Genomic DNA, 115520 nt, shown 5'->3' with positions numbered 1-115520 from the left:
AATTCACAGTTAACATCTATGAATTTTATCATTCATACTTAGCAACTGTAAATTTACAATTAGTAACTGTAAATTCGGAGTTAACATCTATGAATTTTGTAATTCACATCTAATAATTGTGAATGTACAGTTACAAAGTGTGAATGATCAAATTCATAATTGTTAACTGTGAATTTACACTTACTAACTACAAATTTTAGTTATATGCTGTGCATTGGTAAAATCGCAACTGTAGTGTTGATGTGAGAGTGTGAGAAGTGTTAGTTGACAGTGCCGTTATACCTGTCTAATGGATGAAGTAATTAATTTTTATTTTACTTTGGGATTTCGGCAGATGGAGATTCTGTCTTGTCTGTATCTTATTCACAACGAAATTATTAGTAAGCGTACATTACAAAGAAAACTAAAAGCAATGGGGTTGTACAGAAGAAAGAATGTTTCGGATGTCATCACAATTGCTACTTTTATCAAGAGAAACCTTGAAACTTATGGACAACTACATGGATATAGGTGGATGCACCTTAAGTGTCTGCAAAATGGACTTGTTGTGACGCAACAAATGGTAAGGATACTTTTACAAACTCTTGATCCAGAGGGTGTTGAAATACGCACTCGTCGAAGATTACGCCGCAGGCAATATAGAAATAAAGGACCGAACTTCTTATGGCACATGGATTGTTACGACAAGTTGAAACCATTTGGTATCTGCATAAGTGGGTGCATTGATGGTTTTTCGAGAAACATAATATGGTTAAGAGCGGGTAACAACAGCAATGACCCTAGAGTAATTGCGTCATACTACATAGATGTAGTTCTATCAATAGAAGGGTGCCCAAAAACAGTTAGGGCCGACTTAGGAACTGAGAATGGAGTTGTCGAACAATTACAACTGTATCTAAGAGAAAACAAATGGCATTCAGAGCCACTTTGTAGTTTACCTCCTTTCTTATATGGAACAAGTCCCGCAAATCAGCGAATTGAAGCATGGTGGGCTATCCTTAGAAAACAGTACAGTCAATTTTGGATCAATCTTTTTCACGAGCTAAAGGATAATGGACAGTTTTCTGGCTCTTATCTTGATAAGTCTTTAATACAGTTTTGTTTTTTGCGTCTAATCCAGGTTAGTAAAGATGACAATGGAAAACGTAATTTGTTAAATAAATTTTTATTTTTAGAAAGAACTTGATATTGTTGCCACTGAGTGGAATATGCATCGTATCTCCTCATCAAGAAATAGTGTTTCTCCTAGGGGGCGGCCTTTTGTAATGTATCACATGCCCGAAATATACCAATCGAGAGATTATTTATGCAAAGTCAGTATTGAACATATAAATCTCTGTCGAGAATTTTGCGCTGTTATCGATGAAAAGCCATGCGATTCAGACGTTTACGAACTTTCAGCAATTCTTATGGCGGAAAATCAGTTAGCATTGCCGGAGAATCCCTATGATGCGGTAGATTTATACATCATTTTGAGAGATATGCTGTTAAATGTGTTATAATGCTAATGTACTTCACTGTTTTATGCTACTTTTCTATCTTAGATTATGGCTAACTACACAACTCTTATACTGTAATACTTTGTTTCATTATTTGTGGCATGAAAAGTAAAAGTTTATAGTACGTGTAAAGTATTGTTATTTTTCGAACAGCTTTCTCTTTTAAGTCGACAATACTTCGGATTGGTCCGTGGCGTGGCAGTGCTCCATTCTTCCCGATCTTCGACCAACCTTTTCAGTGTCAAGTAGGAGGTACAGCCTATACAGTGACTTTATAAAGATAGTGGCGACAACTTATCATAATTCGCCATATTGGAGCGAAAAAATTGATTGTAAAATCAAAATACCTTGTCATGTCAAATTGTGACCGTAGAATAATAAGTCAGTCTCATTTAAGTAAAGATTCTCGTTCAAAACTAACGGCGCAGAAATGATCGTTCAAAGCTTTGCAAAACGACCTATGGGAAAACCACTGCCTCTCAAATTCAAAAAGATATATGGAAAAAGGTATAATAAGTATAAAATGTGGTGCAATATCCAAAATGTGCATATAAAAGTAACCACTTTGACATTTCAGTGTGTTCTATCACTTCTTGTCCCTTGTCGCGTGTTTCTCCTTCTGGTATAAAAAGTATTACTTTAGTCCTTTAAATGGAAGACAAAACACGTTGTTTTAGTCCATGGAGTACAAGAGATGAATATTCTTTGTGCTTCAGCAATCATCAATGTAAAACATCAAACCAATTCAAGCGTATTTATGATCACAATTGGGTATTATCAAAAGTTCTAAATCAAGCTAATTTTTGTTTTATTACATTAATAAACCATTTGTATTTGCATTTGTATTTGCATAATGACTTTTTAACTTGTCTGATATTTTATTGACAAAACAGATCCTACTGCCTACCTACCGACAATTTGAAGCAGTTCAACTTGAAGGTGATGTAAAGTAGGCATAGAGTTAATTCTGCTCATTGAAAAAACATTTATTTATTTTACAAAAAGAAAAAAATTGACATGTACGTAAGAAAAGCTAAACTTGACAATTCAACACTATTATACCACATCCATAACCCAAACATTGGCTTCCAAAAGATTGGTAAACTCGCTTCTAAAGGTTACGTAATTCTCATACGTTGTTGATAACGTTAAAAGGCATGTGCAGGTTTGAGCTGTGGGAGTCCTTGCCAGTCCATCTAATGCATTAAATGAGACGGTAATTGGATTTACGGGTAAATTTAAACCTGTACAAAATCGCATTAAAGAGGATCGAAGTCTATCGTCTCCTTCCCTCACGAACTTCTTTAAAAACCCTAAAACCTTGTTTTTGTCTTCATTCATTTCGCCATCTTCCACAATGAATTTTTTTATGCAGTTCTTTGCCGTGGGTTTAATATCATTATAAATGCTTTCTAAATTGGCAATGTTCAGACTAGTATTTATAAATTCTTGGATAAAACATTTCATAACGTAAGCAGGCTTCTGGATCATTTCTTTATGTGCGACGTCTCTGATTAACCGCTTTATATTCTCTTTTGTGGGAAGCCATTTTGCATCATAGTTCGAAAAAAAGTCTACGAGATCATCGTAGTCGACTTTATCAAAATCATCGATAGCAGCCTTCACCGTTTCAGCTTCAGATTGGCTGATAAACTGAAGAAAATTTAAGATGATTTCCTCATCGGCACAATTCTGTTGAAGGCAGCTTTTTATAAAAACAGGTGCCAATTTAATAGGAAAATAATTTTCTTTATTATACCCTTTTACCAATATCCTACCCACGGCGCGCCACTGCTCTTCTCTGTAATCATGTCTGAGGTATGGAACCTTTAGAAGTGTACCTACCGTACACTTGTCGTAAAAACTCTCCCAGAATTCAGACAACGAATCTCGGAACACTCCGCCTATGTCTTCAGCACGTTCAGTTTGGCCGTTTGGCAAAATCATTGTAATTTTGACATCATCGATGTTGAAAAAGGTTTGTTGGAAAGCTTCAATTAATTCTTCCAATACCTTTCCCCTATGAATAACCAAAATGGTTGTATCATTACTCTTAGGTTCTTCGTTATTGGAGTGGTTAGTAGTAACATCAAAATCCAATTGTGGAAACAAATCTTCATGCCTTAGGTCATCAATGCTACTTGCGTATGTGTAGTCAGTGGTATAAATCACATCAGAGTCCTGAAAACAAATAGTTATTTAGTATAGGCAGGTTGCCATTGCTTGCTATGAAGAGAATATGACATCTACTTACAATATTACTGCCATCAAAATTCGTGAGAAACTCTACCAGGCCAGATTCAAGTTTTCTATCGTTAGGGGTTGATGTATTCATTAAACGTGCAGACCGGCGTGGTGCTGAAGTTATCGAACAATTAGTATTTTCAATTGTAGATCCTGATTCAGCAATATCCGCCTGGTCCTGATCCTCTTTGCTTGTTATTGTTGATGGAATGACGTCATCTTCATCATTTCCTTTTCCACGTGTTTCTACACCCTCTTTATATATCGTGGCCAAATAGAATCGTAAAATTGATAAGGCTGAGATATCATACATTTCTTTCACCGTAAGGTCCGTGTCAAATTTATTACTTTTATAGTCGAGGAGTTCTACTTCAAAGATAGTCAGAGGACCTTTCGATGACTTTCCCAATGGAAAAAACAAATCTATTGCTCTTGTTAGTACTTCTTGACATTTGCTATTTTGATCAACCGATATTTTACGAGTGCCCCCTCCTGTTTTTGTTCTGACTTGTCGTAACCTACTATCTATCGGGCTCATACATAACCAACCCACTTCTACTAATCGTGTTGCTTTTTTACTACCTTTGCTAACATTGCTGTTAGCACTAGAATGGCTTCTATTGCTAGCATTTTTTGTTCCCATTTTCAACTTCAACCTCTCAATTAAGCTTTGCTTTCTGGAACTCCCTTTTCGCTGACAAAAGTTTTTTATTGCAATTCTATCTCCATATTTTGGTATGATGATTTTTAGATCATCATCGGGCATTACTACCAATGATGTGCAATCAATCTGTAAAGAATCCAAAAATGTTATGTGATCAAGATGAATAGATTAATTAAAATAAATATTTGCAAAATGTGTTACCCTCCTATCATTATTGTTCAATATTTACTATTATACATACAAGCAACAAGGAATAATTTATTAGGTATATGGGGGTATAATTTCAACCCACTGAAGGGCAACACTGCAACTTTTGAGTTCTAAGTATCTGTCGATTTTAAAAATAAAGAAACTAAAACCAAGTTAAAGTTGCACAACTAAGCGCATAATTAGAACATAACATCACCCCATATCCATATATACTGTGTCCAAGAAAACGAGCAGAGGATCTCCGAAACCATAAAAGAAATGGTAATTAAAGAGCTATTATCATACTTTAAAGATAACCAGAACCTTCTAATTACATCCGTACCCGCGCACAACGCCCTAATTGGTCGAAAATACCTATCTGACACTTGTTTCATTTTCCAGGAAATTTATTTGTAAAGTTGATGATTTCTCTGAAACTAAACGTTGTATAGAAAAGCTTTCAACGGTGTCTTGTAGAGCTCAAAAAGTGGCCACGAGAAAGTGTTTCTTATTTTTTGTACCTGTTCAAATATGTAACATCAAAAAATTAAAACCAAATCGGCACAAATTTCTGTTTTCTGGCATATCTTCGAAAGTAATCGGCATTTTCTGGTTTACTTTAAAGCGTGATAATAACTCTTTCATTGCGCAACTTTTCGCTAGTTTGACCAGATTCCGAGATTCCCATGATAGACATCATTATTCATTATCTTGGACACTGTATACTCCAAAGTGTTTGTAAAAAACTATAATAGCGCAAAGATTTTTGTTTACGACGCATTTGAGCGCATGATGAAAGGTACGCAAATTTAGGTGGGATTATAGTGAAAGTGATACCTATAGTCCGTATTAGCTGAGCAATGTAACATAAGGCATTAAATAGTAGTAAATCAAATGTCATTTATAGCGCGACCGATATAGTTTTATTGAATATGCCTATACTTAACTCACCTTTTCATTCTTCATATACTCCAACGTTTCGAAAGGAATGCCTCTGGATTTCATGAAGTCTTCTAACGACATATCCATATCGCTTTTTACCTTAAAAATAATAATTTAATAAATTTGTTAATTTTTAGCATCCGACACATAGGTATATTTGTATCACACAACACAAAGCTGTACACAATCTCATGATCAGAATATATATGCATACGGCATTCGGGATGTAAAGTAATAACTAAATAAGCGTGAACAGCATATTTTAATAAATACATAACATTGAATTTTCACTGTTTGCTACTACGATTTTTATTTAATTTAAATAGATGAAAATATTTCATTCAATACTTACTTCTAAATAATCTGCCATTTTCTACACAATGAAGCACAACTGCAGAACAGTATACATGCAATAAAAACCTTAATTTATAAATCACTTCTCTCACATCAACTACACTTCCAAGTTTACTAATCAACAGCCTATTACTAAAATTTCACAATTACTACATGGGAATTATAAAATTCTTTGATGTTAACTGTGAATTTACAGTTACTAATTGTAAATTTACAGTTGCTAAGTGTGAATTATAAAAGTCATAGATGTTAACTGTGAATTTACAGTTACTAATTGTAAATTTACAGTTGCTAAGTGTGAATTATAACATTCATAGATGTTAACTGTGAATTCACAATTAGTAAATGTGAATAAAGAAAATTTTTTGTCAGTGGCGCTTCTACGCTTTCGTAAGGTATACCTACTTCGTCAATATTTTGTTTGCTGAACTAGATTCCGTTCGTTTTGAATTCTACAGGAAATTAGAAAATGCCTAGTCCCGATAAATATGTGATAACTTTTTCTGTGAATTTTAAAGGAAAGTCTTTTTGAAATGGTTTATTTACCTACTGTTTAGAAATAGTCGCCACCTGTGTAGAAGTGTTAGCTTTGTATGCAAAATGCCACCTTAGTGATAGTGACGTCATACAAAAATGTCGAAAATTATACCGTTTGACTTTACGTCGTGCAATTCGTAATTTCGGATTTGTTGTGAGAATTTGGCAGCTAAGGTACAATTTTTCGAAGTATATAAATAGAAGTATTTTAATGCCTCTTTACTTTTACTGCAGGCGAGTAGGTACTTAACTGTGAGTATTTTTTATTTGGGCAAAAAACCGGTTTGTTTGTTGTTTATTTTCCATTTGTTTTCAAAATCATCCCCCTTTTGGATATCATTCAGATGCCTTTGCTTACAGGATAAATAGAAAAGCATGGAAGGTGACCAGTTTTCACTCTGCTGGAATAATTATAGTAACAACTTAAGGTCCGGATTTCATTCGCTTTTAAAAGATGAGGATTTAGTAGACGTTACCTTAGCTGCCGAAGGCCACTATCTCAAAGCCCACAAAGCTGTTTTATCAATATGCAGTCCCTATTTAAAAGAGCTATTCAGAGCAAATCCCGGCGACCACCCGATTGTCATTTTACCCGACGTTAATTACTCGGCTTTACAAAGTTTGCTAGAGTTTATGTATCAAGGCGAAGTTAGTGTTAGTCAAGATGAAATTCCCGCATTTATGAAAGTTGCTGAAACACTGAAGGTTAAAGGATTAACCGAAAATGAAAACAACAGAGACGATTCACCTACGGTAATTCATTGGTGGTACAATTAGCATTTTATAAATCTACTTTTAGAACACCAACGGAATCAATGACAGAAATAGCCCTTTTTTGTACGGGAATTTAGACACAAAAATAACATCAATTACGAAATCTCCAGTGAAAAAAATTATTAAGCCCATTGAAGCACTAAGATATACGGACAGTCCAAAAATGGGCAAGATATCGCCGTCGTTAAAATCTCCATCATCATCTTCTTCACCTCATCAACAACCTCTTAAGAAAATAAAACCTCAAATTCCCGTAGATATGTTAATCAATCCTAAAGAAGAACCCATGGATGAGATACCGGAAAATGAGGAGTACGATGAGAATTTAGATATGTCGGCTATGCTCGATACTACGATAAGTGAACCAGGACGATCTTCCGAAAGCTGGGTACCGGACTATAAATTTTCAACGGATACCTCAAGTCCAGGTATGTTAGATTTTCATTAAATATTCTATTCATGTGCGAAATGTTAGGGTTTGGAGTAATTCATTTTTAGAAATTGCAAAAATATTTCTTGAGCTATTAAATGAATGATGTTCCGTTTGGTTTAGATTAAAAGTCTTGATGTCTGTGTGTGATACAGTGGGACGTCAATAACCCGAACCATCAATCGAACCAAGCGTCAACCTACTGTTTATGCCCTCATGATGGGGGTAGGAATTTATTGGTGCAAAAAAATATTACACATTCCATTTGAAAAAATGTGCTGTGATTAGCACAGATGTCCATCAAGAATAGGTATGTGTATCAAATTTGGTTCCAATCGGTTTTGCCGGAAATGAGAAAACGTGTATTTCCCTAAAAAAATGGGGGGTAATGTTTTGTCCCAATGCAAATACTTACCTCCCTTACTAACGTGCGGGCGGTAAAAAAACAAACTTAAGTTCTGTATCCTAAAAACTAAGTAGGCCATGGAAAATATAACAAAAAGCCTTACTAAGAGACTATTTTTACATAACGTTTATTATTTATACTTTCTTGATATTCCCACAAATAAGTGAGTTATAACACAAAAAATGTCATAATGGAGTAAAGTTGTCACTTTAGCCTCGGAAGTACGAAACATTTTTTTTTGCATTTTTACACCTTTCCATGTTCGCGCAGGCTCTAGATCAAAATTGACATCGTCAATCTTGGCAGCTTTGAAAAGTAACTGTGGGAAGTGTAAATCGCATCTCTTTCAGTTCTCAAAGTACCCCCAAAAAACATTGAAAACAAACAATTTGGAACACCCTGTACGGCCATCCGAATGTGAATTCTACTATAGTGTCCATAGGTTTGAAAATTGTTTAAAAATGCCAGTGACTCGTGAGGGTATTTTAAACTACTTCTAGGGGAAGAGTCCTGGAATTTTTTTCAGTAGGTAGCCTATGCCTTGAAGGTGTGCCAGACGGCCATCAAATTTCGCTGTCTAAAAGAGGGGCCCCCCCACGAATTATTTCCTGAGATGCTGTTGCGTTTGAAAGTAAAACGTGCATAGCTTTTACATACGACAACCAATTGATCTCAGATTTTGCATACGTATGCCTTTAGTGGTGCTAAGTTAAACTTTAGGAAATGGGGGGGGGGGGGGTTTAACACATGTTCTACCCTTCATGGTATTCTATGAAAGGTCTCATCGAAATAAATTGGTTTGTACAAACTATAACTTTCCCGTGCGACTCTTTTTCGACATCAGTGAGCGATGGGGGGGGGGGGGTTAAAAAATCATTTTATCTCTCATTGTAAAGGTCTCAACGAAAGGAACCGTTTTCTACCAACTACTGCACTTCTTTCTGTCCTATCAAAGTACGCGTAGGAGGGGAAGGGGGAGGAGCAGTATATAGGTATAGTGCGTAAATTTTAACATACAAATCTTGTATGCTCAATTCTTAAAATACAACTCAAATACCTCTTAAGATATGCAACCAATCTTACTTACTTTCATTTGTCTCAAATGTTTTTTAATAAACGTCAATAGCTCAATGGGGTTTTCCGCGTTTTTTCAAAAACCTTGAAAATGAACTCCAAGCACATTAAAAAATTAGTGGTACTCATTTTACTTACAATCGATTCAGAGAAAGAAAACGTCGTTTTGACGGAAAAAAGCGTCGAATAATTATTGCATTTGTACCTGAGCGTGATAGCAGAAGTCATCGCGAACCTAATAAATTGTATATAAACGTCCCAACAGGAAATATACGAAAAAAGTTCGACGTGATACCGCGAATTTGACATCCCATTTGTATTGTTGTGAAGACGATTCTAATTAATTAAAGTGCATAATGTCGATTTACTTTCAGTCAGTTATCGACGAAAATCCATAGATATATATAATATTGTAATTGTAATTCAGAATATGATTTACTTCGAATCTCTGTTCTGGGCATATCTGTGCCCTTACAGCGCACACATTTTTCTCTATTTTCACTTCCACATATCCAACACCCTAATTTTCTCGTTGAAATCCGTAAGGTGCATACTGTATTAGGTACCTACACTATACCTTGCACTATACACACATAACTTGATGTTATACTTCCTATGAACCATAACAGATTTGCTTGTGGGCTTTGACTCCACTCAACCGAGTGGCATGGAAAAACTCACTTTTCGAGAAAAAGGCGGCGACCATTAACACTTCAACCTTTGGCAGACTATCTAACTGCCCCTTTACGAACCAGTCAGAACTCGGTTTATGGCAGATTGCCATAATAAGTCGAATCGAACTCCTATCAGTGTCATGCACTAATATAACTCCCGATCGGCAACCCGCGTAGTGACGTATGCGACGCTCGGCCAATATCGGCATGTCGTCGGTTGCATGACAAAATTTGAAAGTTTTACGATATTATATGTTGTTTATTGACATGCTGCAATTAGAAAAAAAAGTTTTGTATATGAGATGTTTAATTACAGGTTATAAACTTTACAGTAAGACACAAAAAAGTTACAATATTTTTTTTCAGGAAGACCCTATTATTTGTTGAATTAAGATTATTAATTTTATTCATAATAGAATTTATAGAAAAGAAGAAAAAATGTAAATGTTAATAATAATAATAAGCCGTTCCCGACTTAAAATTCTTAAACAGTAGTATTTACCAACCAATTCAAAATAATCGTAATTACAGATGTTGAAAAAAAATGATAACCTGGAAAATTGATCGTCGGTTCTCTTGCAGACTTCAAGACTTTTAGTGCAAAAGCCAAAAGTATTTGTTAAATCGGAGCTGGCTGAACTCTCGAGTATATTTGAAATCATCTAATCTTGTATTAAAATATTACTTCCAGTCCTGTGTATTGAATTGTTGTAAAATTGTTGAATAATGGGAACCTCAATAAAATAATACTTAACGTTTAAATACCCGTGCCCTTTATGTTATATGGCATAGAGAGATGTGCGCATCGCAGATTATTTTATTGAAGTTATCCACCCTGTAAGATGCCATATAATGATTTACTTTTATAGGTATTTAAATGTTAACGAATTATTTTATATGCAGGAACCCTACAGTGTGTACTTGGAAAGCGTGGCAACCCAAGGTTAATAGTGGATAGTCATACGTTCTACAAGAAAAGTACATATAAAGGAAAATCGTTCTGGTACTGTAAACATAATCGAACGCCATTCAAATGTCCGGCCGTTTGTTGGACATTAAACGGACATATTGTAAAGTGGCCAACGAATCACAGTCACGTTCCTATACCTGAACCGTTTAATCCAGATGAAGATATGGAAGTACCGATTGACAGGTTACAAGAAGTATTAATGCATTATGGGTGGTAGATACTTACCATCACACTAACAGTATTTTTTTTAATGTGGAATCTCACTTGTTTGCACGAGTACTGCCAATTTTTTATTTAAATTCTACAACGTAGACTAGATTATTTATTTGAATAATTAAAGAAATACGGTTCCTCTTTTTGTAGATATCGAATAGGAGAGATGTACTCGGTGTCGCATGATTTTGAATGTCATTTGTTTAAATTGACTTGCATCTCTGATCTCAGTATTACGTTTGTGTCAGTATACGGTATCGTAAAAGTCGTTAATTATAGCTTTCTGTAGGTTAGTGCAAAAACATGACAATAGTTTCTACTTTAAAAAACCGATCGTTTTGTTAGCAAAAGTGTGTAACACTCTGTATATATCTCCAAAGTTTCATTATGTTGACTGATTCTCTAAACTTAAGAAGAGATTTAGGAATGATTCCGCTATCCTTAAATTACTCATTGATCTCAAAAAGCATCTATTTACCCTAAAGGTATACTTTTAAATGTATAAGTACTTAACGTATAGGCCGAATTAGTTTTGATAATTAGTAAGTAGTTAAATAATTGCACCGATTCCATTCCAGCTTTTAATTTTATATGTGAATCGACTTTTGTCGTGATGAATTTGTGTTTAAATGCGACTTTTTCCTCATATTTGTAGAGCGTAGTTTACTGTAATCTAGAGACTAGGAATTAACTAAGTTAATCGATCTTAGCTTTGTACAATTCTCTTGTATTATTTTTGGAAATAAACTGATTGTCATTTTATAGGCTTATCGATACGCATTTGTGTAATTAAATACTTAAAAATGGGTTTGTCATAGGTGGATTACTCGTCCTGAAAAGTCATAAGGGACATCCGGTGTTAATTAGCGATGGCCACATGTACACTTTAAATCGAAAAAATGGACAAATTAGTACATGGTATTGTGTAAAACGCCTTAAGCTTAGCTGTGAAGGAGCCTTAACAACAGACGGATTACTAATTTTATCGCAAACAATACACAATCACGCACAGTTGCATGATGTTATAAAACGGTTACAAGCATTCAGTTGTACTTAGTAAAAGTGAGTATGTTTTTATTATTTATTAAATATGTGCAATATTTTACAAGTTTTACTTCCCTTTGTTACCTTTCTCATTTAATTTAGTATACAGGGTAAGTGTAGATTGTGATGTACCCAAATTCACCTCCTGAATTTGTTTGAAACATTGACGAGTTTCATTTAATAAGAAGGTGCAAATTGTTTATTTATGTTCGGTCATCCCATTAGAAGCTTGTTTTCATTTTGCTGCTCTATTTTTACTAATACTTCGTATTTTAATTACAATATTATTTAATTGTATTTCCTTAAAGCATTTCCCAGGTGTGATTAATATTTATAAACTGTATTTCTTTCAGCTTTTCTTATATTTACAGAGTGTCGCCAATCTGGGGGCGAGTTGTTGGTGAAAAATTTTGAAACTTTTTTTCTACACTCATTGAATTTATCCCATCGAATCTTGCAATTTTTATTTGAAACTTTTTTCGATAGCTCTCTTGGTTACTAAAATATTTGATCTTTTTAAAAATGGCGATTATCACTTTTTTCCAATTATTTACAAAACGATTTGTTTTTTTCAATATATCGCATCGGAATATCCATTAGCATCAAAAACTATGCAACTTCAGGAATGGCTTTCAGATACAGGAATAACGCGACAGTACGAATATAATGCTGAAAACTCGAAAATTGGCAAGATCTTGATTGATTTATAAAAAGCTTAAGGGCGCCCGAACAGCCGACAGTTAGTGAAGCTCCTTTTTGAGAAGCAAAATGCGCTAAAAACGGCCCCAAACCCAAGCACAAGTAATTTGAATGTTGAAGATTCATATATGACTACGACCACGTTTCAACAGAAAAGGTGTGATTCCAGGTAATCGTCATTTAATTTATTTTGGATTCATACAGTGGCGCGCAAGTGCACTTTCGAAATGGAGATTCCTGTGCTTTTTATTCTGATAGTTTTAGTTTAGTTTTTGGAAAGAAATAGGTACATCTCTCATATCCATGTGTTTTTCTACCGCCTTTTATTATAGATATTTACATAATATGTAGTCCTAGCACAATAAATACAACATTTACGCATGCAATTCATTCATCTTTGGCATGATTAATAACAGCTTCCGTTATCTCTTGTTTAGGTTGATCCTTGTCACCCCATCCCCATATTTCATGGCTACCGTCACCGGTTCTCATTACACGTTTCTTTATCATTTCTTCTGAGGCAGATTTTAGATCATAGGCCCAACCGATTTTAGCCATTAGGTCGATAAAAACCGATGTTAAGTTGGTGCTGAATTTTCCAAGCTCGGCAGTTCGATAATCCCATGGGAAGGCGTGATGGTAATTATGCCATCCTTCTCCTAACGTTAGTAGAGATATCGATAAATTTTCTGATGGGTTTAAGAATCTATAACAGTTTACGCTAACTTTACAACCAAAGGTGGTGTTGATACTCACTTGTCATAAGGTTTCGATCCCCATCTGTGTGCAACGGAATTGACTGCTAAGGTACTGTTCAATGTTAAAATGTATCTCAGAATATTAATAGTAAATGCGTTGGTGAAGGTTTCATTCCACAAATACATTGGCAAATAGGTTGGAAGAAGAAAGCATACGATCGGCATTATGTAGTAGTAATACTTCTTTTGGTAAAATAAAATCGGATCCGCATACAAATCGGAGAAGTCAATTCCTCTTCCTTTCGCTATTACATCGGGATGCTTTCGAAAAAACATCCATCCGATATGGGAAAAGAAAAAACCGCGTCTGGCATTGTACGGGTCACCGTCTGTTTCATTATATTTGTGATGTACACGATGATCTCTTGCCCAATCGATCACAGAGTTCTGAAAATATTAATCAAATTGTTGTAAACTGGACATCGAATTTTACAATTTTACTTGAAAAGCAATAGTTTGGAATGCCGTCAGTAGTAATCGGAGTTGCCATGTTGCCTTATATGCTCGATGTGACCATAAACGATGGACACCGGCTGTTATACCTAATATCCCCACTTCGTATAAGAACACAACTGTAATAAACAAACAAAATAAAATTACCTGTAAGTACGTAGTTGAGAAGAAAGCTAATTTTTTTATTAAAAACATATTTCCACCAAAAGGTGTCGTGACCTTTGAGCAATATCAGATCTATTTACCAACAAAATTGGTGACATTTTGGTATATATGTGTATGTACAGGCCAATTCAAATTCGAGGGCCACCATGGGGATCTCGGAAACTGTAAGAGATAGGTACCTAGGTACTTTAAATTTGGTCAAGTTGCGTATTTTGATACTTAACAAAATGCCGTTTAGAAACTGAAAAATTCTGGCTACTTTCGGAGATAAATGACATTATTATGAGATTATGACCACTTTTTTCGATCTACAAGATGCTAGTTTTAAATTTTAAGTCTGACGTTTCGTTTCCGGTTAACCATCATCAACTTTGTTTTTTCTTATAAGTTACATATTTTTACTTTTTGTGTCATTTGATAGAGCATTTTTTCTGACCGTGGAGTGGTCATAATGTGTCATTTATCTTGATATATCTTTTTAAATAACTACGGAAAAAAATAAAAAACGATTTTGCCTCGAATTTGAATCAGCCTGTATACTGGAACATAAAATCATTTTGTGATGTGGCGCATTTAGAAAGCGAAAGTCGAAGTCTACACGACGTCTGATAAATTTCCAAATATCGAATTCGATTTTCGCTGCGAAAATTGATATGTCGCACACATGCTTCAATTTACGATTTTGACGTAACTAGACGGTCTAACATTTTAAAACCTCCAATCCAATAGCAAAATGTTAATTAGGTTGGTAGTTCAACGTTGGAATTTTGACTAAAGGAAAAAACAATCTTAAAAAATGCACTCTGGAATAGGTAGGTATCTAATAAAATAACGCGCTTCTTATTGAACCATGAAATGTAAAAGAACTGCAGATTTTACGCACCACATGCTCGACACTATCCGTTTTAATTTAACGAAGTTCAATGCTCTCATTAAGTGATGTAATGGAGGTTTTACTTACCCAAAAGCGACGTCCAAATTTTAGCGGATGTAAATGCCAAATAAAGTCCCTGTACGGCGACAATGTGAAAATATGCGTAAATGATGATCATTGGCCAGGAACGTGTAGATTTCGCCGTTTTTTTGTACCTCTCGACGGGGATGTCTTCCATGGGAACATCTTCATCGGTTTCGAACAGAATACCGGTGGGTTTCAAATTATTTGGGGCCATCTCTATAGGAAAATAGATAAATTATGGCCCAGCTCTGTTTGAAAGCGGTAGGTATACGTACCTTTCAGGCACCGCGCCGCAGGTTAGAAACGTGGAGTGGGTGGACACCTAATAATGCCGGCGTCCGTCTGAGCAATATAATGCCATCAATTGATTTTAATTAAATCAGTATGGTTGCTACATCCGCAACTATATAGTGACAAGGCGGTCACAATAGAACTTTATACTTACCACGAATCATCACCTGATTTTACACGAGCCCCCACCAACCACATTCAAAAGATGCGCTCGCATACCGACTATAATTGCACGTTTAGTAAAAGTTGTTATTTTATTTTGCAAAATCTGCCGTTAATGCAGATATAAAGACAAAAGTCAATAGGTGAAGGCATAAAAGTGATTAAATCTTCAAACGCTGCGGAAAAATAATTAAAGTACTTATTAGAGTGCATGACAAGCCAAGTGTGATAAGACTTTAATCCATTTTGCTAGCCGGAATTTAAAAAAATGTAAAGCTGTACTTTGAAACCTTACAAAGATCTGATAGTCATAACTTCTCATAGAAACTCGAATCTACTTATGCAATTTCTCAAATAGGTACTCTTACTCTTTGTTAAGGCATACTGACTGAAATTTTATAAAATTCTATGCATGTACGTGTATTAGATTAACGGATAACGAAAACAAGATCAAAAGGGTAGCGGATCACTTACAAATGATTTGTAAAATTGGACCAAAAATGAATTTTGCGCAAAAAGAATTGCAAAGACTGTATTAGTGTCTAAACATTACTTAACTTTTTCTTGCTTAAATAGTTTCCCTTGCATATTGAAGATGTTGTTTCCTCTCATCAAAATTATTATATCATTGAAAGAAATGAAGGTACCTACTCATACTGCGTATTGTCATTTTGAACAAAATGGAGAGACAGGATCAAATAAATGTTCCTGCTAAAATGTAATCGTTTCACCGCAAAATTGTTCATTAGCGCAATCTATAGGTATAGAGAAGTTAATTACTTAAGTATTATTGCCTGACCACCAAGATTACGAAGGCAATAATAAACTTCTGTACCCTGGTATATATACTATTTTTTTCAAATCTTTGAATATAAATCTAAATGAACACTATTATATTGTTAAGAATGGGAACGGTTGGACAGAATTGTTTGTTTATTTATTTCATACTATCTAGTAATCGCCGCTTTCCCAGACTGATTTGAGTCTGGTAAATCGTATTTTATTTCATACTGTCCGGTAGATGTTCGATTACACTATCATTTTGAGTCCGGTAGGTGAGTTATTACAGCATCCGAGCCGGTAAGTGTCGCTAAGCAACACTTACCGGACTGTTATTTGTATACATCAAATTTGACATCTTCACACAATTAATTAAAAACCCCAACATAAATTTGGCTGTAATTCTTTATTTCAAACATTAACATTGATTGTAATGAAACAATTTGTATTGCCCTCAACACTACGCCTGGGTTATTACTGAATGTCGAGTTAGTAATGTTTGATTCCTTCTGCTGTAAAACTTCAATGAAATTTTCGCCGCCTTGTATCAGTTGTATCATACGGGCAATCTTAACTTTTCCTTCTACCGAGCCTTCGATGTATTTTTCTGCCGTCGATGAGCTTTTCCATGCTCCATGACGCTTTAACACCGAAACCCAGGCAAAAAAATCTCAATTCAAAAACTTACTGCGTCCAAAAAGTATGCCAACATGACTTTTTCCTCTACTTGTTTCGCCCCATGTTCGTTCCTCAATTGGCAAAACACTTAGTACTCTTTTTCATACCTTGCGCCCGACTTCTTAGGAACCAACTTTTCGGTTGCTTCATGAGATTTCGACAGGATTGTATCGGGAACATTGGAACATCCCACAACGTTTATAACGTCAATTTTTCAGTGAAAAAAATTCAATTGTCAACAAACTACAAACTATAGCAACGGCCGTTGTCACAGAAACAAGGTAATGCGATTTTTACAATATGATGAAATTTTGTAATCTTTGAAATGAAATAATGATACAAAACAGACTTACAGTATGAAATAAAATACGTTACGATATACGTCCGGTAGTACTTGTAACAGTACTCGTTTAAGACATTCTTGACTCGGCTCCTGACGTCGCCTCGTCCATAATGTCTAACTCGTACTGTTACAAGTAACCTACCGGACTTATAACGTAAATAACTATTACCAGACTGAAAATTTTTACCAGACTGGAAATTTTGCCTAGCAACCGCAACTGACATCCATCTAAACGTATGCATTGATATTTGTCAAACTACTGTCAGATCAAATAAATCAAGTAATCGACTTTTGCTTTTATTTTAATGTGTACCTACAACATTCTAATCAAAATGGTATTTTAATAGAAATAGAGCAGTATGAAATAAAATGTTTTACATTATTTGTATGTCAAATCAGTTTACGTTACTCGTTTCGAAATTCCTGCCTCAGCTACGCTTCGGCAGTAAACATCTCACTCGTTAACGTAAACCTTGATTTACCATACTCATATGTAAATAACTATAATTTAACATGTCAATCAAGTATACGTGGAAGTAAGTCAAACAGGCCGTATTATGTTCTTGATAGATATTTTCAAAGAGTAATTTCCTTCGAATTTTTTCAAAATGTGATAATTTTCAGTATGTATAATTTTTCTGGCAATGACGTAGGTATGGTGGCAATTATTCCTTTTAAAGGACACGCTAAAAAGTGTACTCTTTAATAATAATCTACCTAATTAAAACTAGTAGTTCCTATTACAAAAAGATGCCCCCCTTGACCACACAAAATTCAGCCGCTGGCCACAAATTTTAAGTACGTTGTTCATTTGGTAGCAAACTTTTTATAATTATGGATACCACAAAATCTTTGCAAGAACTGTGCACACTTGAAAACATATTCATTCATCAGTATTTCACACACAACAGAGTATTTTACCAGCGTAACTTCGAATTGCTGTGTGCTAGAATCTAAATGCATTAAAAAACTTTGAAATAGCAAGGATGTATTGTGTATAAAAGGGACTGAGCTTTAACTTCAGATTATTATAATAATAATTAATAATGTTTATTCAATAATGAAAGATACAAAGTCTTTTTTATCACGTCCATGCAAAACAATATAGAAACAAAAGGCTTCCTAGAACAGTTTTAGCTCTAAATGTTCAAATTCTGGAACAGAATAAAAAGTAGGTTTCTTTAACATTTCTTTTTAATGTATTACAAGGAAGAGCTCTTATCTTATGTGTTCCGACACCTTATTGTTAAGTTTAACAGCTGAAAACCATAATTTATATGGGAATTTACAAGTCTGGTTCCACACTTATGAATTTGAGTATACTTGTGTAATCCACCTATCAACATTTCTGCGCGCAAAAAGTAAAGTTACGAGAATGTAACAACTAGACATTGTTAGTATATTATTCTATTCTAACAAACAAAGGTTTGCATCAGTGCTCCAGTGGATTTGCTTGATTTAAGATTCTTAAAACTTTTTTTAGAAGAATAAAGATCTTGTTGGCCTGAAGAACAATTGCCACATATTATTATGCAGTAAGACATGAAAAAACCAAAATACAAAGATTTTAAAAATATTATATGTCTAATACTACACACTACGCTACAACAAAAAATAAATTACTACAGGGGATCCAGTAAACCGGCACGATTTTGAGCAGTTGAGTTATTTACAAAAAAACGGATAATTGTTTTAACATGAATCGTAAGTACATGAGTGGAAAATGAATGTTATTGCTGAGACCAAGTTCCTGCCACCAAGATGTTATACTTAAAAGGGTGGGGTGCTAGAAACTGCCTGCAAACTGCAACTGTTGCAGTCCTGTTAACAGTAAAAGCACTTTCGACGTAAAGAATGGAAAGCTATATCAGTACCAGATTTTCAGCAAAGCAATGTTGTCAAGTTACGAATACGACCCAATATATGCGAATTTAGCGAATTGTCATTTCTATATACGGTAAAAAACTACTTTTAAACATATACGACGTATACCCCCCAATACAGCACTGATTTAGTCTACTTTTTAGTTTCTCTATTGTGTATGAGGAATTATAAGCTATGAATGAGTAATAAAAGGCAACGCTTTCCTTGAGACTATAAAATTTCAATTCAAAGTTAGCTTTCAAAATAAATCATAAGGAAACAAAACCACAATAAGACATAAAAAATATATCGCAGGCAAAGTTAAATGACGAAACAGGCTGTTTCTTTTGTATTTCCGCCCTTAGCCTTCTCTAATTTTGCACACTTACTACCAATGATGGTCCCTCGAAAAACTACAAGTTCTTCGGTAATTAAACTTGTGTCAATTGAGAACTTAGCTTGTAAACGGTGAACTACCAATCGTTAAACAGTTTGAGGTGTAGCATGAAAAAATAAAAACAACAGTTTCTCTGTACTGTATTTCAAAAAATAATACTATGTGATCATAAAAATGAGTTACTGTCGAGTCACCTTTGGAATTTTTGTTTACATGGGAAATTGTACTGAACATGAATTCCCGAAGGCGACTCGACAGTAACTCATTTTTGACCACCCGTTATATTAAGACTATATAATTAGTAGATTAAGAAAATACTTAATAAGTTGTGTGGGTCAACTTCCAATAGATGAACTAAGGCCACACTATTCTGACTAGAATAATTACTGAATCCAAGATATAATACATTTCATTAATAATCGAAGATAAAATACATGTGCTCGTTCATTACAATCAGTCTTTGATTCGTTGTTTTCTACAGTCAATTTGATAAATTATGAGTGTGATACCTTTCACTGAAGGGAGGTAAGTTCATTGCAATTCTCATTATCAACCATCAAAGGGCTTGATTCTTCAGCTTCAACCCCCACCATATTATTATCACTGTTACTATCTGTTTGCTTACGAAATTTCATTTTTTTGTTTAACGCGGCGACACCTTAAATAACTCAATTACAGAAAATCCTGTTAATCGCTTACAATACATTTTAAAGTTTGAAACAATATACAGGCTTTCTTTTTAGGTTTACGAAGGGCCATCACTCTATAACGGCTTTATTTACAAAAGTAATTACAGCTATCTACATACTTGTCCTGTCTCTCTTGTATTTCTCGTCGTATTATCTTTAAATTATAAGCGATGTCATCACGTGGCAAAAACAAGGCACACTCGGTAGTCGTGCCTAAGCACTCAGGCACGTTATTGGGATTGCTTCGGTGATACCACTGATGGAGAATAAGGCGATACAATGGCTGTAAGTGTGTTATTGTTGTACCTATTTGTTTATAGTTTTTAAATTTTACTTACGCTCGTGTAGACCTCGCAAGCGAGCCATCCCCATAAGGACACGTTCAAACCGATCATTATAAAAGAAGACGAATTGTTTAAAAATCCTTGAGCTAATGGAAGAAGAAAATTCAATGGAATAATCCATAAGTATAAAACAGAGCTAAAAGGAACCTTTTACATCACCAACTAAGAAATTCATTTACATACAAAATAGACAGAAGCATAAGAAGGATGCTTTGCATGAGCAGTTTAGTAGTACCCTCAGGTTTTATGATGCACAATAGACAACGTGTCAATTCTGTAATGACATAGACGATGCTGAATGTATTGGTGAATAAGACAACCAGTTCAATATATCTGAAAGTAAATATTTAGCGCAAATGTAATGTTAATAATACATTGCAGTACCGAAGGTAGTATGTAAAGGCCGTAAAACCTGTTAAAAAGATATAACTAAATGAGGAAAATGAGCATTGACACATTTCCCAAATGAAACTACTTGCATAAAAGGCAGTCAATAATGCGTAACCAATAATCAAGTGATCCGAAATGGGTTCAGTTAAGTCCAAAATATAAAATGTATATTTATTTGGAAACGCAATGTTGTTTTTCCACGATGTTGCACTACAATATAGAAAACCGCAAGCGTAAAAACCAAAATACCACAATGATCTTCGCAGACGAATTCGTATATACTCTTTAAACCTCATTCTACGTAGTAATGCCTGGAAAAGAAATGTGACTTCGGTTCTTCGTCAACGACAAACATACGTTAACTAAGACATCGAACAGGTAGTGAATTATGTAAAAAATTAGAATTAGCCAGGATATAGCATTATATAATGTGTTATTGAATCTTCCGCTGTACTGCTCCATTTTAATTAAAAGGTGTAAACGATTATTACTGTTTCGAAAAATTACACGGTTAGATTAACTAAACAGTATATTTTTGCAATTCAAGGAATTGAGCATTTTTTTAGTAGATTGGTTTATTTATAAAAAAGTAACCCCATCTCGCACTGGCACAAGTAATGGTCATACGAACTACACAACAAGCTAACCGGATTTATTAGAACTACGAACACATTTTCTGAACTACCGCATTTGAACTATTGCATTATAGGTAAATTCCAATATAAAGAAAATAACTGTTTATTGTTTTACTGTTTTGTGTGCAGGTGAGTACCTACTCCAAATCTATCGGAAATACTTATAAATAGACATTAGTGTTCTTCATATAGGTAGTTTTTAAGCACCTTTCGGAGATAGTTTAGTCCTTAAAAAGTACTAATGTGATTACGGCAACTCACCTTGTATTAAAAGGAATAACAGACCTTATCCTGTACTATCTGAGTAAAGCTCACTGGTTCCTAGTAAAAGCTCTGGAAAATATAAAGAAGTAAAAGGTCCTAGAGAGTTTAAGTTTAGGTATTGAGGAGAGTAAGGTGTGATTCACGCATTGAAAAAATCAAACAATGTTCTCTCGCCGTTTTGAAGGAAAACTTTGACACACCTTGTATGTATGTACTTATGACTTGATAGTCAGGAAGTTCAAATCAATAAAACAACCTTGGTTCAAATCACTGTATAAAATGAAATGTGTTTCATGTCAATGTGTAAAAAGGGCAATGATAGAATTTTTGTAGTTGGGCGCTTTTGTAAAATTCATTTGGTAAGATTGGTTTGCGTCACTTCCGGTTTTTAGTTGTAATTTTGTTATGTGCGGTTGGTAGGGCTTGGTTTTATCTTTTAGATTACATGTCAGATCGTGTATTGTAATATGGCGACTAATAATTACTTTGGCTTTACACACGGTGGAACACAGTACAGGTGAGTTTTTTTTAATTATTCGTCGCACTCTAATTATATTGGATCGGTTTCTTAACAATATTCGAAAATTTCGTTGTATGTTTAGTATTAATAAGTGCGTCGCATAAACGGAAACCGGCGACCTTGGCAAATGGCGCCGGCTTTGTGAGCGATCAATAACTCGCCCGGTCAACTAGGCGTTGTATCTTTTTTCTTTGTGGCATTTTGCGATTTATTTGCGTAACTTCGTATTTGTGAAACGATTATCAAAGAGTTTTTTGTGTTCTTTTTCGTAATTCAACGTTTAGAACTCGTTTTCATTATCAGCGCGGCGGCGGCAACGGGAGCGGCTTATCAAGCGGGTCAAGCCGGATACGCAGTAACTGCTCCAGCTACAGCAGCTGCGGCTACATACGGTACTCAGCGTCCTGCGGGATACGATACTGCCTACCAAGCAGCCGCCACCCCTGGTACTTACGCAGCAGTAGGTACCGGTGCAGCACCAGCGTATGAGTACGGTTACGGACGTGCTGCAGCAACTACCGGATACGACGCAAGTAAGACTTATTATCAACAAGCGGCTACAGGACAAACGGCAACAGCGGCCGCAACGTATACTGCCGGCTACGATCAGACCGGTGCCGCCAAACCTGCTGCGTATGCTGCTACTTACACTCAGCGAGCTGCCACTACAGTTCAACCTCAAACACAAGTGGTAAGTGTAATGATGGATTACTTGTTTTTTAAATACAGTATAAATAGGATTTCTCGGGGATTTTTTCTTTTACATTCCTTGTATACCTTGAGCTCTATTTATTTATACATTTCTATTTTTGGCAGCCTCACCTGTTTAGTGATTTTTTTATAATTAATTTCCGCGGTTGCACAATATGCAAAGGTATGTACCTAATCTGCAGTTTAGAGTAAGTATTCATTGGAGAACATATCAATGGGAAGGAACTCTTAACCTAATTTCCCTAATGTGTTCACTTTGTCTATTTATGTACACACTATTTCGTTTGAATTGTTTTCAATTGTACCACTGGTTTAACTACGATGGTTTTTGGAAACAGTTGTGCCAGTAATCGTATCTATAGCAAAATCTATCATCCTGGTTGAACAGGTCGAATTATCATAAAGCCCTATTGAGGATTCTCTATATAGAGAGATGTAAGATATTATGGATAAGGTGATGGTTAAACAGCGAACTAAAGATTTAATATTTTCTATGGCAATTGTTTTCAGGTTTTGATCCCATCCTCAAATATGTATTATCTATCTATGGTTTTTATGAACCACAGTGTATAATGCGTTCTTAACTCTGAAGGGTTTTTTTCCCCTCAGGGGTTTAGGTACTTTTGCAGCATGTGTTTAATTTGATTGAATAGGTGACATTTATTTAATTTAGCAAAACTGCAGGTTGACAATGGCCTGTGTTTTTCGTAAAAAGAGATTACAGCAAGTATTTGTGCAACATTTTTAAGGCAAAATAAATAATTTAATAATATATAACAATGTTGTCTCGTATAATTTTGTAGACTGCTGCAGCAAAGCCTGCACAATATACCGGCACTTACCAAGCGAATGCAACAGGATACCAAGCAACGTATGCTCAACCTGCTGTTCAGACTACAGTTGCTGCTCAACCTGTAACTCAAGCTAAACGTACGGATGTATGCAAATGAGAATGTGGCATATAATTTTTCTTCTTTTTTTAGAAGCAAATAACACTACCTACTCCGGATACGACGCTGCACTATATTCAGCAGCTACCATGTATGTAGCACAGCAAACGACAAATGCTGCCCAACAGAAGACCAACACTTGGCAAGGGTACAAAAAAGGATTGGGAAATAAAAACATGCGAACCAAAGCTCCTCCAAAACCGCAGCAGCTACATTATTGTGATGTTTGCAAAATTAGGTATGTTATTGTCGAATACAGTAACTTCCCAGCTGGGTCTAGGGATGCACATGCTTAACTATGATGAAGGCGGACCGCAGGGCCTTCTCATATGGAATCAGTATTAAGATATTTACAATTTTAGGGGGAATAAAATTTATTTTGAATATAATTTAAGGTACAATGATTACCTTGAAATGGTAGTTGCACAAAATCGTGGGCATGTAAAAACGACATGATATTTTCTCAGTACATAATTACTTTGATTTAGATAACAAAATATTTTGTTCAGGTGTTCTGTAGGCCAGCATTATGCATGTGAAAAATATGCTTTAACCACTTAAGCGAGTTGACACTTTTATAACTTGCTTTTATGCAACAGTTGAATATATTTCTTTATGTCTTACTAACATATAGCACATTTTATATTTCTGATACGCGTGTTTATGCCCTAGAGCATGACGGGGAAATACCAGCGGCCCATGACATGGTTCGATCCAACCCGTGATTTATACCAGTCATCTATACCCTTAAAAAAATATTCATGAACGGGTTCTTTGAGAAACGTCTGGAGAGCGTTTTGCGAATTTCTTCCACGCGCTATAATTAATGAACAGTCGAATTTTCATTTGTCATACTAACCCAAGACATCGAAACAAAATTTTTTGTCAAGCTGATTTTTTGTTATGTATAAAAAATCCTCTTTGGCTCGCTTAAATGCTGTAATTATTTCATATGGTAGAGCATTAAGTATCACCATAGTAACTTATTTATACTTAATGACAAAACAAACAAATATTTGCAGGTCATTGAAGATTAGAAACGTCAATTATTAAATGTCAATTCCTACTAACTCAACAAGATTGGCCTTTATTTCGAATAGTTTCTGGAACTTCTTCCTCATTCATAATGAATTCAATTATTTAAAATTACGTGCGACGTTTGGATGGTTTCAATCACATTAACAAATTCGGCCTTATATCATGAATGTACCTCTTATATTCCAGTTAAAATATGCAATATTGATACTGTGGAACACATGCTAACTTTTGTTTAGAATAGAATAGCACATTAACAGAAGTCAAAATTAAGAAAGAATTAATTGCTACATATTCTCAAAATTAAAGTTCTCAAATTCTGATAAATTATAAGATGCCGGTTCCAACAAAAAAGTTTAATTTTAGTTAATAACACGAGATGTTGTCATCCCCAATCAATTCCGAATTGATCGGGGACGACAACATCTTAATTTGTACTTCATTCCAAGATGATGGTAGTCATTGTTTTTTATAACTATACAATGGATCAAGTATCTTGGTTCAGGTTTAATTGGGCATTTACTTGCGCCAACAATAATAGAAATGGGAAGCATGCTGCATGCTCATGGATTAAGAGAGTTGAGTTATAGAACAGCTTTCACTGAATCTCCGCTCTCTTCAAATTAAATTTAATAACACAAATAAATTTTTGCAGCTGTGCTGGCCCCCAGACATATCGTGAGCATTTAGAAGGCCAGAAGCATAAAAAACGTGAAGCGGCCACTAAGATGGCGGCATCTGTTAACGTTACAAGTCAAAATAGATCTGGAAACTCTTTACGTTGTCAGCTTTGCGATGTCACATGCACAGGTAACATTTGGTACACTTCTGCAAGGAGAATTACAATATGCCACTTGACGTGATATTGTTCAGACACCTTGCTATAGAATAGAATTGCCAAGTAATTTTATTCGTATATCTCATTCGAATACTTTTCTGGGGATTCTACAGTCAACACTTTTCTTCTTATGTGGTGATCAATAATCGCAATGCTTATAGGTAATGATGCATATGCGGCTCATATTCGTGGTGCTAAACATCAAAAGGTTGTATTATTGCACACTAAACTAGGAAAACCAATTCCGCCTCAAGAACCTGAAGTGATCGGAGGCGCTCGTAAATCTATAAGCTCAGCTCCTAAGATAAATTTTGTACAAGGGGGTGGTTTGGGTATTAGTACCGGTAATGGTGAAAGTAAAGAAGATGATATTATAGATGACAATCCGGAACCAGATATCCAACCTGTTGGACAAGATTATATCGAAGAAATAAAAAGTGACGATGGAAAGGTATGTAGCACAAAACTTATAAATCGTCCCTTGTAAATTACTAAAAAGGTTATCAAGCATTCTGTCTCCGAATTTTTGAGGAATCCAAAATGAGTTCTAAAACGATTTCTGAATGACTACAAAAAAACCTATTAAAACGTTTCTGATAGATTTCTAGTTAAATTTCTTGGAATGTTTGCAAATTAGATTCTACCAACTTTTACAAGTTTAGTAAATATACCTATTCTCATTAAGTAAGAGTTGCACGATTTTAAAAGAATTTTTTCATGAACATTTCGGTGAAGGTTTCCATGTCCCCAAAGAATAATTCTAAAAAAATTGTTATGCAAAGGGAGCAGTGATAAGCATTGGACAGTTGCCAACGCTTGACAATATAGTTTTTTTTATAAATATATTGTTTTCTTGAAAGGCATATATTAATATCGGGGTTTTTCACGGAACAACTGTTTGATCAAGGTTTTTCTGTAGCCCGATTCTCTGAACAGTTTTAAAATACTATTATCAATGGGCATTTACCTACATTTAAACATTTTTTTAGGTGATTAGTTTTAATTGCAAATTGTGCGAATGTCGTTTTAATGATCCAAATGCGAAAGAAATGCACATGAAGGGACGTCGGCATCGTTTACAATACAAAAAGAAGGTGAATCCCGATTTAGTGGTTGATGTTAAACCTTCCCTGCGACAAAGAAAAATTCAAGAGGAAAAAATGCGCCGTGCTGTAAGTATACTATTGAAGGGGGTTCAGATTCGACTCTAGTTCCTCTTGGTAAACAAAGATGTCATTTTCCAAGATTTAATCGAGTCGTATAATATAGAGAGTTACTTCACACCTAATTGCGGCTGCTCCTGAGGGAAATTTAAGATTACCATAGGATGTGCAATTTTATATTTTCACCATGGGCACTTTAGTCATTAGGATTTTGCACACTCGTACAACTTAATTTCCCAATAATAATAATCTTTATTGTTGTTAAGACAACATACATACAATGCCGGTGTAACAAATGAAGTTTTTGTAGGCAATGAGAGAGGAATACTGGCAAAGACGCCACTTGGCAGCAGAGGATGAAGAGGAACGTATGTATTGGGAAGAAAGACGTCGATACGAAGAAGACTACATGGAATGGTGTAGAAGAGGAAATCTAGGACCTTTCCCACGCCCGCGTCCTCCTTTCTCAGGAAGTGTTCCTCCTCCAGTAAGTATTACACCTAAAATTGTCACTATTTCTAACTATTTATATCAAATATAAAACATCATTTATAAAAATTACAATCGTCAAATCAGACATACAATTGAATATAGAAGTACCTCTCTGCATTAAAAAATATGAATCAAAACAAAAATTAGATAATTAACATTCAGTTTAGTAAACTTTCTTTTTTATTTGGAACTTTTTGATTGTACAAATTGTTGTTAAGTTTTAATCTCACTAACCTGATGTTCATTTGTTTTTTATTTCAATCATTGATTGTAACCATAGGAAATTGCTCCATTTAATTTCACTAACTCACCGCTAATAGCCTTAAGAGCTAGTGGTACATTTTCTTAAATAGTTTTATTGTTGAAATTTGGATATAGAAGAGGGTTAAAATTTTGAAAATTCAAACAGTTTTAATATTAATGAACCTTTGTTATGCATTCGTTTTTAAATTACATTTGTTGGTTTGACTAACCGACAATCCTCTTCGTACGTGTTGCCAGTGCAACTTCTTTTTTAGTGCACTTCCACTTTCAAAAAATAAAAGGTACACTTTTGCTCTCTGTCTGAACCACAAAGGCTCCGGAACTACACCACTTACAGACTTGGTATTGGTGTTGTTCAATCAGAAATTAAAAATTATTTCATGTTTGTATTCTCGTTAAGGCATGAAATGTTCATAATGACTATTAAAATCGAAAACACAAATTTGAAAGTGCACTCTTTGCCTCTTGCTCACAAGCATCTTAACGAATTTTTTTCTGTTTGTCCCTTCGTTCATTCTTTTTGAATTTGTATCTGTAAAGATTTCTTTAAATTCAGTATTCTGTGCTTTTTAAATAGCGGAAGCTCTTTGTGCTCTTTATCTAAAAGTTTGCCTGCTTTCTCCAGTATTTTCTATACCTCCATATACATATGTTAGTAGTAAGTAGATATTAATTACATTTCATTACAATTTCATAACCATAAAAAATCAGCCAAGTTTGAAAACTGACCAACTAAAAAAAATATACTTCTTTTTGTCTTCCTTCTCCAACAGTCCAACTGGACATTGCAAATGAGCTGTAATGTAATTCGAATTAACCGAAATTTATATTTATTGTTGCTATATACTACCACTTCTCTTTTTATAACGTACAAACTAAACGTATAAGACCACTATGACTACCAATAACTGATATAAGACCGAAAAGGAATAGTCCTGTTAAGATTTTTTTATTGACCATAAGATTGAGGACCTGAGATTAGGGATGGGCGATAACTGTTTTCACCTATCGATAAGTATCGGGTACTTACCTATCGATATATTTTACTTATCGATATGCCGATAATTATCGAAATATCGATATGTCGATAGTTATCGATATGTCGATAGTTATCGATATGTCGATAGTTATCGATATATCGATAGTTATCGATATATCGATGATTACTATCGATATCGATAGTTATCGATATATCGATATATCGTCGATAGTTATCGATATATCGATAGATTATCGATATATCGATATGTCGATAGTTATCGCTAGGGATGGGCGATAACTGTTTTCACCTATCGATATAAGTATCGGGTACTTACCTATCGATATATTTTACTTATCGATATGTCGATAATTATCGAAATATCGATGGTTATAGATACATCGATAACTATCGAAAGATCGATAACTACCGCTATATCGATAAGTATCGGTATATCGATAGTTCTCGTTATGGCGATAGTTTTTAATATATAGGTATCGATATAATATTACCGATAATTTTTTTGAAAGCGTGTCTAAAAACTGCATGAGTTTACTTTTATATTTTGGCGAAAGAGCCCGACAAGACAAGAGGGCTCTTTTAACAAAACATGAAAATAACCGAATGCAGTTCTTGCAACTTTAATGGAGTTACCATATTAACTGTGCAATTATCGCAGGGCTCTTTAGCATTTCTGTTTTTTTGTGACTGGTCCTCTGTAACCATCAGTCAGATACCGATACATAGGCCATGATTACACCCTTTGATTGTCTTCTTTATTTTATCTAAAGAGTAGCCATTTTGATGCAACATTTTGTTCAAGTTTTTGAAGTGCTTCTTTTTTTTAGCAATCGTCAGTAAGACGAAAAGATCTATTTTCTAAAGATTTTATTACTGCGTTTATTTGGCATGGATGATGATGTGACGTAGCGCTTCTCTTGAGAAAGGGAGCAAAGTTAAGTTTCCGAAACGTCGAGCAACTAAAAATAGTAAATTTACACGAGAGTAAACCCGAAAATGGATTTTATTAATAAAAATAGTAGCGCTCGTTGAAATCTCAACAATAACATAATTTTATCGTACAGTTATCGACATATCGATATATCAATAGTTATCGACATATCGATATATCGATAGTTATCGACATATCGATATATCGATAGTTATTATCGATATATCGATAGTTATCGGCATATCGATATATCAATAGTTATCGACATATCGATATATCAATAGTTATCGACATATCGATATATCGATAGTTATCGACATATCGATATATCGATAGCTATCGATATATCGATAGTTATCGACATATCGATATATCAATAGTTATCGACATATCGATACTTATCGATAAGTATCGATATATCGATAGTTATCGATCTATCGATATATCGATATATCGATTTTTTTAGCTCTACCTATTGTTATTCGATATATCGATAACTATCGATACCTATCGATATATCGAAAAAAATTCCCATGCCTACCTGAGATTGCTTTTCAGTTCCCAAGAAGTTAAAGTTGGGATATATTCAATTTGAGAATGAAACTGACAACGGAAGAGGAACTCTTATAGTAGTAATAAAAACATCTCTGTATGGTCATTTTTATATGTATATTACACCACATAATAGTAGCACACAACACAAGCGATCATTTGGATTGTTCAAAACCACTCCCTCCCCTACTGACATACTAACAAACACAGTAGATCTGTCGTCAGGCTAGCTACTGTATCTAGTACATAAAATAAAGCAAGGTTCATAAAAAATAAAAACTGTTTAAATTTTCAAAATCTTCGACCACCCACCATCGTTGCGCCATCTGCAAAATTGCTGCCAGACGCTCGGATATAACTACATTTATATTCAAATAATAACAAACTACTGTTTCTGTAGTTTTTCCAGGGACCTCCAGCTAGACGTGTTGAATCCAGTGATGATAGGCACGTAATGGCGCGCCATTCGGAGATATATCCGAAGGAAGAAGAATTACAGGCAATTCAGAGGATCGTGTCTCACACCGAAAGGGCACTGAAAATTGTGTCCGATCAGCTAGCAGAATCAAAACCCAAAGAGGCCATTCCTACTACACCAGTAAGCGTATCCACAGCTGCACCTGCAACTCCCACGTCCACTACTCCGCAAATCAAACAGGAGAAACCGGAAGGTGAAATTAAAACTCCAGGAAATGGTGTGGAACAGAAAGAAGATGGCAGAGACAATCAATTGTAAGTTGCCCATTACGGGAATAAAGTAGTATAATAGATTTTTGTTTTCAGGTTTTCATTCCAACAAGATCGTGACGCGAATCGTATTCTAAAGGGCGTTATGCGAGTAGGTCATTTGGCCAAAGGGCTTCTCTTGAGAGGGGATGCGAGCGTTGAATTGGTGGTTCTGTGTGCGGAGAAACCAACCCTTACTCTGCTACGTAAGGTGGTGGAACTACTACCGGCAGCCATTAAACAGGTTACCAATGAAAATACCTACGCAGTCACAATCAATGCGGCAGATGCGGGTCTTACCGTTTCTGGAGATGGGTTATCAGTTTTAGTACAGCTTACCAGTCCAGTCATGCGAGAAGGTTAGATATTAGACTGTGTGCGATTGGTGTAAGATAGTGTGCAGTACTTTAGGGCAGGGTTTAAGCTGGTTCACATTTTGAATGCAGTTGGTTGTTGAGTTTGCGATGATGGATGGGTGGCGGATGCGTGGGTTTTTTTTAGAATTGCGTTTGGCAGCTTAAACCTTGATTTAATAAATATTGGACTTTTTCAGATTTACTGAAGTGTAGTGGTGAAAAATTGATTGACTTTTGCATCAATTTTACTTGTACTTTTTTATTTTAAGGATTTCTGGTCTATTATATAAACTCTTTGAAATATTTTCAAGGATGTTGATTTGGTATGTATAATATTTTTAAACAATTAAAAGTGATGTAAAAGATATATCGTAAGTGAAGCAGACTTGAAGCGCCATCACGGCGTTGGGTCCAATACTTATGGTTTTGTACTGTGCTGATGTGCCTGTTAAGAGCTGATTTTAGGTGGTGTGGGATAAGGATTTTTGACCACCCGGCCACCACAGCTGCATCCACCTACTTGGTGGATGCAGCTGTGGTGAGCGCGATGGTCAAACACCCTTTCTGATGTCTAGAAGCTGCGAGCGGCGGGTCGGACCGGGATGTTCTCGCACGCGGCAAGTGTCTCCAGGCGCTGGCAGCCCTCAGACATACCAAATGGTTCCAGGTTTGTGTCCATTCTCACACCGCGCAGCACTGCTCCTCCCTCTATAAAAAATACAGAATAATATTTTTTTATTCGATCTGACGATGTGAGTTTTAATGTTTGTTAGGGAATCGGAGCTTCACTCTGCTGGTATCTCACCACTCTCTTATTGTTTTATTTTGTTGAGTCTTATCGACTCCAGCTTTTTTGCTTCTATTCCCTCTGTATTTCATTAACTTTATTTATTAATAACTATAATAGAATTGTATTGAGAGCCCAAAAGAAAGTCACATCTTAATCAGATTGCAATTTTTGATTTAGAGGGTTCTACCAGAAAATTTTGTGGCTCCAATTATAATTACGGATTACTTTTAGATAATAACGCACAAAGCTTTATTTTCTTATTCTAAGAGGGAGCAACGCGGTAGTTTTACGTAGAACCCTCACACCTTCTTCAATTTTCACCACTCTAATATCCGTAATTTACAGGCTAGGGCACTGGGCTTACATTCCTGTGTGGTTATAATTCGTATTCTGAGAGATCTTTGCCACAGGGTTCCCACATGGTCTCCCCTCAGCTCATGGGTAATGCGACCTTACTAAATCTTTTTTCAGTATTATTAACCTATATTTAAAGGCAATGGAACTGTTAGCGGAAAAGGTTATTTCTTCAGTCCCTGGAGGAATGCAACTGTCGCCTGGAGACGCTCTTCGCAGAGTTATGGAAGCGGTCGCCGGTGGTATATTGTTACCCGGAGGACCAGGCTTGGGCGACCCATGTGAAAAGGACAACCCTGATGCAGCTGCTGCACTTGCCGCACAACAACGTGAAGATCTGACTTGCTCTGCTCAATATGCCCTTCGTTTGATTGCTTACAGACAAATATACAAAGTAAATTTCATTTATTTAGGGCTGGTATTTCCATCTTCGGATAAAGTACTAGATTCGTACCTGCAAAATAACTTATACCGCCCAATATCTTCCGTTTATCTATCTGCGGGTATTTCCATCAGCGTGCGGTATAAATATATCCCGTAGATAGCTACCTAACCATAGCCAATGTTGCCGATTTTAGAAGTCCGTAATAGAAAAAGATATCGAACGGCAGGACCATATATTAGAGAAAGAACTTACTACCTGACAATTTGAATGAATGCTTTTGTTTTTGAAAGGAATTCAGGGACTTGTAATATACTTGTCAAACGTAAATTACAGAATAAGCTTTACTTATGAGTACTCTGAACATGAACCAAAATCGTGATGTAAATGCACAGCGTAGAAAGAAAACTGCTAATTTCAGCACATCTGAAAATCGTGTGCTTGTGTCAAGAAAATCTTGATTCATTTAGAATCTAAAATAGGTTACCTATATCCTTCAAGAAACAATAGTATGTATTTGCGTACTTCTACTTACATACTTCAATTTCTTTCTTCCTATTTAGTATAGAGGTACGGTTGGTAATTTCGCAAATTTTTAAAACGTCACCATTTTACTAGAAATTTGACGCAATATCTTGGGGTTATATCGATAACTGCAGAAAATCTACCCAATAACTTTATCTAGAACTTATCCTGCCGATAATATTTAAACGAGGTTTGAAATACCCGAAGCGACGCTAACTGTCGGTTTACCTGGAAGATATCTTATACTTGACTTTATCCCGAGATGGAAATACCGGCCCTTAGTAGGTAAAGCTGCACTTAAGTGACGAGTTCAAGCATATGTGCCTGGGAGATAGTCGCGTGACATGTCAGACTTGCATTTCTCAAAAGGCCAATGTACCAGAAATGTTTATTGCACAGGTCTGTTCGTGTTAAATAGACCTAATTGGGGGGCAAGTTTGACACAAGACTTATCCCCCTCCCTTCTAAACAGATACACTTGATCCTTACTGGCATGTTATGCAACTATCTGGCTCATGTGACCCTGTATCTTTGATTGAAATTTAACAACCGCTTTCACAGGTATTAGGAATGGATCCTCTTCCAGTTCAACAAAAGGTGTTCAGACGTGACAGGTCTGCACGGAAACGACGGCGTTCCGGTGGCGAACAAGTAGATTCAGAAAGTAAGTTTGGAGTCAGTCTGTTATTTAATAATTTGCTATTCATAATTTTTATAAGGCGACAGTGGAAAAATGGTGAAAACAGATGGCAGTGACATTTCTGCCAGCGAAATTCCGACTACTACAAAGTAATCTAGAATAGATTCCTAATTAGTTTTACATTACCTTTATGTAATTGATAATTACAACTTTTTTGTGTATTAAATATCGTATAGAATTTTTTTTATTTCCTACTAATTTGTCTAAGTGTATAACATATTTAATCTCATAAAAAAAACAATTAAGAATGTACAAAATTTGATTTTATTTACTTAAGAATCGCAATAACTGGAATCTACAATAGGATCGTAATTTCGTGTCATTATTTAAGTCTTGTATTTTTTAGCGTCAACAAAATAGTTTCGAACCATTAAAAATATTGTATTAACAACTTATTGGACAGTATCTCATCAAAAATATATCATTCGGATCATAATGGCGTTTTTTTACGGTTGTAGTGAAGTGTGATGATTTTTTGGAATGCAAGGTGTAGCAAAAAAGTATTGAAAAGAATTTACGGCCAGTTGCAAAAAAAAATAATCCAGGATTATTGTTTGATCCGGTATTAAGACATTTGATTGGCTTTATATTGCAGTAGGCAGCCAATCAAATGTCAAAATTCTTGTTTAAACTCAAGATTTGGCAAATATTTTAATATTTATATTTTGATTATAATTCGCTTTCCTGCAACTGGCCGTTAGTAGCATAGAGGGGACAAACTTGTAAACCTGCCCACACTAGACTCGATAACGAACAATTGATATAACGGGCCATCAAAAATGAGTTGCTGTTGAGTCACCTTTGGAAGTTCAAGTTAAATACGAATTCCCATGTAAACAAAAATTCTAAAGGTGACTCGACAGCAACTTATATTTGAGTTGTGAAATTAGCGTGAGACACATATTTGATCCGTTTCACAAAGTGCCGATAATATTGGTTCTGAAGTCACGTGACCTGTATATAGCTATTGTTTACGACCTAGAATAATCAAATGCACGATAATCCTTTTACCAATGCAGCGTTGCCAATTCTTACCGCATGAATTATACGAAAGAGGGCTCTGGATGATGGCTGCAATTAAAGTCACTAAATATAGAAAGTACCGCAATCCATTGGGCTCGTGTGCTAGAGAGAGAACGCATGATTTTTGCCCAAAAATGGCGGAAGTTACCAGATTCTAGTAACTTTAATGGTAGGGATTGTTCCACCTGTTTGGAGATATCTCTATATATTTTTATAAAACATGACAGTACTTTGAAGTTAGGTTATAAAAAATGACAGCTATTCAGATTTTATTTTTCAATTTTTGTAAGTTGGCAGCAAATTTGCCCAAAAATGGCGGATGATTGCGGTACTTTCTATATCTAGTGACTTTAGCTGCAATAACCACTTCCGACAGTTTTGTTTTTTGAATTAGAAGTGTCAAATGTGTAAAACAAGCATTTAGAAACGTCAATAAGCCACAGCAAGTGCTTGAACAATGGATGTAGGTTAGTTCTCACTATTAATCTTAATTAACTATCAAAAATATCAAGCAATTAGAAACCTAATGCTAAAAAAATAGTAAATAGTGCTACAGTTAAACTATGGCAGATCTTATACGCACAGGAAGCGGCCAGGGCGCAATTATAAAGGATAAACTCGGTTCTCCCAGTACTGGAAGTGAAGATGGGAATGAGCAAGACACGCAAAGTGTTCCCAAACAAGAGGTAGACGAACCAGATTTAGGAGATTCCGCTCCTCACGCACCTCCCGAAGCTCAATGGTATCACGGTAGATTAAACCGATACCAGGCAGAAGAAAGACTTTGGGAAGCTGCAAGATTGGGCAGTTACTTAGTTAGGGAGAGCGACAGAAAACCTGGTTCATATGTACTGTCATACTTGGGACGTACAGGTATCAATCATTTTAGAATAACAGCCGTATGCGGGGATTTTTATATCGGCGGCAGGCAGTTTGATTCTTTAAACGATTTAGTTGGGTATTATACGGCGTGCAGCGATTTATTAAAAAGAGAGAGATTGGTCCATCCGGTTGCACCACCTGAGCCTGTCAACGATAAGAAGGTGAGTGGTTTTATTTTTATAGTTTTGAAGCATGAGTCAGAAGTTATTTCCTGACCAGTTTTGTTATCAAATACTTGTGGATGTAATACGCAGAATATTTAAAATTCAAAGGAAAATCATCAATTTTTTATTTCATGATGATAACAATCTCGACAACAATATTTTACTGAGTTTCCTAGTAAATTAAAACGAGTCACTTATTTTTCTGTAGATTTTGGACGAAGCGCTACCTGAAGGCGGGAATATTCTAGCAAGATTTCTCGCACAAGCTACTTAGTAGCAACTTGTGCGAGAAACCTAGCTAGAGTATTCCCGCTTTTAGGTAGCGCTCATGAAGCGCTTCGTCTGGTGTTATCTGCAATGATTTTCCATATGCTTCAATCTATTACTTTCTTACTGTTGGAGGGGAAAAATGGGTAAATGAAATGATAGAAACTGAATAGGGTTTAACATTGAAATTTTAATAAAAACCCCTTGACACTAGCACCTCACAAAAAAAAGTACCACCCTAGTCTAGTCTATTTACTTTATTTTACATTATAGAGGGTGGTGGCAATATTACCATACACAAAAATGCCAGATACTGACGAGTTAAGTTTTAAGAAAGGCGATATATTTTTCGTTCACAATGACATGGGCGATGGCTGGCTGTGGGTTACTGCTCACCGTACAGGCGAGCAAGGTATGATTTTCACAGAACTTGTGGAAGATCTTGACGATAGCATCGACCCAAATACAGTCTTCCCTTGGTTTCACCCCAACTGTACGAAGAATGAGGCAGTGGATTTGTTGGTCAAAGGTTAGTAAACATGATCTATACTTTATATATCATCGTAAGTTTTCTTTAGCCGGACCTGGAAGTTTTCTGGTGCGACCGAGCGATAATTCTCCCGGTGATTACTCGTTATTTTTCCACATTAATAACCAAATACAGCGTTTTCGTATTGAAAAGAAAGGTGTAAGGTATCTTATGGGCGGTAGAGTGTTTGAGTGTCTCGACGCTGTTATTAATAGATATAGAAAAGAGCAAATTGTAGAAGGTTATACGCTTCAACATCCAGTGAGTTTTTGTATTGTCATTTTTTAAAGTTATCGTTTCTCGGTTACAGCTGTTAGTTGATGGCACAAAACAGCAGGACTGGGTACCGGAAACACCAAAAACCAAATCGGAAGCCGCCGAAAAAATTTACGCTACTTTAAGAGAATGCCGTGATCAGGCTGGATTGAAAAGAATGAGAGGGATCAAGCACCAAGGCTATTTGCATCGGAAATCTGATAAAGTGGGGAAAAAGTGGAAATTGTTGTATTTCGTTTTGTTGGTTGATGGTACTGACACTCATTTGTATTTATATGAGAATCCAAAACGCACAAAACCGAAGGGTCTTATTGATTTATCGTGTGCATATCTTTATCAGGTTAGTATTTAATTCTCTCAAATCTCATACATGTGAAATGATAGAATTTATAAAATTGTGCAATTCTAATAAAGTGTTCTGGAGGCCCCTATAAAGTTCTAGAGGTCATTATAAATCTTGGGCAATCAACTAATAAAAAAGTAATATCGAAAATATGGGGATCCAACTTTACGCAGCCTTCCATTGCTTCAAAAAGTGCTTTTTGAGAGGTCTGCGAAATAATGCAAATAAAAACTTCAAATATTGACCAAAGTCTACTAAATATAACCACATTTATCTTTTAATGAAGAGTTACATTAACTTGTGTAGGGTGATCTAGAACTGTGACCTGAACTCCAAAATCCATCAAAAAATGATTTCGACTATGTTTCTTAAGGAACTGTTGAAGAAATCGCCTGAAATATCATAACTGGTCGGTTTTGATATTGTAGAGTTAAATGCAAAACTTTATTATAAAAAGTGTCAGTGCCTGTGCCTTTTAAAGGTCACTCGATACAGAACTTTAAAATGCTAACAAAAATATTGCCAAATACATCCCCAATGACAGCGGTTTTGACAAGTTCGATAGGATAGGTTGAAAGTCTTACAGACTCAAAATTTGCAGCCCAAAAATAAGCCTCACAGCAAAATATTCCCATCTGGAATTTGATTTTAATAAAAAAAATTCTTTTTTTAAAAAAGTATTTCTCTCAGATTCTCGCAGTTTATTTTTTTTAAGAACAAACAAAACTATACCATATCACAGCACTTAACTTGCATAAACTGCTCAGTAGGTACAATATGATCACTACGAAATACTATTACAGGTACACGATAGCTTGTGGGAGAGACCACACTGCCTACAACTTGTGGAAAGAGCTTTGCCCTGTCTAGCCACTGTCACTCACCTAGCGGCTCCATCTACGGAAGAGTGCCAAGCTTGGGTCAACGCCCTCAAACCGTTATGTATCCCACAACTCAGCAGAGCGACATCCAAAGTTCCGAAGCTACGTGAACTTCGTTGTTTGACCTTACACATTTTAGACGCTCATCGTTTGCCGTATAAGCTTGTGCCGACGCCTTTTATTACTGTCCAATTAAACGGGCAGGTCAGAATCGCGAAAACTAGGGTCAAGTCAGGACCGGATCCCGTGTGGGATGAGGAATTCATTTTTGAGTAGATACACGATGCGCTTGTTTTGCCAATTTTTTATTGTTCACTCGTAGTGATGTGCCATGTGATATTGTTTCCGTAACGTTAACGGTGCATAACAAGGGAAAACGAGGGAAGGATTCCGAAGTTGCAGAGCTGCATCTGGAGTTGTCTTCTTTAGGTAATGGGGAGGAAAAGGAAGAATGGTACGGGCTATCGGGGCTTACGCCTATCGGCGAATGGGGATCGTTGAGATTACGAACAAGGTAACGTAAACACCTTCGCCTTGTGTCTACTGATAGTGCAGCTTTGTAGATATTTACACGATTTAGTTATGCCGGCCGAAGAATACAGTCCACTACAACAGCTATTATTGGAACCCGGTTTGGTTTCGGTAAAGTGTCTAGCCGAAATTTGTCATGCGGATCGTGCACCTCTTGCTACAGCGTTACTTCGAGTTTTTCGTGCGGAGGGACGTGAGACTGAACTTCTTAAGGAACTTAATTCTGCAGAGGTAACGGAATTACATGCCACTTATTCTTAGTTGACAATATTTATAGGTTGCTCGCGAGACTGAGACACCTACGCTGTTTAGGGCGGCAACTTTAGCTACCACTCTGATGGATTTATACATGAGGGCCGAATGTGGGGGATTTCTGCAAGCTGCAGTACTAGAAACAGTGCTTCGACTGTTAGAAAGTAAACAGAGTGCCGAATTAAACCCTGCCAAAATGGACTCTCCAGATGACGCCTGTAGTAACGCGGAATTTTTGTTACAAGTGCTAGATCAGGTTTATGACAAGTTTTTTTTCATTATCGATTTTATCTTAAAAATTCTAGGTAACATTGAGTATATTTATGTCTCCAGAGGCGTGTCCGAAGTCCGTGCGTTTTATTTGTGGTTGCCTTCAAAGAGCAGTTGTCTCAAAGTGGCCAGGGGAACGTCTGGTTCGTACTAGAGTGGTGTCTGGATTTATATTTCTCAGACTCCTTTGTCCGGCTCTGCTAAACCCTAGGCAATTTGGGCTTGTTGGCGAACAACCGAGCCCCGCAGCCACACGAAGTCTTGTCATGGTTGCAAAATGTTTGCAAAATCTTGCAAATCTTGTGGAATTTGGAGGAAAGGTAAGGTTTTTTTTTAAATAATTGCATCTGCAAAGCAGCTTCAACAAATCAATTATCTCAACTTATTTGTCTCATTCAAAAAAATAGTTTCTTTACTACCTTACATGGAAAGAATGCTTTTTAGGTTAACCTCACCTATGCACTGCATCGTCAGAAATGTTACATACAGTTAAGCTAAGAATGCGAATTGTGCATAACTGTTCGTATTTGCTAAAGGACGATCACGTTTTCTTAAAAGTGTTCTCTTTGATATAGGAACCATACATGGAAGTGGTGAATCCTTTCATATTGAAAAATAAGGAACGAATGGTCGTATTTTTGGATCAGCTCTCTTCCGTAACCGAAGCAGGAGAACCAAGGATAACCAGCAAGCCAGATACGGCAAGAGAGCTAGCTACACTTCATCATATATGTGTTGCCCACTTACTTGAACTACAAGCAGTTGTCAAGATCAACAATAATATCAAAACTCTAGTTACGGTCACCGATATGCTTTCCAAGCACAAGCAAAAGTATTTAGAAATGATCAGATAGCAAAACTAAAGTGCTTACGTTATAATTCATTTTTATGTATTCTCACTAATCATTTTGTGTAGTGAAGTAGCGTAACAACCTATGAATATGCAAGAATGAATTGTGACTATACACTGCCACGTCTCAGGCAATTACTGCATGTGATCGTTTAAGGAATTCTCAATCGAGAAAAACATTCGAATCATTTTTTGATGCGTGCGTATCAAATTTGAACGTGCTTCCTTTAATTTCATTAAATGTATTATGTTGTATTATGAAATGTAACTCTTTTACGAGTCATTGTTTAAAGACTGCCTTTTTTTTTACTAAGTCAGTAGCAGCATTTTGTAAGTAGGCGTAAATTTAGATATTATTTCGAGCAACAGAAACTTAGCTGCCTTTATAGATTTAATGTATTTTGGTGTTTTTTTATATACGTATAGTAAACCGTGACAGTTAAGTGTTACACATATAATTCAATGAACAAGTTAACCTCTACTTATTTATTACAGATCCGAGTAGTCAGTTTAATTTTAGATCACGTTAGAGTAAGACCATAGCTGAGGTTGCTGCTTGTGTTAGTATTTTAATTGCGTTACGCAATTTCTAATGGCCATAATATTTATTATAATACATATTTTCCTGCATGTCTCCCCTTCATTAGTAGGTATATCATAGTTAGTCAAATTGAGAACATTGTATAAAATTTGTTTGTGTTTCATTTTAAGTGACAAGGAGATTTGACTGAAACATTTAGAGTCAATATTGCATAAATATTTGATTGATCTAAGACTTTTGTCCAAAAATTTATAAAAAAGATTATTTCTTTACATTTGTAAACTACTATCTTATTTATACTAGATATCTGTATGTACTTTTTATATTAAAAAAGGTGTATCTGAAGAGGTACTTTATTCTAACTTAGAAATAAAATAGAAAAGGCCATAATTAGACAGGCTCCTGCTACCCATGGTGATTTCCTTTCTCCGATTCTCGCACATTTCCAGAATGTGCCCATTAGACTGAAAATAAACATATTGTTAAAACTCACAATATAAGTTATTTGATCAACCTACGCATGAGCCCAATTTAATGTATAACGAGATTCTAGATTTTCACTCCCACTCATCACAAAGAAGATTCAAATACAGGGGTACATGCAGCAAATTCTATGAAGAAAGGAAAAGTACCATGAATTTATACATGGGCTATGTATACTTTTAAAGATAAATGCAACCAACTGACACAAGTTTGATTTAAATGCTTCCGTTCACCAGATGAAGCGCTACTTAAAGGTGGGAATATTCTATCAAGGTTTCTTGCGCTAGTTGCTGTTTGATAGGACTGTCCAGGTGTTTACCACCGTAAGTCAGAAGTACGGTACAGAAGGCCCATGCACATTGTAATAATGTGTTTCCACTTGCGAGTTATTCTGTTCTCTACTGAAGAGAGTACTAAGCACTGACAGAACTTGACGGATCGGGAAACAACCGCCACGTGTGTAGCCAAGCTTAGGGATAGCTATAATCTTTTTTATTATTAGCATCAAATTGTAATTTCTTAACATTAAATAATTGGGTAATTTATGAAACTAGACATTGTACAGTTTATCGGACCATTCCGTCCCAACTGAAGTACACAGTCGACAGTCCTCAATTAAGTAATGTACTTACCCAACTTTGTTTCGATCCATAATACTTGGAAAAAGTGATCTTAAATAGGCACAAGTACAAATCAGTAGTAATACGACGGTTAATAAACTTTGGAAGTTAAACACAGCAGACTAAAGAAATCAGTTTAAAATCAAAATTTTTTGATAATAAGCTACTTACCATTTTGCTTTCCTTTTAAAAGGCTCTAAGTTTAGAGATGGTTAGTTAGAGGTTATGTCAATAATTATCGCAAGACACAGATTCTCAAAACCAGAGAACTATAGTTTTATCAAGTAAAGGTAGGTTTACATGTCGACAAATATTTACCTTTGTTTAACAAACGATCTTACTCATAGATGCTCTTCACATGGATGTAATCTTCCTTTATGTCTACAAGCATTGTATATGTAATACATATACAATGCTACAAGTCTGTCGCCTTCTTCTCCAAGGTCGCAGTATAGTATATACACAACTCTGTGAAGAGTATAGCAGTATTTATAGCATAGCAGAAAAATCTAAATTTTAAAACTGGATCATTAACACAAACAGACACAAAAAGATTTATTTATTAATTGTAAGAAATCATAATAAAAGTTAGTCCTTTAATGGAGTTTGTCGCTGTAGTGCTTCAAGCAGATTTTGTTCTCTAATGTTAGCTTCTTTTAATCTCCTCTCGCGTCGACTCTCATCCCTAGCCTTATAATATTTATTCCTAAAATCAGCTATTGTATTGGCTCCGTTCGAATTCTCCTCTTGCGGCTCGCAAATTTTCTCAAAGGTCAACAATCTCCTAGACGTATATTTACTTAGTACTTGTTCACTGTTTGAAACTAATTTTACGCATTGATGCGTCGGCAGACCCTCCTCGGAGTAGTCTTCCCTAAAATTAAATGTTTCAGATACAAAATTAGTACCGTACTATAAGCAGTGACTTACCTAAAGATGGGAAACCAGCACACCAATCTTCCTCCTATCCTTAAATGTTTAGCGGAAAACGCTAGAAGGTCCTGGTACAGTTCGGAGAATTCATATTGAACTTTTGCGGGAATGTGAGTAGATAAATGCTTTTCGCTAATGCTATAATTTTCTTTATGAATTCCGACCTTTTCTGTCGCTTCTCGTATACCGTATGGGGCTAGAAACAAGAAGAAATTGAATGCAAGTTGTGATGAGGATGCTTCGGTAGCTTACGATCTGTGATGATCGAGTCAAATCTGATATCGTCCCTCCAGAAGGATGTTGCAAAATCGTTAACCATTACATCGATATACTTGTCCTGCAGACAATATTGCTCCATGTTTGCTTTAATACTCTCATTTTCGTCCCTCTTCTAAATTACAAGGGAATAAGTATGTAGAGGTATGCATAAAGAGCGTATTCATCATTAAAGAGAGCTCAGTAACGGAAAAGAGAGTAGGTACCTATTTTATTTCGTTCAACATTGACACGATATACTATCCCAGAAGCGCTCACATCTTTAGAAAAACATAGATTGTAGATCGGGATCAGGTGTTCTGTGACCTGCAATCTTTCCCGGCGAGAGGTTTATGTATGAGATCGCTGTGCATTTATTTGCTTGGATCTTTGACATTAACAGCTGATACAAAATTCGTAACTCATTTTATTTTTATGTGCAGTACTGACTCATGTTTTAACTAATCACAGCAACACATCAAAGCTTCCCTATGCTTTCTACCTGTACCTTCTTAAAATGAATAGAGTATAATTAATTAATTACTCATTAATTTGATTTATTCAGCTTAGAATTAACCACTTACTATGAGTAGAGAAAATCTGCTAAGAAATGAATCAAAGTTCATAGACACACCTTTCGGTACAGGAACACACTGTTTATTGCATACAGTACATGTAAGGTGCACATTGAGGTACAAACCAACAAAGAAACGCACCCCCCTTGGCGCTCATTTAATGTCACCAATTCACCGAATTTTGTAACTAGACTGCATATATGAAAAACTACCACATCTACATTTTTGAAAGCCATACCTACCTTTTGTTTAATTCTAGAGGGTCGACTTTTTCCATGCAACATTAGATAATCTATATCAGATCCAACCACGTAACCACCAAAATACGCTGCGGCTACCAATAACGATCCTGACCCAACAAAAGGATCCAAAACTAGATCCCCTAATTTAACTTGTGCTTGATTTGCCATTAGCAGCGACAGTTGCGGATCCATACTTGTATTACCTATAAATTTACGCGTTTTTAAGGAAAGTTCTCGAATTAACTGTCGGAAACCAGCAGCAACCTAAACTGTCGTATTCAAGCAAACTAAACCAATTGCTCTAGTGCAACTTACTATCCGCCCGAAGAAAACACAGTATGGTTCACTTGGTGGATCGTTAGAATCGATACCATAATACTCCAAATAAAGGAGATGTGTATCTGGATTGTTCAAATTAACCGTCCCTTTAAAGGGAAGATAGGAGAAAGTCTAAAACGTTGTTCTATGTTTGTAAAATACAGCGCCATAATACAAATGAGTTTACCTGAATTATGTTAATTTTGTCAGTTTGGGCCAAGTGCTTACAAAAACTTTGTACAGCTATTTTAAAAGTTTTGCTCAGTTGCAAATGATTTTCGAAAAAACTGGTGGGTATACACTTAAGCTCTCTGTGTAAATCATCAAGACCTCCGGCATGACCCCACAATTCCAAACAATATCTTATTGATAGCGATCGACTTGCTAATAATTTAGCATCTTCTTCTTTTTGGAACTCTACAATCCAGTACGGTTGCTGAAATATACTACTTGCTTTGTGGTGCTTCAAACTGTAGGACAACTCACCAAATCTTCTGGTTTCTCTAGGATACGCATGGTAATTTTAAATAAGGACAGCAGGGATTGAACTTCCTAAAGATAGCGGTTAGTAGAATTAAAGGAAGCTTAACTACGTACCGCAAATCGAAAGTCGACGTGTTCTTGCGCGAAATACAATAAATACCGTCTCCATGAAGAGTTCATTCTATTCAATTGTCTGGTAAATTTGAGGTTAAGTTTAATTTGATGTATTGCTACGTTGCCGTAATTCCCTCACCAGACGAAGCGCTTCATGAGCGCTACCTAAAGGCGGGAATACTCTAGCAAGGTTCTCGCTATCTAATAGCAAGCAGATGTCATTGATTATACACACTTAATAATCAACTAAAACAATAAAAAGTTCCAACGCTTTCCTGTTGCTCTAGAAGAGTTCTCTTCTAACCGGGCTGTTTGATATATTCAAAGGTTGGATACTAGAATATCCTAGAAAGTATGTATATACTTTATAAATCAGCGTGTATTCGGTGTACTTTACACTACTTACCGTAACATAGAAATAAAATCAACACGGATAAGTGAACTTTTAAGAGGGGGAGAGTGTGGCGTTTTTCATAATATAATTTGTCAATGTATAAAAATAAATGTTCTACGTTATTCACAGAATATTAAAATCTTTAATATTAGTAAATTATTCAACTATTATTACCTCTAAGATTATTACCTTAATATATGAATATACTAAGGTATATGTATATGAATATATTCAGAGCCAGGTGAAATACTTTTCAAAATATATTTAAAATAGAAAATACAAAATAAGGAATGCTAATTTATTTTAAATACAAGATATACTAAATAGATTTGGTATTTATATTTAAAATACCAAATAGACAATAGGTATTTCAAACTTATGTACCTTATGTATCTATCTGTTACATTGAGGGCCATTATTATAATATTCATAAAACAAGAACATATTAAAAAATCGTTTCTCATGATTTAACCATTTGCTTTAAGTAAAAGCAGTTTTTCAAGATGTACGTACGTCTGTTAAACATCTTCTCTTTGGTCGCATAATCATTCATGCATAAGAACAGGCGTTCCACAGGAGCCAACGAAGGAATTGTAGTGTTGTACTTAAAAAGCAGATCTCTTATTATTGGATTATTGATCCAACATAAGCAACTCCATACGCGTCACTATAAAACCATACAACGATACAAAGTTGATGATACAAAATTAGCTTTTTTTACATAGGTTCAGAAATGTTTCAAATATAAAATACCTTGAGAAATCTATTTCAAAAACAATATAGTTTTTATAGGATTATTTAAAATACAAAATATGAAATAGTATTTTGTATTTCAAGTACCTAATTAAAGTAGATTCATTTGAAATAATTACCCAGCTCTGAATATTATCAATCACAAGCCTTGTAGATATTGTAAATATATTTTGGTTATAGTATTTCACATCCCTGTGACTGTCTCTTCACGAAGAAAAGTGTTTGGAACCTCATTTTTAGCATAACACAACATAGTTGAGGTAACATTTATGTGCTCGACTTTCCGTCGTCTGTCTGTTCCATCGAGATCTCGGCCCCTGGACCACCTAGGGCCTTCAAGTTTTCGCTAATTGATATAGCTGCTATGGTTTATATTTGCCCGTTGCTTATTATTTAGTCGTGTTACGCGGCAACACCCACGAGTGGGTATTGAAACATTTTTATAATATAATTGGTATGTCTCTTGATACACAGCTTACACAAAATAATCAGTCTATCATGTTTACTTACACCAAAGAGTACCCATTCTTTGCTTACACTCTTGTGCCCGTTTACCATGTGTGGGTAGAGGGTTGCTTCTTTGACATATCTGGACATTTTTCAATGTTGGAACCAAATTTACATCACATTTATAGTGTACGTTGCGAACCTATAAAAAAAACAAAATCATAATAAAACATTAGTTCCCATTGATAAGGAATAAAAGAGGATGTGACATTCTTTCATATGAAATATGATATGCCAAAGTTTGAATGGTCTATAACTTTACCAAATTCAATTGTTTTTAGTTTGACTATCATGTCGAATTTAATAAATTAATGAAATGACTACTGTAAATTTATTAGGGACAGTTTTATAATCAGTTTCTGTAAATGTTAGTAATTAATTTAATACGAATAAACATTTAAATTTACGTTACAATAAAAAAAAATAAAAAAGAAAAGGTCATGTTCGTCATAAACTCGAAATAGGAAAAAACTGCGATACATACGTTGGTAATTATACAATTGCAGTGACAGTCTTAGAAAAACTATTTAATAATTAAACCTAATTATACAAAGGAATGGGATAACAATTTTTTTAGAAATTCAAATTAGTGGAGTAGTGCACCAATTTCGATATCAGTTAATTGGGATTAGAGACATAATGAAAGGGTTTTAGGATCTACCCAGTATATTTAAAAAAAAACATTTAAACAACTCTACAAACAATACAGTGGAATATAAAACATTAGACAGTCACTATAGTGCTTTTAACAATCACATGCCTTTATTTGTAATCTATATATCCTTCATTCAACCAAATTTAAACTAATATATAAATATTTATTAACACTAAATACAAATAATTAACTAATTTGTAGTACTGATAGACGTTCTTCAATGTTATTATCTGTAAAAGTGTCCTTAACAACTGAATATCTCTTTTTTATTTCTAGTAATGCCCAATCAACCAATTTAAGCATCTCTTTTTTCTTTTGCGCTGTACATTTTGGAGAAGCCGCAATGCTGCTAGAAGTCTACAACATGAGTAAGTTAGATAAAGGTCCCTTTCATAGTGAACTTACTAAGTAAACGCCGTAGAGCGCTCTAAGATTGTTTTGGTTCAACTTCAAGGCTTGACAATAATATCCTCGTGCCAATTCAACGTTATCATATCCGCCTTGGGTGTAACGGATATCAGCATAGCGTTGATGTAGTAGGTGATTGTGGGGGTTGTGAAGTATGAGCTCTTCGACACAAAAAGCGGCTTTGTTATAGTCTTGCTCTGCTATGTATAAGTCGCTTAACTCTTGCCAACCTTCGATGTCTGACATAAAACTGATAGAGAAATATTATGTTTTTTCTACCTCACCTTCCACAAAATTGACGCATGCATTAGATAGACTAGATGTGAAATAACCATATCCAACTCTATCTTATGCAAGCAAATTGAAAAAATTGAAGATGGGTCTATCAACTCACATTTTTAAATACTCCGTAAGTTCCTTAATTGCCTCTACATTTTTGCCTTGCGCTCTCAAAATTGAAATTTTTCTTTTCCTAGGCGCATTATTCGTCTCATCTTTTTTTATCAACGAATCTAATACTGTCAAGGCATCATCGTAACACTCCTGCGCCTCTAATCTCATGGCATAATACTTTTTCACCCGTAAACTACTAGGAAATTCGTTCGATAACTGCTTGATGCAGTAATCAACTGTTGGTATTTGATAACAATCAAGTGCCGCCAAGCAAACTTGCTCCAGTACCGAAAATTCTAAAAATACGTTTTAAAAAGCGGCATTGTGGAAGTATCAGGCATATACTTTCTCCTCCTAACTTGTTGAGATTATATTCCAATACGGATTTCCACAGTTGTAGTACTTCCTCGCTTCTTCTATCATTATCATCCCTCCACGTACGCAATAAATCGCGTGCTTCTGCAGAATTAATATGTAAATAGCTCAATTATATTGTTTTATTCTTACCGCTCCAGCTTAAATTACTTAAATCGTTCATCGTGTAAATGTCAACCTTCAATTCTATTATGGCACAAATACAATATTTACTCCACGTTATCACCCTTTTAATTAATAATTAATATTCTCAAGTATTTACAATAATTTTAGAACGACAGAATTTCCTTTAGTAAATCTAGTTACATTTATATATTTATTCAGTGTTTTATCTTATGCTTCGTTGCCACTCCTGTTTGCCAGTAGCGTATCACCATTTTTACCACCGCATGTTAGTAGGGAGGTATTGCCACAGAGTTGTATATACATCTCTGGGGTACGTTCGAAAATTGCAACGTTGTAGTTGAGTTCAAGTTACTGAGTTTTATCAGCTGATTGTGTGGTTTGCCTTTGGAATCCAAGTTCCTTGGAAGACAATATTCATTGAGGCAAAAAGTTGCTGATGAGCGAGTATATAAAAATGTTGTAATCGCTAATTGGGAAAGAACATTTGGGATACTCTAGAAGGAGGTAATTGTAAGAAGCGAGGTAAGAAGTATGCACGCAGCACAGTTTGCAAAACTGAATTGTGACGTCACTAGTCCAGTTTGATCAAACCAATTTGTCACTGTTTGATCATGTGACATGGGCATTACATGTTGCAAGAATTGTGGCATGGACACTTTTTTTTTATCTTCAAGCACGCCCCTGGCCAGTTGACAGTAGAAAGAGGTCGAGAGTCGAGGTGATAGTGTGTATGTAGCCTGTGTATGGATTTAAGAAAAGAATGTTGTCCGTTTTATGGCATTTTTGTGTTAAAAATGACTTCTGATCCATTATTCGTATAATAATTGTCCATCTCATGAGGCAAGTGCTTTATGTATAGCCACTCTTAAGATGCTTTTACTATAAAAATGCGGAATTTGGAGTTTGTTTTGATTTGCCATTTATTTTTGCATTAACTCTATTTTTGCTAACTCTTCCCAAATACTTTAATCTTCCTCAATTTTGCTTAATTCCACGTAGAAAACTAGCATGGCATATGCTTTAAAAATGGTAGAATGTGCAGAAAACTTGATAACCATTGATTTTACTCTCCAGATCAATAGCAAACTGAGGAGTGTACCTACACATTTCAATCTAATCAACTTAGAAGTTCATTCAATGTGGAGTTAGTAAATATAAATTGTAAAAGATGGATAATACAAATACAGTGTGCCCAGTGTGCACTTTATATCTTCGCCCAGGAATTACGCTCAAGGCCCATTTGACAAGTCACCCCAAGCAGAAGGTGATCGAGGCACTCATCAATCTGACTAACACCAGAAGTGATGCTGATGATAAGGAAGTTGCAATTCCCAGCTCGAGCGCTGATGCCCCACCACCTAATCCTCAGAATTGGAGTCAACCTGTATCAGGATTCAACTCGATGCAAGGTAATCACTCGTTTATATATCAACAATTTATGAGCACCACAAGTCAACCCCCCTCCAATGTCGTCAATGTAAACCCTATGGCACAACAATATATTACGATTCCTGCCGTCTTTAATCCGCAAGTCATGTGCCAACCTTATATGTACCACCAACAGCAGCAGGTGATAATGTCGGCGGGGACCTCCATACCATCGCCCGTATTTAGAAAACCACAAATTATTGACCTTTGCAATGAAACGGACAACACAAACTCTAACTTACAACAAGCTGAAGATGAACAATCGGAAAATTCTGCAGAAGAAGCCCTCCCTGACTGTAGGGAAAAAAATAAAATTGAAAAAGACCTGTCCGATGAAAACATGTCACTAGGAACTGACGACTTGGACTCTCCAAGCCACTCTCCGATGTCCACTTTCAACAAGGAATCCTTAGATAACATGGAGAATCCTAAACAAGAAGAGGTAGATCTGGACCCATCAGAATTCCCCGTAGGATCACCCGCCTCTAGTGAAGGCTCCGATTATCTCAGGGTACGGACGGATCTTAATAAAGCCTGTCAAACGCAACACATAACTCAAATGAGTAACGAGACTGAAATTGTCGACGAGCAGGAAAGTTTGAATGGTTTTGATGAAGAATCCGAAGTACAAAATTCCAGTATCGTGCCTTCTTTTGAGGCGAACAATTTACATTATTCGTCTAATCCGATAAACATTTTGCAATCGAACGATCAAGTAATTGACATGGACGGTATGCAACTGGTGCTGTGCAATGATTTTATGGGTAGCCAATTAATTTCTCAGGTTGATGATTTTGAATGCATTAATAATCGGGCGGAACAGACAGTCTTGATGAATATTGGCGGAATGGATGGCGGTCCCTCTGAGGCATATGAAGATGAAGAGGATCATATGCAAGAGGAAAGTGTTTCGCGCGAAAGTACCAATATAAGTATTCGGGCGGACGAACCGATGCCTCCACGGGGAGAGTTGTCTGGTCAGGTAAGTTTTTGGCGACTGCAAAGATCATACTACACTGGATAGTCAGTATAAAGTAAATTACATTCATATAGTTCTGGAATATAAGGCCATAGGGACCTTTTATCCTAAGCTGTACTAATTGTTTGGAAAATGCAGACATGTCCTCGAAGTCACCAAGAAGAGAAAAAAATGTTTAAATCGTTTATAAAAAAGCTTCTAAGGCTTCTTACTTAAAGCATGGTTGTTTTGCTAAAATCAAATGAATCATTGCACCTGTATCCAAGATAAGGACGTCTATCATGGGGAGATTCGAAGATCTCTATGATAGACATCCTTATCTTGCCACATAACATAGGAAGATCAGTTGGAAATAGAAACTAAATTCCAATGCAGAACGTTGTGAAAACGCATGAGACTTTTTGTCATAGACAAAGGTATTAATTTTTTTTAAATCGGTCTACTTGGTGTAGTATGATCTTTGGCAAGTGCAATATGGGCTCTAAACGCATGTGTTTTATAGGAGAGCAATGGAGGGGCCAGCGATATTGCGTGGAGCCGAATGCATTACGAAGGCAATTCCCCAACTTCCACCTCGTATGATCTTTTAGCACGTGAAACTTGGGAGGGTTCTGATTCGTCGGATGCAGAAGTACCTCCGCTGCAAAGTCGTGCACCGCCCCACATGCTTTATAAGGGTGAAACGGATGATACTCCCACCATTGTCAGCGTCACGGATCCCCCTTTGAACTTTAAGTGCCCAATATGCGGACTAGGATTTAAATGCCCTAAGGAGCGCCGCGTTCACCAAACTGAAGTTCACAGCAAAAAAGCTGATGAAACTAAAACAACTAACAATGCGATCGGTTTAAAACCTAAAAAACCTGTTAAAAAATTAATTATTAAACCAAAACGAACTACAGAGATTAAAAGAGAAAATAATTTCGATAATGTTTTCACTAGTTTGTTAAGCACTGAACCGGTACCTGCTGAAACTAGTGAGCAGGTAGAAGCGGAAAGACTGCCAGAATATGATGTGGACGACAAAAAAGACGTGAAGCTGTCCGCGCTCGGAATTGAGATGGGTTTGGGTGAACCTCGCCAAAAGAAAACAAAAGCCTCTTTCAGGTGTGATACGTGTGGTGAAGTCGCAAAGAATGAGGCGTCATACAATGAACACTTGCGGATTCATCCCTTAGAGTGCAATTTATGCGGAAAATACTTTTATAGGTACGTAAGATATCAGTGTTTATACAGGGTGTCCCACAATCAATGCCAGCTATCTATACCTATCTTGAAAAGGAGACTTTACGAATATTTTATAAATTCAACACTACTATCAATAAGAGGAAATCAATCAAAAATATTTTCAATTTGGTGGCACACTGGCATTTCCAGTTATACCGGAAGTTGGTAATAATAAAAATAATATTTTATTGCCCAACAGATTGTAAATAATCCTCTTACAGGACAATGTAGTAACAAGCAAGTAAATAAGAGTAAGAAATATGCGTAAAGATAAAAAATAATTTTAACGAGCCATTAGTAATTTTTTTTCGGCTTTCTGATGGTGCTAAAATAAAATTGTTATGATTTGTGGGTTTCAAGTAAATCACATCAACTTTGTTATTCAGTAGGGATGCCATTTTGTATTTTTTTGTCACCGATAGAAAAAAAGTAAAATAATAACTTGAAAATATTTTATATATCGACATAAGTAGGTATATTCAAAATATTCCAAGGTCTCATTTTCAAGATATAGATAACCAGCATTTGTAGTGGTACACCATGTATACTGTTTCCGTAAACAATTGTTTCTGGATTTCGGTTAGCAGTTTTGCTAATGGGAAAGCGTGTAAGGAAACATTACATTATTACAATGCTACAAGACAGGCGGTGTTTTGTCAATTTTTTGCAAGTGTATTGAGATACGTTTTAGAATAATGCCATTTTAATTAAATTGTGTTAATAGTTAAGACATCTTAAGATTAGGAAAATATTTCAAAAAAGGGTTCTAAATGGCTGGGGTAGACCTAAACTACAATGTTTTTCACAAAGCTGTTAGCCAAACTATAAGCAGATTACTGTAGGAACATCTCCACATACGGTTAATGCCAAAGAATCCATGTTTTAGTTTATATATAAAAACCTATAAGCTTCATCATGTAAAAAACTACTGCACTACATGCAAAACGGGTTTAAGAATACTCGTTTAAAAAACCTCTACTGTGTCAAAAAGTTTTAAAAATATTTTCAAATTCTAGATACCGAAGGAATGTTTCTAAAAATATTTTTAGTAAGATCTTTAGTTGGAACGGGGTCATGTTCGATTTTTGACTTTTTTGGGCGCAAAGGGCCATTTTTGGATTCTACATCCGATCATAGGTAGTATAGAATTTACAAATTTTCTGTATTTCTATGAAACGTCCACGTCCCATTATATTGGGTTATTGGGAAATATCAAACATTTTCAACAATTTTCTGTTATTATTTATTCCAGTTCGAATTGAGTAGGTATTCATAGCTAAGAAAGAGGACAACGTCCGCCGGGTCAGCTAGTTGTTGTATATTTTGTGATTCCAAAAAAATTGTTGCGCAATGCGTTCATCAGATGCAAATGCAATTAAAACTGATTGGTAGTTCAGTTGTGCCCGAGATTCCGAAACAATTGAAACAGAATGTAATTGCGTAACTTTAATTGAATACGTTTATTTAGGAGACCCAATTTACAACTGCACGTCAAGCGTCATCTGGGCATCAAGCCATACTCGTGCGAATTTTGTCAGAAGTCATTTTTAACCAAGCAAAAATTAGACGAACACAAAAACATCCACACAGGCGATGCTCCGATAAAATGCAATATGTGCGAAGAGACTTTCAGGAGACACTCGAATTTAGTGCAGCATCGCAACCGTCATCATTTGAATATAAAGCGAAAGGTTAAAGATTACATCTGCTACTGTGGCGAAATCTTACATTCGAAGAAGAAATTGGCTTGGCACAAGGAGATTCACGATGCTAAGCCAAAGGCGTGCGCGCACTGTAGTGAAAAGTTTGTGCATATGGCGAGTTTGACTAGACACATGCGTCACGCTCATAATGAACGTTTCGTACCCGAGGAAGATCGAAGTAGTGAGAACGTCGAGTGTCCCATTTGTAAGGGGGTTTATCTAAAATCATCGTTAGAGGTGCATATACGTAACCACAGTGGCCAAAGGCCATTCACCTGTACTGTCTGCAATAAAGATTTTACCACCAAGTGGAATTTGAAGCTGCACAAGTGGACACACGCCGCACGTGCGGCCAAACCGTACAAATGTGATTTGTGCAAAGGCGCTTTTATTAGGGAGACGGATTTCATAGCACACATGAATTCGCATAAAAGCGTACGTCCGTACACTTGCAATCATTGCGGCGCGCAGTTTATAAGAAAGTACAACTGCCAAAGGCACGTCAAAGAGCACGAAAAGGCTAAAACTTTTGCGTGCCAAGTCTGTGGTAAGAGTTTTCATCGGTCATACTACCTCAAAGATCATATGCGGGTTCATAGTGGTGTAAGGCCGTTTTCTTGTCATGTTTGTGGAAAAACGTCTACGACAAAATCGAACCACAACAAACACGTGATGATACATCACGCAAAAGAGCCTGTTAGTACAGAAAATTAATATTTAAACTTTTTATTTTTTAAGCGTGTAGTTTTATCGTTTTTAAGTTTTTGTTATTTAGTCAAGAGCGAAACAAAAGAAAATATGTCAGATTGATTTGCAAAATTAACCAAAGATCATAGACTCCAATTTTAAATACAATGTCATATTTCGTTTTAATTGAATTTTACAATTGAAGAATTTTAGTTTTTAAATAAATATTAATTGAAACTTATACAGCAATGAGTAGTTAGTAACTATTGGTTTTAACGTGTGTATATACGTTTTACTACTTTTAGATTATCATTCATTCTTGTTAAATAATTTGAAAGATTCTTTTAGTTGTATTATAGTTTTATTAATAAAAACAGCGTTCTGTTTTTTATTCTTATGGATCTGTACGTCTAATATACCATTTGTACATAATTATAGATGTATGTAATATAAATTGCTTTTAAAGCAGCTGTAGAAAAGCAACAAAGCAGTGTGACCTCTACGGGATGGTTGGATTTGACCTATTGTCAATACGCTTCTTACATGTGACATAGATAGGTCAACTATGCAAAATTTGAACCAAATTGGTTCCAGTGTTTGCCAGTATTGTGTTTACAGAAGACAGAAACCATCACCACCCCTAAAAAGCTTGCATCTCTTTGCTCTGCTGCTTAATAAGCCAATCATTCAAAATAAATGAGAAGAAAAAAAAGACGATTTAGCCGAAACACATGACTATCATATAATAAGTTAGGAAGAAACAAATTTGGCAAAATTACGTTGCAGCCAGAAAGTTAACAGAACGTACCTGTTTAAGGATTTTTGGCAACTGCAGCTTCAATTCTACATACAGTTATTATCTACACTAATGTAACTTTTGTAACAAAAATTCGATTTTTACGCAAATACTAAATGCTATTTCATTTAATTTTTCCAGTTTTCCTAATTGAAAAATAATAAATGAGGACATGGGTAAACGCAGAATATTTCAAGCTGTTTACAACTTTGTTCTAAATTAATTAGGGGAGAAAATATTTAAATATAAAGAAATTACCATTGAAATCCCTATGACGCGTAAACCGTTTTTGCACCCTGTATATGTACATTTAAGAATAATTCCGGGTACATTATTACGCTTGAATTGTGTGCTAATCGGCAAGTTTTAAGTGCCTATTATTCCAGAGAAACTATACTTTGGTGAAGTCAGGAGTATGGTGGCTGTATCTCCGAAATTCTAAGAGTTCCAAACAAATAAAATTTTTCCTATGCCAAATTTTAATTACATTATACACTGACATATAAAACCAAAGAGTACCCTAAAACTAAAGAAAACCAAAGTTTGGAATTTTAAAAATGTAGTTCCAGCACGAAACATTTTGGGTCCTGACATTTCACACTAGAAAAATTGGCATCCACATTCACCTAATATTGGTCCACATGTAATCACTTTTCAAAACACTCGTCTCTGAATCTGATATCACCATTTCTTTAGCGACAACTGAAATTTCTACCAAATCTTACCACACTGTCTGCACCAATTTAATCGGTAGAACTATTTTTTTAAGTACGCAATTCAAAACCTGCAATTTTTATAGATGATACAATATTGGTAATTTACAGAAGCGAAATCCTGTATATATTTGTAATTATTGCGGATGTAATAATTTACCATAATTAGCATTGTACCTATACATATAATTAATTACATAGTGTTGGATTTTAAGTTTAAATATATCAATATCAAAAATGTATAATAAATAATAGCAATTCTAGAGAATGAATAAACATTTCAATACTCACAGAAGTAGTATATCTACTTCTACCTACATGATATAGTGGCTCCAGTCGGTAGTCAGGATAAGCAGGGAAAATTGTACATATTAATAATCTTTAATTCGGAAAATTGTAAATACCAATTACAGAAACGCCAATCACAACTTTTGATTGAGAAGTCTGATCGAAAAAGTACGAATTGTTTTGGATTCTACGCACCAAAATTAATAAGAAAAAGTGTTTTCCCGAGAAATTTTGGTGTAGTCGATTTTTGGTCAAAAAGGAAGGTTATACACTGCCTTTTTTTGAGTCCCGAAGAAAAAATTGTCTCAGATCGACCCGGAAAAAAAATTTTCTTATAGAACGTGGCCTGTAGAATCCATAATTTCAAACAGTTCCAAGATTGGGCTACTAGTTCAAAAGTTACAGCCCTTTGAATTTGTTTCTAGTCTATAACTTGATTGAGAAGTCTGAATAAATGGCAGTTCAAAATGTACGGAGTCTTGCAAGATCTGTAGAGCAATTGTAGTTTAAAGGCCCGGTTTTTGAATAGATTGATTAAATACAATAAGTACTAGTGCGCCATCTCCATGGCAATCGATACACTTTCTATCAATTATAGTTTTAGAAGTCTAGTTGAGATGTCGCCACGTACGCACCTTCTTTTAAAATTTTATTTGAATTTATGCGATTAATAGCAACGTTGCACTTATTATTCCTTAAATGCAGTGCCGTTTTTAAGTTTTTCGGGGCCCTGGGCCATTCGTTCGTGGAGGCCCTCCTTACCCTCAATAAAAACGGCAGATTGGGGAGATTCAAGCAAATCCCTAATTTGAATATGGGCACTCGATATTTGTGTAGCCTGGTTTGTAGGCAACACATCATGCTCAATGAACAGAAAACATTTATTTATGCAATTCGTAACTTCTTATGCATAGGAGTTTATTTAAAGCCCTTGGAAGAACAATTTCAATAACAGGTACATTAAACTGAACCGTTTTACAACAATTTTCACACGAAGATCGCACAAACAACACATTTTTTCGTGATTGCAAACTGCGTAACACTTTTGCCTTATTTCGCTGCCAATTTTACTACCGTTTCTATAACCGTAGTTCTATCAAATAAACTCTAGGATCAATTCTTTAAAGAATAGCTTCGCACCATCGCCAGCTACTGCAATCATGTAATCGTTCCGATTTTAACCTTGAGAAGTTCGAATTGCGTTAGAATGGGTTTTCTGCGAGTTCTCCACGGTGTCCTCCTGTTTTGGTTACAAAGCATTTCCCTTTTCAATTTGTGTTGTCTGAACTCAATGTTAACGTTTCTCATCCATCGAGAACTATACTGCATGTCTTCGATTGCACGACACAGAGCGAACAGTATCATATTCCGCAAAGGTTGAGTCTGCGGCTTTCCTGTCACTCCCAGTAGCCAGTTCCCTAATTTAAACCTGTAAGCGAGAAAGGAATGATAACAAAGTTTAATTTTTGACTATAAAATAAACATTCATTATGCATTTGAGGTTAAAACTTCATATATCTATGGTTTTTAAAATCAGCGCTCTGACATCTAACGTTAGTTTCATAAAGTACATTTCAAAATTAGTGTGGCGACATCTTTGAGGTGTAAGTTCCAACTAAAATAATGGTGGTAATAAAGTGTCCTGCATTTCGCGATAAAATGGAAGGTTATACACTGCCTTTTCTTTTGCCCAGAAAAAAGAAATGTCTCAGATCGTCCTGGGAAAACATTTTTCTTTTAGAATGCGGCCTGTAGAATCCATAATTTCAAACAGTTCCAAGATTGGGCTACTAGATCAAAAGTTACAGCCCTTTGAATTTTCTTTCGAAATTGGTTTCTAGTCTATAACTTGATTGACATTCCATGAACCCTCTCTTAAAATACGCAAGACCTAGCTACTTCCAGAGACGTGAAACAGTGTTTCTCGCAGTACAAATTATTATTCAGAGACAATCGACAATCACTTGCGATCGATAATTTGGAGATGCCTTTTGTTGTACATTGCAATGCTAAAGAAACTCCTGGTAAGTAATGTTCAGCTACTATTGGTGAATAAAAGACGTCTTCTCTCCATTTTTTTTGCGAAAATTGTCAAAATAATTTTAAGTTTTTAGTGAATATTTTAATGTTTTTAAAGCACATAAAAAATAAATATTTTGGAAGTTTTTAGCACCTAAAAATCCGCGCCCTACTTAAGACCCTTGCACCCGTATGTGCAGAATCACACATACTTGACCAGCGAGCTTGCCACATTTATCAAATAGGGGTTGCGTTGATATTTTACTTTTTCGTTATTAAGGACTACCCTAAAATATGGTTCTTACAGTACAGTTATACTCACCGGTGAGTGTTGGTCCGTTGATGTGGTGCACTAACAATGCAGTTCTATTCTATTCTATTCGCAGGGGACCCCGACCGGGCAGCACTTAGGCACACCAGAGGCCCATTGTGCCTACCCCCTTTCTTCGCAACTGAGTTCAGAGCCCGTTCCTCTCAATGAAGGATAGGACCCTGTTTAGCTTAAGTTGCTTCACCCTCCTCGGTTCCAGGTATCTGTCTCCAAGGAGTTGATATCTGTCCCTGATCAAAGCGTCACAGTGACAGACCACATGCTCGGTAGTTTCATCTGCCTCGCCACAGAACCTGCACGTTGACTCCTCCGCGAGCCCAATGTTATGCAGGTGATAGTTGACCATCCAGTGTCCCGTAAGGACACCAGTGATCTTCCTAAGCTGGCTTCTATTCAGTTTTAGAAGCTTAGAAGACCCTGATTTGCCAACGGGCCCTGTTAGAAAGGCCTTGGACTGTCGGAGTCCGGTTACTTGTTGCCACTGAGCCTGGAATTGACTGGTCAACCAATCTTTAATCCTGGCCCTAACAACGGAGGGAGCAATCCCTAGGGTAGGCTCGGGCCCGACAATGCAGTTACTTGACAGCCTGTTTGTGTCGGTTGTTCTACAATCGGACTGTCTTATTGGAGGCGGTAGGAGAGCAAATTTGTATACTTATGCCAGTAGGAGCGTTCCAGTTTTATCACCCTAGTAGCCGTTCAGTTTATGAGCGATTCGTAGGTATTTGAAATGTCTTGGGTTACGATTTGTGAACGTGGGGCTTATACTGTCCTTTTCGGATTTTATACTGCTGCAGCGAAACATGGCTCTCGGTATAACAACCTCAAAAGTCTGCGAGTTTAAATGTACATTACGAAAATGTTTATTCGTTATAATAACTTGTGATGAAAACAATAACCTAACCTACATTTTTATTAATAACAAATTGCAACTTTGAACCTTGATGTTTCTTTCGCATGCGCAGATTGTACGGAGATAGGCGTTTTATCTCAACGTCAAAACACAGCTTTTTCGTCATTTGTTTCTAAACATAACCCAAAAATGAACGATTTTGGCACCTTTTCAGGTGTAAATTTTAATAAACTTTGCCGTGTTTGCATGAATACACTAGAAAGTAATTTTATATCATTATTTAATTCAAATTCGCCTAGCAACTCAATTTTTTTGGCTTCAAAAATTATGACCTTTACGAACCTTCAGGTACACTTAAAATTGCGATGTCGTAGAGCAAATTACGGAATGATTGTTTGTTAGGTTAGCTACGGTGATGGTCTTCCTCACTCAGTGTGTTTAAACTGCTCGCAACAAATAGAAAACGCCTATCTTTTAAAACTTCAATGTGAAGAATCAGATATGACACTACGACGGTATTTAACTCCACAGACCATTACGAACTCAGATTTTGAGCCTTCATTTCCCGAACCAAGCTCAGATTTGTATACTGCACCTTGCCCCAAAGCAGCCGAAGCAGATGTTAAGTACGAATGTCTTGAGTGTAAGAAAGTTTTTAGTAAAGCTAATGAACTCCGTAATCATAAGAAAACGCATAGGGATTATCAATGTAAATTGTGTTCTGATGTTTTTAATTCGTCTGAGCAACTTGTGGAACATACAAAACTTCATAATTCGTCAAAGAAAACTAAAGATACTGGGCACGTCTGTACAGTATGCGATTGTCAGTATCGGGACAACAACAAACTAGTTGAACACATGCTGAATGAGCATACGGAAAAAGTTGTTCATGAGGACGAAATTGAGAAAATATCCGAAGAGCATTTGGTGTGTAATGTCTGCAACAAATCTTATTTAAAGGCTAGTAACTTAGCGGCTCATATGGGCACTCATACTGGCATTAAACCATATGCATGTAACATTTGTGGAAAGTGCTTCACACAAGGTAGAGCACACGCTTGTCATATGCGAACTCATTCGGATACAATTGAAAAGCCTCATCAGTGTGGAGTGTGCAAAAAGGAATTTGGGCAAGAAAATCAGTTGTCCGTGCATATGAAGAAACATTCTGGTAAATCTTTCGTATGTAACGTCTGTGGAAAGAGCTACTGCAACTCGGGCAATTTGAAATCTCATATGCGTCTACACACTGGTGATAAGCCATATGCTTGTCACATTTGTGGGAAGAAATTTGCGCAAAGCAATGCGCATTCGTATCACATGAAGACTCACACAGGTGACTTTGAAAAAGTACTGTCTGTGAAATTGGCTCAACCCATTTTGAAACAGGTATAGATACTGTAAGACATTGTTTAGCGTTCATCTAACCATTTTTTACGTTTCTTGAAATTATCCTAAAAAACTGGGTATGGTTAGCTTCACAGTAGCGATGTTATGAAAGTGGTTAGGTATATTAGAACCGAATTCGAAAGCGGAGTTTTTAAATTTGGGTTATTGGCGGCAAGTATAAACTTGTTTGTACGTAAACGCACTGATTTTGGTCATGCCGCCGCTGTTCATTAACCTCCTATATAACTTTTAATTAAAATTTATCAGTAGTTCCGAGCTTTCGGAATCAGAGTCGAACCTTCGTAATATCTCTATTTCACAGTAACCTTGCCTAATTTAGCATGGGATTGTTTTGTTTAGTGATAAATTCTGAAAGATTGATGTTGTTTGTGTAGCTATTAACGGTTGCTACTGCACAGACTTATGTACACAGGTAAAATTAGCTAAATTTTCAGGAAATGTGCCATACATTTGCACAAGCATTTGCAGAACATTTCCTCACTATTGCCCAACATTTGCATTATTTACCATTTATTTAAAAACCCTTGCCTTATTTTACCAGTTATATTAAAATCACTAGATTAACTGTATGAGCTGTACAAGTTTATCATTTCAAAGTCAACAATCTTAAGTACCTACCCATAATAATTATTGTATGTCTGATTATTCTTCCCAAGAGTGATTCCCGCTAGATCATAAACTTTTGAACTTGGCTCTCCAAAATGTTTATACTGTCCTTACATAAGAGAAACTGTACCTAACTTTGTATGTTTTCATAAAAGTAATTTTTTTAATTTACTTCAGGCATTGCAAATCCTACCTATGAAGGGGTGGAAGAAAAATTAATTTTTCTACTCCCATACTTTAATTGATATATTAAAAAACATTTGCCACCTATACTTAAATGATATACTTATTGTTTCACGGGTGCCGAAAATGATGTCATACATGTGATTCTCTCTTCATTGCACTTAAAACGATAGAGACAAAAAAATTACATCATCAACATAAGTGGTGACAAATTAACAAATTAATATCGGTCCGTCAATATTGTCAATCAGTCATAAACGATTTTGGTTATTTACAGATCTCCAGTTTGAGATATTGCTGTGTGCACTGATCCATCTGCCAGAAAGACCATACACAAAACACCATAATAAAAACCTAGCTAGCTCTTTCCTTTACTTATTAACACGGCACAAAACTTTTCCCCAGCACAGAGGAGAGATTCGACTATGCTCTCAGTAAATCTGTTAACTTCTAACAGATGGTGGCAGTGGCGGCTGGTTCTAAAGGGCATAGGGGCTCGTGCCCACTCCAATCGCCAACATAAATGGAGGAAGTAAATTAGCATGTCAGTCAATAAATTATTTCTATTTGACATAAATTAATGTAACATTTTATAGCGCTAGGTATCAAACTTTCCTTTCGTTGAGTTTCAGCATGTCTACTACAATCTCGACCATCACTGAACAGAAATTCTCCTTTGCTTTATAGTTTCACGTTACCTTTAGTGCTGGCCCAAATTGAATTCGCTAGGTACTGAGTAGCCCAGATGACTGACTCATTTAGAACAAACGCGCGAGCCTCTTGAAAACAAGTATACAAGTTAATTCGGGCATATGCATAAATAGCATTACTTTAAATGTCTCAATTCAAGCCAACACTAAAAGTAACGTGAAACTATAAATCAACCGGCTTAACTCAGGTTAGCTCTTGACAAAAAGCTCCAAACCCGAGTATACTCGAGCTGTAACAGCGGTTAATAGCAGAATGGCCAGATAAGAAGGATATCCAGGACTACCGGTGGCACTGTGACCTTCGCCTCTGTTATGCCTAAACATTCCGTTCTATGTAGACATATTTTGGCGTGTTTAAAGTCAATAGAACTTAACTACGGAAAGATGATTATGCCGCTCAATTGTGATCATAAATACGCTTGAATTGGTACTGAAGTACAACGAATATTACTTTTTGTACTCCGTGGACTAAACCAATGTATTTTGTCTTCCATTTAAGGGACTAAAGTGACACTTTTTATCCCGAAAGGAGAAAAACGCGACGAGGGACAGAACACACTGAAATGTCAAACACAATTTAATGATTAATCGTTACCTTTATATGTACAATTTGGATATTGCACCAGATTTTATATGTATTATAATGTTTTCCATATATCTTTTTGATGAACAAATGAGACAAGTAGCAAAATGGTCATCTGTTACACTCACGTGAGGTGTGCTTAAGATTATTATCCATGTTGTACACTAACACGTTGTGCAAATTTTGTAGGTAAGGTGATAAAACGATAAGCAATATGTTATCTATTTTCTTTTTATTTATTTTATTTTTGTTTTTATTGTTAAGTGGGTGGAATTTCAGCCAAACCATTATACATTGTACCTATAATTACATTTACAAATTTCCATGCCTTTTTATTCCTTCTATTACTGGGCCAATCGATTTTTGAAAATTATTGTTTTAGATTTGCATGTTGTTATCGTATAGATGTAACCTGAGAAACACCAACCCTAACGGATTTTTTTTTAAATCATTCTGATAGTAATAACAATAACCTTCTTCCCAGTGGATCCGATAATTGAGAAGTTGACCCGACGCCACGTGAAATACACACAAACTTATATACATGATAATTTTTCAGAATTTATCGCCAGACAAACGCCTGCCAAAATGAACGCGATTGCGTGAATTTGGTCAAAGGCCCGTATGAATAAAAGTAAGCAAATGCTTATACTTGCAAAAATCAAAGTAAATACTCGTTAAGTGCCCCTTTATACTGATTTGTTTAGCAGCGCTGCACTGCGTCCTGTCCTTCTGCTTAGCAGCGCTGCTAAGTCGCCTAGTGCGAAGGAGCACTGACGAGTATTTACTTTGAACTTTGCAAGTATAAGCATTTGCTTACTTTTATTCATACGGGCCATTGACTAGTTTTGAAACGAGACAAAAACAAACTTCAAAAATGATTAATCAAACATATAAAAAGATACTAAATAGTGAAATTTTTTAAATATTCGAAATGGATCAAACCAATTTCGCCGCGATGTGCGCATTGATTACTGTAGAATTTCTTGCAGGAGAGAAGCCATATATGTGCGATGTTTGCCCAAAAGCATTTACTACAAATGGTCAGTTAATAAATCATCGAAGGCTGCATACTGGTGAAAGACCCTTCGCTTGTGATGTGTGCAGCAAAAGGTTCACCCAAAAAGTTGCTCATACAATACATATGATGACACATACAGGCAATAAGCCCCACCTTTGCAGTATATGTGGTAAAAAGTACTCGCAAAATAGTCAACTGATAGAACACATGCGTTCTCATACCGGCGAGACTTTACAGTGTAGTACATGCGGTAAGGGATATTCGACGGCTGGAAACTTAGCTGCTCATATGAAAACTCATTCCGGTATTAAATCACATGTTTGCAACGTATGCAATAAAGGATTTTACGTAGCAAATAAACTGGCAAAACATATGAGGACTCATACAGGTGAAAGACCTTACGCTTGTTCAGTGTGTCCTAAAAGGTTTACAAGTGCAGATGTAATGAAGATTCATGTACGGATTCATACTGGAGAAAGGCCGTACCGTTGTGAAATATGTGGAAAGGGATTCACAAACAATTCTCAGCTAACTGTTCATACGCGATCCCATATGGGTCAAAAGCCCTATGTGTGTAGTGTTTGTTGTCAGGGCTACACTACAGTTGCAGGACTGTCCTTGCACTCAAATACATGTACAAATGGTAGTCGTCGGTTGTCTGATACGTCTACGTTTGCAAACTACAAATAACAGTATTATCAATCGGTTGAGTTGCTTAGATATTATTTTTAGTTCTCACTAGCAAAACCAAGGAAGAGTCGAGATGTAACATTCACCTAAGTGATGTATGAAAATTAATTTAATCGACGAAGACAAATCGTGTAAATGAATGTTTTATTAAAACCGCATACCAATACAATTTACTGAACTATTTGTTCTCAATTGCAAGATGAAATAGTATTACATATGTATTCAATATTATATGTTGGTTAAATATTTACCTCCTTCCTAAAAACAATGTTTACTAAATATTTGAAAAATAATATACGATTCCTATATTTGTGATATTTATACAATATATATCACTGTAAAAATTGATTTTGGGAAAAAGTTAGTTATGCTACTTATGGTCATTGACTTTAATAATTGATGAAATGTGTAAATCCCAATTCCCTTTTATAATATGTAAATCTTTGTACCTACAGACAGAAAAAGTGTTCTAAAATCTGTTCTCATTTGCTCACACGTAGTGTGTCCCCATCTCATCCGACGGCCGACGCATCACGTGTTTGTTTACTTCTTGATTTATGTTGTACAGTGTTCTGTGTTTGTTTTTTCGTTGTTGACACATTTGGTTGATAATTTGTTAGTTGTTAGGTACTGCCACAGTCATTTGTGTTGGGTAGGTATTTGAGGCACGCTGAAAACTTGTCCAATGACCTACTTCTCCAATAATACCCAAACACAGAAATGCAGATTTGGCTGGGGAGAAGCGGGGCAGTTTGAAATTTTGATTACCTATAAATTTAATATTTCATGAGCAGAAAAATAAGTATGCCGGACCATTTAGTGGGGCTTACCTTAGTTAGACCATAATAGTACATGGATGGTCAAGGACATCGCCTGGGTATGTGAGTTTCAGGGTAAACGAATCTGTTCGAAGTTGTCCGAGTAGACACGATTTGAGACTGTCAACCTATCCTTATTTGTGGACGTATAGAAGGTAATCAGGAGTATTTAAAACTTCCCGTACTACGCGGTTACTATAAAAGCTACTCTTTAGGCGATCCGAGTGGTGTTTACACGACTTTAGTTTACCCTGAGATTCACATAGGTATACCCACGTACAACTATGGTGCCCTCTGTCCGTGACCACCCATTTTGTATTGAAAGCATAGGGCTAATAGCAGTCCATGTACTATATGGTCTAAGAATAAAACCCGCATCTTTTTCAATAATCTGCGATGCCATGGAATTTTCTAAAACAAAAAGATATCCAGTTATCAATTAGTAGCAGCTCGATAGTTATTTATGCAATGAGTGTATAAATGAGGCGTTTTATTGGTAAGTGAGATGAGAAATTCGAACGAACCAATAACCGCCGATTTATACATGAATTGCATACAACGTTTTTCGTCGACTTCACTGGGGTAGGTAATTTTAAATTCACTACTACAAGAAATTACAAACGAGATTATGAGCTACGATTTTTCACTAAATTACAGCTACTGTCGTTGCTATAGTAATGTGTTGTTTTATGCTGTGCCGTCAGTCCTCGTAATCGCAGTGGAAGATTATGTTGCTTGCTCTGCTGCGGAGGCGATTTTAACATTATATCCACTCAAATCAAAAGAAACTTATTGGAACGGTTTCGATCCGTTCGGTAATTGATGGAATACAATGAATTTGAAAGGAGGTATTTCCGAAAATGTCATGTTGACATTTTACCTTGAAAAGGTATGTGAAATTAGAATGTAATTACTTCTTTTGCAACTGTACTAAAGTAGGTACGTGTATTAACAGTGAAAGATATGGAAATGTTCATCCCTGTGGTCGACGTACTCAATGTTGAAGGTAAAGTAACTGAATACCTTAACAATACCTTATCCGAGAAGCTACACAGGATACCTATGCTTTGCGGAGATCGTTGGCGACCATACTGGCTGCTGATCTCACTACATTAAAACCTACATTAAAATGGTTAGGTGGATGGAAGTTCTCAGCTGTTGCCGAAAGTGAATTGTTATATAAATGTCATTTCCCTTTAATAAAATGGTTGTTATGTATAAGTTGTTGCTAACGATTAATGGTTGCTAACGTATAATGGTTTCTAACCATTAATGAGCTTGATTACTACACCCGTAACTAAGGTGTAATTTATGCTGTTATCGAGAGGTCGACGAAAATAGTACATTATATATCAAGGTAGAGAAGTACAGTATTATTGCCTGAGCACCAAGATTACATCTCGAGGCGCTTGCGCCGAGGGGTGTAAGGTGCGAAGGCAATAATAGACTTCTCTACCGTGGTATATATACTATTTTTTTCACTACTAGCACTTGAAGTCCTCTAAATTAACATATTATATTGATAAGAAAGTGAACGGTTGGACAGAATTTTTTGTTTCTTAATGTAACATGTCAATCAAGTACGTGGAAGTACAAGTCAAACAGGCCGTATTTTGTTCTGTCATTGAGATTTTTCAAAGAGTAATTTCGTTCGAATTTTTTCAAAATGTGATAATTTTAGGTATGTAATTTCTCTGGAAATTGCGAATGGTGGCAATTATTCGTTTTAGAGAACTTGTCTAAACGTTCATTGAGCGAAATTTCGGGTTGTGTTTTCTAAAAGTGACAGCGTGACAGTTCTCATTATTGACTACTAGTTAATAATCAAAAATTATTAACCACTTTGAACAAATGCCGAAAAAGCCTACTTTACAAGTGGAAAAAAGGTTAATAATCATGTCATCAGACGCTAGTAGTGAAAAAAATTGATTTTTTCTCCAACCACCTGAATAAGACGCTATTTTGTGACAGTGTTCGGTACGTAAAATTGACGTTTTGCGGATTAATCGCTTTCACCATGGCAACTGTACAAAAAGTGGATACTTTTGGTCCTAGTACCAAAAAGAAATTGACCTTGAAAGTTGGCCAATTAAAAAATTACAATCACGGAGATATGTCACATTGACATCGTTTTACATTGCAGGTTGTAAGATATTTCTATACATACAAATCAAATATTTTTGCATATTCAATGCAAATAATGATGTTACCTATACGTATGTACATGTATTGAAAATGATTTACGCTCGCTATTTTTATTTAAACCATGTGTAACGTCGTAATTTACATATTCGGTGAACGTAATTTTAATACGTATACAACCCGGCGTCGCGCGTAACGCCATCTACTTCAGACCCATTGCACTATTATCTGTCGTTTTGAATTCAAAATTTGAAAAAGTTAATTGCAATTAATTTTAATTAAAAAACTGTATGGTAAGTTCTTTATTTCAATACAAAATATAACAATATTAATTGTGTATACAATAGAAATGACTGAAACTGATAGCGACATGGATTGCACTCCGCCAGAGACTATAGAAACGGCAGAACATGCTACCTCAAGATTTGCTCCCTACAAAGTCGCGAGAGATGAGAAGTAAGAACGAATAGGTTATAAGTTCACCTAAAAACTAGAATGGCATGACACGTGAGGACAAGAAAGCAGAAATTCTTATACTAGTAGTGAAACTGACTGAATCTAAATTCGAATATAATTTGAAGTAAAGGGGGTTGGAGAAAAAATTTTATGTTTTATTCGTACAAAAAATGCGTTTTCGGGACTCGGAAGGTTGCTGGACTCCGCTGACGCGTCGTCCAGCAACTATCTTCCTCGTCCCGAAAACTGACATTTTTTGTACTAATGAAACAAATAACTATTATGATCGACTTGGTTACTGTCTTGCACTTAATGGTGACTTATTCGAACATTTATTGTAAATTGTTATATTAGGAAACCGTTTTTAGTAATTTGGTCTTTCTTTATTATGTTGAATTCGCTGTTCTAAATATAATACTTTTGCATAGAATTTGATTTGTTTTATAGCAGACATTCCATTCGCATGTTATGAATTTTACATTGAAATCCCTATGATGCGTTACGCAAGTCACCACCCTGTATGTACTACAGGGTAACATCTAGACACAGGGTAGGTAACATACAATTGGTGTACCCGTACCATGATTTACTTTTTTCGGATGACAAACATTTAAACTAAAAATTATAAAGTTAATTTTATTAAAACTCGACTAGACTAGAGAAAATTGTTCAGTGTACAAATACGTAGAAAATAAATACTTCTAATACTCTGGATTTTTGCAAACTGGTAAAAGACACAGTATTCCAAACAGAATTTCGGCCATTTGAAATACAAACTGAATCCCGCATATTATATACTCCAACCGTAACACAACACTCTGCCAGAAAACAAAGTAAACTACACCCACTGCTGATGGTATTGTCAGTGATAAAGCCAATATCACCGGCCAGGCTACAAATTAGGAAGTTAGTTCAAACAAATGTATGTGTTTAGTACTATACCTTTCTCAGTTAGATTTCCTCGTCTTGCCAATATAACTCGAAACAATTCCAATATGCATACGGCCAGTAAAATTCCAAAATCGGTCTCAAAATTTGGCAGCGATAAATTAATTGCTTTTACAACATTCATACCTATTTCACATACTGCAAATAATCCAAAGTAATACGAATTTAAATATAACAAAACTTCAAAAGTTAACGAAGCATTCATTACGAATTATAAAGCCATCATTCAATTACTGTTGCTAATTTTCTTTTTTGGTATTATTTTATCAACGCGTATTTGTAAACAAAGTCCTACTGGTTGATGGCCTGTGCTGTGAACAAAGTTATTGATTTGATTTTTAAACAACTTCTGAAACGACATCTATGATGTCTAACGATATATGGTTACAATTCGTTTATGCAGCGACATCTGTTTTTGGAATATTGAACATAATTTGCAGATGTGTTGCATATTGACTCCCTCGGTACTGCGCAAACGCAAGCGCGCTAAAATTTGAATTTGCGTACAAGGGTAAGGTAAATATAACCAGCAAACGTTATAATTGAAGATAATTTAGCTTACCTGCTTACCTATTGTAAGTAGGTTATGTAGGTATACGTATATTTAATGCCATGTTATCAAGATGATTTTTGTTGTTATCTACATTTCAAGTAAATGGCGAGGAATTCCTAGACTAGAATATGCCACAGGCGATAGAAAGAAAAACTATCTCGGTAAGTACTGTAACAGTTAATTAGAAATAGTTAATGAAATCTACTTACAGCAATAACGTTACAGACCAATATTGACCGACGGTAGAGAGAGAGTTGCGTGCTAAACAAATCACAAAAAACCAGACTACAAGCTACTGAAATGATCAAGTACTTGCGAAGGGTAAGGGGAGTTGGTGGAATTCCTAGTAAGAAGATAAAAAAAAAGTGGGTGCTCAGTGTTTGATAGACAAAAATTAAAACGCTTATTTGGACGCCTTGGTCGAATTGAAAACAGTCGGCTGGTGAATCACATATGGAACACCGGAATTCAAAATAGGAAGAAAAGGGGAAGCATGAAGACAACATGGGATATGTACTTAAGTAGCAAGAATACTTCAAGATCAAGGCATAGAATGAGAGGAGGCTAAAGGCCCATACTTTTCTCTTCTTGAAATCCATTCTCACACTTCTTTTGTTTCACATTATTGCATAAAACTACAGCCGCAGCAACACAAAGATGTGCTATTGGTACCATAACGTTTGATAAGTTCTCGAAAACAACTGCTAGGTATCAACCAGTATTTGTGGAAGCTAAAAGTGCTGCTAGTGTAAACAGCTTTGTGAGAACTTGCGACAGCAATGGTTCACCCAACTTGCCCGACAGTTTATCGCAACACTTATTGCTCACAGTGTAAATACATGGGGAAGTTTCTCCAGTGAGATTGTCGCAAATAACTTGCATAGTCTATCTGCGCCTTAAAAAGTTAACGCGAGGTAGGAAAAATGGAGCACCATAGTTTATAGCTTGGTTTATAATGACTTATCTGGTAGAATATGTTAATTTAGTTTCCGTACACCATGATGGTAGAAGGGTTTTGACTTTTGATTATAATAAATACCTAATAACGTTACAATTCTTGTTGTTTATTCCATATTTAGCTGTAAAGGATCGTGACGGTTGCTTTCAAGTTGGGGCTATAATGTAACTGGAATTCACAGTGATGACCGAAGGCTTATTAATTTCGAGCGCGTTAAAGCAATTTAAGCGCGCTTGCGTTTGCGCAGTACCAAGGGAGTCAATATGAAACACATCTGCAAGTATTACACGTAAGGTGATGGATCAAAGAAAGATAATCTACTTGAAAAATGAAAATAGCATATAATATGGAAAATCAAACAAACGTAACCTCAAAAGAGTGGTAAACATTAACATAAAAATTGGGGAAGACCCTTATCCATTTAAAATGGACCGAAGTAACAATCTTCACCAGTCAACAAATACTCAACACGATTTATATTTACAAGAAATCGAAGGTATCGATGACTACTGGGGGCCCACATTCAGGTAAATTCCACAAATGCAACTAGCTTGCTAGTTTTGGTTATTGTAGAGCAATTTATGACAATGACGAGCATGCTTTCTTCCAAGAAAAGTTAGAACAACGTATTAGGTATCATGACAAAGACATCGAAAGGCTATGCAATGTGTACTATCAAGGTTTTATCGATTCAATAAGAGAGTTACTGGAAGTGCGTTCTCAAGCCAAAAAGCTCAATGTAACCATTTATTCAATCATTCCTCTGCTTAATCTTTGTGTTTTTAGACTGAAGTGTGCACACTTGACAATCAATTACAACATGCCGCTGAAAGTATATCAAAGTCAGGTGCGGAATTGGTACAGGCTCGTAAGGTTCAAAGTAATATAGCTGTAGTGGTCGCCCAGTTAAATCTCTGTCTTCCTGTCTTGACGACTTACTCAAAGTTAAAAAAGCAAATATCTGAGAAAAGGTATTTCAAAGGATGTTATTCTGCGACTTTAAACTTGGTTCCGTAGATATTATCCTGCTCTGAAAACTTTGGAGGAGTTAGAACATTTGCATTTACCGCATGTTGCCAGTTATCGATTTTCACTACAATTGCGTGAGAGCATACCAAAGTAAGCACTGACACATTTGCGCTGGTCAATAACTCAAAATTTTTTCAGGATTCGTGAAAGTATCGAAACTGCGTCTATGTCAGATTTGAAGGACTTTTTAGAGAATATTAGGCGATTTTCCCCCAAGATTGGAGAAGTTGCTATGAGACATGTAGGTTCTGATCTCATAAAGGTTACCCTTAGGGTGGAATTCATAGATATTACCTCGGATATTACTTAAGTTTACTTTACTAAGTGCACACTTAGTTTAGTTTAAGTGCAACTTATATTTAGTGCTAGTATTCGTGCTTAACTGTCCGTATTCCGCACGTTACTATAGCAATAATGTCATGTCACCTTAGCAATTATATCTGTGTATACCACTAATGCACCCAAGGATGCTATATAATAAGGATTGCTCAATCCATATACTTGTAATGTTGCCCGCGTTAAGTCATATGTGACGTCACCAACGGATCTGGCTGTCAGAATTGACAGTTATAATTTGCTAAGTTGTAAACGTTTTTGCATTAGCTGTATTTGTTTCAAGTGATTTAACTGAGTTAAATCAGTTTCAGTGATTTCTTTCGTTTACAATCTTAGACCATATAGCCATGTACTATACGGTCTAGAATTGTAAACGAAAAAAAAATAATAATAATAATAATGTCTTTTATTAGTTACACATCTTGCAACAAAATTTATAACAGAAAAAAAAATTATATTTATTGTATAACTAATTGGGCGAAGTTCAGATGACAGTAGTGAAACCAACTGCCTCTGCTCTTCCACTTAACCCAGTATATTACTTACATTATAAAGGGATGACAGATGGCTTCTAATTATAAATAATAAAAACTAAATAATGAAAATTATTGTTGACCAGTGCGGTACAAAAATTATGAAATGATTATGGACGTAACGAGAATGATATTAAATAGGATTACTTAACAAAGTGCAATCACTTAAACTGATTTAACTTAGTTAAATCACTTGAAACGAATACAGCTATTGTCTCAATAATCGTTGCCATGGAATTTAAGGTGGAATATTTAAATATTTACAATGATTTATTACAGTTTCATTTTTTAGCGCTTTTTTTAAAAAAAAGTAGCGTTTATATATTCACTTTGCCTGTTCAGTAGGTCGGCTGCAAAGGTTTTTTAAGTGTAACTCTCTAAGGAATCATCGTAGAATGCTTGAGTTGGAAGCATTAGCTTTGTGTCACAATTTTTTGCATGCAGATTATATTTCAAACTGTAGCATAAAATGAGTTTGCTAATAAAACCTCGATCCGTCGCACAAAATGCGCTTAGGCAGCTTGACGCATCGAGCACTTTCCAAATTGTTTCCTTTTTTTTTGTAGACAAATGAGCAATTGGCGAACGATCCCACTTTGGTAGGCAGGAAAAAGAAGCGGATTGCTCCAAAGCCTCCCGGTAGGTTACGCAACGTAAAACAGTTCACGACAATTTCTGAAGTTTGTAGGATCTGAACATCAGTTTCCCGAAGATGAGCTCAGCGCTCAAGAAATGATAGACTTTTCGCCAATCTACCGCTGTTTACATATTTCAACAGTTCTAGGATCGAGATCAACATTTGAATCCTACTATAGAGCTGAACGAACGAAGCAGGCGCGTTTGGTGTTACAGCCACCAACTAATATGGTTTGTTAGCGTGATTTTTATTCATGTTTCAATTCACATTTGTAGCATGAATCTTTGGAGAGTTATCGACTGTATATTCACGCTGTGTTAGGGTTTTTTATCTTGGAGGATCATGTGCTTAATACAGCAAGTGGGCTAATTACCAGAGCGTTTTTAGATGAAATGTGGACAATGGCGTTGACAAAGATCACGACTGCCCTTCAAACACATTCTGTTAGTATTAGTCTGTTCCTGTATTGACATTGTATTGCTATATTCAGGCCTACTGCACCGACGCAACCCTAATATTGCGAATTAAGGATTTAATAATGCTCTTTTGTACAACCTTAAGAAACTACGGATACACAGTGAAACCACTGTGGGAGTTGGTTCGCGAATTGCGTGATCATTATACGGAGGTTTTAATGCAACGTTGGGTGCAGATATTTCGAGAAATACTCTCATCTGAACGTTTTCGACCGATTGAAATTGATACACAAGAAGAATACGACATAATACTGTCATCTTTTCCTTTAGACATTGATGTGGCAGATGACATTGCGTTCCCTTACAGCTTTGCATTTTCATCGATGGTTCCTAAAGTGTATCAGCAGGTAAAGGAGTTCATTTATGCGTGTCTCAAATTTTCAGAAGACTTAAATTTAAGGTTTGTGTTATAAACTGTTTCTTTTGCTAACTGTGTGTTTGTAGTCAGGTAGAAGTAGATGAAATGATTCGTAAATCTATGAATTTATTGTTAACGAGGAGTTTTAGTGGTTGTCTTTCATCAACTTTTCGTTGTCCACACGTAAATTTACAGGAAATTATTCAAATTATTGTGGATACAAGTTATCTTGAGGAAGCCACTGTGTATTTAGATCAATTCATTTCTAATATAACAGGGTAGGAATTGTTTTGATGTTCTTAAGAGAATTTGATGTCTGGTATATATTATTACAGTGAGACATCTCATGGTGTAAAGACGGGAGTTGTACAAGGACAGCCTGCACTATTTCGTGTAGCAAGGGAGGACGCCGTACGTCAGATATGCGAAAAGCTGCAGCAGAAGTTGAAGGAGTTTTTAGAATTGGAAGCGTACGATTGGTTATTAGTAGAACCTCAAGGTCACGCATCCAGTTTTGTAACAGATCTAATTGCCTTTTTACAAACAACGTTTAGAAGCTTTACCAATTTACCTGTAAGTATTACGCAAGGATAACAGTATACGTATATGGTAACTTCTTCTCACCAATTCCAGAATCCTAGGATTGGTTAGACGCAGTCCTCCACCCTTTCCTATCCTGCGCTAATTTTTAACTACCTTTGCCTATGTAACATCAAGTAGCAATTATACATAGTCTGTTGTAATACCCAGTCAGAATCCTTTTCACTTTTAAATTTAACTTAAAAGGTCGATTTTAATCATCAAGTTTCAACACATTGAATTATTTGACATGATAAATTATGTATCACAACAGAACATCATTCGTTACATTCTCCCCCTTAGGATGGAGCAATCGTCTTACAGTCCGAGGCGACATCCTACTCATAGACGTTAAAATCTGTTGAATTCATGGCGAACAGGATGCTCGGGAGGGGATCTTTCCATGCAGTGTGTGATTCCGTCATGAGTATTGCAAGTTGATATATTTAATGTCCTGATTATTTCGCTAGACGGAGTTTGCTTCAGGGTGGTAGGATGGAGTGAGCATGAAATGAAAACTTCCGAAAGGTGATGTGAAAGGAGTCTACTCGCGATCTCCTTCACCGGTACATGCCAATAATCGGACGATAAGTCTAGCGTAGTCATATGTTTCGTCTTTTTGGCGGCTTGCAACAGCTCGTCGATGCGCGGTAACGGATAACGATCGGGGATTATAACGGCGTTAATGTTTCGGTAATGAATACTACAGTGACTTTATAGAGACAGTGGCGACAACAGGGTATCTCGTTTTTGATTGGTCGTTGGTTCCGGTCGCCATATTGGAGCTAAATTCCAAACTGGCCAATAGAAAACCTTCAAAACGACGCGGTACACTCCGTGCTATAATTATTAATTATACTGTTTTGACAGTGTCACCTGTAATTGTCACGGCTTCATGTTACTAGTTTACACTTTGCTTCTTGTATTTGCTTTATTTTACGTTTTCCGTCTCCAGTTTTATATAAACTCGATTTTTAAAGACGCATATAGTTTGGATTTATTACGATATTATAAGGTATGTAATCCGCTTAGTGTTTTTAGATGTAAAACTGTGCCTAACCTTACGACTGGTAATTGATGTAAAATTTTTTTCAGAAGCCCTAAATACCTAATGAGTTTAGATAGAAAACTGGTTAGAGAAGCAGCTTATCCGAAATTTAGCAGCAAATTCAATTGTGATCGTAAATACGCTTGAATTGGTTTCATGTTTGCTGGAGCACATGGAATATTGATCTCTTGTACTCCGTGGACTAGATCAACGTGTTTTGTCTTCCATTTAAGAGACTAAAGAAATACTTTTAAGTCTGGAAGGAGCAACACGCGACAGGGGACAAGAAGTGACAGAAGACACTGAAATGTCAAACACAATTTAATGATTATTTATATGTACATTTTGGATATTGCACCATATGTCATACTTATTATACCGTTTTCCATATACCCATACCTTTTTGAATTTGGGAGGCATTTGTTTTCCCATAGGTTGTTCTGCAAAGCTTTAAACGATCATTTCTGCGCCGTTCGTTTTGAACAAGAATCTTTACTTAAATGAAACTGACATTTATTATTCTACGCTCACAATTTGACATGACAAGGTATATTGATCTTACAATCAATTTTTTAGCTCCAATATGGCGGATTATGATAAGTTGTCGCCACTGTCCTTATAAAGTCACTGTAATGAATACACGCGATAGGAACCAAAACCATGGCTACACCAAAAGGAGATTTGCATGGCTTGCTGATCTCTGCTGCGAGCATGCGTTCAAGCTCTCCTTTTAAAATTTTCTTTTTCCCAGGTGACATTGTGTAGGGTGATACAGCAATTGACTTCTCCTCGGTTACTGTAATAGCGTGCTTAGCATATGGGATAGCCTTGGGTCGTTCTAAAAAGACATCCGCAAATTCACTCAGTAATGAATTGATGAGCCACGTCAGTTAGCGTTCAACTTCCTCTATCAAGAACGCGTACCGTTTTCCTGGGTCATTTGAAAAGCACCACTTGTTTTGTGAAAGGTGCACTCCACAACGTGCCACTGTTCTTGAAGGCCAGGATTGCGAGAAGGGACGTAGGGATTTTCAGTAAAGTTCAATCGTTACGTGGATTTTTTTTACGTTGACATTACATTCATTCCCATCATCAAATTTGATTGTTAATTTTCTATCCTCAATGGGTTCCCCAAGGGACGTTAAAAGTTTGTACAATTGGGCGCAGGTGATGTTGGTTTTTGGGCCCGTGGTAAGACAGGCCGATCCACAAAACTGTCGAATATTAAAAGTCGTCATAAATCATGAAGATGACGCTTTGACTTTGGATCGACGTCGCTATCAGCGCACTTCCTTGGTCGACGAATTAAGTTGCGGTTCCGCAAATTATACGACATTAACTAGCGCGTGTGTTGCTCCACTGTCTTCGGCAGTCCTCGTGCAGTGACTGATGCAATCAGAATTAGATTGAAAAATGAAGCGCGTGGGGTGGAATACACGAAAGTGAATAGTAATGATTACCGAAATGATGATTTGGTTAGTACGAATTTTTATATAATCGAACAATAATTGTACTTACATAATGCGCATTTCGGCGTTGTTTTGGTTTGTCAGTGAAAGAAGCTGCTCTTTACAGAATTTTAGTTTACCTTGAGATTCACATACCCAAGACTACAGTGCCCTCTATCCGTGACCACCCATTTTGTATTGAAAGCATAGGGCTAATAGCAGTCCATGTACTGTATGGTCTTACATCTTATTTTATTATAATATTAGTAAACTACTATTACTATTATTTACTATTCGTAAAATTAGTAAAGTACTTATTAATCTACTAGAACTACTGAAATGTAACGTATGAATTCCTGTATTCCTATGAATTTTAAATGTAATGTAATTATTTAAATCAAATATAAATATACACACTTCCATTTTTGTAGCCGGAAGTAGCACAAGTTGCATGTAAATCGGCATGTGACTATATAGCAAATTCAATGCTCGAACTATTGCTAAACGAAGAAGTTAAACAAATTTCAATGGGAGCGCTAAACCAAATCAATTTGGACTTATTACAATGCGAGCGTAAGTATTGCGAGCGTCTCTGTAGACATTCGTCCAATCTGTTGCAGAATTTGCTGCTTCGGAACCAGTAAAAGGCCTGCAGGAAGATGTCCTTCTGGCGTACTTCACCAAATTACGAGAAGTTCTAGATCTTTTCATATCGTGGGAGTGGCCGGCTTATTTTCATGATTATGGCCAAGACACAAACAAATATAAACAAGTTAATCCTGAGATCGCAATTATTATTCTTGAAAAGTAAGCATTAATTTGAATTTTAAACGACTAATATACTAATTGTATTTAGATTGAGGGAAGCAGATAAGAAGACCATGTTTACTGTGCTTAAAAAAAGCGAACGCGATAAAAAGAAATTATTGGAAACGGTTTTAAAACAACTACGTCAATTATCCCAAATGCCACCGGGAAAGAATTAGATTGTAATTAGCGATGTATCTGTTCATTAAATATTTAAAGTACTGCTCATAATAATAAAATATTTATCGTATGTATTCTACTCACATCTGGTTTAAAAATGAAAGACGTAACATGTAAAAGGCTTTGCTTACCAAAAATCAAAGATCTGTACGATGTAATTTCTCCAGTTTTTGTTGTTTCCAAAATTTTAGGCTTAGCTCCATTTCGATTTGATAACTCTACACGTCGTTACATTCCACATTGTGGATCTTTTATTGGTATACGATTTGGCATGGTGATCGGGTTGATGGTGTAAGTAGGAAAATTATGACTGCTAAAAAAGTCATTTGGAAGCTTTTAGGTACGTTGCTGTTTTAGTATACGATCCGAATTCGTCCATTAATATTGGATGGTTGGCTTTACATTTTGAAATATACTTGGGTACAATGATCACGGGTATCATACTGATTTTGGCTGTGGCAAACCAAAAGTTATTAATCCCAGCTATCGAGAGCCTTATCTCGATCGATAAGGCAATGAAGCAAATTGGAATAAATGTCACTTACAAGAATGCTCAGAAATTTGCGTATTCCCAAATTAGTTTCATATGCTGCATATTTTCATCTAAGTTAATTTTACAAGCATTTGCTACCCCAAAGAATAAATTTGTGTACAACGTTTTCAATGTTGTAGATTTTATGAACACAATAATGATGTTTCAGTATGTGGATATATTACTATTACTACGCCAGAGGTACATTTGGTTAAATAGAAAAATTCGTTCTTTGTCACAAGCAAGTTATGGACAGTATCACTGTTTAGTTGTTCCCAAGCAATGTTTCGCACAGGAAAACGTCCAGTATATTCCGACGAAGAAATTGATACGTTGCATCGGAAAACTTCACCGTGATCTATACAGGACGGCAAAAATTATTAATCGTACATACGGCGTACAAATTTTAGTAACGATCAGTGCAAGATTTGTTATGATCACAACACAATTAATCAATCTGTATAAGACTATTCAAGATCCAAATCAAGGCAGTGTTAACACGTATGGATTATTAGGCGTATACTTATTTTTGCACTGTTCAAAAGTATTTATGCTTTGTAGTATTGGAGAAAACACTGCTAGCAAGGTAAAATCAACGTTAGAAACTTAAGACTTTTTGTATACCCTTAGGCAAGAGACACAGGTGTCTACCTGCATACATTGTGGGATCCTGACGACGCCATAAAAGAGGAGGTAAAATCATTTTCTAAATCTTCCCTTACTTATAATAATATTGCAGGTCAACTTTATGTCGTTGCAAATTTTGCACCAGAATTTACATTTCACTGCTGCTGGGTTCTTTACTCTCGATTATACTTTAATTCACTCGGTATATGTTACTTGCATTCTATACGCCAAACTGATGACATACCTATTCTAGATTGTGGGAGCAGTGACTACGTACATGATTATTATTATTCAATTTGATGTTAACACAAAAAACTAATTGACCAGCAAGTTATGACGCGCATTGAAGAGACAGTTTATATAGGTACTTGCAGTAGATATAATAGGTACCAATCATGTTTCTTTTTATCTGTAACTCGCACTGGAATTGAGATTGTGATTAAAATTACAGATTCCTGCATTAAATTTCGACTTCAAAATAGCACCTTGATATCATTTTTAGAAATTGAAATATTTGGGTTTGCAGTTATTGTTTTAGGGTCAATCCATTTGAAATCACCCACCATGTGATCGCCATTTGAAAAAATTTTATAAGCCATGGTTTTTTGAGGTAGCCATTTCTAAAATGAACTGAATTGGTAGGTATATAAGTGGATGTTGGACAGCTATGACTTGTTCATTTAATTTAAAAAGCAATACGTTCACTGAATTAATAAATCATTATTCATTATACAATTATGTTACATCTAAAGCGCAATTTAAATTTTGGTATGTACATTCATGTGCTTTTTAAGGTAGGACTTTTCTAAAAATCCCTTACTACAAATATTGCATATATGACATCGATCACCTTTATGAATTCTCTCGTGCACCTGTAAATTGTATAAGTTATTAAACGCTTTTGCGCACACGCTGCACACAAAAGGTTTTAATCCTGAATGCACAAGCAGATGTTGACGAAGTTGTGGTTTACCCACGAACCTTTTATTGCACTGATTGCATTGGAAAGGCTTCTCTCCATTATGTCGCATCATGTGATTGTAAATGTTAGAAACGTAATTCCCGCAAACCGAGCACAGTACTTTGGCACCTTTTAATTTGTGAATATTTCTATTGTGATTATATAATCCACTTGAATGCTTGAACACTTTACTGCATACCTGAAAAGTACCATTTTAATGTAAGCACACCTTATAGTCGCACTTACCTTGCACGGGTATCGAATATTTGCACTTTGTTCGACAGGGACACACATGTGCTCTTGTAAACTTGCACGATCTCGAAATGACTTAAGACAATGGTTACATTTACAAACCTTATATTTAACGGAATAGGTAACATTCTCCGTGTGCATTATTTTGTGACGATTCAGATGTTCAGGGTTAGAAAAACGTTTTAGACAGAAGCTGCACTCGTGTGGCAATTCCTGATTTGTGTTGTGAGTCAGCATATGGCACTCGTAGTTCTTTTGAATCACAAATCCCTTACCGCACTGTTCACATTTAAACGGGCACTCTTTTAAATGTTTCACCCTGTGAGTGTTTAGGTGATTTAGTTTCTTAAACACACGTTGGCACTGGTCACATTTAAATTCAGTTTGATTTCGATGCAATTGTAGGTGTATACGAAGTTGACTAGCGTTACATTGGAACTGGCATGCAACACATTTATGTACTTTGTCTTTAAGACTGTGGAGCCCTACTGTGACGTTATTCGGGTTAAATTTTCTGTAAAATTGGACTGTGGGCAAAATTCTATACTTTGCAGGAATATTAAGATACTTTCTTAAAGCTTTGTGAGTGTGTGCGTGCTGTCTCAAGTCTAATGCGCTAAATTCTTTGGTGCATATGGGGCACGGATGCAGAGAATGATCACTTGAGCTCTTTTCGTCCTCGCCCTCTCCAAATTCAGTCTTTGGTTTACGTCCACGTTTTTTGCACACTCTTGAGTTTGTGCGTTTATGAATTTGTTGTTTACTCGTTTGTCTTTTACCGTACTGCTCATTTTGGGTTTTTGTAATGGCGTCGATATAGTTTTCGGTTACATTTGTCTCGTAAGTCAGTTCAGCAGTATTTGGTACATAATCAAATACAGAGTCAGTGTGAACTTCTTGTTTTACATGGCAGGCTGTCAGATATTGTTGTAATATGGAATTGGAATGCTGGAATTGTATTTGGAACTTATAGGCGCCAAGAATAAGCAGAACACAATTTGAACAAAGCAGCGTGGGAAAGCCTTCCGATACTGATATCTACAACATAATGGTTAACGCTTCTATGCGAAAAGATTGAAACGCTATATTACAGGTACACTCGTGATTTTTTTTAAAATATCCCAGAAATTACAACCGCTCTCTTCCAGGGCTTCATTTTCTTCAAGAGTACTGAAGATAGATCTCATACTAGCACTCTCCGTTAAACAAATTCTACAAACTCTACTTATGTTTATAAATAAAATGCTATTAAAAGCAGACATCGCTTCTGTTTGAATTATTTACATTTAACAAGAAAACGTTATTTAGCATGTCATAAATATGTTAACCTACAAATTATTTCTGAAATCACTTGAACTACTATTGGAGTACAATAAAACTAATTGCCATATTTTGAGTTCTTTGAACTATTCCCTTCCGACCATCTTTGACAAGAGAAATAATAATAAATAGGTTAGAAATAAAATACACGAGTTACGCATAGACATATGATTTTACGTGAACGAAATTAATAAATACGTTACTGAGGCATATTCCTAATAAATAAAGCACGATGGCGTTGGCAATGCAAAGAAAGGCTAACGTAAGTACCATCATTTAGCATTCAAGTGTAATTGATTCTTCCAGGTTCGTTTGCCACCCGAAATCAACCGTATCTTATACATTCGCAACTTACCTTACAAAATAACGGGAGAAGAGATGTACGATATATTCGGCAAATACGGCGCGATTCGTCAAATACGGGTGGGCAACACTCCCGAAACACGGGGAACGGCATTTGTTGTATATGAAGATATATTTGATGCAAAAAATGCTTGCGATCATCTTTCAGGATTTAATGTGTGTAATCGTTATCTTGTGGTTTTGTACTATCAAGCTAGTAAAGCGTTTAAAAAGACAGATATTGAGAAGAAGGCGGAAGAAATTGAAAAAATGAAATCAAAGTATGGGTTAAATTCGTAGATGATCATCCAAAAGCTTTTAAACATTATGGTGTAGGTACATTATAATTTTGTATTATTAAATTTATGATTCCTTGAATAAGTGTTTACAGTCTTGTAGCACCACTACCCAAAAAATAAACACATTAAAGGGGCAGTATACCCAAATTTCATGTTTTCGTCTAAAAATAGATTAAAAATATCTAAGAGTAACGGTGAAAACCGCAAGTCGCTATGCCGTTTCGTTATTAAATGGCAAGGTGTCGAATGTAAATAACGGTCGCGTGTGACGTCATCCCGACAAATGGGTCGGTGGCGCGCTATAGTAATATATGAGTGCTACTAGATTCGATGACGTTTGATGTGTTAATTTGAGACTGGTAGTCAGTGATCTGCATTATTTTCAAAAATACCTAACTTTGTGTTTTCTGCTGCAACAATAATTTGAAAAATACCAATGTTACATTGCAAATTTTCCCCGAGAAGAGAAGGAGCCGTGTCGAAATAAAGTCTGGAAAAGTAGAAAAAACCGCTGAATCATAGTATAGTCACGTCGTTTGCAGTGATCACTTTAAAGATGATGATTTTTTTGGAAGGTACAAGAAGGAAAGGACCCTGTGCCTCAACATAAAGTTTTGAGAAGGCTAATACTGCAATCCCTTCTTTATTACATCTCACAAGGTCGTAATAAATCTACAAAACATCAGTCAACTTATCTAAGAAAGTTTCAAATTAGATTGTGTCTGATTGGTTATTGTGGGTAAACGATCAATTTGGCTATTTGTTATGGCTGTGAATTCACAGTCACACTCGCCAATATGAAGGAAATAGATGGACGCTGGGAAAAAGTCTATCCTAAGAATCATTGCAGTCAATCGTACGTCACTATAGGATGATAGACAGGGAAAACTGTTTCAATTTTCATAGCTATACACACGAAACTCATGCTCAGAACAATTATTGGTCTTCCTTCTGGTTGATATTCACTATTCACTTTTGCCCCTCGTACAAAAAATGACATGCAATACACCATGCACAAAAGGAATAATCCTACCTTATGAGAGTGCCTTTCTGCAATCTGTAACAAAGAGAAGATTTACGTTAGAAATGATATTAAAATATGTATAGTTTAAAACAATTGAACATTTTCACTAGGACAGTAGTCAAGCGTTTGTTTGTTTGACCGTTTTCTTAAAGAAATTGAGCAATAAACACTGGCAATAAAAAGGAATGGACACTTACCCTTTAGCCTCAATAATTCAGTCTGTCCTGGGAAGAACCATATCAACCAAAGTATAATGATGAAACACTGCACACTTCCCCGGCACTCCTCGTTCGTCAAGAACTGAAAAGTAAAATATAATCAATCGCAATATGAGAAAATGATCATTTTTGTTTTGTGGTTTTTGAAAACACACTGTAAACGTTAAAATAATTGTAGGTATATGTTAATGCCATGTTATCATTGACAACCGCAAATATAGAGATTGTTGCAGAACATCCTTCACCAAACTTAACATCCTTACACTCCCATGTATATATATATTTACCTGTCTAACACACGCAAAGAAGGCCCTTCCAACCCTTCGTAAAAACAGTGATAAATGTCATTACAATGTGCGGACTAAAAACAACCTTGTCGAAGACTACTATCGGACGGTAAAAGGACGAGACATTAACTATTTCATGAAGAAATGTTACAATACTCTTCCTGACTACATCAGGGATCTGGAAGAACAACAATTCAGAAAAACAACCAGAGTGTTCCTTGGTGCCAAAGCATTCTATAGCATCGATGAGTACTTGAACTACAAGTTTGATGGCTCCGAATAATAAAGTGGCAATTGTGCTTCCCTATACTGTGACGTGTGGAAATATTTTCTGTATAAACCCCACCAATAAATATTATTATTATTATTATTATTATTATGAAGATGAATTTGGTTATCTACATTTCAAGTACATGGCTATGAATTTCTCGAGGAATGCCTAGAATATGCCAAAGGCGATAGGAAACTGTTTCCGTAAGTACTGTAACAGTTAATTAGAAATAGTTAATGAAATCTACTTACAGCAATAACTTTACAGACCAATTATTGACCTATAGTAGAGAGAGAGTTGGGTGCTGAACGAATCACAAAAAACCAGACTACAAGCTACTGAAATGAAGTACTTGCGAAGGGTACGGGGGGTTGGTGGAATTCCTAGTAAGATTATAAAAAAAGAAGTGGATGCTCTGATAGAGACATTTGATAGACAAAAATTAAAACGCTTATTTGGACGCCTTGGAGGAATGGAAAACAGTCAGCTTGCGAAACCGTACATATGGAACACTGGAATTCAAAATAGGAAGAAAAGGGGAAGCATAAAGACAATATGGGATATGCACCTAAGTAGCAAGAATACTTCAACATCAAAGCATAGAATGGGAGGAGGCTAATGGTGCCTCTAGACTAGAAAGAAATGAAGTCAACTATTTATCATTTTTACGGACTTACTTTAAGTGTAAATATGCGAATAAAATTTATATTATCGTTGCGACATTATTCAACAGCTAAAGTGGTTTGAATTTGCAAGTACAGAAATATCGGGCGATCAAAAATGAGGTGCTGTCGAGTCGCCTTTGGAAGTTCAATTTAAGTACGATTTCCGATGTAAACAAAACAAGTGCCTTGACAGCAATGCATTTTTAATTGCAGGGTCAATAGTATACTTGAAAGAATGGGAGAAAACCCGAAAGGAGATTGAGATACAAACTCACAATTCCGAGCAGGTTTTCCATGTTTGTGAATTTCCTCCATTTAAGAAACACCTACTGAAATAAAATAAATGTACGTTGCAGCGTTGAGTTTGAACTAGTATTACAAGATAAATTGATCCGGATCGTTCCAACAGGTTGTGAAGGTAAAGAATTTTTACATCTGCTACCGATTATTGGCATTGGACGGTAATAAAAATCTACCTTATACTCCAAAAGTCTACGATGCGGATGTTGTTATATTTACGAGGAAGGTAGTAAAAAAAGTTTATAGCTTGGTTTATAGTGACTTATCTGGTAGAATATGTTAATTTATTTTCCGTACACCATGATGATAGAAGGGTTTTGATTATAATAAATACCTAATAACGTTACAATTCTTGTTGTTTATTACATATTTAGCTGTAAAGGATCGTGACGGTTGCTTTCAAGTTGGGGCTATAATGTAACTGGAATTCACAGTGATGACCGAAGGCTTTATTAATTTCGAGTGCGTTAAATGAAATTCAAATTTAAGCGCGCTTGCGTATGCGCAGTACCTAGAGAGTCAATGTGCACGGTACTATCCGGGAAGCCGTTCGTATTTTCTTTTAAGAAAAACGTAGATTGTAGACCGGGATCAGGTGTTCAGTGTGACGGGCAATCTTTCATGGCGGGAGGTTTATTTGAAATAGTATATTTGCAACTTTTAATAACAGTGGTGTTCCCCAGATAGCGCAACTTGTCGTTTCAAATCATTATAAAATAAATGAAAAACATAAACAAATTATTTAATTTGAATTTAGGGAATATAATTACGTGTTCATTGAACGTTAACGGATAGAAGTTAACGTTCAAATTTGCTATATAGATTTTTGTTGAAAATGTAAATAGAGAGTGCGCATGTCCTTATATGCGATGCCAAAAGGTGAATGGTGGCCACTACAGCATGTACACAAAACACAACTACTCGTACGCGAATAGAAAAGTGTTCACTTTTCAGTGATGTAGCGAACGCGGCAAAAGAGGTTTGCGGTGTGTTTTTAGTGCTTCGCGTCCAAATGTTGACTTATATATGGCGTTTGGAATATTTCAATTAAGTTTAGTGTTTACAATAGGATTATACATAGCCCTTGCATCAGGTGAGTCAAAATAACAAACTTTACAAAACAAGCTCAGCTTTGTATATGAAACCAATCACCAACATGGCGGAGTTGTTGACTTCTTCAAGATTTCGCACGAATTTCCGCATTTAATTGATAACATTTCATTTCTAATATTTTGATTTGAATTCTCACAATCGACCGTTACCGTGTTTTTCATATTATAGACATTTGCGATTTGTCTGTAATGCTGTCACTTCAAAAACATACGCAAACACGCGGAATTTATTATTAATGATTTATTATACCTTATACCTACTATTTTTTTTACTTTTAGTAAAGATACCTAACACGTTTCCGGTAACGGTAAGATTGTAAATTCACGCAGATCCACGTATGTGAAGTTGCATTCAATTTTGTATTAACACTTGTTTATATTTTGGATCACTTTAATTTGCATAATATTTACCTACATTTTTTTCGTCTCTGTTCAGGTACCTACTTAGGTATTGTGTTTAAGTACCTATTAACCTATCAGCTTAATTTGTTTTTCAATTGTTACCTCGGTCCTCGATTATTACTTTTAGTACTTTCGATTTTGACAAACGTTGAAGTTCTGTCATTTACGTACTGATTTACGTACTGTGTTAATTAAATGTCTCGATTAAAAGGTTGTTGTTTGGAGATTTTGATTATGATGAATTACTTCCGTTCCGTTCAAGAACTTTTAATGTTCAAGTAGTTTTGACAGTTCTAGGTACGATTGCTCCAATTTCTATTGCTAACAGTAAGAGTCTTTGTTACAATTTTCGAATTTCAATTTGCAATTTTCACTCATCTGTTTTGATCGAGGTTTTGATAGACTGATTCCGAGCATTCACACAACATTCCTAAAGCAACCGTTATTTATTGGTCGATCATCAATGTTAACACCGTGGGAGAAGCCTGTGGATAGGTTTTTCTGCTGGTGGACATCCATCAAACTGAGGTTACAGAAAAATGTGCAATTACGGTAAATCTTTCTCAAAAACACGACTCGCATGTGTATTTTGGAGACGAGTTTATACGTTTTATAGTGCACCAGTGAGTGTGGGCCGCACACGTAGTCCATATAAGGAGGGATGAGAGATGAAAGTTCACATAATTGAGATCATCATACAGGGTGACAATTTGAAAACTTACCACCCCCCATATCTTAGTAAATAAACGAGATATTTAAAAAAATCAAAATCCGTTTCGGTAATTCGGAGGGGGAATCACAATGACATAGTTGGCGACGCACCCTCTCCAACCCCCTGCGCCCCAGCCACCACAACTTTTAAATCTTAAATAGTGACCCCCCCATGTGTGATACGTCGTTGGAAAGCTCTGAAAAAATGCTTTCCAACCATACCAAATAGCATTACATTTAGGCTAGTAATTATCGTGCAAATCAAAAAATAAACTAATATGATACATTTGAAATCTGTCGTATTTAAAACGCAACCGGCGAACATAGACGAATTAAGACAGAGAATCATTCAAGAATGACGAAATATTGTAACATTTAAAAAGGTTCGACAAAAGTTTAAGAATAGACTGAATAGATTATAACTGGCGGTCAAAAATGAGTTGCTGTCGAGTCGGCTTTGGAAGTCCAAGTTAAATACGATTTTCCATGTAAACAAAAATTTCAAAGGGCGACTCGACAGCAACTCATTTTTGATCGCATAGTAATACGGTCTTACCAATAACGGAAACCATTTTGAACATTTAATGAAATAAAAGCCAACTTTAGAAAATGTATCATATTAGTTTATTTTTTGATTTGCACGATAATTACTAACCAAAATGTAATGCTATTTGGTATGGTTGGAAAGCATTTTTTCAGAGCTTTCCAACGACGTATCACACATGGGGGGTCACTATTTAAGATTTAAAAGTTGGGGTGGCTGGGGCGCAAGGGGTGTGAGGGAGGGCGTCGCCAACTATGTCATTGTGATTCCCCCTCCGAATTACCGAAACGAATTTTGAGTTTTTTAAATATCTCGTTTATTTACTAAGATATGGGGGGTGGTAAGTTTTCAAATTGTCACCCTGTATGATATTTATGTGACATAGGTATCGCTTTAGCATTCACGGGAGCTTTAATGGATGAAAGTATCCTATATAGGCATTATGAATTGCCACTGTATTTCATATTTCATCTGTTATTAAAACACCTCGTAAACACTAGTAGTGTGGTAAATATGAAACGAAAAGACCTGAATTAGGAATCAAGTACCTAGGTATTACTGGAGTTTTGTGTGAGGGTGAGGGTGTGTGTGTGTGTTATTAATATTAGTATGGTCGGTGTTTCTTGTGAGAACTCAGGTCTAGCCTGGTTAACACATCGCACGGATTAAAATCAAGTAACGATTAGTTTGTAGCTCACTGATCTCGAAAAAGAGTCGCACGGGAAAGTTATAGTTTGTACAAACCAATTTTTTTCGATGAGACCTTTCATTAGAATACCATGAAGGGTAGAACATGTGTGACCCCCCTCATTTTGGCACCACTAAAGGCATGCGCATGCAAAATCTTAAACCAATTGGTTGTCGTATGTAACAGTTATGCAGGTTTTACGAGAGGTTTTGCTTTCAAAAACAGCATCTCAGGAAATAAATCGTGAGAGGGGGGGGGGGCTTTTAGACAGCGAAATTTGATGGTCGTCTGGCACACCTTCAAGGTCGAGTTCAAGGTATAGGCTACCTACTGCAAAAAATTCCAGGACTCTTAAGACCATTCCCCTAGAAGTAATTCAAAACGGTAGAAGTGGGTCCGGAAAGACGGACGGACAAAACGCAAACAATGGCACATTTTTTTTTAATTCTTGAAAAAAATGCGCTAAAAAAAACCTCAGGTTCCCTTTGGGTTCGCACAAATAGAGAAACAAACTAAACACTAACGTGGGGAAATTTGTTTCTTTTAGGGCACGTATGGTACCTTTCATTTCACGATTCTCTTTTCTTACATTTTAACTCGCATTTTAATAATCTCTGAGACCCTCGTGGTTACCTGAAGAATCAAAGCTGGGCATGCGACCCGGCCCACTTCTCCTTTTTTCGTATATGTGGATGATGTTTATTCTCTGAAGTTACTTAGATTTCATTTTAGACATCCTACTTCCTCGCACTTAACGATAGATGCTTCCTGGATATATCTATCTACTATCATTCTGCTTATTTCCGTAAAAAATAAAAGTTAATGACTTGCCAGGTGTGAATTGACGGCTGTTATACGGTTACTCAGCTATTATAAACATGATTCCTATTTAATGAAAAATTGCAGTTTGAGCATTACGGAAACTCTTACTTAATCTATATTACTACCTTGCTTACCCTGGTACTGGGTAAGTATATAAGCCTCGATATAAGCAGACTGTGGGAAAACTATTCAATTAGGAGTTTGGATTTTAAGTTTTATCCGAGCTTTTATCTTTAGTTGTTGTTGTTGCTTTTAATGTGGATATCTCGGTGGATATTTTTGTCATAAATTACCCATTAGTAAATTATTAACACTTGTAGTGGTGTTTTTTTGTTACAGTTTCTCAAATTCACAAAAAGCACTAAGTATAGTTGCGTCAATGTAGGTTTTTCTCCGGAAGTCCTCGGAAACGACTCCTCTTTTCATGATTGCTTTTTTCAATCTTTGTTTTTTTACTTTCCCAACGCGAGCTAGGTGTCTATTGCTATTACCGGTTTTTGGGCAGGATAAAATTTCATCAAATGTCGACGTTTTAGACCATTTTAAGCAACTTTTAAAGAATAAATTTTTTTTCCGTTTGTATGTATGTGCGTACGTTGGCAATTTTCCGAGGTAACGGCTCGACGGATTTTGTTCAAATTGTGAATATGTCTCGGGATATGTATTTTAGGTATACTGAAAGGAAAAATAACGAGCCGGATTTTTGGAAAAAAATTTTGGAGCGCCACAACAGCATCGAACTTTTTTTTCAAATAGCGACCTAAAATTTTTCTTAAGTTATTCGAACGACTTTATTTTTCTGTGTACAACCTACAAAAATTGTGCCAGGTTGTTACAAAATAAATTACAAAAAAAAACAGAAAAAAAATGACCAAAGTTAAAAAACTAAAAAAATTTTCGCCATAACGGTTACTACGAGGGTTACTATGATTTCGTCAAAATTTTGCGAATTTACATTAGGCATTATAAATCATGCAAAACTGTCAAACACTTTTTTAATATCTTAAGTTTTTTTGGCCGTGGTGTCATACAACTTTTTTTTTCAAATAACAAGGCAATATTTTTATTAAATTATTCGAAAGACTTACTTTTTTGTGTAAAACAAAATTATGCTACGTTTTATTATAAAAAAAGTGGAGAAAAACATTAAAAAACTATCTAGCAGCGTTTATTAAGCGGCAGAGCTAAGTGATGCAAGCTTTATAGGGGAGTCGATGGTGTCCGTCTATCCGTCCGTGAACACGATAGCTGTCAAACGCTTTAACCGAGGCTTTAACCGATTCGGTTCAAACTTTGCACAGTTTAACCTATATGCTACATCTCGTGCTACATGTAATAAGCCTATTGAAGATGGGCCAAATCCAATCCGTAGGGTCACACCGAGGTGCTTTGTCCCTTTTTAAGATCCGCTTTAGGGGTTTATTATTTAGGATGAGCGATTGCAGAAGTTCGGTCGTTGCATTCTTTTTTTGAGTTTAATGCAAAAATTCCAAAAAGCCATAGATAAAATAAAATATCAATACCTACATATGTTAAAATATCACAGATTTAAATACAGTAGGTACTAAAATCTGTGTTAATATTAATACGGTAAAGAAAACTGACCCATCTGTAACATCTGCACCAGGGCGCCGACAAAAAAGGCCACTTAATTCGATTTTTGGATAATTTGTCCAATAAGAAGGATTTTAAACAATTTTATCTACGACTAATATATAATGTGAGTATTATACTTATGGTTTGTTCAAAACTCCAATCCGCTACCTACAGGGAAATCGTCTATAATTTTCTCGATAATTTTATCGTTGAGTGACCTTCACTCAACGATTTTATTATTCTGTACCTACCAAAACTTTATTAGACAAATTTTCCGAATCTTGATATACTATCCGAAACTCTAATCGAAACATTTTTGAGGAATGTTTTTGTAGTTCCGGATCACCCTACACAAGTTACGCATTATGCAATTATCCATTATAAGATTTTTCTGTAAAATTATATTGATTTAGCTCGATATTTAATGAACTATATAAATAGTCAATAATAAGAGTATTTTTTTATTGATAAGGTCTTTTGGATTGATGTTTAGTGGAACTACGTTAATTACATATGAGAAATTTTAGAATTAATATTTTTAGAGCTCTACAAATAGTTCACTTTTGATGCAATGAGGGGCTAACTTCGTATTTTCAAAATTGATTTTATCTCTAACTTAATTATTCGAACTCTTACTAAGATTTATCAAGAACTTTAGAATTTTATATAGGGGCTTCCAGAACCCTAATTATTAATTAATGGAACATTTTATGTAGGAAGGGCTGACACGCTGTTATAGCATTATTACTATACTCTTCACAAATTGCAGGATAAACCGATATGAATTTAACTTTCCATCGATCGATAACTGTCAAATCGGTTGACCATTCCATTTGTAGCAACGTTTTTCAAGTATTCTATGGTTAATTGCGGCAATTTAATGAAGCGAATGATTTTTTTTCTGTTTACTCTTACAGAATATTTCCTTTCTCACAGTCACAGTACGACGCGTAAATGCGAAATTCTGCTCGAAATTACCTACTGTGAGCGGTATTGCAGATGTCTATAGGTTCATTATCAAATTCACCTTCTCAAAAGGTCGAATGACTTCCATTGAAAATATTAACGAGGATATTCTTTCGGTAGTTTTTTTTGTTTATTTTTCTGGAAATTACTTCAGTCGGTAGTCGTCGAATCGATATCTCCTTATATTCATCAAGCTTGGTCCGAAGTGATCGTTATAACCGAGGTTATAACGGTTTTCAAACACATTCAGATGAATATCTTTAACTTCATCTTCACAAGGAATGTGGGGGCAACGTTACCAGGTCACTGAGCTGTTTCCAGCGGAAGCTAAGGTCAAGGCGAAATACCACTTAACACGCAATGCAAGTTCTACTGGTTTAGTGCCGTAATCGCGTCCGAAACTCCTTTCATTGTCGAATCAACCTCATGCAAATTTATAATCTGTTTGCCTACTGTCTCCTGATATGCAAAATGTGCAAGCGGTCTGCTCTTTGTAAATGATGCAGTGCAGCAGAGGTTGCAGTTGTTCTTTTGTCGCTTGTATTGAATGCATTAAAGATTCTTTTTTCGTATAAATAATATAATGCAAAACGTCATAAGAAGCAAACGGAAAAATGCTACGATGTATTTAATAATCTACGATTCATTTTGTACTCTACCCATCGCTTCAACGTCTTGAAACCTCGGGTTGTTCTAACACCAACCCCAACATAATCTCAAACGCAACAGCACAAACCATAATTCAATATTCTGAGTCGAGAAAGACGAAAAGTCTGTCTAAACATACCAAAGACTGTGTAGTATATGATCTTTGAACATAATATATAACTTTTTACTACAACTGTCAAAAAAACCTCTAATTTTCTCATGATACGATAAATAAATAAATACTTCGAAGCCCGAAGTACTAGATTTTTAAACGGTTGATGAATAGGTAACGTCAACAGTGAAATAAAGTATTCCGCGCACGGACAAATGTGGTAACGTGGTACCTAAACAGCAAATTTAAGGAATAACCAGTTCAGTTGTAGAAAAAATGTTGTATAAAACAATAGCGAGAACATTTGATTGATATTTTATCTCTGTTTCGCCTCGTCAAAATACCTTCAGTCTCAATGCACGAAATTGGACTTCGCCCTTATGTTATATAAATAACCGAGCCTCAAAAATCGCATACACAACTGGATGAGACTTTTTTGTACAACTCATCAAGGCACATTTTTTCTTATATTTAACATTTTGGCTATGAGGCTTACTTTCTGAGAAAAGTGCAAATTATAAAATGAATAGTTTAACTGTTCAATTTAAAATTAAACTAAAACATTTTTTAAGCCGTTATGGCCCTTTTAAACGGGGCGGGGGGGGGGGGCTAACTTCACGCGGGTGAAGCCTATTGAAAATGGGTCAAATCCAATGACCCCGTAGGGTCACACCGAGGTACTCTGCCGCTTTTTTAGATCGGGTTTAGGGGTTTATTTTATTTTTCACTTGTGGAAAAGAGCCAGTCAAACCTAACAATACTGATGAAAAACATTTACATTCTACACTCAAAAATTAAAAACATGTACACTTCCCAAATTAAAAAACCGATGTCTTTAGATGCATGCTGGAAGCAGAAAATGGAAAAGCGCACTCATAAGTGACACCTACTGCGCATTTGATTGGTAATTCCATATGCGCGTACTATTTATGAGTTCGTAGGTACCTAACTAGGTAGCGAGGAGGCGCGATAAAACAAAAATTTTGTTTTGACATGAGACGTGTAGCCAAACAAAAAGAAACAACGATTTACATTTACTTAGCTGAGTATTTTTTGCGTTCTCGTTTTGAAGAACGGCAACCGTCCTTTCGGAAAACTCGTAATTCCGACCGATCAATTTCATTAGAAAACACAATGCTTAAATTGTCATTTTTTATCAAACGTACCCATTTGTTTACGTATTACCTACTATTAAATTCTAATTTAGCGAATGCTGAATATTTTTTTCGTCTTCCGGTTCCGCAGGAAATTACTGTTGCGGTTATTGTACCTTCACGTTTTTTACTCATCGTTGTAACCTGTTGGAAATTGTCCCTTCCACGATACCTTTTCGCTCATCAAACGCGCACCTGTAAAAAATGAATCCCAACAGAGCCTCCCAACTATTTATTACGCGTTTTTTATCTAATGGACAGTGATCGAGAACCAGTGTGGTCAGATGACTCAGCAATGTTAGTTGTTCTAAGTAATTTAGATCTCCAAATGCTACTTATAGGTATCGAAATTAAATTTTTTCCGTGGCATATTCTTGTGGATGTAACCGCAAACGTCACCGAATTATGCTTATTCTCCTTGAATTTTGAAGGAAATCGGTGTTTTTTTCCTTTTACCTGTCAGAAACTAAATAGCCGTGGTACCTCGTTGGGCCTCCTGTTTAACCTTGACTCGTTAGAGCCAAAATTAGTACTACGCACTTCCTCCTTACGCATGAGCATTTATATTGCCTACAAATAATATTAAATAATCGTCCTTTTGTTATTTATATATGCTAATTTTTACACGTTCCACTTTAGAGTTGTTGAATGAAATTTAATTACTTGATCAATTAAAACACCTTTCATTCATATTGTCACATTATTAACCGTGTGAACTCGAACAGTTTGCTTATTATCAACAAACATAAGAATGTCTTACGAGATGCTTCTGCAATTAAAAATAATATTGTTTGCTCTCAGCATTGAATAAAGATTTATTATTCAAAGCTCTCAGTAAAAACAATGGCACGGTTCATTTTCTGTAGTTTCCTTTGTTGGTACCTACTCAAGATGCAATCACTTATTACCGACCTTTTAGATCCTTAAAAACAACTAAGAGATGACACGAGCGATCGAACATATTTTATTACACATACCGCTGAGCATACCGCCATTACTTACATTAAAGCGTGTAATGTGGGCAAGGGAAGATAGAAATCATACATAATCTTCATCATAAATGAAAAATTTTGTATGCAAAGGAAATAATGTCGATATATAAAGCCTTAACTAGGGCCTCGATGTGGTGAAACGGGTGTTCACCATCATCTCCATATTCAGAATTCCGTTCTTCTGATAAGTCCTGCTCACCCACTTAAGCGAAGCGTCGCGAAGGGAAGCGTTGCGAGGCGAAGCGTCATTTAGCCGATGTCCGCACACTGGGGCGAAGAGTTGCGTGGCGTCTGGTACGGAATCAGGCGCTGTTTAGAATATGCTCTTTTCGAACTACAAACTCATACGAAAATTCATAATGAAACTGGACGGAGTGTGAAACAAAGCAGCTTTGGATATTAGGTTATTTCTCGGGTTATTTTGTAGGTTTAGGAAATTTTTTTAAACTTTTTTAAAGTGCAAACTCATACAAAAATTCTTAATGAAACTGGACAGAGTGTGAGGGGTCTGGTATTTCGAATAGTCAGCGATGTGGGCACGGTCAGCGAAGTGGGCATGGGCGACGTTGTGTCCCCCTACTCGGCGATATGGACCACCAAAAAATCGTGGTGTCGGCGTTGTGGGCATTCGGCGAAGTGTCCTAGAGAAGTTTTTACCTCGTCCAAAACTTATTCTCTCGGTACACCAAACAATAATTTCGCAGCCTTTGTATACAAATAACTATTGTTATATTACTGTAGACACAAATGCACAAATTGGTAGCAATCTCGAATTAATTATAACTTAGGAGTCAGATTTACGTCATATTGACTAAATAATTAGGCAACAGTGTTTTAATTTTTCCCAACCAAAGCAATTAAGTACCTACATCAAATATTTGACGTAGGCTGAAAAGTGGGTGGTAGCTTTAACAGATTAAAGATGTCCCGAAAAACGGTGTTCATCTCGACGTTAATTTTCCTGAGGGAGAGAATCTGTAATGAAAACTGTATCTGACCCGGTGAAATGTGCTGTGCTTGATGAAAAATACAGAGCAAGGTCGGGGTGTGTCCCGAAAGCTTTGCTCTCTATTGATCCTTCACATACTATACCACTTGGCTTAGTAGGACAAGCTGCAATGGGTCATTAAACTTTCGGCCCTTACTATGAGTGATAAGAAGTGTATTGGCGCAATTCTACTGTAACGCACTACTTCGGCCGCGCGGGTGGGGGGGGGGTCCTACCTATAGGGCGATGGGTGACAATCACGCAGGCGGCGGAAGCACGGCTAAAAAGAAGTGTTCCTCAAAGGCTTTATTGTTATACAGTTATACCATTGATTATTATATACATATGATTATTGATTATACCCAAGTTACTTCGTACGTTAGTTTTCTTTATCAAAATCGGTCGTTACAGGAGAACGGTCAATTATTATTATAAAAAACTATTTGCGATTGTCAATGGCACAAGAACGGTTGACAAATTTTGGATTTATAGCGATAGAACAAAATTTAGTGAACAATATTAGTTTAACCCTTCAGTGCACGCGTTCTACGGATTTACGTGAGCACACGCGCTATGGTGGAATCACCGACACATTGATACACGTTGGTAAAGTTGGCACCTTTATTTTTTGGAAATTTTTCACATTAAAAGGGGATCAACAAATTACTTACAATATTATTAAAGGAAGAAGTTTTTGGCAATTTTAATATGAGATGTGCTAAAGAAGAGGCTCACTATCGCGACCAAGCTTGAAAATGATTTCTACAAAAATAAAGCCTAATATTTTCCCGAGTATTTGCCTATACATTTGATTGACAGTATTTATATACAGGATGGTGACTTGCGTAACTCATCATAGGGATTTCAATGTAAAATTCATAATCATAACATGCGATTTTGGCTCCCCAAATTATTTTAGAGCAAAAATGTATTAAGGTTTTTTTGTAGAAAAAATTTTTTTACGTCAATCAACCGTATTAGTTTTCAAGTTTTTGCATACTAAAGACGGAAAATTGGAAAAATAAAACCCGCATCTTTTTCAATAATCTGCGATGCCATGGAATTTTCTAAAACAAAACAATATCCACTTATCAATTAGCAGCAGCTCGAAATGGATTTTATGATCGACTTGGTTTCTGTCTTGCACTTAATGGTGACTTATTTGAACATTTATTGTAAATTGTTATATTAGGAAACCGTTTTTAGTAAATTGGGTCTTTCTTTATGTTGAATTCGCTGTTCTAAATATAATAGGTACTTTTCGATAGAAATTGATTTGTTTTATAGCTGACATTCCATGGCATGGCGGATATTGGCGTAGTTTTTGTATTATAAAATTCCATGGCATCACAGATTATTGAAAAAGATGGGGGCTTTATTTTTTCAATTTCCCCCCTTTATTATGCAAAAAATTGAAAACTAATTCGGTTGATTGACGTAAAAAAATTTTTCCTAGGTACAAAAAACCTTAATACAATTTTGCTCTAAAATAATTTGGGGAGCCAATAATCGCATGTTATGAATTTTACATTGAAATCCCTATGATGCGTTACGCAAGTCACCACCCTGTATATTCATATATGTATTGTTTGATATAATTGGTGTCCAACCACCCCACACAATAGGATTTATTCATTCATATGCATATTTTATTGCATGTCTATTGACGGCTGATTATTACTTACCTCACACGGGTCCCGTCCTTTCTTTGACACTGCATTCTCGAGACCGATCTCGATAGAGGAAGTTGATAGAAAACAATTTCTTTCGCAGGCATCTCTCATTAGAGCATCATAAAGGGTAGAACTATTTCACTCCACCCTTTCCCTCATGCACCACCATAACCCAATGTATTTACGAATGTTTGAACGACTGCCAACTCTTAAGTGGTGTATAATGTGGCTAAATTTCATCGAGATTTGCACTTTCTATGCGCTATTATGAGATAGTAGTTTTAGTGCACTTTCACTTTCAAAAAATAAAAGTGCCCTTGATGTCTGTACGGAGTCACAAAGGCTCTGGAACTACGTCATTTACAGACGCGGTATTGGTGTCATTCGATCAGTTCTTCTATGTGCTGCCAAAACAAAAATTAGAAAATTCGTTAAGCTGCTTTTTTATTTATTTTATTTATTGTAACTCTCTTGTTCTGGGCCCTCAACAGGCTTGCGCCCAATTACAGAGTGATCCGTTTAATGCTTTGGAGAGGTGCCCCTGCAGAAGGTCTTATACTACTCCGGTATTTACCTTACGCATTAGGAAACTGCAGGAAAACCTAAATCGGAGTAGCCCGCAGAATGCTCGAAACTGGTCTAAGGAAATTCCCATCACTGTCACAGATGAAAAATTCATACCTCAACCCGGGTTCGAACACCCGACCTTCCGGCTATGTAGCCCAACGCTCTACCACTGAGACAAATAGCTGCTTGTCAGCAAGAAGCGATGAGATGGCACTTTCAAATTTGTTTTTTCGATTTTAATAGCCCTTAAGGACATTTCATGCCTTAACGAGAATACCAACATGAAATAATTTTTAATTTCTAATCGAATGACACCAGTACCAAATCTGTGCGAGTGTACGTGGTGTAGTTCCGAAGCCTTTGTCACTCACACAGACAGACAAACATCAAGAGCACACAAGTGCACTTTTTATTTTTTTAAAGTGAAAGTGCACTAAAGATAGAAAGAACCTATAATAAGGAAGTACTAAGTCAAGTCACGCCCAGATGAATACAAGATGTGATGCCAGGGTCTCGGCCAGGGTGTTGTTCTCTTGATAGAATGTCGAAAAAGCCACTTGAGTCGTCCGAGGACGGCCAACGCCTGAAAGAAAGTGTACGGTACTCGGGTACTCACGACCAATCATATTTTCAAGTAAAATATTGTCGAAATAATTTTGATGGAGTCGAGACTCGATCAGGACGACCCAAGAGCGCCAGTTAGACAAAAACTAAGGAAGCCATATGACTTGTAGTTTCCATCATCCCTTTGATCTCCCCCCAAAAAACCTTTGCGGAATTTATTGCAACTCTTTCTGTTCACGTTGACATCAATCTGTTCGGCCCGGCGGCGTGCTCATCTAAAAGTTATATGAGCTGAATAATAATATAAAATAAATACGTGGCTGGTAAACACCGCCCATCAAATCATTAAATCTACATAATCATTAACGAAATACGAAACGCAATCCGTATACGAATGGATTTTATTTTCGGAAAAATGCGCTGGGTTTGTTCTAATACGATTTAAATATGTACTTAACTTTTATATAAACAAAATTCTTAAGATCATTGATCACGTAGAAGGCCAAACACGTGTCTTGACCGTTAATTAAGTCCATTGCTCTATTACTTAATGTTACATGTCTCGTTACATGTAAAGATATATCATGAAGATCTTTTCTATAACTGCATAAATTACATTATGCAAATGCCCAACGGAAATTGAAAACTGTAACAAGTACCTCCACAATAATTATATTCCAATTAATTAAGTACGTATCTCTATAATTACATAGTAGACTGTGTCTGATTTGCTCGATTGTTAGTTGACAACATTGGATTATTATTATTTTAGTTGTATTAACATTTTTTAAATCTTTTTTGGGTAAAATCCAGCTCTAGCATATGTTGGCATTCAAACACCAACCTAGAGGTGATTTTGCAGTGGCCTGAGTGTCTGAAAGGCAGCTGTGCTATGACTATGCTGTTATTGTTTTGTTCTCAATATTTTCACTGAGCACTTTACTAGCACTGATCATTCTTTCTACGAATTCCGTTTGATATACGCTTGAGAATTTGCCCAGTGGTTGGGTGATCTGGAAGTTCAGTTCTTTTGATCAGCATATATTAGGTAATTAATTATAGGTCTATGTCAAACACTTTCGCATCACCGCTATGGAGTGACCGCGGTTAGCTTTAAGATAAAATTTAGGTATTTTAAGTGTTGGCAAAATGTATGCAAATATTTATCGTTAAATGTTGATTGGGTACTACTGTAGTATAGGGGTAGTATACCTATTTGAAATCTTCCGCTATCGAAAGTTAGCAAGCCGGGATCTGCTGCTTAGTTGCTTGTTTGTAAAAAAAGAGGAATGTCTGTTACGTAATATTAAAGTTCACATGTAGATTTAGTCGTAGCCTACCGATAGATCTAGCCGTGACATTGATTTAGTGACGTCACAACTGGAGATGGGCCACTGCAACGCGATACTAGATCTCGGCCCCTGGACCACCTAGAGACTACAGGTTTTTGGTCATTTGTAGTTGCAAAGGTCTATATTTTCCCGTTACTCATCATTTACATCCTTTTCATATATGATGGCTGATTTTCAAAAATGGTGGGATACGTGTCTTCGGCAAGTTTAATCTGGTCTCGTGGAACTGTTAATACTGTATCGTCTTATCTAGTCATCTTGTCTACCCGAATAATGAAAATGTCGGAGAAATGCTTTATACAAACCCTGGAGTAACTAGTAATTTCAAAATTGTCCCCGTGAATACATCTTAACCACTTTTTGTGATCGTCTTCATTTTTCGGAAAACGAAAAACCGTAAGGAACCTTGTCTCTTGAACTATAATTGCTTTTGCAACCAGGGACGCAGCAAGTATTTGGCATTTTCTTACTTATTCTGTTCGAATACAGTTAATTTAAGTGTACAACATTAAACTACTTGGAATTAATTACATTAAAAATCGATATGACGGTCGCCGTCAGTTGTGACGTCAACGCAATAGTGGGGATGAGTGTCACGGCTAGTTCTATCGGTAGGCTACGATTTAGTTCACAATATACTTTAAACCAAAATCACTCTGAAACCTTCATTTTCATGCCTACTTTCTGTCAGGAAATTTTAGTTTCCATGACAGAGGCTGAGCAGACTACGTTTCCTGCTGCTTGTCACTTTACTGGCCGCACCGTCACTTTACCGGCCGCATTTTAGACATTTCCAAATACCTATAATGACTCCTGTCTGCACCACTGACAGATTTACATTAATGAAAAGTTCTAGGTATATAAAAATTGAAATTTTGTATTAAAAGATGATTTCGGGTAAAATTTAATACAAAACTCGTCAGTAAAATGTTATTACCTGATTCCGAAATTAAAGTACTCGGGGCCTCGCACTTCAATATATATTAATAAATAAAAAAGTTAACATTGCACAGTCTGCGCATGCGCAGTTCAATCGTCAAAATTTTCCTTGACTCAGGTGCCAGAGCGATACGCTACCGAATGCAAAAAGAATGAACTAAATATCTTGAAAACTGTAGGAGTCTCGGTAGGAGTAGTTAAGGCCTCGGACAGACGGACGGACAGAGAACGTGGCTGCAGTAGCGAACCCAACTTCGTGGGAAAATGCGCTAAAAAGTGAGAATCACATCACATCTGTCTCCTGTGATGATCCTATCGAGTCTATCATATTGCAACCTTTAATTGCCTGATTTGGTACTGTTCTAATATTTTTTTTTAATTACAGATATCGCCGGGGCCATAGGCATAAATGAAATTCCTCTTTCGTTATCTTTAAAAGATCCCGAAGATGCAGTAATATCGCGAGAGCAAAATGTAGTTTTAAAGTGTGAGGCAAAGTCCTCGGTGCCAGGGTTGTCAATATCATGGTTTCACGAAAACACTCCACTGTTAGCTAACGATACCAGAGTACAAATTTCGGGCGACGGCTCTCTCAATATTTCGAAAACGTCTGCGAAGAAAATGGAAGGAAGCTATCGTTGCCTTGCCAGAAATGATGTTGGTGCGGTACTTTCAAATCCTGCCCAATTAAAAATAGCCAGTAAGATTTCCACTTGTAACTACGGACCATTTTAATAAGTTACACTTGCAGCAATTGGTCGTGAATTCATCGAGCAGCCTGATAATGTGAACACCACCGAACAACAACCCGTCATTTTTCCTTGTCATATAGACTCAACTCCCGATGCAATTATTTATTGGGAACGTGATAATAAAACGCTACCTCAAAATGCAAGGTAACTAATTTCAAATGTCCATTAAAATAGCCGCCTACTATGTCCAATTTTTTATAAATCATGCTTTACTAGTTTGGCACAATATTCGTTTGATTTGTGTGACGTGGGCATTATGCCGGACCTCCCTCTCTTCACATTTTAAAAATGTTTTCCTATGAAAGTGGTTAAGAAGAATCAAGACTCAGTATATTAAATGCCTAAACATCTCTACGTTGTCCCTATAAATTTAAGGTATGACAAAGGTACTTTACTGATGTGTTGATTGATACCGATTCAGCAAGAATGCCGCCATGCTTCTCTAATGCCATTTTTTTAAAAACAAAGCGAAAAAAACAAAATATATGGCGTTAAAGTTGCGACATTTTAGTGATTTTTGAAGATCAATCACTTCTTAAAAAAGCAAAAAATGAAAATTTTACTATTAGAGAGGCATACATTAGCTCTTTATTTATTAGTATATAGAAAAATTACCGAACTTTTATATAGACAGAGAAACTTGTGAGACAAATGCATTCATGGTAGGTTCTAAAAATGCAAGGAAATTTTCTTATCTTTTAACTGTGATTATGTGTTGGAAAACCTTTCACTCGCTTCATTTGCATCCAAGGCTATTATTACATGGGACACAAATGTGAGACAATTCCATCCAAAGATAAAATTGTTGTACCTCAAAACAAAGTAGCATTGAAATTATTCGAAATTGATTGTTGGTTAGCACAATTTTGAACCCTCAAATTAACAACAGTTTTTATTAAAAGTAAAAAGTATTTTTGTTATTCAGAATGAATGTGCGTAATTTGCACATAGGTTTAGGTATGTAATTAAGGTTGGTCTTTCCGTCAGAATGTTTGCAATTTTTTTCCTACATTTCGTACAACATTCAAATTTATTTATATTATGTCCCAGAATTAGGAGTAATAAACCACTCGGCCTACGAAAGAGTATAATTATTTTTACATTACAAAGCAATTTATTAATTTATTTCGATGAGACTTTTCATTAGAATACCATGAAGGGTAGAACATGTGTTGGATGCATTTTTTTATTCTTAAAAAATGCGCTAAAAACAACAATAGGCATTTTCAACCCTTTGTGGGTTTTTTAGAGGTTAGATGTTTCAACGGTAGGGTTTGGTGGTATCTTATGGACCTCAAAACATGCGTATACCCTGATCGAGTTTCAAAGGTGATCTTTCGATCCTGCTTTCCAATAAATCAATTCGTGGCGAAAATTTCATTGCAGTTCTACAACAGAACCTCAAAGGGAATCAAACTACTAACTCAATATCTAGTAATAACCCAGGCTTAGTGGTGCGGGAACCACAAATTGTTCTTTTACAATAAATGTTAATGTTCCAAATAAATAATTATTTTGGTGTATAAATAACAGTTCGGTAAGTGTTGCTTAGCGACACTTGCGGACTTAAATTGATAGTAATCGTCTAATCGAACATCTACGGGACGGTATGAAATAAAAGAAATAAATCGAATAAATACCTACATATGCAATATGTGTACATAAATTCCTTATTCAATTGTCTATCAATGTTACATTGAAATGAAATGATTGAACGGAGTAGGTACTATACGTGTGTAGAGTAGGGATAGCACGTTATACTAATCATTTTTAAGCTCTACCTTTATTGGCAGTTTTGAATACTTCGTCTCCTATCGCTGCGTCCCTTAGAAAGTACTGGAGCATCTATGTACTGTAGTATTTAAAAAATAAATTAAATCGTCAGTGGATCACTCCACAAACTTTTAAGAGTATACCAAAAAAGTCTCTGGCAGACCAAATGTCTAAATTTTTGTAAACAGTGCACTTAATTTAGTCTCGCCTAAATGGCTAAAACAAAAAAAAATTGATATTCACACCTAACCAATTTAATAGACAAAGATTTGATGTATATTAAACTTACTACCTATATGTTCGTTTTAGATATGTTCCTCTCCCTTCGGGAGCTTTATTAATTACAAGCACTCATTCCATAGATACTGGTTTTTATAGGTAAGTACATAATATACCTATTGGGCCACAATAATAATACATTCTTGCAGATGCGTAGTAAAACATAAAACACTTAAAAAGACTAAGCAAAGCAGATGGGGGCAGCTGCTCGTGTCACCTCCTTCCGTAACAAGTTCACCTCCTCAATTTCTACCTCTAAATTTGTCACTCAATATAACTTCAATTGTTGGAGAAAATGTCACGTTACCTTGTGCCGTAAATGGTTGGCCTATCCCCGTTCTTAGATGGGTTTACAGTAAGTAGTAACCTTAGACTATATAGTACATGTACTGCTATTAGCCCTATGCTTTCAATACAAAATGGGTGGTCACGGATAGAGGGCACTGTAGTCGTGGGTATGCGAATCTCAGGGTAAACTAAAGTTGTATGAACACCACTCGGATCGCGTAAAGAGTAGCTTTTATGGTAACCGCGTAGTACGGGAAGCTTTAAATACTCTTGATTATCTTCTATACGTCCACAAATAAGAATAGGTTTGCTTTTTTTGCCATATCTACGCGATTAATTAATTGACGTTTGTAAATTTATAGGTTGACAGTCTCAAATCGTGTAATCGGACAACTTCGGACAGATTCGTTTACCCTGAAACTCACATACCCAGGTGATGTCCTTGACCATATTTTAGTTACAATTAGCAGTCCATGTACTATATGGTCTAAGGTAGTAACATTTTAAAACTTCTCACATTTATCAATTTTAGATAAGGATAGCCTCATCAGCAATTCAAGCGTTTTACACTTGACAAATGTTACTACAGATTTATCGGGAAATTATAGCTGCATTGCTAACAATGTTTTCGGCGAAGTTTCAATGGTATGTATTATAAATTGTATGTAATCTTCCACTTGTTGCTTGTCTACTATTAAAGAGATGCAAGTGCATCTTACTGACCCACAAAAGTTATTGTGCATCTAATCCCAATTGACTTTCATTAGACGTCTGCAGTATTTCCTGTTCCTATAATCCCATTATTCAATCACACTTAATTCTGTCTGTTACTTTGACAAATAATAAATTTCAGAATTTCACACTCAACATCTTTGAAATTCCACATTTTAATGTCACTCCCATGTCAATGTCTTACCCTTCTGCAAGAATGGTTCGTTTGGAGTGTAAGGTGAATGGGGTTCCACCGCCGAAAGTCACTTGGCTAAAGAATGGAGCTCCATTAGAATTAATAGGCAGAATTAAACAGCTAAATACCACTCTGGTATTGAGTCACTCGTTTATGACTGACGCAGGTAAGTTAGTTATTATTATAGGATAATTTTATTGTAATTGCAACATTTGATTTATTTTTCAACAATAAACTTTTTTCATTATACTTCTGTGAAAATTCTATGTGTTATGAAATTGGGTGTCATACAAACGGTATAATTTTTCTTGTGTTCGTTTTTAGCACAGATACAATCCTGAGAGAACTAGAGCTAGTTTTTTTAGAAATTAATTTCAGTCTTTTATGTTTCGTCGAACACACTCTATAAGGCTTTTCAGATTAATTGAAAGCTTTCCATAGCCATCTTGACGCTATTCTGAACCTTATAAACATGCTCATAAAAATATTTTCGAGAACATTCTAAACCTTCTCAGAACTTTCTAGCGATTTTATAGACCACTTCTTCCAATTGGAAAGACTCCAAGTTGGGCAAGAAAACCCAGAAATTTTAGAAAATGGTCAGAATAGGCCTTGAAAGCTCAGAAAGGGGTCTATAAAGCTCTCCTAATGGGTCAGATTTGAAGAACTTTTAAAATTCTTTCAGAGCTTAATATTCTCTCCTAGCTATGGAACCCAGTGCACAGAGGATATTCAAATTATCTGGGAAGAGGATAAGGAAGCACTTGATACCATGGAAAACGCTATAAGGCTCTGAAAAGAGTCTCCTAGATACTTTTCAGATTCTTGTGTCTCTCATTATATTCAACGGCTTTCAACCTTTCTTGCGTTTCTATAGAGCAGTTGAGACTTGCAATGTATATATGTGTCGGCGCCTCGGCGGCCTGTGTGCAGATGTTAGATGATTCAGGTTGTACTTTTCTTTTCAGCATTAATATTAACACAGATTTTAGTGTTTAAATCTGTGATATTAATTAATTATAAGAAAAACTACAACAGTATATACATGTACTCTGATATTTTAACATAGGTATTATTTCATCTTAAGTTCTTTGCATTAAAACCAAAAAGAATGCGACGACCGAACTTCTCAAGCAATCGCTCATCCTAAATATTAACTGCGCACTAAGCTGCTAGATAGTTTTATAACTTTCACATTTTTTCTCTTTTTTGTGTAATAAAACCTAGCATGATTTTTAAAGGTTGTACACAGAAAAAGAAAGTCTTTCGAATATAATCTCATAAAAATATTGTATTATTTGAAAAAAAAGTTGTATGACGTCACGGCGTTAGAAACTCGGATAACTATTAAAACAAAATTTTAACAGTTTTACATCCTTTATGCCTAATGAACATTCGCAAAATTTTCATGAAATCATAGTAACCGTTTTGGCGAAAAATTTTTTTTAGTTTTCAATGTTGACCTTTTTTTCGCCGTTTTTATTTGTAATAAAACCGGGCACAATTTTTGTAGGTTGTACACAGAAAAATAAGGTCTAGATTCTGAATTACGATAGGGTGAACAGGGTCCACGCGTACTTAGGCCTCAAATTCGGGCCCTTTGTACTAAAAATAAGGTCTTTAAAATAACTTAATAAAAATATTAGGTTGCTATTTGAAAAAAAAAATTCACTGATCTTGCGGCGTTTCACATTTTTTTTTCCAAAAATCCGGCACGATATTTTTCGTTTCCATATGCCTAATATGTATATCCAAAATTTGAACAAAATTCGTTAAGCCGTTATCTCGGAAAATTGCCAACGTACACAATTTTTATTCTTTAGAAGTTGCTTAAAATGATCTTAAAACATTGACATTTGATCAAATTTTAACATGTGCAAAAAACGGTGAAGCTAAAAATACTACTAAAATAACAATACTAACGGATTAAGCCTCAAATCAGTATAATGTGCAGCTTAACAAACTATAAAAAACTAATTGATCAGAATGAAAATAGCAATACAGAGATTAAGTACATCAACCATGTGAAGTTGGAGGTAGATTGTAAAAATGTGATGGTTTAGCTTTATCTCAATTTAACCATCATATCTCTTAAGGTAACACAGAGATCACTATGATGGGGCGCGAAAAGTGGACACCCTGTATAGTTAAACAGGTAATCGAGAAAAAATTTCGTGCTTGCATATGTATTTTCCGCCAGATTCTAAAAATACTAATATATGTACTTTTTCACCAACACATAAATGCACTATTCAAATCAAAACCCTTTCAAGTGCCCTCGTACATTTTTTATAAATCTTATACATAATTTTGCCCAGTTCTCCTCTCAGTGATCATTAATAGCATCTATTTTTAGGTATATATCAATGTGTGGCATCCAACATTGCTGGCCAAATTTGGATGGCCGCTCGTTTATTACCATTATTTTCCAACAGTCGACCACACCCTCCACAAAACGTAACTTGCCAACCTTTTGACGATAACAGCGTCTGTTTAACTTGGAATTCTCCATCAAATGTCACAATCCAAGCATACAGTATATATTTATTTAATTCTGGTAATCTTTATTTTCAATTACCGACATATTATAAATTTAAATAAATTTTAGTGAAAGGATACGATTTTGTTACCAATTACACATACTATCTTGCCAATGGTCTTGAGAAGAATTCTGAATATACCATGTATGTTCAATCGTACTCCAATGATCCAAGCGATCAGTCAAACAACGTTTCTTGTAAAACGGGTATTTCTTCGTGTAAATGAGTTTAATGTGAAATTGTTTGGTTTTTCCGCAGGTGTGCAAGGACAGCGAAATTTGCAGGTAGAGTTTTTAAGTGAGAGTTCGGTACAGTTAATCTGGTCTCACGTCAGCAACGATTTTCTCTGTGGAACTAAGAAGAATTTATATAAAGTACAGTGGAAAAAATTTGATCAAACATACACGAATGTTCTTTATACATCACACTTTCAGAAAACAATATCTCGTAAGTATAACTATTCATGATTGTTGGCTTTGTAAAATTTTGTGTTGGCAATACTGAGTTAGTTAACGGAATGGGTAGGTTCAGCCCACCCAACTGTTGAGTATGTTGAGACGTTGACTTACCTGAACGACGAATGGTAACTTCTGGTGGAAGTCAGCAGTTGGTAATAATTGGCACCCACAAATTTGGCGGTGTTTTACCGCACCGTAATATCATAACCTAACATTTTGTGTCTCCCTAGGACGTTCATTGGAGCAGCGATATTTTCAACTGCCACTGGAATAAAACTCAGTTTATGTAATCTTCAAATAAGAACCGTTCAGGTATATGTTTGCGTTTGCTAATAAATACAAGGTACCACATTTACGGCGTTAGTCAACAGTTGCGTCGGCTGAACGTACCCAATGTTCCCAGTTGTTCGGTAATAGGAATAGCTTTAGCCAGTTTTATGAGTTTAAATTTGTCAGGGTTATTAGAAGGTTTTATTATGTTGAATTCTCATGGTTTATGTTCTGCAGGATTGTTTTTTGTAGCTAATGTGCTTTATAACCGTGTTCATTCACATTAAACTTTGAAAAATTGTGAAGTATAGATTGAAAAAAGTATTGGGCTTAGGCAAGACCCCCCAAATTTCAAAAACTGGCGACTAAGCATTTAAAACTTGAACGTTATGTTGTATGACGAAATGAAATTTTCCTAATAAGAGAATTTTCGAAAACTGAACCAGTTTAACTTGGTGGGTAGTTTTTGCTATGGTAACATTTATTGGCACAATTGTTTCCACAGTAATTTTTACCAACTTTGTTAACCTGGATGAATCCACTAAGTCAACTTTCATGATGAAATTCAGCTGATATTTTTCAAACGTTTAGGTTTACAACCTTCTACCACTTACGATTTTCGAGTGCAATCCACCACCAATAAAAACGATATGAGTCCTTGGGTGACCTACTCTCCATTAACAAATAGTTCTGAAGTAACTGTAATGCCGACATATTCTCACGAGATATCAAGTACCGAAAATCACACCTTTTCATCCTTTGTGCCAATTCAGGTGGAAGTCCACCCAATATCTCCTTACAGCGTTAACTTAACCTGGTCCGATGGTGATGATAATTTGTCTTACATGGTGTATTGTACAGATGTTAAAGAAAAAAATAATCGCATAATGGAAAGGTAAGAAAATTATAGTCGGTCGTTGTTTATCTTTGTTGTTTTAGTCATTCTAATTTTATGGAGGTGACCAATTTAAAACCAAATACGCTCTACGCATTTAAAGTTCATGCACAAAATGTCAAGGGGATGTCTAGTTTTTCTCAGACTGTTGAAGTACAAACGCCTACGGATGGTAGGTATCCTATATTTTACCAAGTACCTACTTATGCAAAAATGTTTCATTTTCAGTTCCTTCTGCAGTTCAAAATCTTAGATATAAGGTAATAAACGCAACTGCAGCGTGTGTTACATGGAAATCTCCAATGTTTATGAACGGCAAACTTCTGAACTATGTCGTGTCTTATACTTCCAATAAAAATTTACCTTTCGAGAAATGGCATAATATATATATTAAAGAGGAAGATATTTACATCAACGTAAGTATACTTTGACCACATTTAACACATAATACACTGTTGTATGGTTACAAAACAAGACACAAACTTTCGGGTGATACAACTAGATAGAAAATATTGAATCTGGGGGGCAGTCAACTTTTTTAAATTTTTTTAATATTTGTTTCTACTTCTTAAAATTCTATTTTCAATCATATCTATTGCTTTATATGGTACCATAGTAGTCTTGCTCCCTTTTCCCAAAAAAAATTCGGAAAAAACTTATTTCAAAATATTTTATAATTTCTTGTCAGACTTTTTCTTGTTAGCACAATAGAGCCTCAGGTATACAAAAACATACTAATTACTAAATTTTATTTACAGTGTCTCGTAGATGAGATGACTGAGATATTGATTTTGAGCTCATTCCTCCTTACAAACCCCCACTTTTTGGCAAAAGTCCAAAAGATTTAAGAAAAATTTACTAAATCAACTTTCTTATTTGCGGAATGGTTTTTTTTGAAATGTCAGCGGTGGCTCCTGCTATTAAAAGCGAGTCAATTTCGTATGACAAACATGTCAAAAGCAAAAATGATAATGTGTCATATCCGTCGGTGAGGTTAAAGCATTAAGTGTGAATATCTCGAAATCGCCGTGCGGAAGAAAGTATTAAGGTGCTCCAGTTGTCTCGTAGATGAACCCTATTAATTTTGGATTTATTTTCTAATAAGGAATATGGTAACATTGATTGTTTAATGCTTTGTAACTCTGTATACAATTGATTGACTGTGGTTAGGTGTTAAAGATTTTGATTATTTTCATGGATATCTTGATATACCGCGTGTTCCTTTAAAATTTTCAAAAAACGTTTTTTTGCGTACCACTAAAGTGTTCATTGGGGACGAGATGGCACAAATGTTTTAAAGAAAAAAAAAAACTGAGTAAAAGTGCAAAATTTTAAAGTCCTAGGACGACTGTAATTTTTTTGGTGTTTTTAATTTTGAACTGGATTTTTTGAGGAGATCCTAAAAAATGTCGCTTAAAAAACTGTTCAAAATAGAATGTAATGACCGTTCGTTCTGCGTTAAACAGGGAAAAATATTTCGTTGGCGAGTTGTCGCAGTGGCGAGTCGTCCGTTGGCGAGTTGTCGCGTTGACGAGTTGTCGCAGTGGCGAGTTGTCCCGTTGGCGAGTTGACGCGTACCGTAAACTTATTAGTATAATCAATACCAGCCATTCGTTAGTTCTTATTCACAATAAAAAGAAAACAGAAGAAAAACGTTTAATTTCGAAATTTTGTATTGTAGCAATGTTGGTCTCTGAAACAAGACGAGATATCAATTGTCTTAAAAAATCTGAGTGTCGATTTGCAGTATACATTAGTTGTGAGAGCAGTAAGTGAGACTGGTTCAGGGAATCTGGCTGCTCCCATTACCTTTTCAACATATTCGAAAACAATTTTACTACCAAATTCAGAAGAAGAAACTGTCTCAGGTGAAATAGATTATAAACAAAAATTAGGTAACTGTTGATTTGACATTTGATTGTTATAACATTACTGAATGTTATAGGTGTGGCTGTTGGCATAACGATCTCAGCTTTGTGCATCTTGTGTTGTGTATGTTGCATTATATTTCGAAGACGTTGCATGAAAAGAGATGCTATAAGAAGGACTAGGTTGACGACGTCTAATAATTATTACGCATCCGAGGTCGCATATTCTGGTGCTCCATTGCACATGCGTCCTGATTCGTGTGCTACCGAAACACATGAAATGCAGCAGTTGGTGATGAGTGACGGAAATACTCACATACCGCCTATAGAAACTACACATTTAGATACTAAGGTGATGTATTTTTTTTTTTTCAAAGAGATTACGACATAACTTTTTAGGGTGGCATTGGATTTCCGAACGGACAATTAAATGGAAATTTAAAGAATATGCAGATGAACGGTCATGTGGCCAATGGAAACATTCACATTACAGAAAACCCTCGCGTAATTATTTTTTAAAACTTGCACTTCTTTATTGTCTTACACATTTTATTATAGTACGACTACCACTCCTGCAATGGCAACCAAAACTCCAAGAAAATAAAAAGGGACTGCATATTACCTCAATTATCTTGTCTTCAAGAAAACGCCATCGATAATATCCAAGAATTACAGGATGGATGCTTGGACTATAGCCCTAACAAGCCGACATCTAATCACAGTCTTCCTTTGCACACCGAAAATAGCAAACTTCCTCACAAGGTTTTTGACGTATCCGATTACAACTCGAATTGCAATTCGGAATTTGTCCATATATACGGCACTAAAGATTTAGACAAAGAAGTTGATTTAAACCATACACAAATGACTTATTTAGACGAATCGTTTTCCGCATTGCCAAATCGAATCGTCTCACCCGCATTAGCACCAAACGGTTGATAAATAATCTTTTTAAATACAACGAATAGTTAATAGATTAAAACTCTTAATTTGCATAAAGTACCAAGAACTACAGGCCTGAAAATCTGTTTAATCCAATTGCAGCTAATGCTTGACAAATACACCACAAGTACAAGTACAATAGGTTAAATTAAGAAAATATTTATGAAAGTTACTCTGCAGTATTGAACCTCTTTGATGATGTGCACGTACATACCTCCTCACATTCCATTAGAAAAAAATATACAGGGTATTTTATATAATCACTAGAGAAATATTTCATTATACGGATCTACTCACAATTGATGTGCCTTGATAGTTTTGTGTATTATAAACAGAACTAAACTTATACTACTAAACAACGAGGAAAGGTTAAAGGTATGAAATGCCCTGTATATCTGAACGGCATATTCAAGCGAAAGTTAACTAAAAAACGCTTACATAAGCTAATGCTAAACTATTCACTAACTGTCGGTCACACCAGTGGAAGTTCGTAATTAAATCTACAGCAAACTGGCTGGTATTTTGCTGTAATATGACAGTACTGATTACTTATTTTCCTTAGTCGGCATGTGCGCCTTGAATACAAGGAGGAATTTTGATATGGATAATCATCGTAGATATTAAGGCAAACTAAATAGAAAAAAAAATACTTCACTATCAATATTCTCATGTAATTGTTGAACCTTAACTAATTTACTGCAGTTTTGCTCCACTCAGGTGTAATAAAAACGTTGCAGTTATCCAGGGTAGATTAAAAAAGAGTTGAAAATTTGATTTCAAAACATTCTTCATGGATGAAAACTTTATTCTGGGAGATTTTTATCTCTGCCAGATCATGACGGTAATGGTTGAATTAACTCATAAAAAATCATTTAAAAAAAACAAATCACTAATAGTGAAAGATTTCTCTCATATATAAGAATGAGTGAATGATGTTTGATTTACTACTTTGACCGACTGAGGTAGTTTTTCTAAATAGATGGCAATTAATAAACACAGTGTGAAACAGCTAACAGCTGAAGACAAACGACACTTTTTTTTAGAATAATGATTGTATGTATAATTATGCTATACCATAGAAATCCGACAGGATAGGTTTTACTATCTTGTCAAAACAGTGGCGATGTCTAAAGTCATTTGCTCAATTTAGAGTTTTTTATATTTACAAGGGAGGGTACCAAGGTATCAAATTAATTTCAGCTACAGGTTAAAATATTGGGTGGAGGAATTAGTGAATACCACCGACAAACACTTTTAAACGTTTTACGAAGGCTCTTCACAGATTTTGTATATATTTATCAAGTATTCTTAAGAGATAAAGACATTTAGAACTCTTTCAGAAGTTTCAGAGATTCAAAAGAAAATTATGACTAATAGTCATTTGCACCGACAAATTTAAGCCGAGCTTGGCTTAAGCATAACTTAAAATCCATGGCAACGAGTATTGCGACAATGGTTGCTATGGATTTTAAGCTAAGCTCCACTTAGATTTGTCTGTGCAAACGTTAATTTTTTTTTACTCGACTATCGTGAGAAAATCACGGCACAGACAGAATGTGGCTTTGGAACACTTTAGCCATTAGGGCCATGGTTAAATTCAATCAATTTCTTGGATACCTAACAGTTGTTGTTAAATAAAATTAATTCTTGCAATAACTATTCCATAACAATTTTTAATATATAGTGAGCTGGCAGTTGAAATTTTTTTATGGGGCATCAGGTTATTTTCGCGAGTCCTAACGTTCCCTTGAAGAATATTTTAATTCGTTGTAGCGTCTTGTAGGTTTTACATTTAACGCTGTAAATTTTGACTTGTCCTATATTACATTTATGTGATCTATTGGAAATAAAATAAAACTTAACGTAACATACCTTACAGAAGTTTGACACATACCTTACCGAAGTAAGGGCTAATGGGCATACAAATTTGAGCAAATACCAATCCAGCAAGCTTACGTAAGCGTTTTGGTTCCATCATGACTATCTTACAAACTTGGACAAATTTTAATCCAAATTTTGTTCATTATGTGACATATTACACTTTAAGTAATAGTACTGAGAGAAAAGGGAAAATTGACACTACCGCCTTAATTAAATTCGAGTGCACATTCAGCTTAACTTGTTCAATAAAAACCATAGTGTTCTTCCTTTTTTTTATACACAGTAGGAGTACTTAGATTTCGGCTATGACTATATAGTTGTTTACTACACGTGACTAATTGGAATACGTAAGGTCGACTTCAATAATAACAATACTATGTCTAGATCTTTACACTATTTATGTACATGTTTGAATGTGTTGATTTTCCGCTCTCTACATCTTGTCAATTTTGTTACTCCTAAGTTCCGTAAACATGTACATAAACTCAATAACAATTCTATTTATTATTTTATGTAATTACATAGTTGGTACCTGACGACAAATACCTAGTTAATCTACTTTTTTTATATAAAACTAACCGGTGTGGATGAGAAAACTGTTGCATGTGCTAATGTTAAAGTAAGTACGATGTCTTAATGTTATATTGCTGTAATGTTTTTATTATTTTTGTTGGACGTTACCGTGGCAAAAATACATTTGTTTACTATTATAACAAATGCTCCCAAAGATTTATTTTATCTCTTTCATGTATATTATCACATTTTACACCTACTAAAAGTGTTCGTTCTATTTATCTGTGCCTTTGTATTGTACAAACAACGATTAATTTTTAATGTTTTTATGTATATACAGCTCAAATCAACTTTCCATAGTTACCATTTTACTGACAGTTTATTTATTTGCTTTTCATTTAATGTTACATCAGGGTTTTGTTTTCATTTAAACAGTGTGTAGGTATATATATATTAGGAAATAGTTATGATTTATGGATATCTATAGACGTACCTATATTTTGTAAATTTGTTTTAATTTTGGTTGGGTGTTCATACTGTATATATAGTTTATTTTGCAGTATCATTGTTATAGTTTCATCGGAACTTGCTCAATTATCATAATAGACTGGATTTATTTACATTAGAATCAGAAGTCTGATATAGAAAAGTTAAAAGTACAATTGATTTTTAAAGTTCCATAGCTTTTTCAGGTTCCAATAAGAATTGATATACCTCATTAAACATTCCTAGCTAAACTACAACTAATAGTATTAATAAGAATATGGCTGCTATCTTTGTTTAACAGTTAGGTACCTTATGTTGATTTACAAAATGGTACACATTCCACTCGCTAAGCAATAGACTTTAATGCAAACTGCCAAATATTACTCCGAATATTTGAAATTTGTGATTTAAGAGAGTGAAAAATAAGCCGGTCGTTTACAGATTCTGAATATTTGCATTTGCTATTGTGTAAAAGACAGGTATATATATATAATTAAGCACTAAACCAAAAATCTATAGTATATCATATTGTTAAACATTAAAAGTCGCCATGTATGTGGTGTTTAATCTACCTCATTTAATATAGTATATA

The 115520-nt window shown here is 35.7% G+C and overlaps 17 protein-coding genes and 1 long non-coding RNA gene across 28 annotated transcripts; 10 read left to right on the top strand and 8 right to left on the bottom strand.

Annotated features, from left to right (window-relative positions):
- Nucleotides 1-215: 215 nt before the first annotated feature.
- On the top strand, nucleotides 216-1596 carry LOC116164762. Its single transcript, XM_031478983.1, has 2 exons — nucleotides 216-1120; nucleotides 1176-1596. Exons 1-2 carry the CDS (start codon nucleotides 290-292, stop codon nucleotides 1500-1502), a joined length of 1158 nt encoding a protein of 385 aa, XP_031334843.1. The 5' UTR covers nucleotides 216-289; the 3' UTR covers nucleotides 1503-1596.
- Nucleotides 1597-2886: 1290 nt separating this feature from the next.
- LOC116164357 lies at nucleotides 2887-4324 on the bottom strand. The gene is made up of 3 exons (XM_031478522.1): nucleotides 3754-4324; nucleotides 3345-3680; nucleotides 2887-3300 (listed from the first exon to the last, which is right to left on the bottom strand). Exons 1-3 carry the CDS (start codon nucleotides 4279-4281, stop codon nucleotides 3274-3276), a joined length of 891 nt encoding a protein of 296 aa, XP_031334382.1. The 5' UTR covers nucleotides 4282-4324; the 3' UTR covers nucleotides 2887-3273.
- Nucleotides 4325-6507: 2183 nt separating this feature from the next.
- Nucleotides 6508-13275, top strand: LOC116162709 (zinc finger and BTB domain-containing protein 17-like). 4 transcript variants are annotated; one of them, XM_031476387.1, is made up of 5 exons: nucleotides 6508-6603; nucleotides 6664-6681; nucleotides 6790-7182; nucleotides 7229-7631; nucleotides 10691-11730. In XM_031476387.1, exons 3-5 carry the CDS (start codon nucleotides 6805-6807, stop codon nucleotides 10972-10974), a joined length of 1065 nt encoding a protein of 354 aa, XP_031332247.1. In that variant the 5' UTR covers nucleotides 6508-6603; nucleotides 6664-6681; nucleotides 6790-6804; the 3' UTR covers nucleotides 10975-11730. The 4 variants fall into 4 exon arrangements, with proteins under 4 accessions (XP_031332247.1, XP_031332249.1, XP_031332248.1 ...); XM_031476389.1 differs by lacking the exon at nucleotides 10691-11730 and adding exons at nucleotides 11789-12032; nucleotides 12368-13275 and having other exon boundaries at nucleotides 6515-6681; XM_031476388.1 differs by lacking the exon at nucleotides 10691-11730 and adding an exon at nucleotides 11789-12072 and having other exon boundaries at nucleotides 6515-6681.
- Nucleotides 13014-15674, bottom strand: LOC116162710 (acyl-CoA Delta(11) desaturase-like). Its single transcript, XM_031476390.1, has 5 exons — nucleotides 15323-15674; nucleotides 15051-15263; nucleotides 13913-14043; nucleotides 13470-13858; nucleotides 13014-13419 (listed from the first exon to the last, which is right to left on the bottom strand). Exons 2-5 carry the CDS (start codon nucleotides 15259-15261, stop codon nucleotides 13101-13103), a joined length of 1050 nt encoding a protein of 349 aa, XP_031332250.1. The 5' UTR covers nucleotides 15262-15263; nucleotides 15323-15674; the 3' UTR covers nucleotides 13014-13100.
- Nucleotides 15675-19835: 4161 nt separating this feature from the next.
- On the bottom strand, nucleotides 19836-21609 carry LOC116162708. 2 transcript variants are annotated; one of them, XM_031476384.1, is made up of 7 exons: nucleotides 21342-21609; nucleotides 20979-21295; nucleotides 20778-20927; nucleotides 20589-20730; nucleotides 20370-20533; nucleotides 20266-20324; nucleotides 19836-20219 (listed from the first exon to the last, which is right to left on the bottom strand). In XM_031476384.1, the coding sequence occupies exons 1-7, from the start codon at nucleotides 21444-21446 to the stop codon at nucleotides 20074-20076; spliced, it is 1083 nt and encodes a 360-aa protein (XP_031332244.1). In that variant the 5' UTR covers nucleotides 21447-21609; the 3' UTR covers nucleotides 19836-20073. The 2 variants fall into 2 exon arrangements, with proteins under 2 accessions (XP_031332244.1, XP_031332245.1); XM_031476385.1 differs by lacking the exon at nucleotides 20266-20324.
- Nucleotides 21610-22261: 652 nt separating this feature from the next.
- Nucleotides 22262-34359, top strand: LOC116162704 (zinc finger RNA-binding protein). The gene is made up of 15 exons (XM_031476376.1): nucleotides 22262-22400; nucleotides 22707-23094; nucleotides 23918-24044; nucleotides 24098-24302; nucleotides 25755-25909; nucleotides 26099-26388; nucleotides 26927-27109; nucleotides 27411-27587; nucleotides 30740-31071; nucleotides 31123-31424; nucleotides 31997-32088; nucleotides 32557-32652; nucleotides 32705-32959; nucleotides 34034-34136; nucleotides 34192-34359. Exons 1-15 carry the CDS (start codon nucleotides 22351-22353, stop codon nucleotides 34263-34265), a joined length of 2829 nt encoding a protein of 942 aa, XP_031332236.1. The 5' UTR covers nucleotides 22262-22350; the 3' UTR covers nucleotides 34266-34359.
- Nucleotides 34360-35599: 1240 nt separating this feature from the next.
- LOC116162705 (ras GTPase-activating protein 1) lies at nucleotides 35600-41473 on the top strand. Its single transcript, XM_031476378.1, has 10 exons — nucleotides 35600-36238; nucleotides 36782-37037; nucleotides 37087-37298; nucleotides 37348-37653; nucleotides 38460-38809; nucleotides 38860-39051; nucleotides 39101-39299; nucleotides 39346-39576; nucleotides 39626-39910; nucleotides 40166-41473. The coding sequence occupies exons 1-10, from the start codon at nucleotides 35759-35761 to the stop codon at nucleotides 40442-40444; spliced, it is 2790 nt and encodes a 929-aa protein (XP_031332238.1). The 5' UTR covers nucleotides 35600-35758; the 3' UTR covers nucleotides 40445-41473.
- Nucleotides 41319-42472, bottom strand: LOC116162712. 2 transcript variants are annotated; one of them, XR_004143591.1, is made up of 3 exons: nucleotides 42403-42472; nucleotides 42256-42353; nucleotides 41319-41445 (listed from the first exon to the last, which is right to left on the bottom strand). It is a non-coding gene; the product is annotated as an uncharacterized LOC116162712 (long non-coding RNA). The 2 variants fall into 2 exon arrangements; XR_004143590.1 differs by having other exon boundaries at nucleotides 42256-42425.
- A 142-nt stretch (nucleotides 42473-42614) lies between these two features.
- On the bottom strand, nucleotides 42615-45153 carry LOC116162707 (tRNA (guanine(10)-N2)-methyltransferase homolog). Its single transcript, XM_031476383.1, has 8 exons — nucleotides 45005-45153; nucleotides 44894-44959; nucleotides 44595-44843; nucleotides 44405-44539; nucleotides 44090-44353; nucleotides 43270-43408; nucleotides 43015-43213; nucleotides 42615-42958 (listed from the first exon to the last, which is right to left on the bottom strand). The coding sequence occupies exons 1-8, from the start codon at nucleotides 45068-45070 to the stop codon at nucleotides 42673-42675; spliced, it is 1404 nt and encodes a 467-aa protein (XP_031332243.1). The 5' UTR covers nucleotides 45071-45153; the 3' UTR covers nucleotides 42615-42672.
- Nucleotides 45154-47164: 2011 nt separating this feature from the next.
- LOC116162711 (ER membrane protein complex subunit 2-like) lies at nucleotides 47165-48806 on the bottom strand. The gene is made up of 5 exons (XM_031476391.1): nucleotides 48622-48806; nucleotides 48460-48573; nucleotides 48116-48410; nucleotides 47719-47971; nucleotides 47165-47670 (listed from the first exon to the last, which is right to left on the bottom strand). Exons 1-5 carry the CDS (start codon nucleotides 48650-48652, stop codon nucleotides 47500-47502), a joined length of 864 nt encoding a protein of 287 aa, XP_031332251.1. The 5' UTR covers nucleotides 48653-48806; the 3' UTR covers nucleotides 47165-47499.
- Nucleotides 48807-49000: 194 nt separating this feature from the next.
- Nucleotides 49001-55030, top strand: LOC116162703 (zinc finger protein 574-like). Its single transcript, XM_031476375.1, has 4 exons — nucleotides 49001-49455; nucleotides 49690-51025; nucleotides 51525-52231; nucleotides 53718-55030. Exons 2-4 carry the CDS (start codon nucleotides 49784-49786, stop codon nucleotides 54664-54666), a joined length of 2898 nt encoding a protein of 965 aa, XP_031332235.1. The 5' UTR covers nucleotides 49001-49455; nucleotides 49690-49783; the 3' UTR covers nucleotides 54667-55030.
- Nucleotides 55031-59780: 4750 nt separating this feature from the next.
- LOC116162706 (gastrula zinc finger protein XlCGF57.1-like) lies at nucleotides 59781-65011 on the top strand. Of its 4 annotated transcripts, XM_031476380.1 has the most exons (4): nucleotides 59781-59987; nucleotides 60042-60975; nucleotides 64124-64540; nucleotides 64592-65011. In XM_031476380.1, exons 1-4 carry the CDS (start codon nucleotides 59829-59831, stop codon nucleotides 64840-64842), a joined length of 1761 nt encoding a protein of 586 aa, XP_031332240.1. In that variant the 5' UTR covers nucleotides 59781-59828; the 3' UTR covers nucleotides 64843-65011. The 4 variants fall into 4 exon arrangements, with proteins under 4 accessions (XP_031332240.1, XP_031332239.1, XP_031332241.1 ...); XM_031476379.1 differs by having other exon boundaries at nucleotides 64124-65011; XM_031476381.1 differs by lacking the exon at nucleotides 64592-65011 and having other exon boundaries at nucleotides 60042-61028; nucleotides 64124-64318.
- Nucleotides 65012-68878: 3867 nt separating this feature from the next.
- Nucleotides 68879-69548, bottom strand: LOC116164635 (transmembrane protein 216-like). The gene is made up of 2 exons (XM_031478834.1): nucleotides 69201-69548; nucleotides 68879-69150 (listed from the first exon to the last, which is right to left on the bottom strand). The coding sequence occupies exons 1-2, from the start codon at nucleotides 69409-69411 to the stop codon at nucleotides 68960-68962; spliced, it is 402 nt and encodes a 133-aa protein (XP_031334694.1). The 5' UTR covers nucleotides 69412-69548; the 3' UTR covers nucleotides 68879-68959.
- Nucleotides 69549-70968: 1420 nt separating this feature from the next.
- LOC116163701 (exocyst complex component 6) lies at nucleotides 70969-78227 on the top strand. Its single transcript, XM_031477791.1, has 14 exons — nucleotides 70969-71244; nucleotides 71291-71456; nucleotides 71504-71688; nucleotides 71735-71836; nucleotides 71885-71987; nucleotides 73182-73254; nucleotides 73304-73482; nucleotides 73528-73695; nucleotides 73743-74128; nucleotides 74173-74364; nucleotides 74422-74659; nucleotides 77593-77734; nucleotides 77782-77968; nucleotides 78018-78227. The coding sequence occupies exons 1-14, from the start codon at nucleotides 71144-71146 to the stop codon at nucleotides 78145-78147; spliced, it is 2352 nt and encodes a 783-aa protein (XP_031333651.1). The 5' UTR covers nucleotides 70969-71143; the 3' UTR covers nucleotides 78148-78227.
- Nucleotides 78215-82063, top strand: LOC116163703 (putative gustatory receptor 28b). Of its 2 annotated transcripts, XM_031477794.1 has the most exons (7): nucleotides 78215-78439; nucleotides 78489-79181; nucleotides 79242-79266; nucleotides 79311-79373; nucleotides 79420-79509; nucleotides 79561-81613; nucleotides 81669-82063. In XM_031477794.1, exons 1-6 carry the CDS (start codon nucleotides 78246-78248, stop codon nucleotides 79624-79626), a joined length of 1131 nt encoding a protein of 376 aa, XP_031333654.1. In that variant the 5' UTR covers nucleotides 78215-78245; the 3' UTR covers nucleotides 79627-81613; nucleotides 81669-82063. The 2 variants fall into 2 exon arrangements, with proteins under 2 accessions (XP_031333654.1, XP_031333653.1); XM_031477793.1 differs by having other exon boundaries at nucleotides 78489-79266.
- LOC116163702 (zinc finger protein 11-like) lies at nucleotides 80008-81875 on the bottom strand. Its single transcript, XM_031477792.1, has 3 exons — nucleotides 81612-81875; nucleotides 80515-81558; nucleotides 80008-80467 (listed from the first exon to the last, which is right to left on the bottom strand). Exons 1-3 carry the CDS (start codon nucleotides 81780-81782, stop codon nucleotides 80066-80068), a joined length of 1617 nt encoding a protein of 538 aa, XP_031333652.1. The 5' UTR covers nucleotides 81783-81875; the 3' UTR covers nucleotides 80008-80065.
- On the top strand, nucleotides 81932-82628 carry LOC116163706 (splicing factor 3B subunit 6). Its single transcript, XM_031477798.1, has 2 exons — nucleotides 81932-82102; nucleotides 82147-82628. Exons 1-2 carry the CDS (start codon nucleotides 82073-82075, stop codon nucleotides 82480-82482), a joined length of 366 nt encoding a protein of 121 aa, XP_031333658.1. The 5' UTR covers nucleotides 81932-82072; the 3' UTR covers nucleotides 82483-82628.
- A 3247-nt stretch (nucleotides 82629-85875) lies between these two features.
- On the top strand, nucleotides 85876-114204 carry LOC116163700 (protogenin-like). Of its 2 annotated transcripts, XM_031477789.1 has the most exons (17): nucleotides 85878-86339; nucleotides 101462-101776; nucleotides 101828-101972; nucleotides 103911-103979; nucleotides 104030-104235; nucleotides 104701-104813; nucleotides 105022-105241; nucleotides 107432-107632; nucleotides 107684-107821; nucleotides 107874-108062; nucleotides 108935-109238; nucleotides 109283-109410; nucleotides 109467-109654; nucleotides 110920-111133; nucleotides 111184-111458; nucleotides 111506-111610; nucleotides 111665-114204. In XM_031477789.1, exons 1-17 carry the CDS (start codon nucleotides 86273-86275, stop codon nucleotides 112043-112045), a joined length of 3258 nt encoding a protein of 1085 aa, XP_031333649.1. In that variant the 5' UTR covers nucleotides 85878-86272; the 3' UTR covers nucleotides 112046-114204. The 2 variants fall into 2 exon arrangements, with proteins under 2 accessions (XP_031333650.1, XP_031333649.1); XM_031477790.1 differs by lacking the exons at nucleotides 107432-107632; nucleotides 107684-107821; nucleotides 107874-108062 and having other exon boundaries at nucleotides 85876-86339.
- The last annotated feature ends 1316 nt before the right edge of the window (nucleotides 114205-115520 follow it).

This window comes from Photinus pyralis, unplaced genomic scaffold, assembly GCF_008802855.1.
Source record: "Photinus pyralis isolate 1611_PpyrPB1 unplaced genomic scaffold, Ppyr1.3 Ppyr1.4_LG2, whole genome shotgun sequence".
In the NCBI taxonomy this organism is placed as follows: Eukaryota; Metazoa; Arthropoda; class Insecta; order Coleoptera; family Lampyridae; genus Photinus; species Photinus pyralis.
This window is presented reverse-complemented; position numbering and strand designations above follow the sequence as displayed.

Excerpts from the sequence above, each read along its gene's own strand:
- LOC116164762 (XM_031478983.1), top strand. The coding sequence starts at position 290 with ATGGATGAAGTAATTAATTTTTATTTTACTTTGGGATTTCGGCAGATG. Across the intron at positions 1,121-1,175 it reads GTTTTTTGCGTCTAATCCAG|AAAGAACTTGATATTGTTGC; the intron begins GTTAGTAAAGAT and ends TTTTATTTTTAG.
- LOC116164357 (XM_031478522.1), bottom strand. The coding sequence starts at position 4,281 with ATGAGCCCGATAGATAGTAGGTTACGACAAGTCAGAACAAAAACAGGA. Across the intron at positions 3,681-3,753 it reads ATTTTGATGGCAGTAATATT|GACTCTGATGTGATTTATAC; the intron begins GTAAGTAGATGT and ends ATTTGTTTTCAG. Across the intron at positions 3,301-3,344 it reads GTTTTTACGACAAGTGTACG|AGAAGAGCAGTGGCGCGCCG; the intron begins GTAGGTACACTT and ends ACATGATTACAG.
- LOC116162709 (XM_031476387.1), top strand. The coding sequence starts at position 6,805 with ATGGAAGGTGACCAGTTTTCACTCTGCTGGAATAATTATAGTAACAAC. Across the intron at positions 7,183-7,228 it reads ACAGAGACGATTCACCTACG|AACACCAACGGAATCAATGA; the intron begins GTAATTCATTGG and ends ATCTACTTTTAG. Across the intron at positions 7,632-10,690 it reads AACGGATACCTCAAGTCCAG|GAACCCTACAGTGTGTACTT; the intron begins GTATGTTAGATT and ends TTTTATATGCAG.
- LOC116162710 (XM_031476390.1), bottom strand. The coding sequence starts at position 15,261 with ATGGCCCCAAATAATTTGAAACCCACCGGTATTCTGTTCGAAACCGAT. Across the intron at positions 13,859-13,912 it reads TCCAAACTATTGCTTTTCAA|AACTCTGTGATCGATTGGGC; the intron begins GTAAAATTGTAA and ends TAATATTTTCAG. Across the intron at positions 13,420-13,469 it reads GGATCGAAACCTTATGACAA|ATTCTTAAACCCATCAGAAA; the intron begins GTGAGTATCAAC and ends AAACTGTTATAG.
- LOC116162708 (XM_031476384.1), bottom strand. The coding sequence starts at position 21,446 with ATGGAGCAGTACAGCGGAAGATTCAATAACACATTATATAATGCTATA. Across the intron at positions 20,731-20,777 it reads CTTATGCTTCTGTCTATTTT|CTCTGTTTTATACTTATGGA; the intron begins GTATGTAAATGA and ends GGTTCCTTTTAG. Across the intron at positions 20,325-20,369 it reads ATACAAGAGAGACAGGACAA|AGTGATGGCCCTTCGTAAAC; the intron begins GTATGTAGATAG and ends AAGCCGTTATAG.
- LOC116162704 (XM_031476376.1), top strand. The coding sequence starts at position 22,351 with ATGGCGACTAATAATTACTTTGGCTTTACACACGGTGGAACACAGTAC. Across the intron at positions 31,072-31,122 it reads GATGGCAGAGACAATCAATT|GTTTTCATTCCAACAAGATC; the intron begins GTAAGTTGCCCA and ends TTTTGTTTTCAG. Across the intron at positions 31,425-31,996 it reads CAGTCCAGTCATGCGAGAAG|AAGCTGCGAGCGGCGGGTCG; the intron begins GTTAGATATTAG and ends TCTGATGTCTAG.
- LOC116162705 (XM_031476378.1), top strand. The coding sequence starts at position 35,759 with ATGGCAGATCTTATACGCACAGGAAGCGGCCAGGGCGCAATTATAAAG. Across the intron at positions 39,052-39,100 it reads TCGTTGAGATTACGAACAAG|ATATTTACACGATTTAGTTA; the intron begins GTAACGTAAACA and ends GCAGCTTTGTAG. Across the intron at positions 39,911-40,165 it reads TTGTGGAATTTGGAGGAAAG|GAACCATACATGGAAGTGGT; the intron begins GTAAGGTTTTTT and ends TCTTTGATATAG.
- LOC116162707 (XM_031476383.1), bottom strand. The coding sequence starts at position 45,070 with ATGAACTCTTCATGGAGACGGTATTTATTGTATTTCGCGCAAGAACAC. Across the intron at positions 44,354-44,404 it reads GTGTTTTCTTCGGGCGGATA|GTTGCTGCTGGTTTCCGACA; the intron begins GTAAGTTGCACT and ends ACGACAGTTTAG. Across the intron at positions 43,409-44,089 it reads CCTCTAGAATTAAACAAAAG|AAGAGGGACGAAAATGAGAG; the intron begins GTAGGTATGGCT and ends CTTGTAATTTAG.
- LOC116162711 (XM_031476391.1), bottom strand. The coding sequence starts at position 48,652 with ATGAACGATTTAAGTAATTTAAGCTGGAGCG. Across the intron at positions 48,574-48,621 it reads AAGTAATTTAAGCTGGAGCG|AAGCACGCGATTTATTGCGT; the intron begins GTAAGAATAAAA and ends TTAATTCTGCAG. Across the intron at positions 47,972-48,115 it reads CTTACGGAGTATTTAAAAAT|TTTTATGTCAGACATCGAAG; the intron begins GTGAGTTGATAG and ends TTTCTCTATCAG.
- LOC116162703 (XM_031476375.1), top strand. The coding sequence starts at position 49,784 with ATGGATAATACAAATACAGTGTGCCCAGTGTGCACTTTATATCTTCGC. Across the intron at positions 51,026-51,524 it reads GGGGAGAGTTGTCTGGTCAG|GAGAGCAATGGAGGGGCCAG; the intron begins GTAAGTTTTTGG and ends TGTGTTTTATAG. Across the intron at positions 52,232-53,717 it reads TGCGGAAAATACTTTTATAG|GAGACCCAATTTACAACTGC; the intron begins GTACGTAAGATA and ends ACGTTTATTTAG.
- LOC116162706 (XM_031476379.1), top strand. The coding sequence starts at position 59,829 with ATGAACGATTTTGGCACCTTTTCAGGTGTAAATTTTAATAAACTTTGC. Across the intron at positions 59,988-60,041 it reads TGACCTTTACGAACCTTCAG|GTTAGCTACGGTGATGGTCT; the intron begins GTACACTTAAAA and ends ATTGTTTGTTAG. Across the intron at positions 60,976-64,123 it reads TCACATGAAGACTCACACAG|GAGAGAAGCCATATATGTGC; the intron begins GTGACTTTGAAA and ends AATTTCTTGCAG.
- LOC116164635 (XM_031478834.1), bottom strand. The coding sequence starts at position 69,411 with ATGAATGCTTCGTTAACTTTTGAAGTTTTGTTATATTTAAATTCGTAT. Across the intron at positions 69,151-69,200 it reads AGGAAATCTAACTGAGAAAG|CCTGGCCGGTGATATTGGCT; the intron begins GTATAGTACTAA and ends CCTAATTTGTAG.
- LOC116163701 (XM_031477791.1), top strand. The coding sequence starts at position 71,144 with ATGGACCGAAGTAACAATCTTCACCAGTCAACAAATACTCAACACGAT. Across the intron at positions 77,735-77,781 it reads GGACTTATTACAATGCGAGC|AATTTGCTGCTTCGGAACCA; the intron begins GTAAGTATTGCG and ends AATCTGTTGCAG. Across the intron at positions 77,969-78,017 it reads GCAATTATTATTCTTGAAAA|ATTGAGGGAAGCAGATAAGA; the intron begins GTAAGCATTAAT and ends AATTGTATTTAG.
- LOC116163703 (XM_031477793.1), top strand. The coding sequence starts at position 78,246 with ATGAAAGACGTAACATGTAAAAGGCTTTGCTTACCAAAAATCAAAGAT. Across the intron at positions 78,440-78,488 it reads ATGGTGATCGGGTTGATGGT|GTACGTTGCTGTTTTAGTAT; the intron begins GTAAGTAGGAAA and ends GGAAGCTTTTAG. Across the intron at positions 79,510-79,560 it reads ATTATACTTTAATTCACTCG|ATTGTGGGAGCAGTGACTAC; the intron begins GTATATGTTACT and ends TACCTATTCTAG.
- LOC116163702 (XM_031477792.1), bottom strand. The coding sequence starts at position 81,782 with ATGTCTGCTTTTAATAGCATTTTATTTATAAACATAAGTAGAGTTTGT. Across the intron at positions 81,559-81,611 it reads AAAAAATCACGAGTGTACCT|ATATCAGTATCGGAAGGCTT; the intron begins GTAATATAGCGT and ends ATTATGTTGTAG. Across the intron at positions 80,468-80,514 it reads ATATTCGATACCCGTGCAAG|GTATGCAGTAAAGTGTTCAA; the intron begins GTAAGTGCGACT and ends GGTACTTTTCAG.
- LOC116163706 (XM_031477798.1), top strand. The coding sequence starts at position 82,073 with ATGGCGTTGGCAATGCAAAGAAAGGCTAAC. Across the intron at positions 82,103-82,146 it reads CAATGCAAAGAAAGGCTAAC|GTTCGTTTGCCACCCGAAAT; the intron begins GTAAGTACCATC and ends TGATTCTTCCAG.
- LOC116163700 (XM_031477789.1), top strand. The coding sequence starts at position 86,273 with ATGGCGTTTGGAATATTTCAATTAAGTTTAGTGTTTACAATAGGATTA. Across the intron at positions 104,814-105,021 it reads TTTTCGGCGAAGTTTCAATG|AATTTCACACTCAACATCTT; the intron begins GTATGTATTATA and ends AATAAATTTCAG. Across the intron at positions 105,242-107,431 it reads CTCGTTTATGACTGACGCAG|GTATATATCAATGTGTGGCA; the intron begins GTAAGTTAGTTA and ends ATCTATTTTTAG.